This window comes from Oryctolagus cuniculus, chromosome 8, assembly GCF_051225735.1.
Source record: "Oryctolagus cuniculus isolate XC-2025 breed Fujian yellow rabbit chromosome 8, ASM5122573v1, whole genome shotgun sequence".
In the NCBI taxonomy this organism is placed as follows: Eukaryota; Metazoa; Chordata; class Mammalia; order Lagomorpha; family Leporidae; genus Oryctolagus; species Oryctolagus cuniculus.
In genome coordinates, this window is record NC_142874.1 from 35517045 (window position 1) to 35661223 (window position 144179).

General features: G+C 38.3%; 1 pseudogene; it reads left to right on the plus strand.

Annotated features, from left to right (window-relative positions):
* Positions 1–25830: 25830 nt before the first annotated feature.
* On the plus strand, positions 25831–82544 carry LOC100346900 (N-alpha-acetyltransferase 15, NatA auxiliary subunit-like; annotated as a pseudogene).
* The last annotated feature ends 61635 nt before the right edge of the window (positions 82545–144179 follow it).

Here is a 144179-nt window from a genome sequence, read left to right on the forward strand (position 1 = left end):
GGTTCTATCCCGGTTGCTCCTCTTCCAGTCCAGCTCTCTGCTGTGGCCCAGGAAGGCAGTGGAGGATGGTCCAAGAGCTTGGGCCCTGCACCTGCATGGGAAACCAGGAGGAAGCACCTGGCTCCTGGTTTCAGATTGGCCCAATGCCCTGGCCGCAGCGCGCCGGCCGTGGCAGCCATTTGGGGGGGTGAACCAACAGAAAAAGGAAGACCTTTCTCTCTCTCTCTCTCTCTCTCACTGTCTAACTCTGCCTGTCAAAAAAAAAAAAGACATTTATTTATTTTTTATTGGTTCACATATTTCCTATGTTATGCCTTTTATCATTTTAAAAATTTTTATTTAAATTATGCAAGTTTCATGTATTTCACATATACAGATTTAGGAACATAGTGACACTTCCCTCCCCACCCTTCCTCTTGCCCATGTTCTAATCCTTCCTCCTCTTCCTTCTCACATTCCCACTATTAATTTTTACAAATATCTATTTTCAGTTTACTTAATGACCATTAACCACACTAAATAAAAAAGTTCAACAAGTAGTATGAAGAAAAAAAGTAAAAACATTGTTCCTCAATGGAAGAGACAAGGGCTGTAAACAAACATTGAATCTCAAAATGTCTATTTCACTCCAATACATTACATTTCAGGTACTCTATTAGTTACCTTGAATTAGGGAAAACTTATGAAATCTGTCTTTTGGGAGCTGGCTTATTTCACTAACTCCAATGGTTTCCAGTTGTGTGCATCTTGTTGCAAAAGACAGGATTTCTTTTTTTTTTTTTTTTAATAAAGGAATAGTATTCCATGGTGCATATGTACCATAATTTATCCACTCAACAGCTGATGGACATCTAGGTTGATTCCATATCTTAGCTATTGTAAAACATGCTGCAATGAACATGTTGGTACAGAGAGCTTTCTCATTTGCTGATTCCTTTTTTTTTTTTTACTTTTTTATTATTTATTTATTTGAAAGCCAAAGTTACAGAAAGGCAGAGGTAGTGAGAGAAAGGGGCAGAGGGAGAGAGTCTTTCATCTGCTGGTTCAACCCCCTAATGATCACAGTGGCCAGAGCTGGGTTGATTCAAAGCCAGGAGTCAGGAACTTCTTCTGGGTTCCCATGAAGATGCAGGGGTCAAAGACTTGGGTCATCTTCCACTGCTTCCCCAGGCACATTAGCAGAAAGCTGATCAGAAGTGGAGCTACCAGGACTTGAACCTGTGCCCACATGGGATGCCAGCACTGCAGGTGGCTGCTTTTACCCCTATGCTGCAGAGCCAGTCCTTCATATGCTAATTTCTTTTGGTTGGGTAAATTTGCAGTGAAGAACATTTAAATGTCAAACAACTAAATGAATTAAAGGGGCTGACATTGTGCATAACAGGTTAAGATGCTGCCAGCAAAGCCAACATTCTATATGGGTGCTGGTTCCTCTACTTCCAACCCAGCTCCCTTCTAATGTGCCTGGGAAAGCAGCAGAAGATGCCCAAGTCCTTGGGTCCCTGAACCCATATGGGAGACCAGGATGAAGCTCCTGGCCCCTGGCTTCAGCCTGGCCCAGTCTTAGTGGTTGCAGCCAGTTGGGGAGCGAGTCAGCAGATGGAAACATGCTCTCTATCTCTGTCTCTCTTTCTCTCTCTGTGCAACTCTGCCTTTCAAACAAATAAATAAATCTTTTAAAAATGAATTAAATTATTATGATTGGTGACAGTTCGCTAATATTTTAATTGTTTTTTTCTCCTCATCTTAGTTACTACTACTTAATAAAGTCCAGGGGTGGAGAAAGAACAACACTATGCTTGCTTTTAGGAGATTTAAGCAATAAGCTTTGAGAGTGGCCATGTGGCCAGATAACTTCTTAAACAAAGCAATTTCTATTGAGAGCAAAAGGGGTGCTGGGGAAAACACAACACAATGAGAATTTTAAACTGGGTCTCTTTTATGTAAAATGAGGAATGTCTATACCTTTTGGTCTTCTGGTTACTTTTATGGAAATAGTCAACTCACAAATAGGAGTTTCTAATAGAGGAATTTAAAATCTTTTTATTTATTTATTTATTTATTTATTTTTGACAGGCAGAGTGGACAGTGAGAGAGAGAGAGAGACAGAGAGAAAGGTCCTCCTTTGCCATTGGTTCACCCTCCAATGGCCGCCGCAGCCGGCGCACCATGCTGATCCGATGGCAGGAGCCAGGTACTTCTCCTGGTCCCCATGGGGTACAGGGCCCAAGCACCTGGGCCATCCTCCACTGTACTCCCTGGCCACAGCAGAGAGCTGGCCTGGAAGAGGTGCAACCGGGACAGAATCCAGCACCCCGATAGGGACTAGAACCCAATGTGCCGGCGCCGCAAGGCGGAGGATTAGCCTAGTGAGCCGCGGCGCTGGCCTAAAATCTTAAACATGGTATTTTATTTTTGGATTCTGTCCAATCTAGTATCTAGATTGTAATATGAGAGCGCATCCAAAAGTTTGTGGAAAATGGAACTAAAATATATTTATTTTGGTGCAAAAAAATTGAAATCCATTTATACAAGGGCTTTTCAAAAAGTTTATGGAAAACACATATTACGAAAAACCTATGCATGGATTTCAAAATCAGTTTACACTCAAAGTATCTCTATAAAAATTTTTGGGAAAGAATTTGAAATTTCTAAAGCAATGAAATTTTAAACTATGGATTTTAAGTAACCTCAAAGCCTACTTTTATAATGAAGAAAGAGTGTAAAATTTTAAGCAAGAAGAAGGTATAAGAAAAAAGGCAGAGAATCTAAAACAGTTTACGCCCTTGAGCTTCATTTTCAGAGGATGTGACAGGAAAGCTCATCTTGCAACACAGTACTCAGAGGAAGCCAGACTATTACAGACATGATAACCTGCAAGAGATTTTTGAACACACAAGGTTTGAAGCTGTATATTACAAGCAGGAAAGTCCCTCCCATTCTCCCTTTTCTACATCTTGGAAGATCCCTCAAACATGCCTGTAAAAGCACTGGCAAACGACCTCTCTGACAGGCTGTTTCTTCACCTTCCTAGAGGTTCCTGTACTCAAAAAAGTAAATAGACCTTTACTTTGAGCAACTCCCACTTGTGGTTGATTATTTTTGCAACATCCCCAGCGAATGCACCCCTCACATCCCCTAACACTTTCAAGAAATAAAATCATGTTTTCTGTAAAGGAAGGAAAACAGGAAGGAAGAAATAGGAGGAGCAAGGAAGTAGGGGAGAAAGGAAGAAATATGGAAAGTAATAAAAATCAAGCATGTACAAAAAAGGATTCAAGTATTTTAAAATGTTTCAGGCATATGGCATAAAATTATTGGCTAGATTCAGAGACTATGTTTTATTTTTTTTTTCCTGGTGAAACCAAAATCACTGTAATAACCCAGCATGAACGTCCCTAGTCTCTCAGCGAAGCATAAAATGGTGTCTTTTGCTTTCCAGATGGTGGAAGCCTCCAAATGTTTTGTTTTGAGCCACTAGAGGGCAGTGGAGCACTGGGAAGAAAACTAAGTTTTTAATTGAAGAATATTCTCTCGCCCACTCTCCCTCAAATAAGCCACTCAGTGTTAAAAGAAAAAGGAAAGATGGAAGGCATAGAAAAAATTCGCAAAGAAGGACATACTGTACGTTCCAGGACTGGGACATGTTTCATTCAGTACCAGAGAGAGGAGCAAAAGGCAGGCTTGTTTCAATACACATAAGATGAAAAGAACTGAAACTGAAATCCTTGCATTTTGTACAATCAATGATAGGGATTGAAAAATTTATTTGATGAGAATAACATGAATATTTTTATCATTTTTTTACAAATACCTAATTATACAAATGTGCTTCTGAAAATTAGGCAGAATGAATGAGAAAGTATACATAAATCATGAAATGGCTTGCAAGGACAGATTTGCAGTCACAGACTTCCTATCTTTTGAACTGATTTCTCTCTCTCTCTCTCTCTCTCTCTCTCTCTCTCTCTCTCTCTCTCTCCCTCTCCCGGTAATAAGTGTTGAGGAATGGGACTCACATAACTGAAGCATTTTTTTTTATCTAATTTTGGCCTGTCCCCTCTGATCAACAGTTCAAAGACCCAATTATTATCTCCTATATTAAGCAAGCAATAGGTAGCAACCGAGCTTTTACTGTTGTAGTGATTTTAATTCACCACATAAAACAGGATGAATTTATATATCATATCATAATTTAAAAATTTGTTCCTGTTTTTCCACGAGGTCAATCACTTTTGTGATTGACGTGCTCTCATCTTTAAAATTCAGAAATTTCTGTTTCTAAATGTATTTTTATCATCAAGGCATGTGTTTTTAGTGTAGCATATGTCTGAGATTATGAAGATGGTATTTTCTTGGGATTTAGAAAGGAATGTGGTGAAAAGATTCACACTGTTGGGTGGGAAGAACAGCTCTTATCTTTAATATTTATACTGTTTATATGTTTGCACTTTTTATCTAGCTATATTTAAAAATTAAGACACTTCTAGGTTTATTGAAAAACAGTTGTTGAGAACGTTTCAAATTTAAGAAGAGGCAAAACAGAAAGAAATTTGTCTCTTATGTGTTCCTTGCTTGAGGTAATAACTGTATTCTTCAAAAGATGCCTGTCAATTGATTTTTTCCCTAAATGGAACCACATTTTTATTGCCTCATATGAAAATTTCAGAGATGCTCTTTTTATTCTTAGTGATTTCTAACGTTTAGCTTTGAGGTGTTTTTGGCTGACAAGTAAACAATCTAAAATCATTCCTATGTACCAGTTACTATTTAATAAAAGAACTCTGGAAAATTACTACCAAAGTTAAGAATCATTTGGCAATATGGAAAGAAAAATAATGTATCTCTTTGTAAAGTGCAGACTTCTATTTTTAGCTTTATGGGAAACAGTTTCAACTACTTATAATTTTAAGTCTAAAGTATTGCTATATGCAAATGAATCTTAATTATAATAACACATATGATTCTCTTTCCCTATTTGTATTCATTTATTTATTTATTATTAAATTTATTTAAATGCACATGTCACAGCTCAGTGGGTTAGGCCACTGCTTGCCAGGCCCACATCCCTCAATAGTGTGTTAGTTTGCGTTGTGGCTACTCACCTTCTGATGCAGCTCCTTGAGAATCTGTTTGGGAAGGCAGTAGAAGATGGCTCATGTGATTGGGTCCCTGTCACCATTATCAGAGACCAGAATGGAGTTTGAGGCTCCTCGTTTTGGCCTGGCCAAGCTCCTGCCATTGTCGTCATTTGGGGGAGTGAATCAGTGGATAGAATCTTTTTCTCTGTTTCTCCCTCTCTCTCTCTCAATAACTCTACCTTTCAAACAAATTAAATAATTCTTTCAAAAACAACTCCAGTGTGTAGCTCATGTATACTATATTCAGATTAAAAGGTTAAGTCTTGAATAGAGTATCATGGTATTCAACCATATTACAGAAGTGTCCTCCCTCTCTTTACACATCTGGCCTCAGAACCAGTGTATGAGTGAGTGTGTGAGTGTGTGTATGATGGTGGGGATTTGAGTTCCATACAAAATTTGTTCAGAGAAGGACAAGTAATAGTCTATCTATTTATGCAATAGGTCATTAGTCAGATATTTTTATCACTGTTAATATTGTTTGCAATAAGACAAACTTTTGATTGCATTTTCACAGAATTTTTTGAAGTCTCCTTGAATTGATATAGTTATATATCAATTTATTTTAGTTATATAAAATATAAAATAATTTTAGTTATGTAAACTTATTTAAATAACTTTAAATTTAGTTATATCAATTTATTTCAGTTATATAAAATATCAATATATTTAGTTATATAAAAGAAAAATTATAGTATAATTATTTATTATCATATATTGATTCTGCATAACACAAATTAATGCAGTAATTGTCTATTTAATTTTGTTTTATATAGAACAAGTTGATGAAAAAGTAGGATTAGGATAATCCTAATAATCAGTTAGTCAGGCAATGAATAAAATTACTTTTTCTTATGTCACTAATATTTTATATAATATTTAAATAATTGGAAGAAATGACTTTATAAGCTATTTTTATTTCTGAAAAAAACTAGGATTTGATATTTATTTTTATTTATTTGAAAGGCAGAGGAACACATACACAGAAGAAGGAGATTGCTCATCTGCTACTTCAGACATGCAGTGTCTGCAATAGCCCAGGCTGGCCTGTTCTGCTCTACTCTGTGGAGACTGAAGGTCAGTCCAGGTCTCCCACATGGGAGCAGGGATCCAAGTACTTGAGCCATTACCTTCTGCCTCTCTGGGCATTGATTCTCAGGAAACTTGATTTGAAAGAGGAGTTTGAACTTGAACCCAGTCACTCTGACAGGAGATGCAGGTGTTCCAACTGGCATCTTAACCACTGTGCTGAATGACTGCCTCACAAATCTAGCTACTGGGAAACTAAGAGAGTATTTCTAAACATTCATGGGAAAAAATAAAGGATAATTGGTGGCCAATGTTATGCTGAATTAAGCCACTGCTCGCAATACCAACCCTGACCCAGCTTCCTGCTAACCTGCACTCTTGGAGGCAGCAGATGACTCAAATGGCAGTCCTAGCTCCTATAATGGGCCTGGCTCAGCCCTGGCTTTTGGGGCCATCTGGGGAGTGAACTAGCAGATGGAATATCTCTCTCCTCTCTGTTGCTCTGCCTTAAAAATAAAAACAAACAAAAAAGATACTTGCATTTTGTTGCAAAATTTTTAAATACATGCATATGAGGGAATCTTCATAAAGGTAATGGAAAACGGATGCTATGTGAAAATCTCCATGGATTTTTCAAACTGTTTTCACCAAATTTGTCTTTTAGTTCCATTTGCTAAAAATGTTCTGAAGTTCCCCTCATATATAGGCATTATAACAAGGTGCTCTCGTCTGCCTTCTTCCATGGCCTTCTGTTGTTTTATTTGACATGCCTCTTAATCTACTTCTTTATTTGGTAATAGGTATATTTCCCAAGTTTCATCATACAAATTATACTAAGGGTGCAAATGATAAGTACACCACTTAGTCATACCCACTGATTTTTAGTTTTTGATAGCACCCACGTTCTCATTGGACCTTAAAGGTAAGGGAGAACATCACTTAAGGGGGAATGCAAAACATAATTTGTACATTTCTTTAAGGCCTCAGCATCTCTTGATTTCACAGGCTATGAAGGAGTTCTAATTATGAAATCTGATTTCTTCTGAACATTTTAATCATCAAATCTCTGGCATCACAGAGGGATAAGGTAGATGGGCCTGAATCTCTTTTTTTTTTTTTTTTTAACAAATCTTGATTATTTCTGTTGGGAAATGAAATCTTATCTTCCACAGTTTGACTTACTTTTGCCCCGTTAACCTTGGAGACTCTAGACCTGATTTTATAAAGATTTTCAGTTGTTCCTCATTGACTGCCAGGCAACACCTAGTACTGGCACCTTAGTGGTACAGTTTCCTATTTTTGAGCTCTGCAGCAACATTTTCTAGAGCACCCACACCATCCTAGTTTCCTGCTCAGTTGACCCTTCCAGGTGCTGAGACCAAGGCTTTGCAAAGTGTAATTCAATGGACCACATTCCAATGTAATCAGGGGCCACAGGCCACCATCGTGGCACTGATACTTACTGAGAATAGTCTTCTCCCATTTCTGCATAATCTAATCATTTGATAGCATATTGAGTGTCTTCCAATATCACATGATAGACAATGCATGTTTAATGACTTATTGTCTCTGTTCTATCATAATCATAAAAAGCTCATGTGTATACCCTCATGCACAAGCATGCACACGTAGTCCCTATCTTTAGCTGCTTATATTGAAGGGCAAGATACAAAATTTAACAAATAATCATCAGTTTTTAAAAATGATCATCAGTTTTTAAAAATGCTAAGAGAGGACATACTGGTGTAGTGAGAGAGAATAATTAGAGGACTGGGAGCTAGATATGTAATCCAACAGGTTTCTTTAAAGGTTTACTAAGCACATACAACCTCAAAATCTTCCCAATTCACATAATTGTATTTTAGCAATTTTTTCTAGCTATAATTGCCCTCCAATCAATTTGGAGCTTTTATGAAAGTAGAAGGATAGAAAGACTAAATAGCAAGAATTGCTGAGTAGCAAACTAGTGATATAGACGTAAATGGGTACAGATTTGGGAATATAATATTTACATAAAAGCAAACACAAAATGTTTAAATTGTAAGTGTTCATGGAACTCTTTATACTTTTATGCATTATTTGCAGTATTTAAAAATTAATAAAGCAAAAAAGGAAACAACTTGTGAACTATTTTCTACTTTAGTGTATCATATCAAGTCTATAACCAGCAGACGGCTGATATTAGTATCCTGAAAATCCTTTATCTAGAATGTTTGCCCATAGCAAATTTTCTAGATTTGCACTTATCTGTATAAAGACAAAAACAGTGGAAGAAACTACAAATGTTACAAGGGGGAACTGGTACAGGCTTATTCCAAATTCTGAAAAATATGCCTTGTCCAATGCTACGATTTCAGAGGAAAAACATATACTGATGTGCTTTTGCATCATCAGGCAGAGAGAACACAGGATTGCTGTGGCTATAACATAGCGATTGATCAGCTTGCTTCATGCTCAATTAGAGGTTTCTAGAGCACAGAAGTTACAAACCTCCCACACAGGCTCAAAAAGATAAAAAAGAACATAGAGTTTGGCTAAATTATTAATTTTAACTGCATTGCAATCCGAAATCTGTTATGAAAATACTTTAGAAGTCAGAGAGCAGTGGTAAAATAGTATGAACTAGTTAGAAAGTACGATTTCTATAACACACTGTGGACTAAGTAGACTGAATATAGTTTATGACGTCTGAACTACTTTTGGAAAAGGTCTCATAGGAGCATGACACAGCCATTTTTCCCAGAATTATGTATGAATTATATTATGTACATATTGGTCATTCTAGGAATGCATGCTATTGACATGTTGCCTGTAGGAAACAAAGTTTCCAGTGATGGATTAAGACTCAAAGATTTCATTGTCAAGAGAATGCAATTATTTTTATAGGTAGTAATCTATGCTCAAAAGAAACTAAAAACATTTTCTGATTCACTTACGGAAAGTCTGTGAAAGTGCAGGGGAACAAAAGCATTACATTAATCCACTAATCCACTTCATATTCTTCTACATCCTGTCCTTCAGATCTCTAACAGCCAGTTTTTTTTTTGTTTTGTTTTGTTTTTTGCATTTCTTGTTAGATACAAAAAGGTAGATGTTAGCCTATGTGTGGAAGAGGCTGAAGGGAAAAGACAAGTCTGTGAAGGAAACAATATAACATCCTTGGAAGGGTGCTTTGAAAGCAGCCTGAAGTTTACAAGTCAAAAGTCTTACTTATGTCTCATAACCTTTTAGGGGTTCTCAAACTTTCCCTTGGAGACATCCCAGGGGAATCTTCCTGGCCTGGTGCCAAAGGGACTATTTGGTCTGATCAAACAGTGTGCTAAAGTCCAGGTGAAACCTCACAAATTTAATGCCCAGAAACAATCCCCCCCAAAAAGGAGTGATGGAGAAGGAGAAATGGCAGGAAGAATTGAATCTCATACCTATATAAACCCCCATCTAAATGCAGAGTGGAGTCTCCGTTCCTCAAATACCTGTAGTATCAGGTATACTGCTACATTCAACTTTGCTAGCTTACTTAGAGCCAATCTCTGTCTCACATCTGAAATTATTATGTGGGACAAGAACTTCTCTTCCAACTGTCTGGTAACATCTCGTTGGCGAGCCAGCCAAGAGGGATCTGGAGCCATATAAATCCAAGGAACCTCACCTACAGGATTCACGAATGCTCCATGTCTGGCATACTCTAACCTTTCTCCTGCCTTGTCTATCATCTCATGGCAGTCATTGACTCTGATATGCATGCAGGCACAGACTGAGCAATGTAGGGTTCTTGGTGCAAGATTTCCACAGAAAATGAGCAAGGCATGGGATCAAGAAGTTTGCATTAGGCACCCACTGGCCTGACGACAATGTCCACACACCACTAGCACACTCTGAAAGCACACACTTGTCTATTCTCTGCGTGCTGCCGTGTTAGGAATGTGTTATGAGAGACGGAGACCTACTTCTCCCTCTTTTCTTATCCTGTTACTACATCCCTCTTAGCCCTTCTCGTTTTTCTTATGGCCTGCCCATTGTATGTCTGCTGCCATGCTATTTCCTTTGTCTCTGATGTCGGGAGATCAGGGATGCTGCAACTGAGACCAACACCCAATTTCAGCCATCTCTATAATAAGAAAGAAACAAAAAGTTTTCTGCTTAAGTTTGAGGGAGGCTTTGATCTTTTAAGGTCAAAACCTGTTTTTCTTTAACCCTTTCAACTCATTTGCTAGACTGTGGTTTCCTCCTTTTCCACAGTTTGTATTTAATTGGTCACTTTTTTCTTTAGCTCCTGTATCCGAGAAGTACAAATAACAGGGCTACTTGACTCTCAAACTATGGCCTTTTTTGACATATTTAAATTGTTTCAAGTAATGGCATGTCATGTGTTAATCATTTCATTCAAATTTTTCTTTGCTTTTGTAAGTGACCTATGAAACGAGGATCTTGTGTGTCACGCAGAAGGTTTCTTGTGTTCTGCTGTCTTTATTAAGTTTTGATTGCTTGGAGAGGACTTATTTTTAAATGAGTTAAGGTTATCTGCCTAGCTTAAAATGTTTGAGCGATTGTGTTAAAACTCCAATTGAAAACTCTGGTTAAACACCATGATTCAGTTAGATGATTACTTTTACAATAATCTGAGATCCTATTTTGACCAAATGATTTAAAGCTCTAACAATGTTTTAGATGTGAAGTTTTAAATTAAGTGTTTGAACTTTGAGATTTCCAGCCAGATTCTGGAAATCTCCAAGGATCTGTCTTATCCTAAAGTAAAATTAGTTATTTAAGCTACTTTGGATTATATGAAATGCACTGTCAGGTTATAAAATTATGTCAAACTTATGTTGTGCTTATACAGATACACTGTTGATATGATATAAATATTTTGGAGATTGTATAACATATATAGAGATCCAATGATCCTGCTGTGATTTATCCAGCATCATTGTAGTCTTACAGGAAAAGAAGTGTTTTGGGGCCTTTGAAAGGCTTTCAGGCAGGGCCAGCATTTTGACATAGTGGGTTAATCTACTGCCTGCAATGCCGTATAGGTGCCAGTTTCTGTACCAGCTGCTCTGCTTTTGATCCAGTTCCCAGCAATAGGCCTGAGAAAAGCAGCGAGAGATGGCTAAAGTGTTTGGGCCACTGTTATCTGTGATGGAGACTGGATGAAGCTACTGGATCCTGGCTTTATCTTGGCCTAACCCTGGCCATTGTGGCCATCTGGAGAGTGAACCAGCAGATGGAAGACCTCTCTCTGTAACACTGACTTTCAAATAAAAGAAAACCTAAAATCTTCTAGGTTGCTCCTACAAACAGTGGTACCTACATGCCTGGGTTAATCACTACTCATGGGATTTCCAGAGTGCAACTCTCCCCCATGGCTATATACTAGACCCCGATTATTGCACCTCATTTTGCATTTCCACCACAGCTCAGTGGGGAAAATAGAAAGGGCCACTAGAGAAAGCTCAGGTTGTGCAGCCTGCGTGTGTGCAGGCGGTAGCAGAGGTATGTGCTGTTTCTCTCAACTCTGGTGCCTGACCATAAGCAGGTCAGTGTTAAGTCAGGGGCCTGGCATCCTCTCCCACAATTCTCCCCTCCATCATCACTCACAATCCTTCACCACCACCCTAGATACATAGCACATCCCAGCGTGGAAGTTTAAAACCTCCTAGGGAGCAGGTTGTCACCCATCTGTCTAAGGGTCAGGGCGATGGGTCCATGGGGAGTCTCCACCCCAGGCAGGGCACTGATGTCAGGAAAGGGGGTTTACCTTGCAGTTGCACCTGCTGCAGTGTGCTTACCTGACCTTCTCAAGTTTGCAGCTGCAGGTCTGCTTGGAACAGAGTAAGAGGGAAAAAAAAGACACATGAAGGAGAAAAGTGCACAGCTGCCCTCCAGGCCACTGCAGGCTACATTATTTTACCTATTAATGGGGACGGACACAGGCTAAACATTAAGTAGCTAGGTGTTGCCAGGTCAGAATGCAGATCAAAAGCAGGGGGTGCAGCCAGATAGGAGGAAAGGCCCCAGATGAAGGGATTTTTGGGATAGATGCAATCAGGCTACATAGTAAGACAAATTAAGTCTGGAAGCCTAGAAGTAATGAACCAGGCTAGCTCTTCACAAGTGAAAGCCAAGACAGGAGTACCTGGTTCCTCTTGTTTCCTGGGACTTCCAGGGATACTTCACTTGTTTACCCCCAACCCCCAACATTTTTCTTTTATCCTCTTCCAGATGAGATTCCAACTATACCATGCATACAGATACTAGGATGTATTTCAAAAATTGGCTATAGTTTGAAAAACAGACTTAAAAAACAAGAATTTCTCCTGTAATACTGTCTGTCCACAATATAAATTATTGAACTAAGAAACATGGCAAGAACATGGGAGCTTAAGTTTATAATACCATTTTACAGCTAAATCTATTTGCAGTGGGCACGGTAAATGGACAGAAGTCCTTTATGTAAAGGCCAATGTGGCACTATGAGAAAATCATGAACTGTGGCTGGAGTTGTAGGCTAGACCCAGCCATGCTAGCCTTACTTAATCAACTGTTAAAAGCCTACCATGAGGCAGAGCCAAAGGAATGAACACCTTGGGACAATGCCCCTACAAAAGCTAAAAATGCCCTATACCCTTCCCTTCCAATATAGGGGTTTCTCTCTCTCAATGAGGGACTTGGACAATAACCCTCAATATAAACATCATTGGAATATGTACCCTCCAGGAGGCAGTAGGAAAGGAAGACCCTATCAAAATACAAGTCCACTTTTCAATTTAATACTTAAGCCAAATTACAGAAGGGATAGGAAGTTTTAATCGTGAGTCTTAAAAACTTATAAACAGGGGGCCAGTGCTGTGGTGTAGCAAGTAAAGCTACCGCCTGTAGTGCCGGCATCCTATATGGGTACCAATTAGAGTTCTGGCTGCTCCACTTCCAATCCAGCTCTCTGCTATGGCCTGGGAAAGCAATAGAAAATAGCTCAAATCCTTTGGCCTGGCCCCTTCCCCTGCGTGAGAGACTTGGGAAAAACTCCTGGTTTCTGATCAACGTAGCTCTAGCCATTGCAGCAAACTGGGAAGTGAACCAGTGGATGGAAGATTTCTCTCTCTCTCTTTCTTGTCTCTCTCTGTCTCTCCTTCTCTCTGCATAACTCTGACTTTCAAATAAATAAATAAATCTTAAAAAAAAAACTTATAAATGAGCAGTAAAAGGTGACTGCCATGTTTAGTTTTACAAGGACATAGTTTCCCCATGGGCACCGAATTAACTCACAGTGAAAAACAAACAGTGGCAGAGCATTACGGTGATTATGCAAATGCCTTGCAAAGGCAAAATCAAAGATACCCTTTTTAGAAAGGATACCAATGGATTGCCCTTAATTGGATTATAATACTCTTAGAGGACAAGGTAGCCAGGATCCTATGATGGCTTGTGTACTGGCAGGATTGCATACCAGCAAGACACAGTCAATAAACTTTAATGAATTAGCAACAGAACAGGAATCCAGGGAAAGTGCTACTACCTTTTTAAGAGTCTTAAAAAGGCCCATACATAATAAACTGATGTAGATCTCATTCTGCCACTGAGGACCTAGTGATAAAGGGTAGATTTCTAGCTCAGGCCACCTCTGATATTGGAATGATGCTTCATAAATTAGGGATTGGACTAAGCAACCCCTTAACTATTATCCAAAAGATTGCTTGCATAACCTACTTTTAACAGTGACCAGAATCAAGACAACAGAGTAATGAAAAGATAGGTAGCAGGCCCAACTGACAGCCAGCTGCTTTAGGCAGAGATCTGATGCTAGAGAAATCTGGCAAAGATAGTCAACACCCAAACAGACCTGTTATCACTGTGAGAAGCTGGAGTGTTAAGGTCGAGAAGCGTCAGCCACCCGAGAAACGACTCCAAGAGACACTCTCATGCAATCAGCAAGGGGTTTATTTTTCCAGCATGCTGGGGCTCTCTGAACATGCAAGAACAGAGCAGCCCCGAGGAGCTGAGGGTCAGGGTTTTTATACAGCAGGACAAATGAGTGGGTATAGGGAAGGGGGGTATGGGGTCAGGATGTATCACAAGAAGGCAGGATGTCACGCAAGGGGAGGAGAGGACTTTATCTCACACCTGTGGGCAAACACAGGAAGGCCATTAACACCTTCTCAGGACAGATAACCGGTACTGGGAGGGGGGAGGTATGGGACCACCAAAAGGTCATTAAGGGAGGGTAAGATGTTGGGAGAATGCAGGGGAGTTTATCTTACAGTTGCAATGCTTGAGCAAGCAGCCTCGTAACTTCTCCAGGATCAAAGGGGCCTTAAGCAAGGGCCCTAAGCAAACTGTCCTTAAACAAACGGTAAGGGTCATAAGGTCTCGGGAAGATAGCACCTAGGAGGCAGCAGTTATCTAGCTTGGCCCCATTTACATCATTATAGCCACAAGAGTAGGGAAAGGAAACTATGTGACCTCTGTCTTATTTTCACAGCTGCACCAGGAAGGTTTAAACCTTAAGCTTAACTTTTTACACCCGCACATATACAATTTTAACTCTTCATTCCCCACTCCTTGTTGTGAGGATCTCTAATCTTAGAGATCATCTGCTTCTGCCTCCCTGAGAGTTGTATACTGTTGTCGGATGATCATGAGTTTGACATTTTCAATTTGTTCTCGCACGAAGGTAACAAGTCTATTTAGTATACAAGGCCCGATAGTGACAATTAAGAGCAGAACAGCTAAGGGTCCAGATGCGGCTGACAGCAACGTTGTGAGCCACGGAGATTGGGAAATCCAAGATTCAAACCAACCCTGTCGCGCTTCCCTCTCTTGTTGTCGTTCCCCCAGCCGCTTTCTGAGTTCAGCCATGGAGTCTCTAACAACCCCAGTACAACATTTCTCTTTTAGGGCTGCACATAACCCCCTCCCCCCACAATGAAAATGAGATCCAACCCCCACCTGTTCTGCAATACTGAAATGCAGATACTGCGCTGCATCTGGGAGATTGTGGAAGATTTGTCAGGCAGAAGGGGCGGGGATCTCCACCCGGCAGGTTATCAGGTAGAAGGGGGTAGGGCAGAATGTGAATACCAGGCTGCCCCTGAAACATTGTCAGCATATGCATATGCTGGACATAGAAGTCTTCTCCAGAGGCCTTTGTCATACACACATAAGCTTATACCTAACTTTCTGCCTATCATTTTCCCCTCAAGAGGTAATATCCAAAATTTTTCTTTGGGATTATGGGTGGAGTTCTGTTTTCTGTAACTTCTTCAGAGCTGGCATGTGGGCATCGAGGGGGATTTGGGTATTTCCTCTTGCTATCTGTCTTATGGTGTGTGATAGTGGCCTTGGAAAGACTGTGCTGCTCGGTCCAGAGGGCTGCTCAGGTCATACAGTGGAATGGGCTGGAAGCCTTGTCTGATGACCATCTGGAGTTTAACAGCTTTTAGTCTGTTAGAGACAAAACGAACAAGGGCATTAAAAACACACGGTGCAAAGAGAAGCATCAAGATTACAGAAGTTATTGGGACAAAGAGAGGAAATAGCCAGGATTTCCATGACCAGATGTCAGGCCAGAAATCCCAGCCCTGCTTGGCCTGGTCCTGGAGCTGTTTGGCTTTGTCCAGGAAAAGTACGAATTTGGATTTGTACCTGTCTAGTCTGTTTGACCCAGAGACAACATTCTTCCTGGAACATGGCACAGATACCTCCTGGAGCAGCAGTTAGCATGTTTGATTATTTTCTTTTATAACCTTTTGTGACTTTCGCACACCTTCTTTAACTTACTTGAAACATTTTATCATTTCCATTCCAGTCTAGAGGAAACTAGCCATCAGGATTTTTACAAACCATGTCCTTTTCTTATTTAAAAAGCTCTTTTCTTTTTAACCCTTTTTATTAATAACACTTTTTTAAACCTTTTCACCAAGCACATAATTCTATATTTGTGATGTTTTTTATAGAGCCTGGTTGGCTCTTTCTACCTTACCGGAAGACTGAGGTCTCCATGCAGAGTGAAGATGCCTTACAAATCCCTTGTGTGATCTAGAGTTCTGCTTAAGGCAATCAGTTCTGCTAACTGAGCAAAAGTTCCTGCGGGCAGAGCACACTTCAATAACGTGCCATGCTGTAACTGTTGCATACCCTGAGAAGCAGGTCCCGTTGGACAAAGCTGCTTCCATCTGTGAACCAAACCTCATCTGCGTTAGTCAGGGGGCTGTCTCTTAGGTCCCTTCTGCTGGCATAGATCAAGTCTGTAGTCTCAGTACAGGAGTGGAGGGGACCACTTTCCCCTGGAACTGGCATTAGTGTAGCCAGGTTTAGAGTAGAATAATGCCTTATTTTTACCTGAGGGTTTTTTTAGAAGGAGGACCTGATATTTTAGTATCTTACTATCTGTGAGCCAGTGAGAGAAAAGTAGCCCACAGGTTGCTTAACAGGTCCCAGTTCCTGAGTTAACCCTCCTAAGGTGACTCCCTGCCTCCCAGTGATGTGCAGCTGGGAGGGTCTCCCTGGATTTGGCAGTCCTAGCACAGGGGCTTTAGTCATAGCATCCTTCAGCTGAGCAAAGGCTGTGGTTTGCTCTTTTCCCCAAAGGAGGGGGCTCTGCTTTGGCTGCCTGTCAAGAGCCTGGTTTAGGAACTGTGCTGTTTCCCTGTATCTAGGAACCTGATAGAGAAAACTGGGACTGCCTGAAGTTTGCAGAAGTAGGAATTTGCTGCATGGCCCATATCCTCTCTGGGGAAGGTTTTCTCTCCCCAGGGGTGAGGATAAGGGTTAAATAATTAACACTCTAATGGACTAGCAATGCTTTTTTTTTTTTTCTCCTCTGGATACCCAGTAGCTAGTTTTGCTAGGAAGTTAAGCCAGTGATCAAGACTAGAGTCTCGGGCTGGGAAAGGAGACAGACTAACAAATCATTCACATTTAACCATCTATATTATGGACTATTGTGCACCCCCCTCAAGAGATAGGCCCTTTAAGTCCTCAGTGAGGACCTGTCCAAATAGGTGCAGGACTATCTGAGTTAGCTGTTACTGAAAGCCCTGTTTTTAGGAACTGGCAGGGAGGGCTTTCTAAGCTTAATGCTATTGGATAGATTTTAAGGCCTGGCTGGGTGTGTGAGGCCCAGACCTATCCATGGAGTGCTGTAACAGAATTGCAAGAGATGCAAATCTCCTTTAAGGGAGGCACCCTGTTGACTTACATTACATGGCTAGACTAGGAGGAGAGCTGAATAGGAGGCTGTTAGAAATAGGCAACTTGCGTTTTACTGACCCTAGGCCATCCCCTCAATAGCAGTGGCTGGAGCTGGAAGCTGGGCAGAGACAAAGGCTTTTTAGCTCAGGCCAGAGGGTCTGCGGTTCTGAACCAGGAGTCCTTTGACACCCAGGGAAGTTCCGTGTCCAGTGGCCTTGCTCTTGGCAGAGCTGACAGAAGGCAGTTTCTGTCATGACAGCTGCTTGCCCAATGCCCTGGCTCCTTATATCAGCAACAGGCACCGTTTGGGGTGCACTGGCCTTGCTGGGTCTCCTTGATGGCAGATCACCGTGTAAAGCAGCCATTGATTGGCCTGTTGCCTGTCCTCTGCTGCTTGCTTGCTCCTCGTTCTCCTGGTCTCTAATAAAGTAGACCAAGGAGGCAGCCTCTATGATGTCAGTCAAGGGGGTGCTCAACCCAACCCTGATTTTTGGAGATCTTTTTAATATCAGGGTGAGCTAGAAAAACTATGGTCATGGGCAAATTCTGACACTTAGTATTTTCCTGCGAGTTAAGACCGTGCCCATGAGAACTATGACCTTTTAGGTAAGATCCACTGTGGTGACCTGCTTGCATACTTTGAGATCATCAGTGCAACTTCCTATCTATCCCTCAGTTTGGTTTAAAAGGGAAGTTCTGCCCATTTACTGCATACACCGAAAAATTGATCTAGCTGTTACATTATTTTATAGTTTAACCTCTTTTTCTGGCTATGCTGTTTGGTGCCCTATACTGTGGCCAGGCATTATTACAGAAAAGGTCAGTGAACTAGCAATGCCTGGTCATTCAGCATTAGCTGGACGGAGACTTTGTCAGTCCCTCTTTAAAGGATCTGGCTTCTGAGCCAGAGACTGGAGCAGCTAGAAAGAAACACGTTTATACATAATTTGGAACTATTTAACAGAGTCAGAAAGAGCTTACAGGACCTAACTCTAGAAATGGCAGGGTAATCGATTAAGCAGACACTGTTAAAGCAGACGTTACAGTTTTTGCAAAAACAGATTCCAAGATTTATGATTTAGACCATTTCCAGATATTTACTAACATTAGTACACATTTTTTAAAACCCCCATTGTTATAACAGAAGATTAGATTTCAACTTTAGGTCAGTGTAATTTTGGCATTAGCACTCAACTCTGTAAACAATATTTTAAAATCATAAATATTTTAAAACCTTTTATGACTTGCTCACACCTTTTGAGACTTTACACTGGTAGTTACTTTTACATAGCCTTGAATTGTCATGTATGGACAACCTATGAGAATACATGCTAACAAACTCCAATTCAGTACTACTGCTGGCCTTACCTAAGGGAGCCAGAACCCATAATCCATTAACCCTTTCCAATCTGATGGGTTTTTCTCTTAGCAGTTAATGGAAACCTAAGCAATGGGCTCATACGCTGATGACTAGTTCTTTTCTGTGCTGCTGTCCCTGACTCATCTGAGAGCATTCACGTGTCTTCAAGGTTTCGCGTTTTTCTATTGCCATTATAGTCTTGATTGGGAAAACTGCAATGTGAAGTTGTTTACGTTGTTTATCTGTTTTCAATGTTTGAGTGATTACCCAACTGATCAGAAATGTACTAATTTTGGCTAAATGGTTTGACTCTCTGACAGCTTAAATTCTAAACCGAGTCTTCCAACTTTGGGCTTCCAGTCGGATCCCTGGAACTCTCAAAGGATAAGACTCTAAATTTGTTAAAGTAACAGCTGCTTGAGTCAATTCAGATTATGTAAAGTGTATTAAAATGTTATAAATGGTGTCAGACCTATACTGTATTTATGTTTTTGCTTTCCAGCTAAAGTGGTCTTATAAAAATAAGAGTAAATTCCGTGTATACAAGCCTTTATGTTGTTAACTAAAGTAAGCCAATGCAGATTGATTCAGAGAATTGAGGTAATGCAAACGCCCTTCGGTTTGCTAGGTGGCTTGCTTGCTCAGTTTCACATGTCTTTGATATGCTTTAAACTGTTTCTCTTAATGACAAAGATCTTTTCAAAGTTGTAAACATGCACTAATGTTTGCTGTAATAACAAAAGTGGATTCCCACAAAAGTCACGCTAAAAATGGAGTCACTGGAAAAAGAATTGTCCTGAGGGTTGAAAGACTCCAGGGTTGGAACTGCAGATCCTCTTGACCCTAGGCTAAGGAAGCTCTTCTTCAATACTCATGGCCCCAAGCTGACCATTGCTATTAAGGTTACAGAGCCTAAGATCACCCTTGAGGCTGCTGGTAGGAACATGAATTTTCTTTTCGATTCAGGAACCACCCACTGTGTTCTAACCTCATATTTGGTGCAACTCTCTTCCTAGGAGAGGCAGTTAATGGGAATCAATGGGATGCCTTCCTTAGGAGTTGCATGCCCTCCTTAAAATGTCTCTGGAGCCGGACCATATTTTCTCAACAGTTCTTGCTAATGACTGAATGCCTCATACTCCTGCTGGGAAGGGGCATTCTAAGGAAATTAGAAAGTCAAGCACATGAGTTCTGTGCCTTCTCCACACATGAGGACAGCCAAATTACCACCATTGCCTTATGTAATCTTAGATCTTCTAGTATGCAACATGAAGATATAGATCTACAGGTCAACCACAAGTCTGGATCTAATAATTTAACATATCTGGCTGTACCTTAAAGGTTTACCTGATTATTAAGCTTAATATGCTTCCAAAATTCAAAGCAGTACCCTATGAAGCCAAAAGTAGAGAGGACCTCTGACCCCTAATCAACACATTGCCACAGCAGAGGTTTGTTAACATCCCCTTGCAATATGAGTATTCTACCAGTAAACAAGAAAAATGGAGAATACAGATTAGTTCAAGATTTATAGGTCATTAATGAAAGAGTAATATCTATTTACCCCATCATGCTAAACCCTTAAAAATCTTAGGGGATATACCTCCTGAGACTAAGTGGTTTTGTTACTGGAGAAGCAAAGGGCCCTTGTCTACATGCAAGGAAGAATTCAGGCGTGAGACAGAGAGTAGTGGAAAGCAAAATTGCAAGGTTTATCAGGGTAGGAACATCTGTGAGAATGGATGGGCACCTCTCCAGACAGGACCTGAGAGAGAGTGTACAGTTCATATTTAGGTCGGGGTTTTTAAGGGGATGAGTCTTGCCTTCCCTCCCCCTCTTCCTCTCCTCCTCCCAAACAAAGGACTTGTTTGATGTAAATACAAAAACTTCCTTTCTGAGTCCCCCCCACCCCGAGTTATCAGACAGGGGGAAGCCTGGCTGGCATCACCCTGCCTTAGAGGACCTGAGAGGAAGGATGGTTATTGGGTAGAAGGGGCAGGACGTTTGAAGTGCAGTCACGGGTCTGCACCTGGAAGGTTATCTGGATGACTTTGAGATGCGGATGCTGGACCTAGATGTCAGCTCCTTAGGCCTTTGTAACACATGCAGAAGCTCATTGCTGACTTCCTACCTAACAGTTTTAAGTCTTAGCTCTTTTTTTTTTTTGACAGGCAGAGTGGACAGTGAGAGAGAGAGACAGAGAGAAAGGTCTTCCTTTGCCGTTGGTTCACCCTCCAAAGACCGCCGCAGCTGGCGCGCTGCGGCTGGCGCACCGCGCTGATCCGATGGCAGGAGCCAGGTGCTTCTCCTGGTCTCCCATGGGGTGCAGGGCCCAAGCACTTGGGCCATCCTCCACTGCACTCCCTGGCCACAGCAGAGAGCTGGCCTGGAAGAGGGACAACTGGGACAGAATCCGGTGCCCCGACCGGGACTAGAACCCGGTGTGCCGGCTCCGCAAGGTGGAGGATTAGCCTAGTGAGCCATGGCGCAAGCTCTTTAGCTCTTTAGCTCTTAAGAATGCTGATTTTTAGATTTCTATATACCCCTCCTATGGTTCCTATTCACCTTTGAATAGGTTTGCAAATAAGGCTTAAAGCAACAGCTAGCCTGGATAGTGTTGCCAAAGGGTTTAAGAAACATCCCCAACCTATTAGGACTGACCCTTGTAAAGGATCTCAAGGACCTATCTCTTGAGGGGTGTGGGGTGAGAAAATGATCTAATAAGTAGAAGACTTTCTCATTTGTCCCCAAATTAAGACTCCAATTTTAGGTTTTTAACTAGTACCTTTAATTTCCTGGTAGAACATGACTATCAGGTGTCCATGAAGCACAAAAAAAAAAAAAAAAAAAAAAAAAAAAAAAAAAAAAAAAAACCTGGTCCCAGAGAGGATACAGGCTACCCAACAAATTACTACACCTACAGCTTTGAAGTAGCTCTGAGCATTTCTTGGACTAACAGGATACTGCAGATTACAGATCCCCAGGTACAGAGAAATAGCAAAGCTCCTGTATCATGCTCATAGCAGCAAGCTAGAACAGGGGCTGCTCTTGGGAAAGAGAACAAAACACAGACTTTACCTAGTTAAAGGCATGGATGACTAGGTCCCCTGGGCTAGTGTCGCCAACCCCAGATAAATTTTATCAGCTATATGTTAACAAGGGGCAGGTGGTTATGTTCGGAGTAGTAAGTCAGGACTTGGGAAAGGTTAAGTGACCTGTTGTTTACTTTTCTAAAACTGGACATGGTTGCATAAGAATGGCCTCACTGCCTATGGGTAATAGTGGTTGATTCCTTTCTGACAGAGGAGGACTCCAAAACAACACTAGGGGAAGAAATCATCCTTTGTACCTCACATCAGATAAATGCCCTACTAAAACAAAAAGGCGGCCAGCGCCAAGGCTCACTAAGCTAATCCTCCGCCTGTGGCGCCGGTACTCCGGGTTCTAGTCCTGGTTGGGGCACAGGTTCTGTCCCATTTGCTCCTCTTCCAGTCCAGCTCTCTGCTGTGGTCCGGGAAGGCAGTGGAGGGTGGCCCAAGTGCTTGGGCCCTGCACCTGCATGGGATACCAGGAGGAAGCACCTGGCTCCTGGCTTCGGATCAGCGCGGTGCGCTGGCCGCAGTGGCCATTTGGGGAGTGAACCAGTGGAAGGAAGACCTTTCTCTCTGTCTCTCTCACTGTCTAACACTGCCTGTCAAAAAAATAAAATAAAAATAAAAATAAAATAAAATAAAAGGCTCTCATTGACTGATAGGCAGCAGAATACTAAAATGCCAGATCCTCACCCTTGAAAATCCTCATCAAAATAACACAGTGCTTCACCTTAAATGCAGAACCTAAATGTCAGTTTCAGGGGAAAATGGTCCCTTTCATCCTTTTAGTGAGACTACCTAGCTGGCAGAAGGGACCTAAAAACCAATGCCTCTGCAGTGCAGATGAGGTTTGGTTCATAGATGGTAGCAGCTTTATCAAAGATGGGACCGGCTTTAGGAATTCACAGTAGTCATACCACAGCAAGTTACTGAAGCCAGTGCTCTTTCCCCAGGAACACTGACTCAATTAGTAGGACTGATTAGCTTAATCAGGGCAATAAAACTAGGCAAGGACAAAAAAATATGCCTTAGGAGCCTTACATGCCTTTGTAGCTATCTGGAGAGGGGACATATTTGACAGCCAAGACACTCTTATCAGGTATGGATCTCAGATTCTCAAACTCTTTGAAGCAGTAAATCTGTTCAGAGAAATTGCAATCAAACACTGCAGAGGTAAAAAAGGGGTCTGATGGAATTTCTTTTGGTAACTCTTTTACAGACTTAATGCATAAAAAGGTTGCCACTACTCAGTGTGACATTTTATGCCCTTTAATCCCAACAGTCTCAAAGGAAACCTCAATCTCTCATTGCACTCCAGAGGAAGGTGCCTGGGCCAAAGAGCAGGGATACATGCAGACAAAAGAAGGATGGTATATACAAAGAGGCAATTACAGATATTCCTCAGGCATTACAATGTAAAATTATAGAAGAATTGCATGATTCCTGCCATTTTGAGAGACAAACTTAAAGAGCTATGTGGTGAATTGTTTCCTGAAAAGGGCCTGATAAAAACTATAGTTTACCAAAAGTGGAGTTTTTGTATTATTAGGAATACTCAAGTTTCCAGACCTCTATCCTTAGGTAAACACATGCAGAAGATATAAGATTACTCTGGAGAAGATTGGCAAATAGATTTTATACAGATGCTACCCTGTCAAAGCTAAACATATCTATTCTTTCTCCTAGATACCTTTATTGGATGGGTAGAAGCCTTCCTAACAGGACTGAAAGAGTTCAGGATGTGGTCAACTCCTAAAGGAAGTTACTCCCAAGTTCACTACAAAGTAATAATGGGATCTCTTTTACTTCCCAGGTTTTGCTAGGGATTTGCAAGGCCTTACATATAACCTGATAGCTTCACTTCACTTAGACATCTCAGACTTCTGGTAAAATAGAAAAGGTCAACCAGATCCTAAATTAAAACAAAGCAACAGCAATCACAAAAACCCGAAACCAACCAAACAAAGAAAAAAATAAACAAACAAAAAAACTTCTTTGTCAGGAAACAAATCAAAACTATCTTTTAGTTCTTCCCATTACCCTGCTCAGAATTAGGACACCGCCCAGCTCCCTCTAATCCTCTTTGAGGCTCTTTGTGGATGGCCCTTCTTGCATTAAGACATCCTACTAGACACAGGAAAAAATAATACTGCTAAATAGGTTATTTTTGTAATTCAATTTCAAAAGGCAATCTGAGACCTCATGTTTCACTTGGGCCAGGATACCAGTCCACATTTATACAAATCCCAACCCAAGTTCTACTTAAAACATTGAATGACAGCAATCCCAGGTCCCAACTCACTGCTACACAGAAAGTATCAGACTAGTCTTATTTTCCACAACAACAGCAGTAAGGGTATCTGGACTCTCCAGCTGGAACCATTATATAGAGATAAAGCCATGCTGCTCTGAAGACCAAAAAGACTTTGGACTAAAATGGCCTTGGTCAATGGAGCCCGTAGATTTATGCATATTCATTCAAAGGAGCCTGAATAAGGAAAGATGCAGTCTTATTTTTCTCTTTATGCCAATATGCTTCCAATCTGTTCTCCTAGATAATGTTTCACCCTTTATTAGGCCACTACAGGTGCAGTGTGCTTATTATATAACTCTTCTTATGGCCATTTTTGCTGGATTGTTTAGAAGCATGGGGCTCATCCAGAGAGGCAAGACCAACCTCTCTGAGAATGGGCTCAGTCTGAAGAGTTCATATATTATTTAACTTGTACTGAGTATCAGGGTGGACATGCAACAGTTAAAAAAGAAACCCTATCAAACCTAGTTATGGAGACTGTTTATACACAGTTCACCCTAAAAACTATAGCCCCCTTCTCCTCTGTCTGCCTGAATTTTCCCAGGAATATCCTGTGTGATCCCTAAATAATTCTGCAACTTCACAGTCACAATAAACACTAAAAACTGAACATTGTCCTTTCAACCCTCTTTCTCCACTCTAATATCTCATTGCCACCAAACATATTTACAACACAGCAGCTTAATTATACTGGAAGCTTTCAAAGGAAAAACTCTGTCATGTAGAATCTAGCTCTGATGACCAATTCCTATTGGGGCAACATAGGGATATATAATTGCCCCCTTATTCATGAAGAAGTAAAAGTGGCCTGGGTTATCATTGAAACCACCCAGTGTGCATTGTTCTTGAAAGATCAGACAAATAATGCCTCCTAGAGTACATGCCTTATTTTAGTCCACTAGGCGAAACATCTTTCATTTTACAGACTTCAAATATACTGTTAATCAAATAGTCCAATTTAGTATACATCACCTATCAGGATGTCTCTCTCCTACAGGAGGGGTGTACTTTGTCTGTGGAACTTAAGTCTAGTAATGCTTATCAACTAATTGGCTGGGGCCAATTAGTTATTATCAACATTGTCCAGTTATTATCAACATTGTGTCTTACCTGTTATATCCACTGGCAATGGCTGTTACCCCATACCAATTCCCTTAAATACCACTTCTTAGGTCTTCAAAAAAGAGTTTCTCCCTGCCCCTCATCCTGGTGGGGATCAACATCCTTGCTGGGGCTGCAGGGCTCACCACGGGAACAGCTGCTATAATTTTCAGCAACAAGATCTTTGTTAACCTCTCCATGAAACTAAAATGGACTTAATACCCAGATCGCAGCTTCCATCTCCACCCTCCAAAATCAAATAAACTCTTTGGCTGTGATCATCCTTCCAAACAGGTGAATTTTAGGCATGCTAACTGCTGCTCGAAGGGATGTTTTTGCCATGCTCTGAGAAGAATGATTTTTAGGGGCCAAGCTAGGTAGGTAAAAAACCATGTTCAATATTTCTTGGACAAGGCCAAACAACTCTAGGATCAGACTGAACAAGCTTGGGATTTTTGGCTCAACATTTGTTTATAAAAATACTGGCTATTGCCCATCCCTGGCTCTGTAACTTCCACAGTCTTACTATTTCTCTGTGGGCCATGTGCCATTAAGGTTCTTGTCCATCTTATCTTTAACAGAATACAAATAATCTAGCTCTAGATGGTCATGAAGCAGTACTTCCAGACTACCCCATTGAATGATATGACCAGTGCTCTGAACTGTGCAGGACAATTTTTTGCAGATAACCTTCAAACATTGCAGGACAAACAGCAAGAGAATATCCATAACCATCTCTATGCCCTCATGCCAGCTCAAAGGTAATATGAAAGTTTGACCTCCTCCCATTCTGATCTACAAGAGTAATGGAATACTTCTCTTGGGGGAATGTTAGGTGGGAAGGTAGACGTTAACTTAAGTGTGTGAAAGTGACTGAAGGGAAAAAAACAAGAAGGTCATGTGGGAAGAAAGGTAAGTCAAATATATGAATGTTTCTCCATATTAGTTAGTGATTGCTATTTACCAAATTATCACACCTTGGCTAACAACAAACCACATTTACAATCTCACAGTTCCTGAGGGCGAGGAATCTGAGCATCGTGGGCTGGATCCTCTGCTTCAGGGTCTCTCACAAGTTGTGTGCACAGTGGTGACTGGAACAAATCCATTTCCAAGCTTACTTTAATGGTTCATCTTAGGACTCCGTATCTTGAGGATGATGTCACTGAATTTGCAGAGTTCTTGATGGCTGTCAGCTGGGGATCACTTCAGTTCCTTGCTGTGTGGATCTTTAGCATGGCAACATGTCTCATCAAGCAAGTAAGAGTGTAAGTTTCCTAGCGTGGAAAGCAACCCAGTCACAGATAATACCTATTGTCTTTGCTATATATAAGCCACAGTCCCAGCTTGACTCCACTGTAAATTATAAAAAGGCACAAATGCCAGGAGTGGAAGATTATATTTAGGGGACTATCCTAGAAGCTTCCTTCTGTATACCACAAGTACATACTCTTTATTTTCTACTTCTCTGCTTACTGATTTGTTCACATGCCAGGTTTTTATCAGAAATAAAACAAAATAAAAAACAAAAAACTTACTAGCTAGACAATTCTCATTAAGGAATAAATAACAGGCCAGTGTTGTGATTGAGTGGGTAAGAGCTCTACCTAAGATACCAACATTCCATATGGGTGCCAGCTTGTGTACTCGTTGCTCTACTTCTAATACAGCTCCCTGCTAATGGCTTGGAAAAATCAGCAGAATATGGCTTAAGAATTTGGACCCCTGTTACCCACATGGGAGACCCAGCTGTTACCCACATGGGAGAACCAGCTGAAGCTCTTAGCTCCTGGCTTCGGCCAGATGGAGGATCTCTCTCTCTCTCTCTCTCTCTGATTTTCAAATAAATAAATAAATAAATCTTAAAAAAAGTAAGTCGCTTTGTGTTTCTATGGGGGTGCAAACTGTTGAAATCTTTACTTAATGTATACTAAACTGATCTTCTGTTAAAAAAAAAAAAAGAAGAAGAAATTATCAATTCCCAACTTGACTCTCACTGGGATTAAACATGACAATAGGTCTGATCTGATTTCATCATCATTTAAAAACTCATCTATTATTTTTCACTTTATGTTTGTGTGGGAGCAAACTGTGGACATCTTTACTTAATGTATGCTAAACTGATCTTCTGTATATAAAGAGAATCGAAAATGAATCCTCATGTGAATGGAAGGGGAGAGGGAGTGGGAAAGGGGAGGGATGCGGGTGGGAGAGACGATATGGGGGGGAAGCCATTGTAATCCATAAGCTGTACTTTGGAAATTTATATTCATTAATTAAAAGTTAAAAAAAAATTAAAAAAAAGTAAGTAAGTCCTTTTTCATCTTTATAAAGATATATAGATTGCTTCATTCTACAGACACTATGAAGTGACTGAAAGAATATGTATTGAAGGAAAAAATGGAAAATGTAAAGTAGAATAGATATGCATGGAGATAGATTTGACATGGGAAAATGTAATGTGTACTTTAGGCACATCAGGTTTCATAGAAGTGTTACTGTTTCCATGAGATTTTGGGTTTGATTATCCAAGTGTTAACAAAGAAGAAAAAAATGGTTGTTTACATAATTGTCCATGTTTTTGAATGAAATTTGTATCATTTTAAAAGAAGCAAAATCTTTTTCAGTATTTATTCTCAAAAAAGTTTTTAAAATGAAACTTTATATAAAATAAACCTAGAGACATTATTTCAAATTTCTCAACAAGTGCACAATATTGATTCTGATAGGCTATTTCCTGTTCTGTTTCTGGATAAAATCCAGTTATATTACTCAACTTAAAGGAAAATAATTCTGTAGAGACCAGAATAATGGGATCAGATTCAGCAACTTTCTCATAGCTCAGTTTAAGTCCTGAACATAATTGAATCTATGTAGATACAAAATCTTATAAAAAACTCCAATACATATGAATTTTATTAGCTGGATCTGGTAACACTTCAGCTGGATAGCTGGATGTTTTGCCCCTTGGCCTAGGCATAGTATGGAGTTCTCCATGTGACACTAAAGGGTAAAGTCATTTGCCTAAGGGATGAAGGTGGTAAAATTGCCATTCTTTGAGAAAATGTAAGAAAGAGTATTGTTTCTTAGCTCAATTTGCTTTGTAGGAAATGCCTGGAAAGGCAATGAATAAATTAATAAATCTCCCACAGTAAAACTTTAGGTATGGTAATATATGACAGTAGTCTGTTATTTTGTGGTTGTATTGAAATAGAATGAGAAACTGGATGTCTTTAAAGGCCTAAAGCTTCTTTATGGAGACTTGTCTGTTCACAAATACTGCTTTACTTAAGAACTCTTTGAGTGAATCAACCACTTTCTAATCTATTGTATTTGTGGCTCTAAAGGCACAAGAAGGAATATAAAGTGAAATACATTGGTATTTGCTTTTTAGACACTAAAAATAATGATTGTAACAGAACAAGAATATTATAGCATCTAATACTTCAGTCTGCATTCCAAATGTGAAATAAACTTTAATACAACCAAAAAGTAATTTCATCTATGACTAGCTGTATTTAATCAGTTTATGTTTACTTAGGGTAGATGGGTCAAATGATATTCAGTGGCTTTTAAAAATCAGTTAAGGGAAAAAGAAAATTTGGGGCAGGATATTCAAGGAGACTGAAATGTGAATGTGCATTTTTATGTTTCATATTTATGTAGAAGATGGATAGTCTGGGCCAGTTTTATTTATTTATGTTTGTTTCTGTTTAGGTTAATAATATCTTTCTTTTTGTTTTTAAACATCCTGTCAGTATCATGAATTTTACCAACAAATATTTACCAGGTTCTCTTGTGTGAAGAGAACTACTATAATTCCTGAAACCCATAATTAAGTTGGGGAATCAGGCTATTGACAACATTTTTATATATTATGCTAAATGTACATATGCAAAATATTTATTAGCAAACAGTAGATGCTCTTGAATGTGGTGATGAGACCTGAAGTAAAGATCAATGTGGGTTATAGTGGTGAGTTTTCATTAGTTCTCTGAAAAGCTGTCTAGACACAGTGTATATCATCAGAGAACTGTCAGAGTTACATGGAAAATCACAGTAGAGTTAGGAGGAAACTGAATTCATTTGTTCTGCCTCCCTGTCTTGTTTTATATAGCTTAAAATTATGGGATATTATTGGAGTGAGAATTCCAGTTATATACCTCTCATTATATTATCATGTGGTTGCAAAAATTTCCCTCCATTATTAAGACATACATGCCCACACAGTTTGTCTTTTTGTAAGGGCAAATGGATTAATATTGTACAAACATAAACAAGAGTGTGGGATGTAGGGAAAAGTTGGGGATGGAGGTTAACTGAAACACAGGCTGGGAATCTGAAAGTTTACTGGCTTGAGCTTGTTTTTCAGAGAATGTTCCAGGAAAGCTTATGATGCGATGATACTCAGAAGGAGCCAGATCATCACAAACAAGGAATAGTTAAAGCTGCAAGAAACCAGTTTGAGTCAGCTTTTAAAAACACAATTCATGAATATGTATATTCCAAGGAGGAAAGTCCCTCCCACTCCTCATTTTCTATAACCTAGACACTCCCTTAACATTTATGATGAAAGCCCTAGCAAACTGCTTCTCAGGGAGGCAATTTTATTAGGAGACTATACCTTCATACTGTTTCCTTTGCTTGTCACCAAAATAGAACTAACTTCTGAGCAACTTCTGTTTAAAATGGATTATTTGTGACATCCCAAATGAATGGACCCTTTTTATCTGCTCACAGTATATAGTTTATTTTGTTATTAAGGGAGAGTTAGTTATATTTTTTGCTACATTGTTTGAATTTTGGAATAAAGATACATGATCAAAGAAATCTGTTTGCTGAAGCTTTTATTGACAGATGGGAATTGATTTTGTTCCTACTGACCAGTCAGATGAGACAGGGATCAATGTTTCTTGATTTTGAGAAGGTTCTCTGACCTAGGAAATTTAATACATAGAACATAAATAGCAAGATAGTCAAATGGGAACGTTTCTAGCTAGTCATCTGAGTGCTGCAAAATATGGTTTATTTTTTAGAAGAAAGAAATAGGAAAATTCAAGAAAGCATTCAAATTAGGCCCTTTGCTATCAAATCATTTAAAATACATTGACTGCTTATTAATTCACTGCATTGGCAAAAAAGCTTCTATGATCATATTCTTAACATTAACATTATTTTAATAGTTGCAGTGTACTTACATCAGTAACATTTTTATCTTACTTCATTCATTCTCACAGCAATCCTTCAAAGTTGTTGTGCAGTTTTATCATCAATAATTTACAAATGAAATAAGTAATAAAAGCAAAAGTTGACTACCTCATTGCTAAATTCCTTTCTTAGAGAAATTATGTGTTTTTGCTTTATAGTTTGTGAAAGAAATTTGATTATATTCATCAATTCAAAGTAGTTGTGCTGATTAAAATTATTTTTGTTTGCTGGTTTTCAGAGTTTATTTTTCTTTCCCACCTAACTGCTCATCAGGGCATGTCAAGTTGATCCCACTGACTGAAGTTTGTTGATGAGCAAGCCTTTATTAATGCATCTGTTTGATCTGATATCAGGATGCCTACACCTGCTTGTTTTTGGTTTCCATTTGCCTATATCTTTTTCCAACCCTCCATTTTCAGTTTGTGTGAATCTTTGTAAAGTGAGTTTCTTGTAGGCAACTAAAGTGGGGTGCCCAGCGGGGACTAGAACCCGGGGTGCCGGTGCCGCAGGGGGAGGATTAGCCTATTGAGCTGTGGTGCTGGCCGAATTCTATCTCTTTAATAAGATTTTATTCATCACTCATTGATTTCCTAATTTCTTTAATCTTAGTTATCCTGCATCTCATTGCTTACCATCATTATTTTTACTTCTATATATGCCATTTTGAAGATTTCCTTCAGTTCAGGATCTAATTTAGGAGGAGTATTGTGTTCTTTTGCTTCTTCATGCTTCCTGTATCCCTAGGTGTATTCCCTCTGGTGTATTCATCTGATGTATTCATCCCTTATTCTTTATGGAGTAGGTTTCATTGTAAGATACTTTATGATTTAGCTGGTATAAGGTTATGACTTGGCTTGTTGCTTTGAGCTGCTTCTAAGTGAGCCCAGGAATGTAGTCTCTGAGTGATTTTTTTTGTCTTAATCAATGTCAGCTGTGTCTATAAATGATACATTGTACAAGTGAATTGCCTATTGTAGTACGTAGGCTAGTCTATGTCCTCAGAATTCCAAGGAGATATACTTTTGTTTTCTTATATTTAATTTAGACATCATATCATTTCTATTTCTTCTGTGAACTGCATATTAGGAGTCAATTTGTCATTAATTGTTTGCTTTCATGGAATGTTTTTAGTAATGTCAATAAATTTTTTTCTTCTAAATGCTGGCAACATAACCCCCTTGTTGACCAAATTATAAGTGCTGTTATTTGAAGGATGTGACTTTTGATGGCAAAGTAACCAGAAAGAATCCCATCTTGTAATATTCTACCACTATGTTTTTGAGATCATTGCCTCTGGGTATCTGTTAGTTCTCTTTATTTTGATGTAGGTGCTATCTCACATCAATTACTTTTGTTGGATCCAGCAATAGGAGCCCATCTGTCATTATTTGTATGCTCTCATGGAGCACTTTCAATAAAATCAGTATCATTTTCTTCTTTTCGAATTGCTAGTGTTATCACTTTTTTTAAATGCTTATTTTTTATTTGAAAGTCAGAGTTACACAGAGAGAGGAGAAGCAGAGAGAGAGAGAGAGAGAGAGAGAGAGAGAAGAGGGAGATCTTCCATCTGATGGTTCACTCCCCAGTTGGCCGCAATGGCCAGAGCTGCGCCGATCCGAAGCCAGGAGCCAGGAACTTCTTCCGGGTCTCCCACATGGGTGCAGGGGCCCAAGGACTTGGGTGATCTTCTACTGCTTTCCCCGGCCATAGCAGAGAGCTGGATGGGAAGAGGAATATCCGGGACTAGAACGAGTGCCCATATGTGATGCCGGCACCGCATGCAGAGGATTAACCTACTGAGCCACAGCGCTGGCCCCTGCACATTATATTATGACTATATTTCCTCCAATAAGGTGACTCTAGGACATTCCTCACAGGAAGAACACTGACTAGAGCTCTCTTGTGTTACATACCTATTCAAATTTTCATATTGAACTCCTGTAGCTTCTTATTAGTCTTATTTATTTCAATTGATGATGCTATTCTAACTTCTCATTCTATACAGAGCTATTCATATTTTATAAATTTTGTTTTATTAACATCTTGAGAAGTCATTGTGTAGAGTTCTGATCCCAAATCACTATCTTTTTTTAAAAAAATATTTATTTGTTTATTTGCAAGAGTTACAGAGAGAGAGGGAAAGACACAGAAAGAGAAAGATCTTCCATCAGCTGTTTCACTGCACAGATGGCTGCAAAAGCTAATGCTGGGACCAAGTTGAAGTCAGAAGCTAGCAGTTTCTTCCAGGTTTATCAAGAGGTTAACACTTGGGTCATCCTCTGCTGCTTTTCCCACGCCGTTAGCAGAGAGCCGGCTCAACAGTGGAGCAGCCGGGACACAAACAGGAGCCCATATGGGTCACCATCATCATAAGCAGTGGCTTTACCCACTTTGCCACAATACTAGCCTCTGATTCTCGGTCTTAATTCCATTGCCTTCATTGGTGCACTAGCAGGAATGTGTATCAGAAGCAGAAAAGCTGGGACTAAACTGGCACTCCAATATGCAATGACAGAATAGCAAACAGTGACATAAATGGCTGTCCACAACGCTGGCCCAAGTAATGATCTCCTAAATTTTAATGTTTCCAGACAGAACTGTTGGTATTTAAAAAAAAATCTATTGTATTAAACTCCTTAGCAGTTATCATTTTAGTAGTTCAGCTTCCAGATCTTTAATTTTGAGTTCCATCTTTCTGCAGAATAAAGCCTTATTTTTCTCTTAACTGCTATAAGTTTCCTTGACATGCTGCTTGTGACTTCTTTTGTTCTTCTACCATGTTCTATCTTCCTCTTTTTTCAATATCTTGTCAGACCTTACTATTTGACCATGGTCTACCACATTCATTTTCATATGATTTTTGCCTTTTACTACTGTTTGTTTCACCTTATTTTCCTCCAGTTTTTCGCATTTCTTTGCCAATGTTCTTATAATAACTCTCACTGAAGAACTTGGTTCTTTGTCTCTAGATGTACAGATTATTAAGCTGTACTTTTCAGTTTCACTGCCAGATCACCCATATGATGTTTTAGCATATCTTTTTTTCTTAAAAAAAGGTGGAGTTACAGGTAGAAGGAGAGACAGAGATCTTCCATTCACTGGTTCACTCCCTAAATGGCTTCAAAGCCCAGGGATGGGCCAGGCTGAAGCCAGGAGCCTGGAGCACCATCCAGGTCTCCCACATGGGTGACAGGAGCCTATGTAGTTGTACCATCTTTCACTGCTTTCCCAGGAACATTAGCAGGCAGTTTGATTGGAAGTGGAGTATCCTGGGCTTGAACCCACACTAATATGGGATGCTGGTTTTGTGGGCAATGGCTTAACACTGCATGGCATTGCAGGCTCCCATTTTAGCATATTTTTTTTTTTTTGACAGGCAGAGTGGACAGTGAGAGAGAGAGACAGAGAAAGAACCTTTGCCGTTGGTTCACCCTCCAATGGCCACCGCGGCCGGCGCACTGCGGCCAGCGCACCGCGCCAATCCGATGGCAGGAGCCAGGTACTTATCCTGGTCTCCCATGCGGGTGCAGGGCCCAAGTACTTGGGCCATCCTCCACTGCACTTCCCTGGCCACAGCAGAGAGCTGTTCTGGAAGAGGGGCAACTGGGACAGAATCCGGCGCCCCGACTGGGACTAGAACCCAGTGTGCCAGTGCTGCAAGGCAGAGGATTAGCCTAGTGAGTCGCGGCACCGGCCCAGTGTATTCTTGTGAATAGCTATTTCAAACTTACTGTTCTTTAAATCTTCATGGGAATAAATCTTGCCATTTTCATATTCATTTAACTTTGTTCTTGTCAATATCAAGATTGTAATCAATGAAACTGATTATAAATTGCTTTTCAAAACTGCTCTACTTGGGGATCAGCTTTGTGCTGTAAGGGGTAAAGCCACTTCCTGCAGTGCCAACATCCCATAAGGGCGCAGGTTCGAGTCTCCGCTGCTGCACTTCTGATCCAGCTCTCTGCTATCACATGGGCAAACAGTGGAAGATGGCTCAAGTCCTTGGGCCCCTCAACCCTCATGGGAGACCCTGAAGAAGCTCCTGGCTCCTGGCTTCTGATTGGCACAGCTCTGGCCATGGAAGTCATTTAGGGAGTGAACCAGCGGATGGAGAACCTCTCTCTCTCTCTCTCTCTCTCCCTCTCTCTCTGTCTTAAAATAAATAAAAATAAATCTTAAAAAATACTTCTATTTTGCTTGCTCTTTGATTCTGTTAACTCAGAATTTTTACATTCAGTGAACCAAATTCATTTTCCTTTTAATCACTGCTATCTCCTTTTGATTTCAGCAGAATCTAGTATCAGTTTGTCTTGACAAATCTTAGCATTCCTCTTTTGTGAAAATTGCTTCTGGGTGTGTTTGCACTTTTGCAAACTCAGAATCACTAGGTGATTCCTTTTCTTCCTCTTTTCCTAATTTTGATGTATCCGTTATAACTGTTGTATTACTTCTGTGGACTCCACCGATTAGAGTGGAGTCATTATTTGTTTGCTTTCAGAAAACAATTTCAATTTCATTAATATCACTTTCTGTCCATCCAAATTGCAGGCTTATTACTCCTTCCCTGGTCAGTTATCCATCCATACTGTTATTTGAATGCCATGATCTTGAGGTAGAAACCATTAGGCTTTCTTCTAGAATTAGATTTCTTTTGAAAGATAAAATGTGATTCAGGTTTACACAGAAAAGTATGACAGGCCTCAGAGGAAGAGGACCAAGTAGTTGCATTGTGTCACTTCTTCATGCTAATTTTAATTCAGTTGACAATGACTATCTACTCTTCAGAAGGTATCACTGGGTAGTTCAGATACCAGATTTTGAATTCTGAGTTCCATGTAATTCCTTATGAAAGACATATCTTTTCTCTCTAAACTGCTCTTTGTTTCTTTGACATGTGCCTTGTGCCTCTAAAAACAGCTTGTTTTCTTTATTTTTTCTAATATAGTCTGTCTTGTTCTTTCCTCAACCTCCTCTTTTGACTTCATTACATGGTTACCAAATTCATTTCTCTATGACTTTCGTGTTTTACTATGATTTGTTATAATTTTTTTCTTCTTTTCCAATTTTTCACATTCTTTGCTAGTGTTTTCAAAGACAATAATCCTGCCTGGACACCTTATTTCTCACACATTTTGAGAATGCACTTTCCAATTTTACAGTAAGATTATCTATCTGATGTTTTAGCATACTGGGAATAGCTATTCCAATATGAGTGATCTTTAAATATCAGTGGGAACTAGCCTCCCCATGTTCACATTCATTTAACTTTGTTCTAGTCATTGTTAAAAGTTTTCTCAAACAGATATAAAGACATAACAGGTTTTTTTTACACTTCTCCATTTACCTTACTTGCTTTTTTATCATAACTATTAACACAGAATCTGACCCCAAGAAACTAAATTAAATTTGTCTTTGGCCATTTCTATTTCCTTTTCATCATAAAGGCAACTGGGCAGAATCCTTTCTTATAAAAGCCTGATATTCTAATTTTGAAAAAATTGCCTCTGGTGTCTGTACTTCTACAACTTCAAAATCCCAAGGTGACTCCTGGTTTTCATTTGTTAATATTTGTGATGGAGATATAATGACTCTTATTTCCATATTGATGGACTCCATCAATATGAATCAATTAGTCATATTTGTTTGCTTTCATGAAGCATTTTCAATTACAGCAATATCATTTTCCTCCAATTTCTGGCATTTTTACTCCTTTCTTGGTTAATTATCCCTCACTGCTGATATCTGAAGGCCATAGAAATGACTAAGTTTTCTTTTGGAGTAAGATATCCATGGAACTCTAAATACAATCAGGTTTCCACCCCAAAGTGACTTTAGATCATAGCTATTCAAAGTTATATTATGTAGCCTCTTTATGGTAAATTTTATAGCTAACATCCTACTTTGATTTAGTTCAGTTGGCAATGATTTTGTAACTTTTCAAAATTCTAGAAATAATGATTTTTTTAAACAATTGTAAAGGTAATAAACTCTTTTTTAAAAAGATTTATTTATTTATTTATTTGAAAGGCAGAGTTACAGAAAGGCAGAGACAGAGAGAGAAAGAGAGGGAGTCTTCCTTCCAATAGCTCACTCCCCAGATGGCTGCAACAGCTAGAGCTGTGCTAATCTGAAGCCAGAATCCAGGAATTCTTCCAAGTCTCCCATGCAGGTGCAGGGGCCCAACGACTTGGGCCATCTTCTATTGCAGAGAGCTGTATTGGAAGTAGAGGATCGGGGACTCGAACTGGAGCCCATAGGGATTGCTGACACCACAGGCATTGGCTTTACCTGCTACACCACACCACCGGCCCCTGTTATAGACTCTTGATCAGCTATCATTCTGTTAGTTCAGGGTTCAGATATTTAATTCTGAATTCCATCTGACCCCTCAAAGAAATACATATCTTTCTCTCTTAACTGCTCTAATCTCCTTCACAAGCTTCATGTCTGTAAAATAGATGACTATTGTTATTATCTCTATTATGTTTGGTCTCTTTTTTTAATTTCCCATTTCAACTTTGCTACTAACCATATTTTACCACATTCATTTCCATATGACTTTTGCATTTTGCTATTTTTGACCTATTTTTCTTCTATGCAAGGTTTTCATATTTTTGTTAGTGTTTTTATTGATAATTCCTGTGAAGACCTTGAATATCTATCATCAGATGTAGACATTTTGAAAAATACTTTCTAGTTTTGCTTTAAGAACATCAACCTGATATTTTGAAATATTCTTTTGAACAGCCATTTTGCTGCCTTGGAAAGCAGTGGAGGATGGCCCAAGTCCTTGGGCCTCTGTACCCACGTGGGAGACCTGGAGGAAGCTCCTGGCTCCTGCCTTCAGATCGGCATAGCTCCGACCATTGCAGCCAATTGGGGAGTAAACTAGTGTATGGAAGACCTCTTTCTTTCTTTCTCTCTCTCTGCCTCTCCTCCTCTCTCTGTGTAAATCTGACTTTCAAATAAATAAATACATCTTAAAAAAGAAATGACAAGATCAAAATTAAATGAAGATAAATGACATTAACTCTCAAGCCGATTAAAAACCAGTCAGTTTGAAAAGATTCTTAAAAATTTTCTAAAACATTAGGTTGTTCACCTTAAGCAAAACTAGAAAATGTATCACAGAAGGTGACAAAGAATCAAGATTTTCAATGGTAGTTATTATCTATAAAATACTGTCACAGAAATGTGAAAATCTGGAAGAAAAGAAAAATAAGTGGAAAAAAGCAGTAGTAAGCCACAAAAGTCACGTGGAAATCAATATTGTAGAGCAGAGTCAATAGCAAAGTGAAAACAGAACATTGAAAAAAGAACAAAACAGAGCCTAGCAGAAGAAATAAAGTAAGTCAATCTATTTATAGTGGCACAAGCAGCATATCAGGGAAACTGAGAGCAGTTAAGAGAGAATAAGTCTTTCTTAAGGAGTCAGCTAGAACTCAGATATTAAATATATGGAATCAACTTCCAAAATGATAGCTGCTCAAGTATCTAATACAGATTTTGAAACACATTATCAGTTTTTTCTAGATTAATGAAATGATTGCTTATGGAATAAATTGCTCTAAAAACGGTAAAAGACCCAAATAACAAATTTAGCATGAAGAAGTGGGTTAACAGAACTGTACTCAATGCTTTTCTGTGAGACTTGTCAAAAAGTCACCTTGCTGTAGAATCCCAAATCATACTTTAGTTTCCAATGTAAATATTATTCCAGAAGAAATCAGTGATTCCACCACAAAAACATGCTTCCATAAAATAACATGGATAAATAATTGGCAAAAGAGAAAATAACAGTTGCAACTGGAAACAAAGACTATGAGATAGACATGATTTTAAAGCACTCTACCAAAGCAAAAAAAAATGACAAATTGCTTCTACTGATGCAGTCAACAGAAATCTTATGAAAGCAATAATGTCAGCAATATAATCTGTGAGAGGGAAATCAGGAATCACCTTGGTATTTTGAAGATGCACATGACCAGACAGATATCATAAACAATTTTCTCAAGGTGCATTATCAGAATTTTAAGAGATGTAATACTGAACAGTCCTGGTGGCAATCAAAAGGAGATAGTAATAGATAAGGAGAAAACGAACTTGGTGTCATCAGTGAAAATTCTGAGTTAATACCTATAATTAAAAAGTAAGCAAGCAAAAGCTGCAAACCAGAAAAACCGACTTATATCTTGATTTAGGGAACTCTTAACAATAACAAGGGCAAAGTTTAATGAATATGAAAATGGGAAGGTTAATTCCCATGGAGACTAAATTCTTTTCATTTTTAAAAGACTATTCACAAGAATAAACCCAATCATGAGGATCCTACAGCAAAACTGGAAAACACTTCAAAATGTCTACATCTGAGGACAGAAAGTCAATTCTTCAGCAAGTTATTATCTGTTATATCAACAGCACAAAAAATAGAAGAAAATGAAGTTGAAACAAATATAGAAGTCCAAAGTCATTTAAAAGTGAATATACTAGAGTATGACCAAGCAGCAAAGTCTTACCAGGAGATTCACAAGAGAGTAAGACAGAAAATCATAATAATAATGATGATAATAAAAGTCGATCTATCAACATCAGAATTGCATGAATGAGTAGAACAGCAGAAGTTCACTCAGCATTTTGATTAACTGATCATGGAAGGATTGAAATAGCATAAAAGAAAATGGTATTGATGTTATTGAAAGTGCTCCATGAGAGCAAGTAAATAATGACAAATTGACTCCTATTGATGGAATCCACAGAAATTATAGAAGAAATACTCTGCCTGCATAGAAGAGAAAGATCAAGACTCTCCTTGGGGTCAGAGTTTGCAGAGAGCATTCTTATTCTTGAATTAGAAATGACTTGGGGCAGGCGCTGTGGCTTAGTGAGTAAAGACGCCACTTGTGGTGCCAGCATCCCACATGGGTGCCGGTTCAAGTCCTGGGTGCTCCACTTCCAATCCAGCTCTCTGCTATGGCCTGGGAAAGCAGTAGGAGATGACCCAAGTTATTGGGCCCTGCACCCACGCGGGAGACCCGGAAAGAGCTCCTGGCTTCGGATCAGCGCAGTTCTGGACGTTGCAGCCAATTGGGGAGTGAACCAGCAGATGTAAGACCTCTCTCTCTCTCTCTCTGCCTGTCCTCTCTCTGTGTAACCCTGACTTTCAAATAAATAAATAAACCTTAAAAAAAAACTGTGCTTTATTCTTGAATGCTATTTCTATTTGATGTAAATTATTATTCATTTTCCGAATTAAGGATAGTCCCAGGGATTATAGGCAGAGCATTGACTAAAATTATTTTGTGACACTTTTTCAGGTCAAGTTTGATTTTGATCTCTTCTAAGTTCTCCTTTGTCTGGTTGAGCTGTGTTGGCAATTATTTCCTAAATTTTGCTTCTCCTAAAAATGCTTATATTTATGATTTTGGATGGTCCAGATTTCTGTCTTTAATTTGATTTCTAGAACCCTTGTTTTGCCACCCTGAGTGCTCTCGATTTCTTTCACATGCTGCTTGTGCCTGAAAAACATTTGATTTCTTTTATTTTTTCTATTTCTTCTCTCCTGCTCTTTCTTCAGTATCCTGTTTAGAATTTGCTACTTGACCTTGTTCTACTATATTAATTTCTATATAATGTTTCTGGCTTACAATCATTTATTTCAACTTCATTTTTTTTCTCTTCTGTATTTTCATATTTTATTTCAAAGATCATAGAGAATAACTCCTTTTCAAGTTCTTGATTTTCTGCCACCACATGTATGCACTTTGAAGATGCACTTTTTATTTGTTAAGATAATTCATCTGATATACTTAGTATATTCTTGTGAACAGCAATTTCAAACTGATTGTTTTCTGAGTCTTCCAATTTTCATATTCATTTAGCTTCATTATTAAGAGTTTCCTAAACTGAACTGGGATATAACAGCTGTTTTAATGAAGTTATTCCATTTTTTTTTGCTTGCTTCTTGATTCCAACATTTATCTCAGAATTTTCAACTTCAAGCCTTTTAATTAATTTTCTTTTCAGCCATTTCTGTCTATTTTTGGGTGCAAAGGTGTTTGATCAGAACCCTTTTTTGTAATATTCATGTCTCCTGTTCTTGTCTTAATTGTCCCTGAGTGTCTGCTCTTCTGCAAGTTCTGATCCCATGGTGTTTCTTGATCTTCCTCTTCTAATTTTGATGCAGGCACAATACCACTGTTACTGCTTTTCTACATCAGTAAGAGTTAATTTGTTCTTATTCACTCTCTCCCTTGGAGAACTTGCAATAGATTCAATATCTTTTTTTTTTTTTTTTTACCATTGTTTGCATTATTCTTCTTTCTTTTGTCAATTAACCATCCACACTGATAGTTGAAGGCTATGGTATTGTGGTAGAAATCACTAAGCGTCATTTTGGAATATGATTTCTACTAAATGATATGTTATGATACAATTATTCTTATCAAAGTGATTCTAGGCCAGATATCACCAGAACAGGTCCAAATAAAGTTCTGCCATGCTGCCCCTTATCCCATCTTTGATATTGCGATCTGGTCACTACTTAGTCTTCTTTAATTCAGTTGTCAATGACTTCCCATCTTTTTTTCTTCTAGATTAAATTGTTTATATTTTTTTTTCAAAATCTGTTGTATCAAACTCTTCTGTAGTTATTTTGGTTGGTTCAGATTTCAGATTTTGAAATTTGAGTTCCATCTAATTACTTAAGACACTATTTTTCTCTCTTAACTGCTCTGTTTTCTTGACATGCTGATTGTGCTTATAATAATAAACAGGTTTTATTTATTTATTTTTATTTATTTCTATTATGTTCTTAATTTTACTATTTTGTGTTGTTGCTTCTTCAGTGTTCCACTTAGAGTTCTCTACTTACCGTGTTTTAAAATACTCATTTCCATATGGTTTTTGTGATTTACTACTATAATACTTTTTTTTTTTTTTTTTTTTGACAGGCAGAGTGGACAGCAAGAGAGAGAGACAGAGAGAAAGGTCTTCCTTTGCCATTGGTTCACCCTCCAATGGCCGCCGCGGCCGGCGCACTGCGGCCAGCACACCGTGCTGATCCGATGGCAGGAGCCAGGTACTTATCCTGGTCTCCCATGGGGTGCACTCCCTGGCCACAGCAGAGAGCTGGCCTGGAAGAGGGGCAACTGGGACAGAATCCGGCGCCCCGACCGGGACTAGAACCCAGGGTGCTGGTGCCGCAAGGCGGAGGATTAGTCTAGTGAGCCGCGGCGCCGGCCTATAATACTTTTAAAATTCTGTTCTAGGCTTCCGTATTTCACTGCTAGTAGTTTCATACATAATAGCTTCTCTTGATGATCTTTATTCTCCATCACCAGAGGAAGATATTTTGAAGAAGCATTTCCAGTTTTGCTGTCATTATTATCCATATGATGCGTTAGCATAATCTTTTGAATAGCCATTTCAAACTGACTGGTTTTTAAATTTCTTTGGGAACTAACCTCTCCATATTCAAATTCATTTACCTTCATTCTTGTCACTGATAAGCGCTTCCTAAATTGAACTGAAATGTAACAGATTTTTCTGAAGCTGCTCCTTTCTTTCTGCTTGCTTTTTGATTGTAACATTTAACTCAGAATTTCCACTTTCAAGTCTCAAAATGCATTTGTTTCATCCATTTCTGTTGGTTTTTGAAGATGCATGTGATTGCTCAGAATCCTATCTAGTAGTATCCTAGCTTTGTTTTCTTGATATTGTTGTCTCTGGGTGTCTGCTCTTCTCCAACTCTGACCAGATTGCGAATCTTGCTCTTCTTCTCTCATAATTGTGGATTCCATCAATAGAAATCAATTTGTCATCATTTGCTTGCTTGCTTTCATTGTGTGCTTTTTTTTTTTTTTTTTTTTTTTTGCCAGGCAGAGTTAGACAGTGAGAGAGTGAGATAGAGGGAGAGAGTTATAGACAATGAGAGAGAGACAGAGAGAAAGGTCTTCCTTCCATTGGTTCACTCCCCTAATGGCTGTTAAGGCTGGCGTTGTGCTGATCCAAAGCCAGGGGCCAGGTACTTCCTCCTGGTCTCCCATGCAGGTGCAGGAACCCAAGCACTTGGGCCATCCTCCACTGCATTCCCAGGCACAGCAGAGAGCTGGACTGGAAGAGGAGAAACCGGGACTAGTACCCAGCACCCCAATTGGGACTAGAACCCGGGGTTGCCAGCGCTGCAGATGGAGGATTAGCCAAGTGAGCCTCGGAGCCGGCCCTTCGTTGTGTACTTTCAATCATGTTAATATAATTTTCTGTTTCTGGGGCTGGAACTATGGCACAGTAGGTTAATCACTACTAGTCTCAGCTGCTCCCAGTTAATCCCTGGATTAACAGTTAGGTTAGCAGCAGGTTAATCCCAGTTCTAGTCTTGAGTGCTCCACTTCTGATCCAGCTCTCTGCTATTGCCTGGGAAAGCAGTAGAAGATGGCCTAAGTGCTTGTGCCCCTGCACCCTCATGGGAGACCTTTAAGAAGCTCTTTTGGCTCTTGACTCTTGGCTCCTGGCTCCTGGCATTGGATTGGCCCAGCTCCAGCCATTGCAGCCATTTGGAGAGTGAACCAGCAGATGGAAGACCTTTATCTCTGTCTCTTCTTCTCGCTGTCTGTAACTGTACCTGTCAAATAAGTAAAATCTTTAAAGAAAAATTTTCCATTTCTGAATTGCTAGTCGTATTGCTCCTTTCTTTGTCAAATTAATCATCATTGCTATTATTTGAAAGATAAGTTTTAAGGTAGAAATCAAGAAGTTTTCATTTGGAATTACATTTCTATTGAACACAAAAGTACGATTAGATTTTCTACACCAAACTGACTCTAGAACAGGCCTCAGAGGAAGAGTTCCAAGGCCTGTTCTTCTCTAACCTGTGTATACTAAAGTGAACCTTTTTAAAATAAATATGAGTTTTGGCCGGCACCGCAGCTCACTAGGCTAATCCTCTACCTTGCAGCACTGGAACCCTGGGTTCTAGTCCTGGTTGGTTGGGGCGCCAGATTCTGTCCCGGTTGCCCTTCTTCCAGGGCAGCTCTCTGCTGTGGCCTGAGAGTGCAGTGGAGGATGGCCCAACTCCTTGGGCCCTGCACCCCATAGGAGACCAGGAGAAGCACCTGGCTCCTGCCTTCGGATCAGTGCGGTGTGCCGGCTGCAGCGCGCCGGCCGCAGTGGCCATTGGGGGGTGAACCAACGGCAAAGGAAGACCTTTCTCTCTGTCTCTCTCTCTCACTGTCCACTATGCCTGTCAAAAATAAAATAAAATAAAATAAAATAAAGTTTTAAAAATTTTCTTAGTACAAGATATTTCATGAAGATCATCAAAATTCATGAGAGATATCTATTGTGACAAACAAACTATGTATGAATTTCAATTTTTTTGCACCAAATTAAATATCTCTTTTAATTCCATTTTTTCATGAGCTTTTTTTTGAGAAAGTACCCTTACATATGAGCCCCTTCATTAAATACACAGGGCAGTTAAGTAAAATTATACACATGTAACAATGGTCAAAATCTGAGATTTTTCCTAAATCTTACATTTTGTCATTGAACCAATGACTCCTCACTTTTTTCCCTCCGCTTTCATTCAGTGGACAGTTAGAAGCATTTGAAACACTTAGAGATGGTTTAAAACCTCACATTCAAAAGTCAGTTACAAAGGACATGCTTTCCAAAGAATTTCAACACAAAGTGTACAAAATGTGCTAGTTGTACAAACAATTTTGTCATACATTGACAACCTCTTTAGTGTATAGAAATTAGGTGTTAACAGCCAGCACCACGGTTCACTTGGCTAATCCTCCATCTGCAGAGCCGGCACCCCGGGTTCTAGTCCCGGTTGGGGTGCCGGGTACTAGTCCCAGTTTCTCCTTTTCCAGTCCAGCTCTCTGCTGTGGCCTGGGAGTGCAGTGGAGGATGGCCCAAGTGTTTGGGCCCTGTACCCGCAAGGGAGACCAGGAGGAAGCACCTGGTTTCTGGTTTCAGATCGGCGCAGCGCACCAGCCGTAGCAGCCATATGGGGAGTGAACCAACGGAAAGGAAGACCTTTCTGTCCATCTCTCTCTCACTGTCTAACTCTGTCAAAAAAAATTGAAATTAGGTGTTACAAGATTTGGACTCATTTCTTCTTTATGTGTGCTATAAATGCACAGTAAAACAAAATACACCAAACAAAGAAAAAAATGTTGTCTGAAAATGTCCAACTATGAATACACTAGCATGATACGTTTTACACTTGTTTCCCCTCATCCTCTCCCAAACCATTGAACAAGTGTAGACCACCATATGACTTACAGAAATGGTTAAAAATTCCATTTCTTAAAGAAAAACTCCAAAAGATATTTAGAAATTGACTTTACTACCTATACATTTAACATATGCTGAGCACTTCCAAACATCCAGCTAGACTAGATGTTTCAAATAAGAACTTAATTTGTCCCTTATACACACAGGAGTCTTAAACTATACACACGTAACACAACTTGAAAATGTCTTGGACACTGTGAGAAACAGTGACTTGATCAGCCCTTGTCCTGACTGTTGATGAACAACTTAATACTTTATCCCTTTTAGTATTTTTTTTGTTCTACTTAATACTATTGGTTGAACTCTTTAATTAACACCCGGTTATTCTTAGGTGTTTAAATTTAACTGAAAAGTGAACCCTGTTAAATATAATAGTGGGAATAATAGAAGGTGAAGATACACAACTGGGGACATGCTCAATCTGACTTGCCCCAAATGGTAGGGTTAGAAACATGCCAGGGGATTCCAATTCAATCCCATCAAGGTGGCATGTACCAATGCCATCTCACTAGTCAAAGTGATCAGTTTCAGTTCACAATTGATCATAATGATAGGCTTAAGCGTCAAAGGGATCACATAAACAAGAGTAGTGTCTACTAATACTAACTGATAGAATAAAAAAGGGAGAGAACAATATAATATGGGAAGGGGGATACACAGCGAACTCATAGAATGGCAGATGTCCGAAACAGCACACTGGCCTCAGAATCAGCCCTTAAGCCATTCGGATCTGGCTGAAGAGCCCATCAGAGTATTTTAGGCATGGAAAGCCAAGCCAACACACTCTGGCAGAAAAAAAAAAATTAAAAAAAAAAAAAACTAAATGAAAGTTCTCTGTGAGTGAGAGCCCAGTGGAAAGAACGGGCCATCAAAGAAGGAGCTACCTTTCTCTGAAGGGAAGAGAGAACTACTTCCAATTTGACTATGACCTTGTCTAAATATGATTAGAGTTGGTGAACTCAAAAGGCTTCCATAGCCTTGGCAACTCATGACAAGAGCCTAAGGTGATTACTGATGTCATAAACAAGAGTGTCAATTTGTTAAGTCAACAACAGGAGTCACTGTGCACTTACTCCCCACGTAGGATCTCTGTCCTTAATGTGTTGTTCAATGTGATTTAATGCTATAACTAGTACTCAAACAGTACTTTACACTTTGTGTTTCTGTGTGGGTGCAAACTGTTGAAATCTTTACTTAATATATACTAAATTGATCTTCTGTGTATAAAGATAATTGAAAATGAATCTTGATGTGAATGGAATGGGAGAGGGAGCAGGAGATGGGAGGGTTGCAGGTGGGAGGGATGTTATGGGGGGGGGAAGCCACTGTAATCCAAAATCTGTATTTTGGAAATTTATATTTATTAAATAAAAGTTAAAAAAAGAAAATGTCTTGGAAATATGAACTTTCTAGGCTAGAAATTTTCGATTCTTCACCAGCCCAGTGGCCTAAAACATTGAAATTTTCAGAAGGCAATATTTCCAAGGAAATCCACAAACTGACTAGTTTAACTAATGTTACTTTTTGTCATACATTGGAAACCTCTTTAACATCTAAATATTGTGAGCTACAGCTCACTGGTCCTTTATGTATCTTATATGCACATTTCTTATTTGGTTTGCAGTTGCTGAACCATCACTGCAAACCAGGGATAAATCCTATTTGGTCCAGATGAGTGATCTTTCTGATGTGTTGTTGGATTTGATGAGCTCTTATCTTGTTGAGGATTTTTTACAACTATATTCATCAGTGATATTAGTGTATAGTTCTCTTTCTTTGTCGTATACTTCTCTGGTTTTGGAATTAAGATGATGCTGACCTCTTAGTAGGATTTTATGAGGAGTCCCTTTCAGTTGTTTTGAATAGTTTAAGACATGCAATTAGTTCTGTGAAATTTGGTAGAATTCAGAAGTGAAGCCATCTGGTACTGAGCTTTTTGTTGTTGTTGTTGGGAGGGTCTTTATTATGGATTACATCTCTGTCTTGTTTAAGGTATGTTTATATTTTTTATGTATTCATGATTTAATTTGGAAGATTGTATGTGCCTGACAAGCCATCCATTTCTTCTAGATTTTCCAATCAGTTGACATACAGCTGTTTATAGTAATTCCTGATGATTCTTTTTATTATTGTGTTATCCATTATTACATCTCCTTTTTCTTCTCTAATTTTATTGAGTCTTCTCTCTATCTGTTTTTTATTTTTGTTAATTGGGCCGATACTGTATCAATCTTATTTATTTAAAAAATACAGCTCTTCATTTCACCAATCTTTTGTCTTTTTTTGTTTCAATTTTGTTTCTTGTCTAATTTTAATTATTTATTTCATCCTTCTAATTTGGATTTTGTTTTGCTGTTATTTTTCTTGGTCCTTGAGATGCATTGATAGGTCTTCTATTTGCTGCCTTCCCAGTTTCTTGATGTAGGCACTAAACGCCTTAAAGTTCCCTCTTAACATTGTTTTTTCTGACCTATGTTTTTTGATATTTGGTGTTATCATCTTCATTCACTTGAAGAAATTTTTTATTTTCCTTTTGAGTTCTTCTATGATCCCTGAGTGAACATTCAGGGACATGTTGTTCAGTCTCCACCTGTTTGCATATTTTGTAGATTCTTAAGTTTTTAATTTTCATCTTCATTTGATTGTGGTTAGAAAAGATACATGGTATGATTTCAATTTTCTTGAATTTGTTGAGATTTGCTTTATGGCCTAGCATATGGCCTATCCTAGAGAAAGTTCCATGCACTGATAAAATGATATTCTTTAACTAGGGGATGAAAGGTTCTGTAGATGTCCATTAGGTACATCTAGTCCATTGTGTAGATTAGCTCTGCTATTTCTTTGTCAATTTTCTGTAAAGTTGATCTGATCATTGATGAAAGTGGAGTGATGATGTGTCACATTACTATTGTAGTATAGTCTATGTTTCCCTTTAGATCCATTACATGTGTAGCAAATACATGTTAAATAGCCAGCCCCCCTGGCATCAGGTGCATATATATTTATTATAGTCACATCTTCCTGTTGAATTGATTCCTTAATCATTACATAGTACCCTTCATTGTCTTTTTAAACAGCTTTTGTGTTAAAGTCCATTTTGCCGGATATTCACATGGCTAAAACTGCTCCTTCCTTTCCATTACCATGGAATACCTTTTTCCATTTTTTCACTTTCAGTCTATGTGTATCTTTGTTGGTGAACTGTGTTTCTTGTAGGAAGTAAATAGATTGATCTTGTTTGTTAATCCTTTCAGTCCATCTGTATCATTTAATTGGAGAATTTAGGTACTTTATATTAAATCTTCCTATTATTTGAATGGTGTGGTCCTGAGGTGGGAACCTCTTAGTTGACTTCCATAATATTGAACACCAAACTGTGATTACAGTTTCCACAACAAGGTATCCATAGCAGAGGACTCATACACAGATTCCGGACTGAAGCTGTGTTGTGCAGCTTCACACAAAATTCTATACTGACCTCTGCTAAAAGTCTCAGTTTTGGATCAAATGATAATGATTTTCTAACCTTTCCTTTTTTAGGGAAGGGATGAGAATTTTTATTTTTATTTTTTTTTGCTAGGGGCTATTTGGATATCTATAACATGTGTGGGCCATATAAAATTATCAACTTAAAAGCTAGCCTGCTATATTTGGTCAAACATTTCATTAAATTTCCCTAATGTGATACCTTGAATTGCTTTTCTTTGGGAAGGTATGTGATATCAGCTGATATTAATAACGTTGCTACTCACAACTGCTTTTCCAGGTTTGTGTCAGTCTGGAGCACAGTTGATTCTTTGTGACGGTAAGTTCTGAAAAGAACTGCTTGCAGCACTAAATTGTTCTAAACATAGATCCATATTTCAATGCATTTCTCCTCAAAACGGGAAGTTCATCATTGCTTATGTAACATTTATAGAATTCTGGCTGTGGGAGGTTGTTATACCTAGCTTTCAGCTCATCAGCACTTCGCCACTGAATGACTTCATGTTGTAGATTATCAGGCAAATCAGCTGATTTCTCATTGAACAGTGTAGCAAAGATGTTCAATTCCATTGGTTTATTTTTCACATCCTTGAATCTTCCTTAAATACTTCAATTAGTTTTGAACATTCACCAGTTTATTCAAGTGTCATGAGTCTTTTGTCCTTCCAGAGTGGGGAAATGCACCATGTTATTTCTTTCATTTTGTACTTTCCACAGCCCACAGCCTTAATTTAACTTCAAATAATTTCATATTTGAAAATAGGGAGCTGAGAAGCTGGTTGGGGTCCTGCTGGTTGGGATCCTGCAGCCTGCGATTCGTCTCTTGGAGGTACTTGGTAGTATCCACCACGAAAGCTAGATCTCACAGCCTTTTGCTATCACTGAGGTCCCTTGATGTATTTTCCCCTTCATCTTAATGAGTTGCTTAACTTTATTCTATATTTCATAAAACCTCATGGGCTTGTTCCTGCAACTCACCTACCGCACTCGCAGTGATAAATAAGATCACCATACTAATAGTCAAGATCCTTCAATAGCTCCTTAAACTGACAGCTGTTAAACCCTCTGCTTTTCACAAAATATATGCATGACACTACTATTGACATTACATCGTTGAGCCACAAAGACTGTACACAATGACTTTCTTGGTGTATAATACAGTGGCATATAGTTGAATCATATGGATCAAGACTGAGATGACTCAGTTCTTTCTTAAAAAATACAATTAATCATTGTTGTGAGCAAACCATGGGTGCTGGAGCTCCATCTGTAGTAAGGCTATTTAACTTTTCAAATGTTAGCTTTAGTATTTTCATTGCTAAAACAAGTCTGTCAGACAAGTCCTCACATCTTGTTGTGCCATGCATGGATTCCAGCAATAGCAGGTCTTGCATATCAGACTCTGCAGTTGTTCCATGAACAGAAATGGGCAGTTGATCAGTATTTGTTATGTCCATGGTCTTATCAAAAGCTAGAGAGAAAACAAGGACATTTTCTATAGAATCCTTTGGTGTTTTTTCTATCTATATCTTGTGCTGAGTCAGAAACCTGATCTGATATGGTTCTCTGAAACAAACTGACAAATTCAAACAATTTCACTTAGCCTGGTTCTAACAACTCTGCAACAGCCAGCGTGTACTATTTCACAAACTGGGCCTCTGTGTGAGGCCACAGCTTCCTTGAAATTAACTTGTCCACTAAAAGTCTCATCTGAGTAATATTGTCTCTGTCATAGGGTGACCTAGTAAGATTGCCGTGTTGTGATTCCAAACTTCACTGAAGAGTGTTGATCTCATCCAAATGCGCTTGACCTCCCAATTCATTGTTCATCACTTTTAAAATTTTTAATTAGCTTTTAGCATATTCAGTGTTACTCATAGAAAGAATTCTAAGAACATAATGTTATTAGCTTCCTCTCTTTTTCCCTATCTCCTCCTGTCTCGCTGCCACCCTCTTCCTTTCTCCTTTTCTGTCTTTTTTTTAAGTACTTGAGATAATATATTTTAGTTAAATTATGGTAAATATGCTTAATACTTCACCAAATAAAAAGTTTAACAAATAAAAATTAAAAACTACCTCATTCAGTGGGAATAGAGAAAATGACTATAAACGATTGAATGGAAAAATAGCCATTTCACCCATATACAGTAAATTTTCAAGTTATCACAGATCAAAACTATAGTAGTATAATTTTTTTATTTATTTATTTGACAGGTAGAGTTATAGACAGTGATAGAGGTCTTCCTTCCATTGGTTCACCCCCCCAAATGGCCACTATGGGCAGCGCGCTGCGCCGACCCGGAACCAGGAGCCAGGTGCTTCCTCCTGGTCTCCCATGCGGGTGCAGGGGCCCAAGCACTTGGGTCATCCTCCACTGCCTTCCCAGGCAACAGCAGAGAGCTGGACTGGAAGAGGAGCAGCCGGGACTAGAACCAGCACCCATATTGGATGCTGGTGCCGCAGGTGGAGGATTAACCAAGTGAGCCACAGAGCCGGCCCATAGTATAATATTCTTAACAATAGTTTTGACAAAGTTATAAAACAGCTTTACAGATTTATATTTGCAGCAATACTGATGCACACACAGACATTACTTTCTTTATTCTTTCTTTGGTTCTTGTTTCTATTTGTAATTTTTAGCTTCTGCCTATAAGAGAGAACATGCAGTATTTGTCTTTCTGGGTCCTGCTTATTTCACCAACATGATATCTTCAACATGTGTCCATTTTGCTGCAAACAATAGATATTCATTTTTATAGTCGATGATATTCCACTGTCTATATATGCATTTTCTTTACCCATTTATCTGATGATAGACACATTGGTTGGTTCCAAATTTTGGCTATTGTGAACAGTACCGCTATTAACATGGTGATGCACGTACCTTTTGATACATTGTATTCAAGTCTTCTGGGTATATACCCAGCAGTGAGATTGATGGATCATATGGCACATCTATTTCTAGTTTTTTAAAGGAATCTCTACATTGTTTTACACAATGGCTGCACTAATTTACAATCCCACCAACAGGGTATAAGTGTTCCCCTTTGTCTACAAGTGCTTGTCATCACTTGTTACTCTCTGTTTTGAATTTTAGCCATTCTGAGGAGGGTGGAGGTGTTATCTCATTGTGGTTTTGATTTGCATTTCTTTGATGACTAGTAATTTTAAGGATTTTCTCACATATTGTTGGCCATTTGTATAACTTCCTTTTAGAACTGTTTGTTGAAGTCCTTTGTCTATTGCTAAACTTGATTGGTTGTTTTTTTGTTGTTGAGTTCTTTTTAAGCTGCTGATAATTTCTGAATATTAGTCTTTTGTTAGGTGGTTTGCCATATTTTTCCCACTCTGTTAGATGTCTCTTCACTTTATTGATCATTTTCTTTTCTGTGCAAAAATTTCTGAGTTTGATATAGCCCTATTTGTTTGACTTTGTTGCCTGTGTTTTGGGGGTCTTGACCAAGAAATCATTCTCTACATCAGAGTCTTGGAGTGTTTCCCCTATATATTCTTCCAGCAACTACATCATCTTGGTCTTAAATTTAGGTACTTGACCATCTTGAGTTGATTTTTGTATATGGTGACAAATATGGATATGTTGCTAGTTGATTTCTCAACAATGTTTCAGTGGATTCCTTTCTGAGAGGAGGAGCGTGGTGGGTGCAAGAGGTGCAGAGTCACCACACAGACCCCAGGAGTCAGGTGAAAGCAGGCTTGAGACAAGCAGCCCGCAGACTCGTTTATTTCAGTTGGTACAACATCTTATATAGCCAAGACCAGCCAACCCAGTCAAGGGGCGGTCTCTGCCCCAACCAATCACAGCCTGTTGTCAGGCAGTTTCCAAAGCCATGCAATCACAGCCTGTTGCCAGGCAGGCTCTGTTGCCAGGTGGGTTTCAAAACCATCCAATCACAGCATGTTGCCAGGTAGGCTCCGTTGCCAGGTGGATTTCAAAGCCATTCCTGAGTAACTGACCCTCGCTTGCCAGCGGCACCTTGGCATGGCCTTCTAATTCCACCACATCCAGTTTTGCAAGCATTTGTTAAAGAGATTATCCTTATTTCACTGTATGGTCTGAAGACTTTTGTCAAAAATTAATTGGCTGTATATATGTGGATTAATTTCTGGGCTCTCTATTTTGTTTCATTGATCTTCGTATTGGTGTAATGATAGTAACACGCTGTTTTAATTACTGTAGCTTTGTAGTGTGTTTTGGAATCGGGTATTGTGATGTTTCTAGCTTGGTTTTTCTTGTTCAGAATCACTTTGGCTATTTAGGGTCTTTTGTGATTTTACATGATTTTTAGGATTAATTTTCCTAACTCTGTAAAAATGCCATTGGTATTTTAATAGGAATAGCATTGAATCTGTAGATTGTTTGAGGTAGTATAAACATTTTAATAATATTGATTATTCCAATCCATATATATTTACTTTTTTTGGAAATATATTTTCATTTTTTTGTGTGTCCTTGATGATTTCTTTCATTAGTCTTTCATATTTTTCATTGTAGAGATCATTCACTTCTTTGGTTAAATTTATTCCAAAATATTTGATTATTTTGTGGCAATTGTGAATGGAATTTTATTCTTAACTTCTCTTTCTGTAGGTTCATCATTAGCATTTTTGTATGTTTATTTTATAACCTACAACTTACTGCATGATTTATCAATTCTAACAACTTTTCGGTGCAGTTTAGATTTTTACGTGTACATCTGCAAACATGGATAATTTGGCTTCCTTTCTTCCAGTTTTGATGGCAATTCTTTCCTCTCCGTAACTGCTCTTGCTAAAACTTCCAGTACTATATTGAATTTGAGTGGTGAAAGTGGATATCCTTATTTTCTTCCAGATCTCAGGGGAAATGGTTTCAGCTTTTCCCCTTTCAGCATGGTATTGGCAGTTGGTTGCGATATATAGCATTATAATTTTGAGGAATTATTTACCTAATTTGTGGAGGGTTTTTGTCATAAAGAGATACTGAATCTTATTAGATGCTTTCTGTCTCTGCTGAGATGACAAAATGATTTTTATTCCTCATTTTATTGATTTGATTTATAATGTTATTGATTTGCAAATATCGCACTAGATTTGCATTTCTCATATAAATCCCACTTGACTGTGATATCTAACCTTTTGATGTGGTTTTTGATCAGGTTTGTTAGTATTTTGTTGAGAATCTTTGCACCTGTGTTCATCAAGGATATAGGTCTGTAGTTTTCTTTTTGTGTTGTGTTTTTGCTTGGCTTTGCTATGAACAGTAAAGCTAGCCTCATAAAAACAGTTTGGCAGAATTCAATCCTATTCAATATTTTGGAATATTTTGAAGAGTATTGGAGCTGCTTCATTGAAAGTTTTGTAGAATTCAGTAGTAAAGCCACTGGGTCTCAAACTTTTCTTTCAAGGAATACTTTTGATTATTGCTTCAGTCTTAATACTTAGTTTGTGTTTATTTGGATTGTCTATATCTTATTAATTGATTATTTGAATTTTCTATATCTTCTTGGTAGGTTATTTTAATCCAGGAATTTATCCTTTCTTTGAGGTTTTCCAGTTAACTAGGATATAGTTCTTCAGTGTAGTTTCTTATGATTCTTTGTATTTCAGTGCTGTCAGCTGTTATGTCTCCTTTTTCACCTATAATTCTATTTATTTGAGTGTTTTCCCTTTTTTATCCTCTGTTAGTCTGGCTAGAGCTTTACGTTTTTTTTATCTTTTCAAAAACAACGTTTTAATAATATTTCTTTTGTATTTTTTTCTGTTTCTATTTCATTTAGTTTTGCTCTTTTCCTTATCATTTCTCTCCTCCTGTTTATTTTGGACTTGTTTCTTCTTCTTCTTCTTTTTTTTTACAGGCAGAATTAGTGAGAGAGAGAGAGAGAGAGAGACAGAGAAAAAGGTCTTCCTTCCGTTGGTTCACTCCCCAAATGACCGCTACAGCTGGCATGCTGCGCTGATCCGAAGCCAGGAGCCAGGTGCTTCCTCCTAGTCTCCCATGTGGGTGCAGGGCCGAAGCACTTGGGCCATCCTCCACTGCCTTCCCAGGCCACAGCAGAGAGCTGGACTGGAAGAGGAGCAACTAGGACAGAATCCGGCACCCCAACAGGGACTAGAACCCAGGGGTGCCGGCACCACAGGCGGAGGATTAGCCTAGTGAGCCGCAGCGCTGGCCATTTCTTCTTGATTTTCTAAGTGGGAGAACAAAAGAGCTTCTATTGACAGGTTCACTTCCCAGATGGCCACAATGGCCAGCTCTGGGCCAGACTGAAGCCACAGAGCTAGGAACTTCACCCGGGTTTCCCACATGGTTGTAGGGGTCTGAGGACTTGGGCCATCTTCCTCTGCTTTCTTAGGTGCATTATCTGGGAGATGGGTTGGAAATGGGGCAGCCAGGACATGAACCAGCACTGGCTTTACTTGCTATGCCATAGCGCCAGCCCCAACTTGACACTTTCTCTTACTGTATTTGGATTCCTTCCTTTTCTTAAGAATTTGATGACAATATGCCATGGAGAAGACCTATTTCGCATGAATCTGCTTGGGGTTCTTTGACCTTCCTGTAACTGGATGTCCACATCTGTTTTAAGATATGGGAAATTTTCAAGTATTATCGCATTCAGCAGGTTTTCAATGCTTTTTTTCCTTTTCATCTCCTTCAGCAATACCTGTAATATGAATATTTTATCCTTTATTGGTATCTTAAATTTGGCTAGTTTTTCTTCCTTACTTTACTTCTTTTATTTATTTCATCTGATTGGGTTATTTCAAAATTCTTGTCCTCACAGTCAGAAATTCTTTCCTCCACATAGTCTATTCTGCTGTAAAGCTCTAAGTCATATTTTTTATTTAACTGACTGAAGATTAATTTCCCAAATTTCCATTTGGTTCTTCTTAATGAGTTCTATATCGTTAGCAGTGTTTCCATTCATGTCACTCATTGATTTCCTTGTTTCTTTAATCTGTCTATGTTCTCTTGCATCTCATTGAGTTTCCTTACATTATTACTTTGAATTATATGTCTGAGCAATTTTATTCTTCAGTTCAGGATCTAATTCTAGAGGCGTATTGTGTACTTTTAGCGGTGTCATGCTACCTTACTTCTTCATGCTTCCTGTGTCCCTACGTTGATATCTGCTCATCTGATTTATCCCTCCCTTCTTCTTTGTGGAGTGGGTATTATTGTAAGAGTGTTATGGTTTAGCTGGAATGCAGAGTATCACTTGGCTTGTTGCTTTGGCTTTGATTCCAGGTGAGCCCATGAATGTAGTCTCTTGAGTGATTTTTTTGTCTTAATCTATGTCAGCTATGTCTATACATGACACAGTGGACTAGTCTATAGTTTGTAGGGGTAGAAGAGTGGCTTTGAGATGAATAGAGCTTTCCTTAGGTGTGTATCTTTTGTCCTCAGAGTGTTTAGTGTCAGTCTCCCTGATGAATGTGACTGCCAGGGCCTTGTTCTTGGTGCTGAGTGAGATAGGGGTGGCTGCTTCCTTGTCCTTCTGGCAAGCCTGAGTAATGCCAGGGCTTATTGCACCAAATGGTGTGGTTCTAGGACTCTCTGATATGGATGGGCCCTTTCTCGGGTCTTGCTAGGAGAGTCCAACCTGTGCAGTGGTTTATAATACCAACCACTCTCATCCTAGGACTAGAGGATTTGAACTTACAGGGTAACTAAAAGGTATACTGGAGAGTATGAATCCTGAGAGGTAGAATGCTGGTAGGCTCATCCCTACATACTCCAGGTAGATTTCAGAGGCACTGAGAAATTTGAATGAATTTTTACAATCCTGATGTTGTAGGGTATAGTGGGGTCAATACCTAGATCTCCTAACATGGGAGCCGATTTTTATGGGCAGCCTCTGGTTAGTCCCTAGAATCTTGGGTGAATCCCATGGCTCATGTAGAGTGCATGTGCATAGCTCTGGGGCTAACACCCCTACACTCCCAGAGTTGTTGGATGCAGGGGATCTGACCTTCCCCACATGTTGCCCCAGCTCTGACTATGTTGCTTGTAGAACAGAGTCACGTTGTGTGACTTTGCACTGCTGAGTATTGTGCTCTGCAGAAGTAGCGGAGGGAAAGGAATCAAGGCTGCTTTCCTGCTCTAACCCCGGGAGTTGCTCGGACCCATCAGCTCTCCCAGGTGATGAAAAATCACTGGGTGACTGCAATTTCCTCTCAGCTAAAACCGCAAGTGGTGGGGCACATGGCATTGACTTCCTGCATTGACTTGGTAAGACGGTGGCTCACAGCCGGCAGCCAACTGTGCCATGGGTGACTGGCTGCAGAGGTGTCTGTGTCTTCTTTCCTCTTGTCCCTGAGAGTCTTCATTGTTTCTTTGCTTTTCATTCTTCATTGAAAATTTCTGTCAGACCCCTGAAAATGTTGTTTGTCCTTTGTTCTTTTCATATCGCAGAGCAGTTTATAGTAGTGTGGCTATACCTATTCGGCCATTTTGGATCTGTATTTATCATGTTTTGCACTGTCATCATGCCCAGATTGGCTTTTTTCATCACTACTAATGTATCACCATAAACTAGGCAAACAGATTTCACTTTGTCTTCAACAAAGAAGTAATCATTTATCCATTTCTCTTAAAAAGATTGACACCCCGCATGTTTTTTGTAGTACCATTTTAAAATGTCACACTACTTAAGTTTTGATGACTATCTGGTGTGTGAGTTGCTGGTGACAGATTATTTTTTTTTATTGCTGTTCTAATCCTCCATCTTGGATTTGGAACATATTTGGAACATATTCAACATTCAACTTTTGAGATCTTTCCTGGGTGCTGAAATTTCCTTAATGTTCATCTTAGATTCAGGTTTTGTGAGGATTATTGATTGTGGCTGTGTGGATAATGGTCGGACTGGATTTAGTCTCTCTGTGGACAACATCATTTCCATCATTGGATGCAAGATCATCCATGTTGGGCAGAATCACGTAACTGCATCTCTTCTCATCCTTACCAGATCACTGGTGTTTTGCCACAGCATGTTAACAGTTTTGTTAAGTGAACATTCCCAGTCTGCCTGGCACTAATTGTCCTCTGAGTCACCACAAGACATGCAGATGGACAAGTGTCAGCAAGAGCCACATGTGTCTGTCCTGTCATGGTACTCATCTGGGTCCTGTGTGATGGACATCCCCAGCTTGTCTCTCAAAACTTATGTTGCTATTACAATTCTCTCAATATAAACTTATTTTGCTATGAAAAAAGCTCTCTAATTTATTCAGTTTTGGATCCTGCCAGTGATTGCCTTTGCAGAGCCAGATCAAATGATTTCTCAGAGTTGAGGGCTGGACATTCCTGCCCATTCTAGAGAGAACTTCTTAGTCTTTTTAGATTCTGGTGTACTGGAATCTTGAGGTGCTGTCATTTTGAAAAATCCAGATTCCAGATTGTTAATTTTGAGTTCCCTCTGACTTCTTTTGGAAGTTTTACTCTTCTCTAGGTGATTCACTTTCCTTGAGATAGTTTTCAATCTTTTTAACCTTGCTACTTGACCACATACTACCCTACTCATTTCTATGTAACTTTTGAGATTTACGATTTGTTTCCACTTCTTTTCCTTTTTCCACCTTTCCTCACTTCTTCTCTCATGTTTTTATTGACAATAACTTCTGTTGAAGAACTTGATTCTTTGTTTCTAAATGTATACGTTTTAAAGATGATGTCGCCAGTTTTGCTGCAAACTTATCAATCTAATATTTTATTCTGAATTGCCCTTTCAAACAGATTGTTTTTGCAATCTCCTTGAGCGCTACACTCTCCATTTTCAAATTCATATGACTTCTTTCTTGACATTGTTAGCAATTTATATAATCAAATTGAGACATAACAGATTTTTCTGTAGGTGCTCTATTTTGCTTGCTTGCTGTTTGATTGTAACTTTTAACTCAGACTTTTTACTTCTAAGCAAAGGTCATTGTTCAGAATCTTCTGTTGTAATATTCCAGCATCTTGTTGACATGAAAATTGTCTATGGATATGTTTTTTCCATTCTGTAGCCTCAGAATTCCAAGGAGAGTCTTGGCTTTTGTCTTCCCCAATCATGTTGCAGATATCATATTATTTTAATTATTTTTATGGACTCCATCAGTAAGTCAGTTTGTCATTGTTTTGTCCCTCTGGAGCACTTTGACTAATTCAGTATATCATTTTCCATTTTTGCATAGATTGACTTTTCTTGATCAAAATATTTTCTAATTGTTGTTAGTATCTTGAGGTCAGAATCACTATGGTCTAATTTGTAATAGGTTTCTATATAACACTAGCTATGCTTAGGATTTGTACAAGTGTCTTTAGGGCAGGCCTCATAGTAAAAGGGCTGAGTAGGTTGCTGTTGTACAGTGTCACCGGGTAAAGTTTGGCTTTGACCTCTGCTAGCCTCTCTTAAGTTTTGTTTAGGTCAGTTGACAATGATATCCTAACTTCATTCTTCTACAGAGAATTGCTTGTGCTTTTCAATATCTCTTGTATTAGAAACTCAGGGTACTATATCATTTTGGAGAATTCAGATGCCAAATCTTTATTTCTGCATTCCATCTGATTCTTATAAAGTTGTGAATTTTGTCTTTCAACAGCTTTCAGTGTCCAGGAATTGCTGCTTGTGTCTGTAGAGAAGAATGATTTCTGTTAATTTTTCTTCTATAGCTTGCTCTGCTCTTTCTTCAGTTTATTGTTTATAGAGTGCTGTTTCACTACATTCTCCCATATTCATTTCTGTATACCTTTTAAAATTAATTAAATTTGTTTCAACATATTTTTTATTCTCTTCCCAGTATTTTGATGTTTATTCTGGTGTTTTCATAGGTAACTCCTATTGAAGAGCTGGAATCTTTGTATATAAATGTAGATATTCTGAAGAAGCAGTTTCCAATTGTTCTTATCAGTCTTATGTTTTAATATGTTTCTGAATTGCCATTCTGGCCTGACTGATTTTGCCATCTCCATGGTACCTAAACTGTGTGTGTTCATATTCATTTAACTCTTTTCGTTATAGTTAAAAGTATACTAAATAAAACTAAGATGTAACAGCTTTTATTGAAGCTGTTTCATTTTGCTTGCTTGATTTTATATTGTAAACTTTATTTCACTTTTCACTTGCAATGCTTGAATTAATTTTCTTTTGGGGAATTCCTGTCTACTTTGATATCAAATGTGATGGTACAGAGTACCATCTTGTAATATTATGGCATTCTATTTTTGAGAAAGTTACCTGTGTGTGTCTGCTTCACTCTTCTGTGAACTCAGAAACTATAAGTGCTTCTTTACTTTTTGCTTCTCTCATTCTGAGGCAGATGACAGATTGCTGTAGTTATTTTGGGGGCCTCCATCAAGAGGAGTTAATTTGTCATTAGTTGTTTGTTTTTTCAATAATATCAGAATCATTTTCATTTTTTACAATTTCTGGCATTGTCAATATTTCTTTTTCTTTTTCTTTTTTTTTTTTTTTTTTTTTTGACAGGCAGAGTGGACAGTGAGAGAGAGAGACAGAGAGAAAGGTCTTCCTTTTGCCGTTGGTTCACCCTCCAATGGCTGCCGCGGCCGGCGCGCTGCGGCCGGCGCACCGCGCTGATCCGACGGCAGGAGCCAGGAGCCAGGTGCATTTCCTGGTCTCCCATGGGGTGCAGGGCCCAAGCACTTGGGCCATCCTCCACTGCACTCCCTGGCCACAGCAGAGAGCTGGCCTGGAAGAGGGGCAACCGGGACAGAATCTGGCGCCCCGACCGGGACTAGAACCCGGTGTGCCGGCGCCACAAGGCGGAGGATTAGCCTAGTGAGCCGCAGCGCCGGCCAATATTTCTTTATTCAAATATCACCCATGCTGTTGTTTGAAGGTTATAGTCTTGAGGTAGGAATTGACTTTTGGAAAAAATTTCCTGTTGTATGTGAAACTATGATTAGGATTTCCACAACAAAGTGACTCTAGGAAAGGTATCATAGTGCTAAGTAAAGAGCTGAGAATCTTCTCCACATAAAATTTGGTATTGACTTCTGCTAGTCTCTCTTTAGTTTCATTTTTTTCTTCAGCTGAAAATTATTTTGTAACTTTTTTTCCTTTTTCTAGAGAGAACTGCTTGTAGTTCTCAATTTCTTTTGTAACAGAAACTTGAGCTATCATTTTGGAGCGTTCAGATTCCAGGTCCCTATTTTTCAGCTTCATATGACTACTTATAGAAATGTTATATTTCTTACTCAACAGCTCTCCATGTCCTTGACAAGACACTTGTGTGCTTAAAATTTTACCAACTACGGTTAAATTTTATTCGGTATCCCATCTTGCTCTTTTATCAATTTCTTGTTTATAGTCTGTACTACATGACAAAGTACTACTATATCTGTTTCCATATGACTTTTGATTTTTATTACTATTTATTTCAAATTTCTTCTCTTCTACTACTCACTTTTTTTTTTTTTTGACAGGCAGAGTGGACAGTGAGAGAGAGAGACAGAGAGAAAAGTCTTCCTTTGCCATTGGTTCACCCTACAATGGCCACCGCGGCCAGCGCACTGCGCTGATCCGATGGCAGGAGCCAGGTACTTATCCTGGTCTTCCATGGGGTGCAGGGCCCAAGCACTTGGGCCATCCTCCACTGCACTCCCTGGCCACAGCAGAGAGCTGGCCTGGAAGAGGGGCAACCGGGACAGAATCTGGCGCCCCAACTAGGACTAGAACCGGGTGTGCCGGCGCCGCTAGGCGGAGGATTAGCCTAGTGAGCCATGGCGCCGGCATCTACTACTCACTTTACTTTTCTAGTGTTTTCATAAATACTAACTTACCTTAAAGAAGCTTATTGTTTTCTTCACATGTGAACATTTTGGTGATGCAGCATCCAATTTTGCTGTAACAGCATCCAGTTTATGTTTTAGTATATTCTTCTGAATTGTCATTTCAAAATGAGTGGGTTTTTTCAGTCTTCTTTTGAGATACACTGCAATTTTCATATTAATTTTGTTTCTTTCTTGTCATTGTGTAGAGACCCATGAATCAACTTGAGATATACCAAGTTTTCTGAAGCTGTTTCATTTTGCTTGCTGGCTTTTGGATTCTAAATTTTATCTCAGATTTCTCAATTTAAGTGAACCAATTCTTTTTCCTTTGATTCATATCTGTCTCCTTTGGTTGTCAAAAGTGACTGATCAGAATCCCATCTTATAATACTCTGGAATTTTCTTGTTGAGAAAGTTGTCTGTGAGTGTGTATTTGCTCTTTTGCAACCTCAGGATCCCAAGGTGATTCTTGATATTCCTCTTACAAATGTGATGCAGATATCATATTGCCTCCCATGCTCTTGTGGACTCTTTCAATAGGAATCAATTACCATTATTTCTTGACTTTCACAATACTTTCCATAATGTCAGTTTCATTTTCTTTTTGCCATAGGTTGGTGTTTTTGTTTCTCTGTTATACAAAAAAGTACATGTTGTTATTTTAAAATCATTGTCTTGAGATAGAAATCATTAAGTTTTTTATATTAAGTTTATATTAAACTTAAATAAACAATAAATAGATATTCCACAATAAGGTTACTCTAAGGGAGACTTCTTATAGCACTCAGAAGTTTTGTTGTACATTTCTCCATGCAAATTTTGGCTTGACCTCTTTCTTGCCTCAGTCCAGTTGACAGTGATTTTCTAGCTTTTCCTTCTTGATGCAATTGCTTTAATTTTTTAAGTTTGGTTGTACTGGAATCTAGAGCCACTATAATTGTGAAGAGTTTAGATTGCAGATCTCTAATTCTGTGTCCATCTGACTCTTTAGAAAAGTATCGCTCATTTTCTGGAGATGCTGCTTGTGCCTGCAAAAGTAGACTGACTTCTCTGAAATTTTCTACTCGATCATATCTTGGTCTTTCTTCAATCCTTTTGTTAATGCCCCTTGACCACCTTTAACTATTCTCATTTCTTTATGACTTTTGATCTTTACTACTATATTCATTTCAACCTCCTTTTCTTCTCATCATGTTTTTCATGTTTCCCTAGTGTTTTCATATGTAATGACTCTTGTAGAAGTTCTTGATTCATTTGACCAATGGTAGACATTCAGAAGATGCACCTTCCAGATTTGTTTTAAGATCAAGAGTATTCTGTTTTAATGTTATGCTCAACAGTCGTTTCAACCTGACTGGTTTTTTAATCTCTATGGGCACTTTACCCTCTATGTTCTTACTCATTTAACTCATTTGTTGTCATGGTTAAGAGTATCCCAAGTCAAACTGAGTCATAAATTTTTTCTGAAGCTGTTGTATTTAACTAGCTTGCTTTTTGATTGTGACTTTTAGCCCAATTTTCAAATTCAAGCCTATAGATTCATTTTCTTTTTCGGTATTTCTATCTATGTTATCACTGGTATTGGGAGAGAATCCTATCTTGTAATATTCAGATATTCTGTTCTTGAGAATGTTGGCTATGTATCTGCTTATTCTTCTGCAACTTCAGATCATTTGCTTCTTCTCATTATAAGGCAGATATCATATTGCTGCAATCATTTGGGGTATACCATAAGTAGGAATGAACTTTCATTTTTATTTGCTCTTTTGGAGCACTTTTAATAACATATATATTGTTTTCTTGCTTTTTTTTTCAATTGCTGTCATTCCCCCCCTTCCTCTTCAAATATTATTCATTTTGTTATTTGAAACCTGTGATCTTGAGGTAGAGATCGCTAAGTTTTCTGTTGGAATAAAGTTTCTATTGTACATAAAACTGTGATTAGGATTTCTACAACAAGGTGACTCTCAGGCAGGCCTCACAGAATGCTAAGTAAAGATTTGTTGTGAATCTTCTCCATGCAAAATTTGACATTGGCTTCTGCTTGTCTGTCTGTAGTCTCATTTCCCTCAATTGACTATGATTTTGTCACTGTTCATTCTTCTAGAGGACACTGCTTACATTTTTAAATTCTGTTGCATTAAAAATTTGAGCAACTATCATTTTGTGGAACTCAGATCCAAGTCTTTATTTATGAGCTTGCCTGATGTATCCAAGTGATCCTTCTCATACTCAGTGGTTTTCTATTTCCTAGAATTTTAATTTTTTTTTACTATATCTGCTTTTTCTTTTTCTTCATGTCTAGCATAGACAATGCTAGTTGACCATGTCCTATTATATTCACATCTACATGATTTCTTTGCATTACTAGTGTTTTTTCAATTTCTTATTATTTTCTCCCAATTTTTCACTTTATTTTCTAATATTTTCACACATGATAACTCCTATAGAATTAAATATCTGGATCCAGATGTAGACATGCAGAAGGCATAGTTAACAAATTTGTTCCTTTGTTTCAATATGATTGTGAATAGCCATTTCATCCTTACTGGGTTTTCAATATTCAAAGAAATAAATGCTTCATTTTCCTATTCTAGCAACTTGTCTTATTGTGGTTAAGACATTCCTTCACTGAACAGAGACATAGAAGTTCCATTTTTACTTAGTTTTTGTGTTGTAACTTTTAACTAAGAATTTTTACCTTCCAATCACTAATTCATTTTTTTATTAAACCATTCTAACTCTCCTCTTTGCAAAAGTGATGGATCGGAATCATCCTTGTAACGTTCTAGCATTCTGTTTTTCAGAAAATCTCCTTGGGTGTGTGATTGATCTTGGACAACTTCAGTATTCCAAAGTGGTTGTTAATCTTTCACTTGTTCTAATAATGATACATACCTCATCTGGCTTAATTTATTTTTGTGGTCTCCTTCAACATTAGCCAATTTGTTATCACTCATTTGCTACTGTGGAGTACTTTGAATTAAATTCATATCATTTGCTTTTCCCCCAGAATTGCTTCCATGGTCAAGTAGTCCTAAGTTTGATGCTCTTTGAAAATCAAAGCCCAGAAGCAGGATTCACTAAGTTTTCTTTTGAAAGAAGATTTTTCTTGAACACCAAGCTATGATCAGAATTTCCACAAATACATGGCACTTAGACATATCTCACTGTCAGAGAGGTAGGTAAAGTTCGGTTGTGCTGCTTTTGCCAGAAGTGTTTGATGTTGATGTTGGCTCACCACTCCTAGGTCTCATTGAATTTAGTTGATTATGAGTTTCTAACTTTTTATTCTTATAGATAGAACTGCTTATTTTGTTCTGATTAATGAGAATCATGAGCAGCTATAATTTTTGAAAAGTTCAGATTCTAAAGCTTTAATTCTGAATTCCAATGGACTCCCCATGGCAGCTTTATTATTCCCTTTTACCTCCTCTTAGCTTTCATGAGTCCTGCTTCTGCATCTATAGTTGGACTTCAAAAGTGTTTTTTACTGTATCACATCGTACTCTGTCTTCACTGTCCCATTTAGACTATAGTGCTGGACCATTTGCTACCATATTCAATTCTGTGTGACTTAGGGGCTTTAAAACTGTGGTAAGCTCTTTTCTTTTTTGCTAGTTTTTCAAATTTCTAGTGGATGTTTAGGTAATAATACAGTTGAATAACTTTATGTCTTGTTCCTAGGTGTACAAATTTTGGAAATGCAGTTTCCAGTTTTATAAGTTCCTTTATCTTATGTTTAGTCTATCACTGTGAATATCATTTCAAACGGACAGTTTTTTCAATCAACATGAAAATTAAACTCTCCATTTGCACATTCCTTTAACTCCTTTCTTACTATTGTGAAGACCACCCTCCATGGAACTGAGACATAAGAGTTCTCCCCAAAGAACTTCCATTCTGTCTGCTTCCCTTTTTGAGTTTCTAACTTTTAACTCAGAATTTTCATTTTAAACCCTCTAATTTCAGTTTCCCTTTAGCCATTTCTAATTGTTTTTGTTTGGAAAAGTGACTGATTAGAATCTCATCGTTGTAGCACTCTGGCCTCAGAATCAACCCTTGGGGCATTCGGATCTGGCTAAAAGGCCCATGAGGGTCTCACAGGCATGGAAAGCCACGACATGGTGGCGAAAACAATCGAAATGAAAGATCCTGGTGAACAAGACCCCAGCAGAAAGAACAGGCCATCAAGGTGGGAGGCGCCTTCTCTGAAGGGAGGAAGGAACCTCCACTGTGATACAGCCTTGACTAAACAAGTTCAGAGTTGGTGAACTCAAGGGGCTTCCATAGCCTAGACAGCTCATGGCAAGAGCCTCAGGTGATTGCTGATGTCATGAATAAGAGTTCCAATTGTTAAATTAACAACCGGAGTCCTTGGGTACAGGCTCCACACACACACACACACACACACACCCCCCGTAGGATCTCTGTCCTTAATACGTTTTACTATGAAACTTAAAAACAACACTACTAGTCGAACAATGCCCTATACCTTGTGCGGTTGTGTGAGTACAGCCTGTTGAAATCCTTGCTTAGTGTATACTAAATTGATCTTCTGTATATGAAGGTAATTGAAAATGAAACTCGATGAAGGGCGGGATGGGAGAGGGAGTGGGAGAGGAGAGGGCCACGGGAGGGAGGGAGGTTGGGGGGGGTGCACCAATACAAAAGTTGCACTTTGTAAATTCACATTTATTAAATAAAAAAAAAGAAAATATACCTTTCAAATCTGAACTCATAACAAAACTGATAATTCAGTAACTATCAACTATCAAGGAAACATTGTCAGTAAATACAAATAAACTTTCTTTCTTTTTTTTTTTTTTTTTTTTTTTTGACAGGCAGAGTGGACAGCGAGAGAGAGACACAGAGAGAAAGGTCTTCCTTTCGCCATTGGTTCACCCCACAATGGTCGCTGTAGCTGGCTCACCGCGCTGATCTGAAGCCAGGAGCCAGGTGCTTCTCCTGGTCTCCCATGGGGTGCAGGGCCTAAGCACTTGGGCCATCCTCCACTGCACTCCCTGGCCACAGCAGAGAGCTGGCCTGGAAGAGGGGCAACCGGGAGAGAATCTGGCACCCCGACCGGGACTAGAAGCCGGTGTGCCAGCGCCACAAGGCGGAAGATTAGCCTAGTAAGCTATGGCGCCGGCCGAGATTCTTTTTTTTTATAAGAAAGAGTATTACAGGCATGGAAAGCCAAAACACTCTGGCAAAAAAAAAAAAATAAATAAATAAATAAAAACCCTACATGAAAGATCTCCGTGAGTGAGATCCCAGTGAAAAGAACAGGTCATCAAAGAAGGAGGTACCTTTCTCTGAAGGGAGGAGAGAATTTCCACTCTGACTACGACCTTGTCTAAATATGATCAGAGTTGGTGAACTCAAAAGGCTTCCATAGCCTTGGCGACTCATTACAAGAGCCTAGGGTGATTACTGATGCCATAAACAAGAGTGTCAATTTGTTAAGTCAACAACAGGAGTCAATGTGCACTTACTCCTCATGTAGGATCTCTGTCCTTAGTGTGCTGTACATTGTGATTTAATGCTATAACTAGTACTCAAACAGTATTTTTCACTTTGTGTTTCTGTGTGGGAGCAAACTGTTGAAATCTTTACTTAATGTATGCTAAACTGATCTTCTGTATATAAAGAGAATTGAAAATGAATCTTGATGTGAATGGAAGGGGGGAGGGAGAGGGAAAGGGGGGGGTTGTGGGTGGGAGGGAAGTTATGAGGGGTGGAAGCCATTGTAATCCATAAGCTGTACTTTGGAAATTTATATTCATTAAATAAAAGTTAAAAAAATTATTACATTAAAAAAAAGAAGAAGAAAGATTTATTAGCCGGCGCCGTGGCTCACTAGGCTAATCCTCCGCCTTGCGGCGCCAGCACACCAGATTCTGTCCCGGTTGCCCCTCTTCCAGGCCAGCTCTCTGCTGTGGCCCGGGAGTGCAGTGGAGGATGGCCCAGGTCCTTGGGCCCTGCACCCGCATGGGAGACCAGGAAAAGCACCTGGCTCCTGGCTTCAGATCAGCGCGGTGCGCTGGCCGCAGCGCGCCAGCCACAGCGGCCATTGGAGGGTGAACCAACAACAAAGGAAGACCTTTCTCTCTGTGTCTCTCTCTCACTGTCCACTCTGCCTGTCAAAAAACAAAGAATCTCATTGTTGTAATATTCTGGCATTTGAGACAGTTTCCTTGGGTTTCTGATTGCTTTTCAAAAGTCTCTATATCCCAAAGTGACCTTTAATGTTGTGATCTCTGCAGTGTGATGTAGTTAACTTACTGCTGCGGACTCCATCAGTGAGAGTAAATATTTACTTTCTTGCATCACTTTGTGTCACATCTGTACATCTTTATAATTTCCTTGTTTTTTGTTGTTGTTCTTGTTTGTTTTTCCTTTTCTCCAACTACTTTCAGTGATGCTCCTTCCTGGTCATATAATCATCCTTGAAGTTTGGATAAGACATGATCTTTGCATAGAAGGTACTAAGTTTTCTTTGGAATAAGATTTGTATTATACACTAAGATTTGTATTACATCTCCCTGGGATGTTCTAGGCTAGGCCTTGTGGCCAGAGAGAGGAATTAGTAAAGATTTATTGTCTGTCTTCTGCTAGGAATAATTGATGTCGACATCAACTATCCTCTGTTTAGGCTGATTTGCTTAGTTGACAATGATTTTCTAACTTTTTATTCATATAAATAGCACAGCTTATATTGATCAAACTGTGTTGTTCTAGAATCCTGAGAAGCAATCATTTTAGAGAGTTTAGATTTTAAGATCTTTAATTTTGAGTTCTGTATGACTTGTTATGGCAGTATTATTGTCTCTGAGCTGCTATCCATTTCCTTTAGATACTGCTTATGTATTTGAATGAATCAATGGACATCTTTTCAGTTTTCAGTGATATCAGTCTAGCCCTGCTCTTTCACGAACCTCCTGCAAGTTCTACCATACTCATTTTCATAAGATTTTTGAGATTTATGACTATTTGTTTTGCTTCTCTTTTCACTCTTCTAATTTTTCCAGATCTATTTTATTTATTTGAAATACAGAGTTAGAGAAAGAGGTAGAGACAAAGAGAGAGATCTTCCATCCACTGGTTCACTCCCCAGATGGCTGCAACAGCTGGAGCCGCGCCGATACAAAGCCAGGGATCCAGGAGCTTCTTCGGGGTCTCCCACGTGGGTGCAGGGTCCCAAGGCCATGGGTCATCTTCCACTGCTTTCCCAGGCCACGGCAGAGAGCTGGATTGGAAGAGAAGCATCTGGGACTAGAACCAGTGCCCATATGGGATCCTGGCGCTTCAGGCCAGGGCTTTAACCCACTGTGCCCCAGATTACTATTCTAAGTATACATTTCAAATGGTCTTGTTTTAAATCTTCATGGGAATAAAATTCTCCATTTTCATGTTGTTTTAACTTCTGTCTAATCGTTAAGAAATTGCCTCCACTGAACAATGGAATATTTTTTAACAGAAGCAGTTCTGTTTTCTTTTACTTCATTTTAAATAGTAACTTTTAATTCAGAATAATCACTTTCAAGCCATCAAATTAATTTTTTACTGATCTCATTTCTAACTCTTTTCTTGAGAAAGGTGACTGAACAAAATCCCATCTTATAATATTCTGACATTCTGTTTTTCATAAAGTTTTCTTGGCAGTATAATTGCTCTTAGATAACCTCTGTATCCAAAGGTGATTCTTGATCTTTCTTGTCCTGATCATGGTACAGACATATTATTACTTCAATTATTTTTATGGACTCCTTCAATATTAACTCATGAGTTACTATTTGTTTGCTCCTGGAGAACTTTCAAACATGTCCATATCATATGTTTTTTTTCCCAATTGCCGGCATTCGCTCTCCTTCTGTGGTAATCTATAATATTCTTTAACAGCTGAAATGTAGAGGGAGGATTTACTATTTTATTTTGAGACAATATTTGGTTTGAACACTAAACTCTAATTAGGATTTCCTTAAATAGATGTCACTAGGATGGTCATCTTAAGAGCTTTGAGTAAGGTTATATTATGCTGCTTCTGCCAACATTTTTGTGTTGATGGCAACAAGACTTTTTCAGTCTCTATTTTCATTCTTATAGATAGAATTGTTTTCATTGTTAAAACCCTGCTGTATTTAGAATCCTTAGAAGCTATCATTTTGGAGAGTTCAAATTTTAGATATTCCATTTTGAGCTCTATTTCACTACTTAGGGGGAGTGTTGATTTTAGCTCTTAGCTGCCCCCCATCACATTGAAACTTTGCTTGTGTGTATAAAGATAGATGGAGTTATTTTCATTTTTGCATGATATCCCAACTTGTTCTTTCATGAAACTCTAGTTTAAACTGTGTTTCTTAACTATATTTAAATCTGAAACTTTTGAGCTTTACTAATTGCTTTGATGACTCTAAAATAAATCTTCAATTTTTTTCTACATTTCTCTTCAAAGATGATATCTCCTGTTGAAAATCTGAATTTTTCTCTGGAAACAAAGTCAAATAGAAGATCCAGTTTCCCTTTTTACAGAAAGTTGGTGAAGCTTATGCTTATATCATGATTTGAATATCCAATTCTAAATGACTTGTTTTTAAATCTTCATGTGAGGCAAATACTCAGTTTTAATCTCCTATTAACTTCTGTCTTGTCATTGTTTATAGCGGCAAGATCGCGGAATAGGAAGGCAGCACACTGATAGTCCGGGGAGAGACAGTTTAATAAAAATGGAGATACTGCAGATTCAAGGAAGAGTAGGGGAAGAGACAGCAGAAGAAACTCTTCCGGAACGAGTGATTCACAGTGGACCTGTGTGAAGAGCATGTGAGCCCACAGTTTGGAACACCAGCGGCAGATTCAACACACCAGCGCTGGAACGCAAGGTGAGCCAAACCTCAATAGCCCGAGACACCGGCAGGCAAGCGGAAAGAGGAGACTAGAGGGAATGACCCCGGGGGGAAAAGTTCACCAGGCTAACTAGAAGAGAGAGAGAGAGAAAAAAAAAAAAGTGACCGATACGGACACGGACGGGTTTCTCTCTCTCTGTTCACCTCTCAAAGGTGAGCAAGACAAAGAGCAGGCGCCATCTTGGTCATACGTCATAAGCAGAGCGACCTCAGTTCTGCACGGCCCTGAGCCTAGCAGAAAAACCTGACTCTGGGTGGGGTGAATTAACAGGAGATTAGGACCTAGTGAATCTGTGGTGCTACTGAACTGAGACTGTGAAAAAAGAGACGGTGGGGGAGAGAACTCACGGAATTCACGTGAGTACTCTCCAGAGACGCTACAATTCCGTAACTTTGGCAACCCAGTGGGAGACTGAAGGAGAATTTGAGCCCACTCTGAGGGCAGAACAGATTCCCTGTCTTGTCATTATTAAGAACTTACTCCAGGAGGCCGGTGCTGTGGCACAGCAGGTTAAAGCCCCAGCCTGCTGTACCAGCATACCACATGGGCACTGGTTCAAGTCCCATCTGCTCCTCTTTTGATCCAGCTCTCTACTATGGCCTGGGAAAGCAGTAAAAGATAGCCCAAGTCCTTGAGCTCTGCATCCATGTGGGAGACCTGGAAGAAGCTCCTGGCTCCAGATCAGCTCAGCTCTGGCTGTTGCGGTCATTTGAGGTCATTTGAGTCAATCAGTGGAATGGATGCCCTTTCTCTCTGGCTCTACCTCTCTCTGTAATTCTGTATTTCAAATAAATAAAATAAATCTTTTTTTAGAAGAACTTACTCCATCGAACAGAAATAGTTGTAGTATTTATGTTTTCTTGACTTAAGTTGGAACTTTTGACTCAGAATTTTCATTTTCAGCCACCAAATTAACTTTTTATTGAGACATTTCTGTTTTCTTGGGAAAAAATGATCAGAATTCCTTCATGTACTATTCTGTTACACTGTTTTTCATAAGTTGCCTTGGGTGTCTGATTGTTCTTGGGCAACCTCAGTATCCCAAAGTGTATCTTTCATTAGTCTTAATAGTGATGTAGGTGCCATATCACTCCATCAGTTCTCTGTGGGCTCCTTTGTTAGTCAATCTGTCATTAGTTATTTTCTCCTATGGAGCTCTTTCAAACACATCCGTGTCATTTCCTTGGTATTCCACATCATTTCATTGATATTCTCCCTCTTGTGGTCAAATAGTTATAAACTATATCCTTTGAAACCTGAAGTCTAAAGGTAGTATTCACTAAGTTTTCTTTGGAACAAGATTTGAACACTAGGCTTTGTTTATGGTTTCCACAAACAGGTGACACTAGAACAGGCTTCTCAGACCACTGAGGAAAGTTCTGCCGTGTTGCTTCTGCCAGCAGGTTGGTGGCGATGTTTGCTTGCCTCTGAAGTCTCATTTAGTCCAGTTGTCCATGAGATTCTAACTTTTCATTCTTGTACATAGAAGCTCTTGTGTTTTTGAAACTCTGTTTTATGAGAATCCTGAGCAGCTATCGTTTTAGAGACTTCAGATCAAGATTTGTCATTCTGAGTTCCTTCTGATGCCTCATGGAAGCATTTCTTATTTTTCTGCATACCTGCTTTGAGCTTCCAAGACTGCTGCTTATATGTTTAAAAGTAATTTGAGGCCGGCGCCGCGGCTTACTTGGCTAACCCTCTGCCTGAGGCGCCAGCACCCAGGGTTCCAGTCCCGGTTGGGGCAGCTATTCTGTCCCGGTTGCTTCTCTTCCGGTCCAGCTCTCTGCTGTGGCCAGGGAGAGCAGTGGAGGATGGCCCAAGTGCTTGGGCCCTGCACCTGCATGGGAGACCAGGAGGAAGCACCTGGCTCCTGACTTTGGATTGGCGCAGCACGCTGGCCACAGCACTCTGGCCATAGTGGCCATTTGGGGGGTAAACCAACGGAAAAGGAAGACCTTTCTCTTAGTCTCTCTCTCTCTGTCTCTCACTGTCTAACTCTGCCTGTCAAAAAAAAAGAAGTAATTTGAATTCTTTTACATTTTTTGATATATTCTTTTTTTTTCTAGCTCCTGTTTAGATTGTATTTACCACATGCTATCATATTCAATTCTTTATGACTTTTGACATTTAAAACTTTTATTTTCTTCTCTTCTGGTTTTCACATGTCTTCTCTAGTGTTTACATAGGTAATAACTCTCTTAAACAAATGGATACCTATGTCTAGATGTACAAAGTTTGAAAATGCAGCTCTAGTTTTGTTGAAAAGACTTCAATTTTACGTTTTAGCATATATATTTTATTTTATTTTATTAGATTTACTCTTTTACTTGAATATAAGAGTTACATAAAGAGAGAAGGAGAGGCAGAGAGAGAGAGAGAGAGAGGTCTTCCCTCCGCTGGTTCAATCCCCAACTGACCACAACAACCAGAGCTGAGCTGATTCAAAGCCAGGAGCCAGGAGCTTCTTCCAGGTTTCCCATATGGTTGCAGGGGCCCAAGGACTTGGGCCATCTTCAGCTGCTTTCCCAAGCCATAACAGAGAGCAGCTGGGACTCGAACCAATGTCCATATGGGATGTCAGCAGTGCAGGGGGCAGCTTTACTGGATATGCCGGCCCCTAGCATATCCATTTAAATTACTTTCTTTTTAAATCATCATGCAAACTAACTCTTCATTTGGTATTCTTTTAGCTTCTATTTCTTTATTACTCTAAATTTTCTTAATAAAAGCAATAGCATTACTTTTACTTGATTGCTTTTTAACTTGTAGCCTTTAACTTGGAATTTTCATTATGGGGCCTATGAATTCTTTTTTTTTCAACTTTTATTTAATATATATAAATTTCCAAAGTACAATTTTTGAATTATAGCAGCCTTTCCCCCATAACCTCCCTCCCACTCACAAGCATACCATCTTCCACTCCCTTTCCCATCCCATCTTCATCAAGATTCATCTTCAATTATCTTTATATACAGAAGATCAATTTAGTATATACTAAGTAAAAATTTCAACAGTTTGCACCCACACAGACACACGAAGTATAGAGCACTGTTGGAGTTCTTTTTGTTTTGAGAGATTTCTTTCTCTCTCTTTGCAGTGACAACAAATCAGAATTCCATCTTATAATTATTCTGTTATTCTCCTCTTGAGAATATAGCTTCTGGTTCTAGTCTGAGTTTCCAAAGGTTATTCTACATCTTTCATATCTCTGAATCATCATGTAGACATCATTTGAACTTCAGCTATTTTGATAAAATGCATCAATGGGAAGTATTTGTTTGCTTTAGTGAAGCACTTTCAGTAACATAAATATATTTCTTTTTTTTTCTAATTGCAGAAATTCTTATTCACTCTTTGATCAAATAGTCACCCATACTGTTATATTAAGGTCATAGTTTGAGGAACAATTAAGTTTTCTTTTGAAACAAATTTTGTTGAGACACTAAACTATCATTAGGATTTCCACAAGTTGATGAGGCTAGGATAGGACTCACTTTCAGAACAATGAGTCAAGTTTTCTGTGTCTTCTCCAAACGAAATTTGCTATTGCCTTCTGCTGACCTTTCTTTAGTATTATTTAGTTGAAATGATTTTCTGAATTTTCATTCTTGTAGATAGAACTATGTATATTTTTCAAACTCTGTTTTAGTAGCATCCTTAGGGGCTGTCATGTTGAAGAGCCCATGTTCTAGATCTTTCCTTTTTAGTTCCATCTAATTATATACGCAAGGAATATTATTCTTTATTAATAGCCCTCAGTTTCTTTGAGATACAACTATGAGTGTATCTTATTTACCTTTACCAGTATATCCTGCCTTTCCCTTTGTTCAACTTCCTGAACAGACTATCATACTTTAGCATATTCTCATATGCATTTCCATATGACTTTTGAAAAGATACTGTTGTTTTACATAATTTGTTCTTTCCCAGTTTTCATATTTTTGCTAATGTTTTCATAGATAATAACATGTTGAAGTATTTGATTCTTAGCCTCATATGTAGACATTTTGAAGATGCAGTTTCCACATTTACTGTAATATCAATTTTATATTTAGCATGTTATTTTGAATATCATTTCAAACTGATATATCTTCAAATCTCCACAGCAACTGACCTCTCTTTCACTTCTTTGAATTGAGACATAACTTTTTTTATGAAATTATCCCATTTTGCTTGTATCCATTTATCACTGGAGTGATAAGTGGGAGAGTGACAGACACAGGGACAGACAGAGAGAGAAAGAGATCTTCCATCCATTGATTCAATCCCAAGTGACCACAATGGCCAGAGCTGGGCCAAGCCAAAGCCAGAGCCTGGAGCTGCATCTAGATCTCCCATATGGGAGACAGGGGAACAAGCACTTGGGCTGTTTTCCACTGCTTTTCCAGGTACATTAGCTGTGATCTGGAATAGAAGTAGAACAGCCTGGACTTAAACTAGAGCTCTGATATGAGATGAGGGTGTCAGAAGTGGCAGCTTAACCCACTGTGCCACAATGCCAAGCCTCAACTGTAACTTTTAAATCAGAATTTTAATTCTTAAAGAAAGATTAATTAATTTTAAAAGCAGTGTTATAAAGGGAGAGAGACAGAAGGAGAGGCAAAGAGAAAGGGAGATTCACTACTCAAATTGCTGCAGCAGCCAGGGCTGAACCAGGCTGAAGCCAGGAGCCTGGAGCTTCACCCAGTTCTCCCATGTGGGCCATCCTCCATCTCATTCCCAGGCACATTAGCCAGGAGCTGGATCAGAGGTGGAACAGCAAGGACTTGAACCAATGCCCATATGGGATGCCAGTGCTGCAGGTGGTGGCTTAACCCTTATTGCCATAGCACTGGCTCCAGAAATTTTGCTTTTAATTTGTTTTCTGTTGAGCTATTTCTACCTCATTTTGTTAGCAAAGATTATTGATTAGAAACCTATCTAGTAATATTGTGTTAGTCTATTCTCCACAATGTCGCCTATGCATGTCCACTTGTGCTTCAACAAACTCAGAATCCCAAGGTGACGTTTAATATTTTGCTTCTTTTATTCATGAGACAAAATCGTATATTTCAGCTATTCTTGTGGTCTCTATCAATAGGAATCAGTTTGTCATTACTTGTATAACATCAGTATCATTTTCTTTTCTTCCAGTTGCTGATGCTATTACTCATTCTTTAGACAAGTAATCATTCCTGCTATTATTTGAAGACCATGGTCTTTTAGGTACGAATCACCAAGTTTTCCTTTGGAATAATATTTCTGCTAACTACAAAATTATATTTAGCTTTTCCACAAAAATGACTTTAAGAGAGATCTCATAGCTATGTGCTGAGAAAGTTTCTATTGCGCTTCTTACCCTAGAGTTCAGTATTGGCTTCTGTGTGGCACTTCTTTTGTCTCCTTTAGTTCCGTTGACAATGCTTTCTAAAGTTTCATTATTCTCAATTGAAATGCTCCTCTTTTTTCAAATTACATTATATTAGACTCTTGAACAGGTTGAAGAATCTGATTCTTTGTCTTGAGATGTAGATCTTTGGAAGATGTAATTTCCACTTATGGTATAAGAAAATCAATCGTATGTTCAAGATTTTATTTTGAAAATCTTTTTCAAATTGTTTTATAAAAATTCACGGGAGCTAAACTCTTTATTTTTACAATCATTTTAATTCTTTTCATTCCTAAGATTTTCCTTTATCGGATTTAGCTATAAAAGGTTTTTCTGAAGCCATTACATTTTGTTTGCTGATTTTTTTTTTTTTTTTTTGACAGGCAGAGTGGACAGAAAGAGAGAGACACAGAGAGGAAAGTCTTCCTTTTACCATTGGTTCACTCCCACAATGGCCACTGCAGCCGGCGTGCTGCGGCCAGCACACCGTGCTGATCTGAAGCCAGGAGCCAGGTGCTTCTCCTGGTCTCCCATGCAGGTGCAGGGCCCAAGGACTTGGGCCATCCTCCACTGCACTCCCGGGCCACAGCAGAGAGCTGGACAGAAAGAGGAGCGACTGGGACTAGAACCCAGTGTGCTGGCGCTGCAGGCGGAGGATTAGCCTATTGAGCTGCGGCGCCGGCCTTGTTTACTGATTTTTGATTGCAGCTCATAACTCATAACTTTTACCTTCAACCCTCTTTAACTCATTTTCTTTTGAGTTGTTTCTGTCTTCTTTTTTTTCTCCAATGTGAATGAGCAGATATGTACTCACTGATGTACAAATTAGAATCCCAGTATGATTTGATATCTTTCTCTTCTACTCCAAAGGCAGACATAATATTCATTCTTTTATATTTGTGGATTCCATCAACAAAAGCATATTTCTCATTTTTTTTGCTCTTGTGGAACACTTTCAATACCAGTGTATTATATTATTTTTTTCTAGTTTTTTTTATTTTTTGGATTGCTATATACTTAAATGAGTATTTTATTTTACTTTCATTTTATTTTGAAAATTTATCTATTTTAAAGGTAGAGTTATAGAGAGGGAGGGAGAGTCAGAGAGAGATAACGAGAGAGGGGGAGAGAGAGAAAGAGGGAGAGAGAGAGAGAGATTTTCCATCTGCTGACTCACTCCCCAAATAACCACAATGGATGTGGCTAATGGATGTGCACTAAGCTAAAGCCTGGAGCCTTGAACTCCATCCAGATATCTGAGGTAGGAGGTTGGGGTCCAAAAACTTGGGACAGCCTCTGCTGTTCTCCAGGGCTCATTAACAGGGAGCTGGATTGAAAGTAGAACAGCCAGGACTTGAACTAGCACTCATATGGGATGTTGGTATCGTAGGTGCTCGCTTTACCTGTTGTACCATAATACCAGCCCCATAATTTTGGTCTATTTTAGAAATAGTTCACATAATAGTACAGTATGGTGAAACAAGTATAGATTTTGGTTTTTGTATGAGGAAAATTTGACCACATGTCCATTTTTTTTACTATCTGAATTAAGTTGCCAAACAAGGTTCCAATCTCAGTCATATTTTGTTTTTAAATTTTTCATGAATTGCTATAAAGCAATCAGTAGTCCTGTTGGGTTTGGTTTTGGGATAGTTTTCTTAATATTCAGTACTTTTATGCAATCTTATAGAAGGATTATCTAGCTAGCTCTATGTAGTACTACATGATATAATTGAACCCTCCCCATAATTTGTGGCAAATATCTCTAGGTATCATGCTTATTCAGCATGTAAAAGCATATGTTGTCAGAGCCTATGCCAAATGTGTATTTTCAAACATTTCATGTCTCTTTCCTTCTTTATATTGAAAATGTACTTGGATATTGATATGAAAACAATGAAAAAGCAGCCTATCCACTACTATCTTGAGAAAAATTTATCAACACCTTGCTGAAGAAGAAGGCATCTATCTTTTTTGATAATTTGCAGCAAATCAGGCCTAGTCTTTTTTATTCATACAAAAGTTATGTATGTTTGCCTCTTTCTTTGCTAATAATTTTATTTTCTGATTTTACTGTTTTTCCTTATAGCAAGTAAAGGCAGTATGAAGTCAGCTTTGTTTCTTCCTTTCATATTTGCAATGAGTAAGAACAATTTTGCTGCTGTTGCTATATTCTGACTAGAGACATCAAAGAGGAGGGCAGTGTTTCCATTGTCATCTGTAATATTTAGATTGGCAATATGTTTTAGGAGATTAGTTTCACATTCCTTTTCCTGGCATTGTATGGCTTTAATCAGAACCAGACTTTTATTCTGTTGTCATAGGCATTCAGCAGGCATCTTTTTTCTCTACCAGGAGAGTTACCACTTCTGGATGGCCATGAGCAGAGGCCTAATGCAGACTGACCCTCCTCTTGTGGTTTTCACCACCTCTAGAATCCGATAACAGCACTGTAAATTAGCCAACCAATCTCATCACAAAGTTCCATAGTTTCTTTGCTTCAACTCCCTACAATAATAACCAAGCAATTCTGCTAGCAGTGCCTTTTTGAATTTCATCCAAATTCTGTTTTCTGGATAACCCTTCCCTGACTTGTAGAGCAGGTTTTCTATGAGGCTTTCCTTGGATAAACTATGTAAATGAAGTTCAATACTTTATATTTATTTGAGATGGACACATACAAATGCACACATACAGAAAGTGACAGATGTATATATATATATATATATATATATATATATATATAGAGAGAGAGAGAGAGAGAGAGAGAGATAATGAGCTTCCATCTGCTGACTTACTCTCCAAATGCCTACACAGCATGGGCTGGGCAAGGCCAAAGGTAGGAAAAGGAATTAAATATAGTTTCTCACGTGGGTGGCAGGAACCCAACTATTTCATCCATCACTTGCTGCCTCACAAGGTCCAAATTACCAGGAAGGTTGAATCAGACATGGAACTGATACAGGATGTAGGTGTCATCCCAACTGACACCTTACCTGCTAGGCACATCACAGTTTAATATTTTTAAATTCAAATAGCATATTCTATTGTTTGACTTATAGACACAATAGAAAACTAATGAGAAAAATATATACCCTAGCCCTGTTCCCATAGCAGAAGGTGAATTTCAGAGGAAACGTCCTATAAATATATTCTTCCTCCTAATCGTCTATCTGGTGTTACTAAATATTAGTGTTACTTGTTGCCGAATAAGATGCCATAATGAAGTCATTACTGAGTTGTAATTAAATGACACTATAAACTAAGAAACAGTGTTAATATAGACTTAGAGCTTAATGGTTGAAAATTTTTTACTACATCAAATAAGGAAAGTTTTCTTCAATGTTTGAAAATTGCTTTGAACATGATTGATAAAGACCTGGTACATGTCATAAACACAGATGAATAGGGGATAATTTTTGATAACCAACTGAAAAGTGGTGAACTTTGGCTCTTGGTAACGCAGTTTAGTTTAATAACAGCTGATGCAGTTCTCAACTGAAGTGGCTTATGCAGTAGCCCTGAACCTTAACAAGACATCTATGAGTGAAGTCTAGGCCTCTCACCTTATGAACCTCCACACTTGAAAATCCTCTACTGAGGCTCAGCTTAATCTTGTTCTCTGGCAGGATGGTGTTTGCCAGATTTGTCACAGGGGAGGAGGTCTGGCATTTGGAATGGTGGAAGTGGTTTCAAAAGTTGTTAAAATCTACCAGGATCTCTGCCATGAGAGAAAGCTGTTTTCCATAGACAAAAGGTAATTCAGTATTGGCTCTCATCCAACTTCTTCTCAGACAAAAAAAATGCCAGTTGAGATGTTTCGGTTTAAAGGAAGATGTTAAACTAATTTTATCTTTTCTTTTTTTTTTTTTTTTTTTGTACTACTTCTTTGTCCAGCTCAGCAATATGATGTCCCTAATCCTACGTGTGTCTGCAATTCAGAGTGATGAAACGATGGTCTTATAAAAAAGACAACATTCACTGGGAAATACAAGAAGTCATTCTAATCTATTTGTTTTTCAATATCTCCTGACTCCTCGATATAAATATAAATACAGTAGTGTATGTCACCTTCAAAAATAAAAACCAGGGGTGAGCATTTGGCCTAATAACTCAGACACCTTTTAGGATGGCCACATCCTATATCAGAGTGCCTGGAGTACAGTCCCAGCTCTGCTTCTAATTCCACCTTCCTGTTAATTCAAACCCTGGCAGGTAGCAGGTGATGGGGCAAGTAGTTTGTTCCCAGTCACTCATGTAGGATACCTGGATTGAATTCTTTCCTCCTTGCTTTGGCCTGGACCTACCCTGTCAGTTGCAGGCATTTTGGGAAGGAAGCAGCAGACAGGAGCAGTATGTCTATTTATCTCTCTCTCATTCTATCTGCCTCTCAATTAAAAAATGAAATAAAAATAGATATTTGGTTGTTTCTGTCAATCTTTTCAGTTACCGCATAAACTACTGATGGAGACCCATTGAAGAGTATGGGGTAGGCAGTAGCAACCCTACGTGAGAAAGGCAAAAATTCAACGGGAAGAAAGGTATGCCAAGGTAAAGTGACAATACAGTATCCAAGGTCTTGTGGTGGTGATGGATTAGGGTATTCAAGCCTGAAACATCCAAGGAACGGCAGTGGCTATGTTGATTGTTAGAGAAGTAAACTGTCCTGGCCAAGTGGTGTTGGGGGCAGTGAGAGGCGTTGGCACAACACTGCCCACAAGTGAGCCTCCCACCCAAGAACATACTTTTCAAGAAGCTGTGGAGATGATAAGAACTGTGTAGAAATGGAATCAAGTTCTATAAATAGATTCCCTTAATCACAAATTTGCAAAGCCTGGGGAAACACTGCCTGTGATATACTGAACTGTTTGGGGAAAAAAATAGAAGCTTATGAATTGATTCATCGAGGTTTGAGAAATGACTTAAAGAGTCATGTGTCTTGACATGTTTGTGTCCTTCTTCAGAGTCCATACTAGAATTATGATGATATCATTAAGTCTTACAGAAATGCACTAAAATGGGATAAAGACAATTTTCATATCTTAAGGGGCAATTCCTTACTACAGACTCAAATGCGAGATCTTTAGGGTTACAGGAGAATAAGATCTCAATTATTTAAGCTTCAGTCTGCACAGAAGGATTGTGGATTGATATACTATTGTTCATCATTTATTAGAAGATTATGAAGTTATTATGAAATGACAGCAAAGATTTTAGAAGAATTTGGGAAAACATGATATATAGCTTCAACAAAATTGGATTATGACTAGTGATTTTTTTTGTATCATAATCAAGTTCTTCAGGAAGCAGGTCTCCATACAGAAGCCATGTAACATCTTTATCTCTTTGAAAAGTAGATTTTATGATTAACTTGATGTAGAAGTAAAACAAGGTAAAACAAGACACTGCTTACAATTTTATCATTAGAAGATGCTATTAATGTGTACAGAGGATTACTGGACAGAATCCCTGAAAACTGGGCCCACTACAAATGAATGGAAAAAGTAGCAAAGCCATCTTATATGTTAGGAAGACTAAACAAATGTTTAAATATCCCAGGAAACTGATAGGGAGAAGACCAGTATTTGGTGAGAAATTTAAAGAATTCTTGGATAAGTTCTAAAAGATGAATTTCAGCAAGGATTGCTTACTAGTCCTCAATATTCTGAGGTTATAATGCAAGGATAATGAAAAGGTGGAAATCTTACAGGAACTAGTAGGAGGTGATGAAACCTCTCTGCAAAGCTTCTAGTTTTTTAATCCTAATGGTAGAAAGGATGCAGCACTAATCACAATACTTTGCATGCAGTACTACTTGGTACAGCACTATAACAAAATTGGTCAACTGTCTATTGCTATGGAGTCCCTAAATACTGCTATTGAAATTTGACCTACATTGATGAACTCTTTCCTGTGAAAGTGAAAATAGTAAAAAAAAAAAAGTTGTAAGATGGATGGATGTGGCCCATGCCTTGGGCATACCAGACAGATTCATCAACTTCAAGTGTACAAAATACATGCTAAAAGCTGGTATGATTCCAGAAGCTGAGGAAATGTGCACAAACTTTAGAAGGTAAGGAACATCAGTTGTAGAGAATTTGAATAAAATGCAGTTCAAGTGGTTCCAGGTAAGCCATGTTCAGGCTTGCAAAGCCCTGGATATGTTTGGTGAAGCATTTAAGAAATGTCATAAAATGGGGAGACATTTTACAAATATCATGGACAACCAGTTTGACTTTCACACATACTATATGAGGAACTTTACCTTTACTTAGATCATATGTGGGTTTAGTAGTACTAGAGGATGTAATTAAACACCTCCATTTTACTTCAAGGCAGCAAGCAGGTATCATCCAAAGCTTCATGATAGGCACTTTACAGATGAGAGTAAGAAACATGAAGCTGAGATGGCAAGCATGTCTTAAAAAAGCTAAAGAAGCTACAGAAGGAGCAAAGAAGAGCTCAAAAGAAAACTCAAATAGATGGAAAGGGAAAAAATTCAGAAAAATAAAATCAGTGGAGAAATCTGTAAAATAATGATGATGAAGAGGAGGAGGAAATTGGAGCTACAAAAGAATAACTCATCCATGAGAATGTGGCCAAGTTGGAAACTCCATTGGAAGAAGCTATTAGCTTTTTAAGACTCTTGAAGAACTCTGTGAAGAACAATATAGAAACTCATCCTTTTGCCTATGAGATTTACTTTAGGGAAGAAAGTTTGTTTGGATGTTACAATCACTACAGAGGTCATTTGTTAGTGATTCTAGTCTTCCTGGCTTCATGGGTGCACTATTCAACTCTTCAGCACTGCAATGTGTAAAGACTTGTCTAATAGAGTTAGAACAGTATTAAAACAAGAAATGAAGTATATCTTTGGAGCAAGAAATCCAAATAAATTTAATGAACCTTTCTGAAAAGGAATTTTGATTCATTGCTATTCATATTATCAGCTGCCAATGGTATATTATTCAGGTTCTTCTAGTCATAAGCAAACTATAAAGTTGACAAGAATACTTAATGAATCTGTCACTAATAGAAAAGTCCAGATATGTATGGCGGTATCAGAAGCCTTGTGTGATGGTAGCCTAGGAGACGAGAGGAGCTACTGAAGATTTTAAAGCAAATTCTCACAAATATTTCCCTTATGCCTTGGCTTTCATGCCTCCTGGATATTGAGAGGATATGAAGGTTACAGTTAATAGAGACAATATGGCAAAAATTGAAAACCTGGCCAGTGAAATTTTAATATCATTAATAAACATATGAGATAACTTTGGACCATACCTTCTATATATTTCTGTCATGTACCTACCTATTGCTTTGTTTTAACTTACACAGAATGTGAGGATCAATGTTCTGGCCTTCAATTAGTGCTTCACATTTTTATACTGCTGAAAAAGTATTTTTCTTTTTAAATTTTTATTAATACAAAGAGAACAGATTTCATATATTTCATTGATACAGTTCTTTTTTTAAGAATTATTTTATTTATTTGGAAGACAGAGTTACAGAGAGAGGTAGAGCCAGAGAGAGAGAGGTCTTCCATTCTGCTGGTTCACTCCCCAAATGACTGCAACGACCAGAGCTGAGCTGATCAGAAGTCAGGAGCCAGGAGCTTCTTCTGGGTCTCCCACGAGAGTGCAGGGGCCCAAGGAATTGGACCATCATCTACTGCTTTCCCAGGCCATAGCAGAGAGCTGGGTTGGAAGAGGAGCAGCCGGGACAAGAACCGGCACCCGTGGGGGATACCAGCACTGTAGGCGGTCCCTCATAGATACAGTTCTAAGAAGATAATCATGCTTACCTTCCTTCCTCCTCAAACTCAGCTTTTTATTTCCTTTGTATGTATATAGAGAGTTTTAAGAGCAGAATGATACTTCCTATCATGCATTCAACTACTGCCCCCTCCCTCTTCTTTTCTCTTAATATTTAAAATAACATACTTTCAATTTTCTTTATAATTATAGGCTTAACTCTCCAGTAAATAAAGAGTTCAACAAATAGTAAGTAGAAAAACCACTGTTTCTCCAAGAGTATAGACATCCTAACTTCTTTGCTATTTTCTGTCTTTTTTGGTCAGAGTAACTCTAATGGTAATGTGGTGATATCTCATTGTGATTTTGATTTGCACTCCCCTAATGGCTAGTGATACTGAGCATATTTCATATATTTTTTGGCTATTTGTGTTGCCTAGAGAACTGTCAGTTAAGATCCTTTGTCCGTCTCTTTTTTTTAAATATTTTATTTTATATATTTGAAAGGCAGAGTGACACATAGTGAGGGTAAGACAAAGACAAAGAGATTTTCTATTCATTGATTCACTCCTAAAATGGTCACTGGGCCAGGGCTGGGTCAGGCTGGAGCAGGAACTGCCACAAGTACAACAGAGGTCCAAGCACTTGGACCATCCTCTACTGCTTTTCCAGGCACGTTAACAGGGAGCAGGATTGGAAACGGAGCAGCCGGGCCTCAAACTGGTACTTTGATATGATGTTCCAACATCACAGCTGACTTACTTGCTTTGCTACAACATTGTCCTTGCCCTTTCGTTTTCTATATTGGTTGTCTTGTTGATTTTTTTCCATTCTTGATATATTCTGTCTACTAATGCTTTGTCAGATGGGTTATTCTATTGTAATTCTTAACTCCATTGTTTTCTTTGCTGTGCAGAAACTTCTTCAGCATTTGTATAGTCATTCATCTGGTTTGCTTTTGTTGCCTGTGCTTTTGTGGTCTTATCCAAAAGATCATGGCCCATCCCTATGTCTAAAAAATTCTGGTTATTTGATTTCACATGGACTTATCTTCTGATAATTAAAAAATTGTATTTGAATTGTTTTGAGATTTGCTGGTCTTTTGAAGTAATGAAAAATAAATAGAAGTAAACGAGTAAATTTGGAGATTTTTTTTTTAGCTGAAGATGTTTATTTCTGCCCTTGAAATCAAAAGCCAATTTAAACTTATATTTAGAATTCAGATAGTCAGTTTTTATTTGGTCATGAACATATCATGAGTCAAATGATAACTTTTCACTGGTCAGAACGACAGATCATGAACTTGTCTTTCTCTGCAACAAAATGTACAACCAAATATAATTATGATTTTCCCTTCCCACACATACAAGATAAACATTCTTTCTACATGTATCTCCTCTGCCTGGCTCTTGGGAGGCTGTGTGCAGAGGTAAAAAAGCTTCCAGCCTAGAAAGAAATGTATCACGGAAAGAGGAACTAGGAGAAACAGGATTTGTCTAGACAGAGATCTGTTCTGGCAAGCATACATGTTAGGATGGTGCCTGGAGATACAACAGTTCCCTTTAGTTTGCCTCAGAAAAAGACATATGAAGTCTTGGAACTGTGACTGTTCCAAAAAAGCTGAAAAAAAAACAGCAAAAACAGTATGTTACTTGTTAGTACCTATGTCAAGAAGAGGGAAAACCAGGCATCTGAAGATTTTGTACTGTGACTGATTCAGTATTTTTAAATGATTTTTTAGCTTTATCCATATATCCAGTGGATGGGCCACTTCATTTTTCAGACTGATGTGTGAAATACTGCTCTATTCTATCCAGCCATGCAAATGACTAATGTTAAATAAGAATTCAAGCAGCTGGCACTGTGGCAAAGTGGGTTAAGCTTCCACCTGCAGTGCCAGCATCCCAGATGGGTGCCAGTTTGAGTTCCGGCTGATCCATTTCCAATCCAGCTCTCTGCTATGGCCTGGAAAAGCAGTAGAAGATGGCCCAAGTCCTTGGGCCCCTGCACCCACGTGGGAAACCTGGAGGAAGCTCCTGGCTCCTTTCTCCTGGCTTTGGATCGGCACAGCTCCAGCCACTGCAGCCATTTGGAGAGTGCACCCAAGGATAGAAGACCTCTTCTCTCTCTCTCTCTCTCTCTCTCTCTCTCTCCTTTTGCCTCTCTGTGACTCTACCCTTCAAATAAATAGATCTTTAAGAAAAAGAATTCAATGACATCATAATTGATATAAAAATCTATCCATGTAATTATTACTTCATAGCCCTTTTGCATTATATCTATATTAGTAAAGTAGGGAACATTCTTGTAAATTTTTCTATGTAATTTTTTTTAACACTTATTTATTTTACTTGAAATTCACAGTTACATACAGAGAGAAGGAGAGGCAGAGAGAGAGAGAGGTCTTTCATCCCCTGGTTCACTTCCCAGATGGCCGCCACAGCTGGAGCTGAGCTGATTCGAAGCCAGGAGCCAGGAGCTTCTTCAGGTCTCCTATGCGGGTGCAGAGGCACAAGGACTTGGACCATCTTCTACTGCCTTCCCAGGCCATAGCAGAGAGCTGGGTCAGAAGTGGAGCAGCAGGATCTCAAACCGGTGCCCATATGGTATGCCGGCATGGCAGGCAGCAGCTTTACACGCTATGCCACAGCGCTGGCCCAATGTCATCATTCCTTACAAGTAAAGTGCATTTGCAAAAATAAGAATCAACATGAAAGAGGAGTATTTTGAGACAGCTTTGGATTACTTTTCCATCTCCACCATTTTCCTGTTAATGATGGCATCCTCATGCAGTTTGAATCTTTGCAAATATGACAATTTTTAAAAGATTTATTTATTTATTTGAAAGGCAGAGTTACAGAGAGGCAGAGAGAGAGAGTCTTCCATCCACTGGTTCACTCCTCAAATGGCTGCAATGGTTGGAGCTGGGCCAATCCAAAGCCAGTAGCCAGGAGTTTCTTCCAGGTCTCCCATATAGGTGCAGGGTCCCAAGGACTTCGGCCATCTTCCACTGCTTTTCCAGGCCATAGCAGACAGCTGTATCTAACTGGCGTCCGCATGGGATGCCTACACTGCAAGCAGTGGCTTCACCCACTGCTCCACAGTGCTGGCCCCATGACCATTAATTAAAAACATTTGATCTACCTTTAGAGTTCTAAATGGTGAAATATATTTCTAGCTCTTTGTTTTATATATGCGTTCGAATTTTTCTGAGTGAGCCAGAGAGAGAGAGAGAGAGAGAGAGAGAGAAAGTATTCGCATATGCTGATTCACTTACCAAATGCCCATAGCAGCTGTGGCTGGGGCTGAGCCAAAGCTGTGAGAAAGTAATACAATCCAGGTCTCACACGTGTGTGGCCAGAACCCAAACACTAGAGCCATCACCACTGCCTGCTAGAGTCTGCATTAGCAGAAAATGGGACTCAGAAACCAGCGTTTTGTTGAATCCAAGTACTGCACAGTGGGATGGTAGGCTTCTAAGCTGGTACTTTAACCACAATGCTAAACACCTGTCCCGTGTTTCTAGTTCTTAAAAGTACCCTGAACAATCAATATTAGTAGTCTAATTCTACTAATCATTGTATACTGTGGAATCCTCCAATTTTCCAAAAATATATTATGAATTTGATCGCTTTGGTGGCTTAACATATAATATACCATAAATTAAATATGAATCTTAGAAATACAAAAGGACGTGTCTTCTAGGGATAATTTTTATGTTCTGGAAAAATCAAATTAGTATTAGTATTAATAATTAATAATTATATTAATTTCAATTATAATATATTACATATGATATAGTATAATGTATTATACTATATTATATATAATTATATTATATATTATTATATTATGTTATTAATTATAATACTATATAATATATTATAATATATTACATATTATAGTATATTATATATAATTATATATTATTATATTATATGTTATATTATATTATAATATAATTATAATATAATTATATATATTATAATTATTATATTATATTATTATATTATATATATTATTATATATAATATATTATTATTATATTATATATGTGTTATATATAATATATATTATATATTATATATAATATATATTATATATTATATTATATATAATATTATATTATATATTATGTATTATATTATTATATTATATTATAATTATTATATTATAATATAATATGCATATAATATAATAATTATTTATTAACTAATAATTATTAATAGTATTAGTATTAGTGTAAATAATTATTTTACATTTCATTCATATAAAGCTCTATATAAATATCTAAAGGAACACTGACTTTTTTATAATTGATAGCTATTTATTTAAATAGCCAATTTGAGTAATTTGTAGGCTACATGTTGGACATCATCTACAGCAGAAGGTGCTAAATACATTTTGTCATAGCTGATTTAGTTGGGCACATTGACAATAAAGATAATTTAAATTTTGGCAGGTGTCCATGTAAATAATCATGGTTAGCTAGAAAGAAAAAATAAGTACAGAAAATATAACAAATATGATTATTTGCTCATATTGAAATAAATAACTTTTCTAAATGTAAGAACAAATATATTTGTAACTATAAAATTACTTACCCTTAGGATCAACAGTGTCTTTCTTTTAAGGTCCATAAAGTAAATATTTTAGACTTTATGGACTATACAGTTCTTGTCCCAACACTCAACTTTGTCTTTGAAACTCAATAGCAGCCTAGATTTTATGGAAATGAACTGATATGGATGTATTCCAGTAAAACATTATTTTGGGATACTGCAATTTGAACTTCAAGATAATTTTTACATACCACAAATATTGTGATATTTTCTCCCAAATTAAAAAAACGTAAAACTCTTACTTAGCTTATAAGCCATAGGAAACCAGACTGTGGGTGGATAGCCAACATTTATTACTTTCTCTGTACTCTCCAGAAATTTATTTTGTTTGATTTTTTTCCAAAGTCACCTGATTCATTTCTTTTCATATTCAAAAGCAGATGTAGATCATAAACTGTAAAGCCATGTAATGTTAAAGTTCTAGAAAATATCAGGATCATTCATATTTCCCTTCTCTGTCCTTTTTCACAGCATCATTTTTCGAATTAGGTGAGGCACTGCTTGATATGAAACACTTATAATATATTGATTTTTTTTCTTTTTTTCCCAATTGTTTTGCTTTTTATTATTACTTCTTAGTCATTTCCATTGCTTAACACAAAGAATTCTAAAGCTTAGCTAAAAATCTTGATTATACAATCCATGTGTATTTCCCCCATACCTTGGGCATTATCTGGTTCTTGAAATGAACCTGCAAGTACTGCTGGTGTTATGTATCTGAAAGCACTGTCCTGACCCGAGCCAAAGTCCTAAGCCATAAAGAGTTTTAGTTTTAATAAATGCTAATAAAGCACAAATTAGTGATCTGGGCATTAAAAAAATCACCATTATACCAAAATTTAAAGAAAATGAAGTTGATTTGCCTTGGTGGAGAAACTAACATATATTATAATTAAAGTATTTAAAGATTGTTTTCGACATTTTGTAACACATTCTAAGAGGTGATGCCATAGTTTCTAATGAAACAAAAAGTAAGAAATCTCCATTCAGTCTTTCCTAGTTAGTTTTCTCCACATCCTTGCTAGAATTTGTTACTTTTTCTTTTTGATAAAAGCCGTTCTTACGAAAAGGGGGTGATATATCATTGTAGAATACCTCAACATATGTTAAATACCAGAAGAGATAGAGTCATCTATTGAATGTGAAAGTTACTTTACAGTGTTTACTGCGACTTTAAGGCACAGACAGGGGATGTTGTAGTGCAGTGGGTTAAAGGACCTCTGGTATGCTTGCATCTATCAGAGGGGTTGGGACAGAGTCCTCCCAGCTTTCAATTCAATCTCTTGCTATTGCACCTGGAGGCAACAGATGATGCCCTGAATACTTGAGTTCCTTTCACACAGGTAGGAGGCACCTAAATGGAGTTCCTTGCTCCTGGCTTTGGCCTTGCCCAGCCCTGACTCTGTGGGAATTTGGGGAAAGAAGCAGCAGGAGGAGTGTCTTGTTTTCTCTGTTTTTCCCTCTCTCTCTGTCACTCTACTTTTGGAATAAATAATAAATAAAACTATAAAAAATGAAAGACCGAAAATTTAAATTTAAAGACAACAAAGTTGACTTTCTTTTTTTTTTACAGGCAGAGTGGACAGTGAGAGAGAGAGAGAGACAGAGAGAAAGGTCTTCCTTTGCCATTGGTTCACCCTCCAATGGCTGCCGCAGCCGGCGCACCGTGCTGATCCGAAGGCAGGAGACAGGTGCTTCTCCTGGTCTCCCATGGGGTGCAGGGCCCAAGGACTTGGGCCATCCTCCACTGCACTCCCGGGCCACAGCAGAGAGTTGGCCTGGAAGAGGGGCAACCGGGACAGAATCCGGCACCCCAACTGGGACTAGAACCCGGTGTACCGGCGCCGCTAGCCGGCCAATAAGTCCATGTGTTGAAAATGAAAGTAAAGACTTTTAAGTGTTTAGTGCTTAAAGTAGTTTAATATTGAGAAGCTTAACATCCTAAAGACATGTTTAAATAGTAGAATACTAGTACTTACTTACCTTATTCTTCTCTTTTCACCAACACAAATCACTGTAGCAGAAGCCCCCAGGCAAGTGAATATAATTCAGAAAATAGCTGGTATTGAAAAGTTTATAAGTCTTGGACCTCCAGTGGTTTCATAGATTTTTACCTGGTGAAAAAAATCTATGTAGGCATCTGTTCCTGCACAGAATTTTAAACTGTAAACAATTTACTCAATACTCTTTAAATTATTTTAGTACACTCTAGAAATTAGAATCTAATCATTCATGGTACAATGACTCAGATATTTGTATGTATATGAGGAAGTATGAAGCAGCATTTTTTTTAACTTGGTGATGAATCAATTACTGTTCCAGATTACCCTGTTATTATGTCATTAAAGCTCTTAGGATGCTCACACACACACACACATACACACACACAAAATAGCATATATTTAACAGGGCAAATAAATAATACCTATACTAGCTCAGCTTGTCCATCTGCTATAGACTGAATTGTTGCCCTCTCCCACTACCCAAATGACCTTATTACCAAAACAAACTGCTGCTTCACTCCCAAATGGCTGCAAGTCAGAGCTGCACCATCCAAAGCCAGGAGCCAGGAGCTTCTTCTGGGTCTCTCATGCAGGTGCAGGGGCCCAAAGACTTGGGCCATCTTCTGCTGCTATCCCAAGCCATAGCAGAGAGCTGGATTGAAGTGGAACAGCCAGAACTCAAAGCTGTGCCCATATGGGATGACGGCACTGTAGGTGGTAGCTTTACCTGTTATGCAACAGCACCAGCCCCTATAAGCATATTTAAAAATAAGATTTTACTTCAGATGAGGATATACTGCTTTGTAATATTTTGGACTCTTTTGAAATACGTGAATCGGGGCCAGTGCCGTGGCTTACTTGGTTAATCCTCTGCCTGTGGCGCCAGCATCCCATAAGGGCACCAGGTTCTACTCCTGGTTGCTCCTCTTCCAGTCCAGCTCTCTGCTGTGGCCTAGGAGTCCAGTAGAGGATGGCCCAAGTGCTTGGGCCCCTGCATCCACATGGGAGACCAGGAAGAAGCAGTTGGCTCCTTGCTTCAGATCGGTGCAGCACAGGCCGTAGTGGCCATCTGGGGAGTGAACCAACGGAAGGAAGACCTTTCTCTCTGTCTCTCTTTCTCACTGTCTATAACTCTACCTGTCAAATAAAGAAAAAAAATGAAATATCTGAATCAACTTTCATTATGAGATATAAACTGAAGCATAGAAAATTTTAAGATGTTAAATGTTAAATGCACCCAGCATTATAGTGTTTTCACCTGCACTGATATGTACTGAAGTCTCTCCATCCACATAATAAATATTCCAAAAGCATTTTGAAAAACTTAAAACAATGTTAATTTAGTACAGTAATGATAGAGGAGAGTCATAAAGAACTTATTTGTAAATTTGTGTGATTAGAGATTACGGTGTCTTCTAGAATTAAATGAATGCCTAAAAGAGTTTGACATTAAATGTTTTAATAAATATCTAGAATGCTTTTTATCCTTCTCACTAAATAAATAACTGAAGGGATCATAGTAAATTAAATTGTATCTTTCTCATATTTTGAACACATTTACATTAGACTCTTCTCACTTAATTTCTTTGGTTACATAATTTTATTATATTAGTTCAAAATTAATTTTTTTCAAAATATCCTATGTGATGGCCATCACATACTCTGGAGCTTATTTGAATAGCCATGCTTTTTATATTTAGTGAAATTAATTACTTTATTTCACAATTTAAAATAATTGAATATTGAATCAATTTTACTAGAATAGCTAAGAATTTTAGCACCCAGTGTTAGCAAATTAGAGAAGAGACTACTTAAGAAATGAGAGAAATGGGCCTGAGTGTTATAGAGAAGGGAGTATTTTTAGTGTTAGAGAGAAGTGTGTGACAGGGAAGCAGTGACAGTAATTGCATCTAGTCCCAAACGCTTTCTCTTTAAGGAGCTTGGAGAGATGCATGAGATGAAATGTAAGGGAAAATTGCATCATGATTTACTTTTTTACAACATATTGAAAATCTAGAAATTCCCTCCAATGTATGTCATCAAGAGCAGAAATTCAGGCACTTCTAATTTATTATCTGATCTCCAAATACACAGAAACTTCTAGGTGACAAAAATCTATTAATCAGGTTCAGAAGCTTAAATCAACATTTTTGGCAATAGGATTTAGTGTGAAATATTGTGTTATAATCGGATCTGTGCCATCACATAAATGATTCTAATGTCATATGAAAGAATATCTTTTCCTGAATTGTCATATATGAACTAGGGAAAAACTCTTAAAATGATTTCAAAATTCTTTACTCTCTACAACTGTCAGTGATTTGATATTCCTGAATCTAGCACATAAATCAATTTGATCCAGGGTACATGAATCAAATGAAATTCACTAGCTATTTTTTGATCTTCTTGAAATGATTCATTCTCTTATTTTCTTAGTATAAAAACATGCATGGAGTATAGAAGACAAATGATACATTAAAAAACTCCACGTTCTTATCTACAATAATAATATATGACCCAATTTTCTCCATATCGGAAATTATCATAGATATGTTTTTAATGTTTCTTATGTATGTTTGGCTGCTAGTTTCTCCTTAATAGGCTCCACAAATATCCTTAATCAGAACATACAGTTTTAGATACTCCTCTAACCAGTTTGTTTGTGCTTATTAACCAAAGCAAACAAAATCTGAGTGCTTGAAATTAGTCTATTCTGTTATAAATTACATTACTTTACCTTGAATAAATTTGTTCACATACTTTCACCGTTAAGGTAGAGCCAGTGTGCTTGCTTCGGCAGCACATATACTAAAAAAGATAGAACCAGAGTATTTTTAAGGTACTTTAAATAGAAATTTGGAGAAGGCAACTTTAATTATTTATTTTTATTTGAAAGGGGTGTGTGTGTGTGTGTGTGTGTATGATTTGTTGGGTGCCTACTGATCACTGAAAACTCTATTCATTGTTTGGGAAATATGAATTAAAACAATGATGAAGAATTAATACTCAACAGTTAGCTAAGTTAAAATGTCTGGCAGTACCATGCGTTAATGAGGATGCTGAACAACTGTAACTAACATATTGCTCATGGGAATAAAAGATTGTATTTTGGAAAATAATTTGGCAGTTTCTTAAGATGTTAAATGTATACTTACTAGGTAATTTCCAAAGATGAATGAAAACATTTATCCACACAATGAATTAGACTTATTGAATTTTCATAATGAGCAGCTTTGTATCACAAAACTGGAATGGGAGGGTGTGGGGATTGCCCGTTAGCAGGGGTAGGGGGATGGGATATAGGAAGGAGGGGAGGAAATAGAATGTAAATCAATAACATTACTAGGCATGGTGACACCCTCATACCTAAAGATCTTGGCCAGTCCCAGATTGATATCAGTAACTAGCACAATTTTCCTCCCTTCCTGAGGCTTCTCCAGAGAGACTGTACAGGCACCCTCTCACTTGACTGCTCCTAGACTTGTGCTCACTGTCTACTATGTTCTCCCTCAGTCTGGACAGTCGTCTTGACCCTTTGCCTCTCTTTCCCATTGTTTATTTGTTTCTATTGACTCCAGTGAATAAAACTATATCTTTAACTCAGTGTGTTACATCTGTATGTGCTGTGATTATTTGGTTGCATAGTGTTTTCTCAGTCTGTTTTGCACATTTCCAGAGATAAGTACATAATTTAGCACATCTTAAAAAAATCAACAATCTTGATGTCTTCATGTAGATGTGACCTATGAATATAAAAACCTGAGCTTTTCTCTCAAACATACGTGATTTGCATGCACAGGTGTTGGTTTATGTGGGGAGCAACCCGGACTAGACTAAATTACTCAAATTAAGACTTATTCTATGCATCTGCTCTCCCACAATATGGCGCTGGGAGAGGAGAAAACAGCTTCTACCCAGCTGCCTCCAGTTCAACCAATAAACAGCAGGACCTGCTCCTGATTGGAGGAGAGCAGCGTACTCGGCGTGTGGGCAGCCGAGTTGGGATTGGCAGAGGAGGACTATAAAGGAGGAGAGAGACGGCATGCACCAGGAACATCTATGGGGAACATCTAGCTGAAGGAACACCCGTGCAGCCCCCGAGAAAGCCGGCCAGCGGTGTGCCGCTCCCCTGCGGAAGTGGGGAATGTGGCTAGAGGGAACTGCCCTTCCACGGAGGTGGAAGGGATAGTAGCCAACCCGGGGAGAACCAGCAGCAAACCCGGGGAGGGCCGAGCAGACGAAAGAACAGCGCAGGGTCCTGTGTCCTTCCTCCACGAAGAGGGGGAGCGACAGTTTACTTCTCATTTCACAGAATTCTAGCTACTTTAAGTCAAAAGCACTTTAACTTGTGGATCTAAATGAAAACTCATTTAAGACCTGGGAAACTCTGAACTGTTATTTCATTTAGCAGGTTCTCAATGCCTTTTTCTTTTTATTCTCCTTCAGGAATACCTACACTATAAATATTTGTTTATTTAATGGAATCCGATATTTTGCATAGACTTTCTTCATTCTTTCTAATGTTCTTGTATGTATTTTTGTCAGACTTAGTTATTTCAAAAATTCTTGTCTCAAGATCTGAAATTCTTTCCTCCAGTTGGTCTATTTTTCTGTTAATGCTATCAATTGTATTTTTAAATTTACTGATGGAAGATTTCACTTCCAAAATTTCTATTCGATTCTTCTTAATGAGTTCTGTCATGTTAGGAATATTTTCACTCATACCACTCATTGTATTCCTCACTTCTTTAATGCATGTGAATTCTGTTGTATCTCACTCAGTTTCCTTACAATCATTATCTTGAACTATATGTCTGTCATTTCACATATTTCCTTCAGTTCAGGGGTTAATTCCAGAGAAGTATCGTGTCCTTTTGGAGGTGTCATGCTATCTTGCTTCTTCATGTCTCCTGTGTCCCTGTGCGGATACCTGCCTATCAGATGGATCGGTTCATCCTTCTTTATGGAGTAGATTTTATTGTAAAAGTGTTTATGGTTTAGCATGGAAGTCCAGATACAAGAAGCTCAAAGAACCCCAAACAGACTCAACCAAAAAAATTCTGCCTTCAGGCATATTGCCCTCAATTGTCAAAAGTTAAAGACAAGGAGAAAATCCTAAAGTGAGTGAGAGAAATGTGTCAAATTACATTTAAAGGGAAACTAATTAGATTAACACCAGACTTCTCAGCAGAAACCCTATAGATCAGAAGAGAGGTGGATGATATATTCAAGGTCTTAAAAGAGAAAACTCCCCACCAACAATATTATATCCAGGGCCAGCTCTGTGGCATAGCATGTTAAAACCACTGTGCATCCCATGTGGAAGCTGGTTCAAGTTCTGTCTGATCCTCTTCTGATCCAGCTTCCTGCTATGGCCTGGAAAAGCAGTAGAGGATGGTCCAAGGGCTTGGGTACCTGCACTTGCATTGGAGACCTGGAAGAAGTTCCTGGCTCCTGGGTTCTGATCAGCCCAGCTCCATTCATTAAGGCCACATAGGGAGTGAACCAGTGGATGTAAGACCTTTCTGGTTCTCCCTTTCTCTGTCTGTACTCTTCCTCTCAACTAAAAAATAATCGTATCTTAAACAAAGAATATTATATCCAGCAAAACTCTCTTAATGCCACCTTACTAGGTAAAGTGATCAGTTTAAGTTCATGACTGATCATAAAGATAAGATTAAGTGTCAAAGGGATCACATAAATAAGACCAGAGTCTGCTAATAATAATAGAATTAAAAAGGAGAGAATGATCCAACATGGGAAGCAGGATACACAGCAGATTCATAGAATGACAAATGCCCTAAAAAGCACTCTGGCCTCAGAATCAGCCCTTAAGGCACACGGATCTGGCTGAAAAGTCCATGAGAGTATCTCAGGCATGGAAAACCAAGACACTGTGGCAAAAAATGACCTAAATGAAAGATCTCTGTGAGTGAGATCTCAGTGGAAAGAATGGGCTATCAAAGAAGGAGGTACCTTTCTCTGAAGGGAGGAGAGAACTTACACTTTGATTATGGCCTTGTCTAAATAAGGTCGGAGTTTGTGAACTCAAGAGGCTTTCATAGCCTTGGCAGCTCATGATAAGAGCCTCGGGTGATTACTGACATAATAAATAAGAGTGTCAATTTTTTTAAAGATTTATTTTATTTTATTTGAAAGAGTTTCAGAGAGAGGTAGAGACAGACAAAGAGGTCTTCCATCTGCTGGTTTACTCCCCAGTTGGCCGCAATGGCTGGAGCCGTGCTGATCTGAAGCCAGGAGCCAGGAGTCTCTTCAAGGTCTCCCACGTGGGTTCAGGGGCCCAAGGACTTGGGCCATCTTCTACTGCTTTCCCAGGCCATAGCAGAGAGCTGGATAGGAAGAGGAGCAGCTGGGACTAGAACCAGTGCCCATATGGGAGGATGGCACTTCAGGCCAGGCAGTTAACCCACTGCACCACAATGCCGGCCCCAAGAGTGTCAATTGTTAAATCAACAAAGGGAGTCACTGTGCACTTACTCCAATGTAGGACCTCTGTCCTTAATGTGTTGTACTATGAGAATTAACAGTAAAACTAGTCTTCAAACAGTACTTTATACTTTGTGTGTCTGTGTGGGTGCAAACTGTTGAAATATTTACTCAGTATAGAGATAATTTTCTGTATATAAACATAATTAAAAATAAAATTTAATGAAGAATGGGTTGGGAAAGGGAGTAGGACATGGGATGGTTTGTGTGTGGGAAGGTGGTTATGGGGGAAGAACTGTTATAATCCAAAAGTTGTACTTTTAAATTTATATTTATTAAATAAAAGTTTTCTATTAAAAAGATACAAAAAAGTGAAAGAGAAATAGTTTCCAGATAAGCAAATACTGAGAGAATTCATCACCTCTAAACCAGCCTTACAAGAAATTCTGAAGAGCTTTCTGATTTAGAAGTAAATATCATGAAAACACATGACATCACCAAATCACTAACAGATCTGGTAGAATCATTATACAAACAACAAAATGAGATATCTTAGCTCTTATTATCAAAACAAACTTTGAATGTAAATTCATTAAATTCATCTACCAAAAGACTCAGGTTGGCTGCATGAATAAAACGTTACAACTCTATTATATGTTGCCTACAGGAAACTCACTTCACAGATACACACAGACTGAAAGTGAAGGGTTGGAAAAAGATACACCAGGCAAATGGAAACTAAAAGTAAGCAGGCAATGCTATCCTGGAAATGGATAAATAGACTTTAAGTTAAAAAATGTAAAAAGAAGACAAAATGAACATATTTTTATGAAAGGTTGTGTTCAGCTAGAAGATATAGCAACCATAAATATATATGAACCAACACAAACCCACTCAGAATATACAGAAAATGCTATTAGACCTAAACCAAGAGACAGACTCTAATACAGTAATAGTGGGTGAATTTAATAACCCACCCTTATCAATGGACAGATCATTCCAATAAATAATCAATAGAAACATCAGAGTTGAAACATACTGTCAAGCTAATGGCCTAAGAAGCATTTATAGGACATTTAATCTCTTTTTGTCTCTCCTCCTTTCTCTGTAACTCTGCAGTTCAAATAAATAAATACAGCTTTTTAAAAAACTGGAAAAGAGGAAGTCAACTTATCCATGTTTGCAGATGACATAATGTGAAACTGAAACATGACACCAAAAACCTGTTAGAATAGATAACCCAGGTCAGTAAAGATACAGGTTAGAAAATAAACACAGGCCGGCGCCGCAGCTCAATAGGCTAATCGTCCGCCTGCAGTGCCGGCACACCGGTTTCTAGTCCCGGTCGGGGCACTGGATTCTGTCCCGGTTGCTCCTCTTCCTATCCAGCTTTCTACTGTGGCCCAGGAAGGCAGTGGAGGATGGCCCAAGTCCTTGGGCCCTGCGCCCGCATGGGAGACCAGGAGAAGCACCTGGCTCCTGGCTCCTGCCATCGGATCAGCGCGGTGCACCGGCCGCAGCACACCGGCTGGAGCGGCCATTGGAGGGTGAACCAACGGAAAAGGAAGACCTTTCTCTCTGTATCTCTCTCTCACTGTCCACTCTGCCTGTCAAAAAATTTTTAAAAAAAATAAACATGAAAATGTAAATTTTTGTGTGTGTGGTAATCATCAATTCATGGAAAGAGAAATCAGGAACAAAAGCCCATTCAGAATAGCCATCAAAACAATAAAATATTTAGGAATAAATTTAACCAAAGAAATGAAATATTTCAACAATCAAAATTATTAGTCCTTAATGAAAGAAATCATCAAGAGCACACACACACACAGTGGAAAGATATGCCTTGCATATGGATAAAAGTAATCAATATCAGTAAAATGTCTATACTACCTAAAGCAAAGTTAGAAAAAAAAAATCCTAAAGTTCATATGGAATAGGAAAAGACCCTGAATAGCCAATGCAAAGGCAAGCTGGAGACATCATAATACATGTTTTCCAAGCAAACTACAAAGCTACAGTAATTAAAACTACTTGGTAGTGGCATGAAAACTCATAAATAGTTCAATGGAACAGAAAGAAGGTCCAGATAATTAATCCATGTAAATACAGCCAACTGAATTTTGACAGAATTGCTCAGACCATGCAATGCAGGAAGGGTAATCTCTGAAACAAATGATGCTGACAAAATTGGATGTACATATGTAGAAGAATTAAATTATATCTGTATCTCCCACTATACATAAAAATCAACTCAAGATGGATCAAAGATCTAAATTATGACCTGAGACTATGGAATTGCTATAAGAAATGTAGGGGAAACACTCCAAGACATAGTTTAGGGCACCACTTCTTGGACAATATCCCCAAAACGGCTGGTGCTGTGGCTCACTTGGTTAATCCTCTGCCTGTGGTGCCGGCATCCCGTATGAGCGCTGGGCTCTAGTCCCGGTTGCTCCTCTTCCAGTCCAGCCCTCTGCTATGGCCTGGGGAGGCAGTGGAGGATGGCCCAGGTGCTCCTGCACCCGCATGGGAGACCAGGAGGAAACACCTGGCTCCTGGCTTCGGATTGGAGCAGCGTGCAGGCCATAGCAGCCATTTTTGGGGTGTACCAACAGAAGGAAGACCTTTCTCTCTTTGTCTCTCACACTGTCTATCTGTCAAATAAAAAAAAATTCCCCCAAAGCACAGCAACAAAGGTGACACTAAACAAATGAGACTCTATCAAACTCAGAAGCTTTTGCACAGGAAAGGAAGAGTGAAGAGACATCCAACAGAATGGGAAAAATATTTTCAATCACCTACTTGACAAAGGATTTATATACCCAATATTTTAACAATTTAAAACTTTAAGAATAAAATAACCAATCTGGTTGAGAAATGGGCAAAGGACTTCAATAGACAGTTCTCAAAAGAAGAAATATAAATGGCTAAGAAATATATTTTAAAAAATGCTCAACATCACTAGCCATCAGGGAAATACAAATCAAAACCACAGTGAGATATCACCTCACCCACATCAGAATGGCTAATATCCAAAACACAAGGAGTAACAAATGCTGGCAAAGGGGAACACTTATACTCTGTTGGTGGGACTTTATTAATGCCACCACTGTGGAAAACAGTGTGGACATTTCTTTAAAAGAAAAACAAACAAACAAAACCCAAAACAACAACAAAAGAAAGCAAACAAAAAACTAGAAATAGTGCCTGCATTGTAGTGTAAGAGATGATGAAGATGAAGCCATCGCCTGTGGCACAGTCATCTGATACAGGCATTTGTTAGTTCTGGCTGCTACACTTCCTAACCAGCACCCTGCTAATGTGCCTGGTAAAGCAGCAGAAGGCAGCCCAAGTACTTGGGCACCCACACTCAAGTGGGGGACCAGGAAAAAGCTCCTGGCTGCTGTCTTCGGACCTGCCCAGCACCAGGTGTTGTGGCCATTTGAGGAGTGAACCAGTGGATGGAAGATCTGTATGTCTCTCCCTCTCTCTCTGTAACTCTGTCTTTCAAATAAATAAATAAATCTTTAAAAAAAAAAACCTAGATGATAAAACTACTACTCAAACAGTACTCTATACTTTGTGTGTCTGTGTGGATGCAAACTGTTGAAATCTTTACTTAGTATATGCTAAATTGATCTTCTGTATATAAAGATAATTGAAAATGAATCTTGATGTGAATGGGATGGGAGAGGAGTGAGAGATGGGATGGTTGCAGGTGGGAGGGAGGTTATGGGGGGAAAAGCCACTATAATTCAAAAATTGTACTTTGGAAATTTATATTTATTAAATAAAAGTTGAAAAAAAGAAAAAAATTCTAGAAATAGACTTACCATATGATCCGGCAATCCCCTTACTGATTATATACCCAAAAGTCTTGAACACAAAAGAGATACCTGCACCCCCATGTTTATAGCAGCACTGTTTGCAATAGCCAAAATTTGGAACCACCAAGGTTTCCATCTTCAGATGAATGGATAATGAAAATGTTGTATATATACCCAATGTAATACTATTCAGCTATAAAGAAAATTAAATTCTAACATTTGCAGCAAAATGGGTGCAACTGGAGGACATTATGTTGAATGAAATAAGAAAGACCTAGAAAGACAAATATTGTGTGTTGTCCTTTACATGTTGAGGCTAAAATTTACAAAAACAACAAAAAAACAAAGACGGAAATGTCCATGTGTATCTGTATTGCAGCAATTATAATTTTGTAATATTTTGTTTAATATTATTGTCAAACCAATGGTTAAGAAAGTTGTATTACCATAGTTGTAATGATCTGTGATTACTTTAAAATTTACAGTATTTGGGTGAAATGGTCATTTTTCCACTTAATTATTCTTTATAGCTATATTGTCTATATTCCCACTAAATTAGATTTTTTTTTGCTTTTTGCTTTTAATTTTTTAAAATTCTTATTTGGTGAAGTATTAAGCCTTTTTGCTGTAATATAATTTTAAAATATGTTATCTCAAAAACTACAAAAAACAGAATGAAAGAATGAAAGAGACTCAGAGAGAGGGGGATGGAGGGAGGGATGGAGGCAGAAGAAATATCATATTAGAATTGCATCAACTAAACACTTTGGATCTTAAAAACTAATTAAAAAATAAAAATTTAAAGAATAAAGCAAAAAAATAAAAAATAAAATGAAGATTCTTAATGAGATGATAGAAATGTCATCATCATAGAAATAGTGACTAATGGGCTGGCACTGTGATATAGCATGTAAGGCCGCCATCTGCTGTGCTGGTGTCCTATATGGGCACCAGTTTGAGTCCTGGCTGCTCTACTTCTGATCCAGCTCTCTGCTATGGCCTAATAAAGCAGTAGAAGATGGCCCAAGTCCTTGGGCCCCTGCTCCTGGCTTTGGATCCACACAGCTCCAGCTGTTGCGGCCGTCTGGGTAGTGAACCAGTTGATGGAAGACCTCTCCCTCTCTCTCTCTTTGCCTTTGCCTCTCTGTAATTCTGCCTTTCAAATATATAAATAAAGCGTATTGTTAAAAAGTGAATAGCAATTGAAAAATAGCTGGCGCAAATTTTGTGACTCAGCAGGTAAAGCCACTTCCAGAGAAGCCTGCATCCTATATCAGTGCTGATGTGCACCATTGCACCATGGGACTCAGCAGATGATGGCTCAAGTGCTTGGGTTCCTGCCACTCATGTCAGAGATCTAGATGGGGTTTCTGGCTCCTGATTTGGCCTTGCCTGGACCAGGCTTTGCTACCTTGTAGGGAGTAAACCAGGTGATGGACATTGATTCTCCTCTCTCTCTCTCCTTCCTTCCCTCTCCCTTCACCCCCTCCCTTTCTCCATCATTTTAAAATAAATAAATAAACTTATAAAAGTGCCTGATCATGAAGTCAGTTAAATGTAAATCAAAAGGAACAAGCATAGATGGATTCATAGGAAACTCAGAAAAGTTACTACATATTCAAGGGATGGAGAGTCACAATGAGGCAGAAAAATGAAAAGATGTTGTGTGTGATGGTTTTTGTATTAACTGTTCTCCTAACTCATGCAGCTGTTTAATCCCCAAAGTCCTAAGTTAACAGGACTAAAAAGGTGGAAATCTAATCCAATTATGGTGTGCAGGAGGTAGATTATGGTGGGACGTTTTTAGGTCCTTAGGGGGTGCCCTTTCAAGAAGTTTCTCATGGGGGAATTATTACTTCCTGGATCATCAAGCTATCCTTTTTTTTTTTTTTTTAACTTTGAACCCCTCACCATAGCCAAGGTCTGGTACTATTGCATGTGGGCTTTGAATCTTCAAGCAATGAGCTGAATGAGTGCTTTCTGTTTGTAAGTTAAGCTGCTTCAGGTATTTCATTATAGTAATGAAAACCTGACTAATCTAAATGGCAGAGGATTTTTTAAACCATTTACTCAATTGTATTTTCTGGATTTAGAACCGTAAGAATGCATTAGATATTCAAAAGTAAGGCAAATCATTGACTGACTAGATAGGTCCTTCTCTCTCTTTATACTGCTGTACTGCTTGTAACTATAATGTGAAAATGTGGATGAAGACTTCCGTGTGTTGCTCAGTGATGGTAATAATGCTAGGCTAAGTTGGAGATTTGGCCCTCATAGTAATGTGGTGACTTTCTTTGGTTTTGTTATTAGAGAGATGCTGACCTCATGAAAATAGTTAGATAGAATTCCATCCTGTTCAATATTTTGAAACAGTTTGTAAAACATTGGGGTTAGTTCATTTTTCAATGTTTTCTACATTTCAGTAGTTAAAATTATCAGGTCCTGAACTTTCTTTGATGGAAGACTACTTAAAAAAAAAGGTTTCATTCACTTGAATTGAGTTTAGAGAGAGAGAAAGAGAGAAAGAGAGACAGGAAGGAAAGAAGGAAGGAATTTTCTATCCATGGGTTCACTCTTCAAATGGTTGCAACAGTCAGGGCTGGGTCAGGCTGAAGTGAGAAGCCAGGAATTTCATTTGGGTATCCCATGTGAGTGGCAAGGTCTGAAGTGATTGTGCCATTTTCTGTTGCTTTCTTGGGTGTATAAAAATGGAAGTGAATCAGAAATGGAGCAGCTGGGACTTGAACAGGCACCAATATGGGATTCTGGCATTGCAGGCAGCAACTTAACCTGCTATGCCACAATGGCAGCCCCTAATGGTAAACATTTAACTATGGCTTAAATCTCATTACTTGTTTCAGGTCTGTTCACGTTTTCTATTTTTGTGATAAAATCTTGGTAGTTGACATGTATCCAGTAATTTATCCAATTCTTTGAGGTTTTTCCAATTTGTTAGCATGTACTTTGTTCATATTAGTTTCTTATGAAACTATATGGATTCTTTGGATTTCTGTAGTGTATATTGTAGCTCCTTTTTCACCTCTAATTTTATTTATTTGTGTTTTTTTTTTCTGTTTTTCTTTGTTAGCCGGGCTATAGGTTTTTCTCTTTTATCATCTCAAAAAGCAGGTTTTCACTTGGTTGACCTTTGTATTTTCTTAGTTTTAATTTTACTTATTTCTGCTCTGATTCTTATTATTTTTTGTTTACTGCTAATTTGGGGTTTGGTTTCTTCTTGTTTTGTAAGTCTTTGAGATGCATTGTTAGGTCATTTATTTGAGATCTATTTTTTTAAATCTAAGTACTTACTTAAAAAAAGAAAAAATATCTGCATACCACTATTGTTGATAAACATAGATGCAAAAATGCTCACAAGATTTGTAGACTGAATCCAACACTACATCAAAAAGATCATACAGCACAATCAAGTGGGATTTAATCCCAGAAATGCAAGCAAGCATTGTTCAACATTCAAAAATCAATAAATGTCATCAATCACATTAACAGAATGAAGAACAAAAATCATATGATCATCTCAGTACATGCCAGAGAAGAAATGAAAGATGTCTTCAATGATAATTACAAAACATTGATAAAAGAAATTATTAAGGATACCAAAAACATGGAAATATATTCCTTGCTCATGGATTAGGATTGGGGGAAAGAGGCAGGGAAAGGGAGTTAAGAAAGTAAACAGAATGAGGAAGAAAGCATTGTTCTAGCATACCAAAAACAGTCTCTGACATGTATGAAATTTGCTTATTTAAGTGTTCCCTGAGCACAGGTTGAACTTTAATGGTTAACCTTAACCCCTTCTATCATTGTCGCTTCACCACCTGCTCCTATGTCTGCTTTCGACTTGCTGTCCTGCTTAAGCACTTTGGTGGGTGATAAAAAAGCTTCACACATCATGTCCACTTGTTCAGGAAGATTATTATGCATAATATTTCCTCGCATTGATATTCTAATGCTTCTCATATCAGGTTTATGTGCAACTAGTCAAGCCACTAACACTAACACTACATTTCAGCCAGTATACATCTTTCCTGAAGGCTCCCTTTCCTTCTTCAAGTGGATAACTATTTGAGTTGGTTAAAATTCTGCCATCAGGAGGATTTCTCTTCTATTGTTGTTTTTCAGGGTCAATTTGGGGAAAGGAGGTCAAAATGTAGCTGCAGTCTGCTTTTAATTTGTGCTCACATGCCAAGATAATCCATTCCTTAATGAACATCATACTTTCTGGTCATCATCATTTGGTTATAAGATCCCCATTCCATTATGACCAAAGTGTGAGTTGAGAAAGAGACACTGATGCAAAAGACGATTGTGGAAGAAAGGGGTTTGTCTTTCGGGACTGGCTTATTTCACTAAGTATAATGGTTTCCAGTATCTATTTTATTTTAACAGACAAGATTTCATTTTTTTAACACTGGGCAGTATTCCATAGTGTATATACACCATGATTTCTTTATCCAGTCTTCAGCTGATGGACATCTGGGTTGATTCCATAACTTAGCTATCGTGAATTGAGCTGCAATAAACATGAGAGTACTGATCACTCTTTCCTATGCTGATTTCTTTTGGTATTCTCCTGATATGTGGTAACAGAGTATCTAAAGGACAATCTATAGGTGTGAAATGGACACTTTCAGATGTGATGATTTGAACAGCCATTGTTTCTGTTGTTGAGGAACAATTTTTCTATACTATTTGTTGAACTCTTAGTGTAGGGTTAATCTTTTGAATATAAAGTTAACTGAACTAGATCTTTGTAAAAAATAAGAATGGTAATAGAAGAGGGAGGAAGAATAATTGTGGGAGTGTGGGTGGGAAGGAGAATGGGGTAGGAATAATACTATATTACTAAATTTGTATACATGAAATACACGAAGTTTGTATGCCTTAAATAAATTTTTTTAAAAAAGAAGAAAGGGTTTTGAGCCACCTGTACATCTCAAGCTGCTTAGTTTTGCCTGCATCTTGTAATCTAAACCCATGTTTGTAATCTCTATCTTGATGAATTGTTGTGAGTCTTATATTAAGAATCTATAGGTTTGGCAGAACCCAGCTCTTAGGAATTGTTCTGGCTGCATGTTCTCTTGGTATCTGATGATCACTTGTTCCATATCTACCAAGACCCAGAAACAGGCCAAGAGTTGTTTTTTTGAATGGATAAGTTTGTGCTTTAGATGGTTTGACCTTACTAAAGAAGCCTGATGTTTACATTGTAATTTTCCTACAAAGATTTGCTGTAACTCCCGTGGGACATCTTTTTCTACCACAGATACTTAAAATCATATTTTCTGCCAGAATCCCTGGCCAAGTAGCAGAGCAGATTGCCCCATAGTCTGCTCCTGTTTGGAGTTCAAATAGGGTAATACTCATTCATATAACTCAATGCATGGGCCAGGGGAATATCCCAAATGTGAAATATTCTGCAACTCTTGTAAGATTTGGTTAAGACTACTAGTTTTATGATTTATTTTTAAATTAAATGTAATATTTGTAATAATTTATTGTTTACTTTGCTGTAGATACTTGGATATGACCCAGATCACTGGGCTTCTAAGACCTTACTGATATGGTGTTTCCTTAGAATATCATATATTTTATCTCCCAGACTCTGGAGAAGAGTGTACATCTTTTGAAGACTTAAATATTTAGTGACTTAATACTCATCAAATTTATTAGCATGTGATTGTTCATATAGTGAACCAATGTAACATTCTGAAGAACTTGCAAGTAAATTGCAGAATGTTCTTGTAAGTATTTTTTCACTAAAATAATGGTTTTAGAAATATTTGTTAAATATGCAGGAAAGTATAACAATGACATTTGTTCTAATTATCTAACTTTTTGTAGTTTAGTTGAATTTCATCAGAAAAAAATGGTTTGAATAAAATCACTTGAATCCAAAAAGATCTGTAGTTAGTGGTACCATCCTTAGATACTGCAAGAAAAGCTGCTTTGCTGAGCCTCACATTTTAGAAGCTCAGCCCAAGGTATGTTCCAGCAAAGGATATCGCCACTCCCTGCCTCTTCAGACCACACTTTGGCTCTTTTTTAAAAATATTTATTTGTATTTTAAAGTTTGTATTACAGAGAGAGGAAGAGTTAGGGAGATATCTTCCATCCACTGGTTCATTCACCAAATGTCCACAATGGGTGGGACTGCACCAGGACGAAGCCAAGAGACAGGAGCTTCGTATGGGTGTCCCGCATGGGTGGCAAGGGCCCAAGCACTTGAGTCATTTCTACTGCTTTCCCAGGTGCATTATCAGGGAGCTGGATTGGAAGTGGAGCAGTTCATACGGGATGCCAGCATTGCAGGTTGTGGCTTAACCCGTTATGCTTCAGTGCAAGCCCCCATGCTCTGGTCCTTGATCTTGGGATTTCCTAAAAGCCTTGAACACATTTTCAGAGTCTTGGCGTTGAGGGAATTTTGAGGATCAAACTCAGCTTCACGTCTGTGAGTTGAAGAAGATTGACAATATAGGACTCTGTGGTGAAAAGAGGAGGCACGTTTTATCAGGCAGACAGTTTGGAGGGAGGGGCTAGTGGAAAGAGACAGCAGCAAGGAGGGGCTAGTGGAAAGAGACTAACCTGAGGGGAACTCACAGTCCTGGGGTATTTATGGGTTGCATTTTGTAGGTGGATAGGGATGAAGATAATTTGTTCCACAGTGATAGCTATTGCTAGTGGACAGGGGGACCCCTTATTAGGGTTGTGATAGAAACTTTTCTCTTTTGTTTAGTAGAATTTTGTGGATAGGCTAGTTAAAATTAGGCAAATCTGGGCCCCTCCAGGTTGAGTATCACATCCTGTCTTGAAAGTCTGAACATGCAGGCAAGAAACTCTGGGATGGAGGATTCCGATCAGGGGCAAAGTTAAGTTTTAAGATGGAGTCTAGTTGGTCTCATCTCTAGGATCTCAGAGCCCCTGTCATTGGTAGGTCCCACCGCTGGATCTGTCTTTCTGAGTCCTACTCTTCTTTGTCCTTTAGAAGGTTTAATAATGAAATATTTTCTTTAAAATAGAATAAATATAAACAGGAAAAATCGTTTAGGAGGTATTTTACTTGCTCTTCTGTTGGAGGCAGATCGAATAGGAATCTGTGATTGAGAAACTTATTCCAGTGTTTTAGCTTTTAAGAAGTTCCTGTATTAGCTCTCTGTCACTGAAGCAAATATCCTAGAGAAACCAATTATACATGAAGAAAGCTTGTTTGGCTCATGGTTGTGGAGGTTCAGTTCAAAAATGAAGCAGGCCTGATTATTTTGGTGTGTGGTGAGGCTAGAGGATGGTAGTAATGGAATGTCTTTGGATGAGCCATCAGATTGTTACCCAATTGTGGAGAGAGAGAGATCTAGCTCTATTCAATTATAACCAACTCTCACCTGAGAACTGCCCTCCAAGGGCAAAACTCCAGTGGCTTAACAGCAGCCAAGTATGTCCACCTCCTAAACCCCATAACAGGATCAAATTTCCCCTTAGCACCACTAATGTGATTCTGGGGGACTAAACACCTACAAAAGCTCAGGAACTAGATGTTTTTCAAACCATAGCATTCTCTGTCTACTTAGCTAGAAGCAGAGTGACTTCAGCGTATAACTACGCTTCTGGGTTCAGATTCTCCTTCTCTCTCCTCAGTGTTTTCCCAGGGAAAGTAAAGGAACACACTCTGACCCTGTCACTTTAATGCAGTCAAGACAGAAAACTGCTAGAGATATGTGTGTTGCTGGGTGTTGACAATGCACATATGAAATACATGGGATGCTTCCTTGTTTATACATAAATAACATCCTTGCCCATAGCATGACAATTTTTATGTCAAGTTTTAAAATTATTTAGCAATTTTTAAAAACTGATAATCCCTATTTGTGTAATTTTGAATAATTCTTTTCACAGAAGCATGCATTATGTACATTAATAAATATACTGCAATGTTTGTAATGGCAAAGCTTATTAGGGAAGATATGTTTCAGAATTTTTTGTAACCCTCTCTATAAGGCATAATTGTAGCAAGAAAAAGCTTAATTTGAAAAAATGTGATGCATTTCTTGTCACTTGCATCAAAACTATGTAATTCTTCTCATCATTATTTACATTTAAGAGTGTGTTTCCTTGAAGCGTTAAAACCCATCTGTGCCTAAGTCTCATTTTCCTGAGGTTAAATGGCCATAGCACTAGATATTGTCATTTTTTAAATGGCCCAAGCTTGGAGGCCAGCACTGTGGCATAGTGGGTAAAGCTGCCACCTGCAGTACTGGCATCCCATATGGGTATCAGTTCAAGACCTAGCTGCCCCACTTCTGATCCAGCTCTCTGCTATGGCCTGGGAAAGCAGTAGAAGATGGCCCAAGTCCTTGGGCCCCTGCACCCACGTGGGAAACCTGGAGGAAGCTCCTGGCTCCTGGCTTTGTATCGGCACAGCTCCAACTGTTGCAGCCAAATGGGGAGTGAACCATTTGATGGAATACCTCTCTCTGTCTCTCTCTGCCTCTCCATCTCTCTCTCTCTGTGTAACACTTTACTTTCAAATAAATAAATCTTAAATAAATCTTTTTTAAAAATGCCCAAACTTTAATATAAATGATACCAGTTTGCAGGCACTGTAAACTCAACACCTTGTTTGTACACCTGAATTCTCCTAGCCTTGCTTCCTCACAAAACTCACAGATATATTCTGCAAACCCACCTTGTATTTTCAGTCAGACCTCAGATTCCCTAATTTGGCTCATATCCTGAGATCTTACTCCTAAAATGACCTGGATACCAACTACTATGAATTGAAAGCAGAAGATAAACAACATCAGGCCATGATAAGACAAGCATACTTTATTCATTTTCCTATGTCAAAACATTTTTTTTTAATATCAGGACCTAAGAATCAAGTCAACACAACGAAACAACAACAGCAGAAACAGACAAATGAAAAAAAATCATTATCTCACTATAAATATTTCAGGACAGACATTCTTCTAAGTAGAAATCAGTCTTCAAACTCCTTCACTCTGCTCTGAAGATAATTCAAAAGTAAGTTAGAGCTATGACTATTGGTAACAATAGGGCTATGTGTTGGCCCGAGTGTGGTAATGAAGAACAGTATGTTAGAATGGTCATCAAACTGTGATGTTCTGAGTTTGCTTCCTTTAGTATCATTATTCAAAATACATATTTATACTATTAGAAAAGCACTAAACAATTATTTTGTGTGAGGGGGGAGAGGGAGAGTAGTGGCAGGAGGCATTTGTGGCTCCAATCACTGGGGTCTGTTTTGTTCCAAAGAGGTGGGGCAGACTCTACTTGTTGCTGGATAAAGAAGAAATCCAAATGGCCATCAGGCACATGAAAAAATGTTCAAGATCACTAGCAATCAGGGAAATGCAAATCAAAACCACAATGAGGTTTCACCTCACCCCGGTTAGAATGGCTTACATTCAGAAATCTACCAACAACAGATGCTGGCGAGGATGTGGGGAAAAGGGACACTAACCCACTGTTGGTGGGAATGAAAACTGGTAAAGCCACTATGGAAGTCAGTCTGGAGATTCCTCAAAAACCTGAATATAACCCTACCATTCAACCCAGCCATCCCACTCCTTGGAATTTACCCAAAGGAAATTAAATTGGGAAACAAAAAAACGGTCTGCACCCTAATGTTTATTGCAGCTCAATTCACAATAGCTAAGACCTAGAATCAACCTAAATGCCCATCAACAGTAGACTGGATAAAGAAATTATGGGATATGTACTCTATAGAATACTATACAGAAGTAAAAAAAAAAAATGATATCCAGTCATTTAAACAAAATGGAGGAATCTGGAAAACATTATGCTGAGTGAAATAAGCCAGTCCCAAAGGGACAAATATATGTTCTCCCTGAACAGTGACAAATTACCAAGCACCAAAAAGGAAACATGTTAAAGTGAAATGAACACTATGAGAAATGGTGACTTGATCAGCCCTTGCCCTAACTGTTGATGAGCAACTTAATACGTTATCCCTCTTAGTATTTTTTTTGTTTGTTCTACTTAATACTGTTGGTTGAATTCTATAATTAATACACAGTTATTCTTAAGTGTTGAAAATTAACTGAAAAGTGATCCCTGTTATATATAAGAGTGGGAATGAGAGAGGGAAGAGATGTACAATTTGGGACATGCTCAAGCTGACTTGCCCCAAATGGTAGAGTTAGAAACATACCAGGGGATTCCAATTCAATCCCATCAAAGTGGCATGTACCAGTGCCATCTCACTAGTCCATGTGATCAATTTCTGTTCACAATTGATCATAATGATAGGACTAAGAACCAAAGGGATCACATAAACAAGACTAGTGTCTGCAAATACTAGCTGATAGAATAAAAAAGGGAGAGAACAATCCAATGTGGGAAACAGGATACACAGCAGACTCATAGGATGGCAGATGTCCTAAACAGCACTCTGGCCTCAGAATCAGCCTTTAGGGCATGCAGATCCGGCTGAAAAGCCCATGAGAGTTTTTTAGGCATGGAAAGCCAAGACACTCTAGCAAAAAAAAAAAAAAAAAAAAAAAAAAAAAATGACCTAAATGAAAGATCTCCATGAGTGAGATCCCAGTGGAAAGAACAGGTCATCAAAGAAGGAGGTATCTTTCTCTGAAGGGAGGAGAGAACTTCCACTTTGACTATGACCTTGTCTAAATGTGATCAGAGTCAGTGAACTCAAAAGGCTTCCATAGCCTTGGCAACTCATGACAAGAGCCTAGGGTGATTACTGATGCCATAAACAAGAGTGTCAATTTGTTAAGTCAACAACAGGAGACACTGTGCACTTACTCCTCATGTAAGATCTCTGTCCTTAATGTGCTGTATTGTGATTTAATGCTATAACTAGTATTCAAACAGTATTTTTCACTTTGTGTTTCTACGTGGGTGCAAACGGTTGAAATCTTTACTTAATATATACTAAACTGATCTTCTGTATTTAAAGAGAATTGAAAATGAAACTTGATGTGAATTGAAGGGGAGAGGGAGTGGGAAATGGGAGGGTTGTGGGTGGGAGGGAAATTTTGGGGGGAAGCCATTATTATCCATAAGCTGTACTTTGGAAATTTATATTCATTAAGTAAAAGTTAAAAAAAAAAAAACAGACTACTCTGACACCTACAAAAAAAAAAAAAGAAATGGTTCACCTCCTGTCTTATAGCTCCTCTCTTCTCCCACTGCGTTGCAGATTTTTCTCTCTGCCAGGAGTGTTGCAGTATTCTGTGTTGCCACACCCCTTCTCTGCCAGGTTTGTTGTCTGGTGATCACAGAGTGAGGCACACAGCAAGGAAGCATGAACAACGTGAAGGGAGTTTATTGAAAGAAGCAGGGAAAGCTCCCAGCAGCTGAGAGGGGTCCTAAATTGGTTGCAGGTGAAGGACTGTGATTGGGGGTTGTTACGTGTTTATAAAGGAGGAAGTTGCCATGATTGGTTGAGGTATATAATAATGAAGCATTCAATTTGGACCAATCAGAGGACTGACGTTGTAGTAGCCTATTTTGCACAGGAGTTCACAGTGTGCTCAATCAGGTCCTCGGCGGATTACACTGTATGTTTCTCCGTCTCTCAGGATTCTTGAGTATTATACTGTGTATGTTGATTCCTTTCCAATCATCAGTGCCTAGAGTCCCTATCATTTTCTCAACCAATATGCTCCATTTTATTCCTCTTCTCTCTCAATTCTACATGTTTAATTTTTTTCTATATGTTTGCTTATGGCTCTCACCCTCCCTGGCAGCCCTTCTATGGAGAAATTTGAACAGCTTTTATATCCAGCCCCCCAAATCTCTAATCATTTATCTTCTTTTCTTTTTGACAGGCAGAGTTAGTCATTGAGAGAGAGAGAGACAGAGAGAAAGGTCTTCCTTTTTCCGTTGGTTCACCCCCCAAATGGCTGCCACGGCCGGCATGCTGAGCCAATCTGAAGCCAGGAGCCAGGTGCTTCCTCCTGATCTCCCATGCGGGTGCAGGGCCCAAGCACTTGGGCCATCCTCCACTGCCTTCCCAGGCCACAGCAGAGAGCTGGACTGAAAGAGGAGCAACCAGGACTAGTACCCGGTGCTCCAACCGGGACTAGAACCTGGAGTGCCGCGCTGCAGGCGGAGGATTAGCAAAGTGAGTCATGGCCGGCCATCTAATCATTTATTTTCTTAAAAGATCCCATATTAATTCTAGCTATTATTAGAAATTCCATTATGTCGCTCCTGGCTTCGGATCGGCACTGTGCGCTGGCAGCAGCTCACCGGCCGTAGGGGCCGTTGGGGGGTGAACCAACAGAAGGAAGACCTTTCTCTCTGTCTCTCTCTACTGTCTAACTCTGCCTGTAAAAAAAAAAAAAAAAAAAAGAATTGCCATTATGTATCCTCTATTTCAAAATATTTAAAAAATTTTTCCAACACCATGAAGTCAATCTTTGTCCTCTTTAGAGTTAGTTGTTTGTACTTGTACATTGGGAGGAAAAAATGTGAAAGACTGAAATGTCACAGGTATCCTAGCAAGCTCCTTATCTGGGTTACCTGTGCCTTTGCCTTCAACTAGCCTAATGGATAACTCCATACAAAGAGATGTTAGTTTGCAGAAAACTGAGAGCAATGCAAATTATTTCTGTCCATAGAATTGTAAATTTTGTCTAAGGAATGCAATCATTTATAGCTCTGAGAATATCGACTAGTTTTGACAATTTTGCAACCTTGTAGAAACATATTTTAACATTCTTTATCTGACTATAAATGTGTATAGCTTTTGAGTTTTATTTTAAAACATGTTGTTAACAGACAAAAGGGGTCTTTTGGGTAGGAGTGTTGCCAAATATATGCCTCATGTGGAAGCTACTCAGGGGAAAGTTTTCTTTATTTGTGACAAGTGAATGAGACAGTTGGAAAATACAGTTCCTTAAAGTTCTGGTTGCTAGAACATTTATAGAAAGAATTAGGGGAGTATCCAGGAATTTGGAAAAGGGGGGTTGGAGGGCCCTTCTTCTTGTAACAAATATATTCCAAAATTGCATGTTCAAGAATCTGACACTGGTTTCTTGCGGCTTTCCTTGCCTGTAGTGAACTGACTTTCTGTATTCACAATATTGCAACTTAGGTCTTCAGGACCAGGCTCTGAGAAGAGCTCAAATCAAGTAAACTATTTCAGATTCTCTCTGGCTGTGTTCCTCCCTCTGCCCCCTCTTGCTTAAATCCTACCCTCTAGGTTACATTGTTTCTTTTTTGACAAGGCTGATTTAATGTTTATAGAAGAGCTGTGATTATTACTTTTGGCAACTAATTCTTTTTTTTATGTCTTTTTTTTTTTTTTTTGACAGGCAGAGTTAGACAGTGAGAGAGAGAGAGAAAGACAGAAAGGTCTTCCTTCCATTGGTTCACCCCTCAAATGGCCACTATGGGCGCCCTAACCGGGACTAGAACCCAGGGTGCTGGCGCAGCAAGTGGAGGATTAGCCAAGTGAGCTGCGGTGCCGGCCTCAACTAATTCTTTATATTTCATTCTAAAGACTTCAGCTTACTACTACTACTACTACTGTTGAGGAACAGTGTTTTCTTCTTCTTAGTATATGTTGAACTCTTTACTTAGTGTAGGGTTAATCTTATGAGTATAAAGTAAACCGAAAATAGATCATTGTAAAATTAAGAAAGGGAATAAGAGAGGAAGGAGGAAGAAGGGTGGGGCAGTGGACAGGAGGGAAGGCAAGGCAGATATATCACTATATTCCTAAATCTATACATATGAAGTTCGTTTTTCTTAAAAAAGAATTAAAAAAAGACTTCAAACTGATTTTCTAGAAACTTACCCAGCCAGCCACTTAGGAAAAACCTGCTCCAGTCTCCTTCAGAATCCAGAGGCCACACTTTTCTCTGTGCTCAGCTTTAACTATAGCTTGGAGTTGGATGCTAGGAGAGGTTCTATACTCATGTCACCTGCATCCTGCTAGGGAAAGATGATGGACTTCCTCTCCCTCACCTCCCCTTGCCTTTGCCTTTGCTCAGGTCAGAATAAAACATTCAAAATAAAATTCAGAATAAAACATTCAAAAAGGTTTTTGTTTGTTTTGTTTTGTTCCCCCCTCCCCATGCCTCTTTTATAGATACTTTTCACACCTGATTATCTTGGAGAGTTCTCAGAACAATTGTTTATACCCCTACCCAGAGGGCTTCCTCTTGGCTACTGCAGGCATCCACAAGACCTGTAAGACACCACTGTTAGCTTGAACTCATGCAACCATAAAACTCCAGAAAATATAGAAACACTTTCTCTGAGCCTTCTCACTGTTGCTGCTTCTTGAGACATAGTCCTTAGGGGCTGTTGCTTCCTGAACCATGTCCTTCATAGCCCTTCCTCTCTGAAAGAAAATATTGCCTCTTCTCTTCTCCCCAATTACTTGGGCTATTGTTTCTTGAAGCCCAGCCTTTTGGTGTTGTTGCTGCTTCTTTTTCTTATGCATTTGTTTTTCAGAGCCTTCCCTTCCTCCTCTTTGCCCTACTGTTATTGCTTCTTAAGACACACATCATCCTCTGTAAAGTAAAAATTTGTCAATAAATTACTAATAAACCAGTCTTTGTTGTCCCATGTACCTTGGCCCGCTGAATACCTGTCATATCCTAGGATCCTCTCCTCTCTTATTAGATTTTAATAGGCATTCCTGAGTCCCAGATTATGTTTGAAATCAAATAATTAATAACCGCACAGATAAAGCTTATCTGACCAATATCCTTAATAAGTATTGAACAACCCTTAGTTTCAAAGAAAATTTAATCAGTTTTAAAACTAAGTAACTCGTACAAAGAACGTGGATTTGTGAGAAATTTGAGAATATTCAGTCAGATCTCATGCCCTGATATATTACTTCTCTTGAGTAATATTAAGTCATCATTCGAACATGTCTTGTTCAGTCTCAGTTTTTAACTTTTTTCTGACAAATTTTTATTTATATTCTGTCATCTATACCTATTTCTCCACATGTACATTCAGTAACACACTTACTGTGCTAGAATACACATAGCATGAGATTTGCCAACTTAGCCATTTTTCAGTGTGCATTGAGTGGGTTAAATTACATTCATGCTGCTGTAAAATGATATGCAGAACTATTTTCATCTTGACAAACAGAAACTCTATACCTATTAAACAATAACTCTCCAATCCTCCTTCTCTTATCTCTGGCAACCGCCAGAATTTCTATGAATTTGCCTGTAGTAGATATCACTTATGAGCAGAATTGCATAGAAGGCAGTAATTACAAAAGTTTGTGAAAAATGGAATTAAAAATAAGTTTATTTTGATGCACAAAATGAACATCCAGGCTTTTTTTTTTCCTGAAAACTTATTTGGAAACCTCTTATATTTGTCTTCTTGTGTCTGGCTTATTTTACTTTTGTATGATGTCCTCAAAATTCATTCATGTTGTAGCATGGAACATAAAGGGAAATTCCTCTCATTTAAGGTTGAATAATATTTCGCTGTAAGTATATATCTAATTTTGCCTATCCATTCATTCAACCAGGAATGTTCTATGATTCCACATTTAATTTATTGTGAATACTGCTGTTATGGACATAGATGTAAAAAAGAGCTATCCAAGAACCTGCTTTCAAATACTTTGAGGTGTAATTGATTGATCATGTAATTTTACCCCTCAGAAATGGTCATATTGTTTTGCACATTGCTATACCTTTTTATAGTCCCACCAGCAATTCACTAGGTTTTCAATTTCTTTGTATGTTTGTGAAAACTTTGGCCCTTCCCTCTCCTCTTCTCCTCTCCCTTCCCTCCCCTCCCTTCCCTTTGTAGCAGTCATCCTATTGGGTGTCATGAGATATTATTAGGTATGGCTTGTATTTCCTCAGTGACAAGTGATATTAAGCTTATTTTCATTATTTTCTTGGCTATTTGTATATCTTCTTTAGAAAAATGTCTACTCATGACCTTTTCTCATATGTTGTTTTAGATATTTCTTTTTTAGGAGCCAGAATTATGGTACAGCAGGCTAAGATGCCACCTGTGATTCTGGCATCATATATGAGCACTGATTTGAATTCTGGCTGCTCCACTTGCAATCCATATCCCAGCTAATGCACCTAAGAAAGCAGAGGAAGATAACCCAACTGCTTGGGCCCCTGTCATCCATGTGGGAGACCCAGATGGAATACAAAGCCCTGGCTTCAGCCTGGTGCAAGGTGCAGCCCTGACTGTTGCAGCCATTTGGGGACTGAAACAGCAGATGGGATCTCTCTCTCTTTCTCTCTTTCTCTTGCTCTCACTCTTGTCCTCACTTGTTCTCTGTCTCTCCTTCTCTCTCTCTTCCCCTATCTCTATAGCTCTGCCTTTCAAATAATTTTTTAAAGTTGTTTCTTTTGTTGATGTTGACGGGGTTCTTGTAGCTTTGTATGAGAGCATATTAATGAGCTTTTACTTACTTAAGCTAAAATAACAGAGGAGGTTTTTGGGAAGGAAAATGTTTATTTCAGCTAAATCTCAGAGGTTTCCAGTTTAAGATTGAGTGGCCACATTAGTCTTGGCATCTGGTGGAGGCTAGCAGTGGTAGACAGTGCAGAGGAATAATCACTTGATAAGCAGGGAGGCAGAGAGAATAGTTGGGTCAAATTTGGCTCCTGAGAGAAATACCTTCCAATGGTAATGCCCAGAGGACCTGAAGACCTGCCATTGAGCCTACTTCCAAGCCACCATAATTAGATCAGGTCTCCTCCCCAATCTATCAACCATTAGCATTAACCCATTAACTATCAAAAGACTGGTGTTTACATGTATACATGTGTTTGGGGAATTGAGTTCTGTTTATTCATAACAATGGACATTGATTTTTTGTCAGATACATGATTCACTAAAATTTTAAATCATTATGTGCACTGTCTTTTTACTGTTTGGTAATATATGCACAGTAAATAAAACTTTAATATTCATGAAATCCAACTTGTCTATTTTTTCTTTTTGTTGCCTCTGTCTTTCATGTAATATACAGAAAATCATTGGCAAGTCAGTTATGTTGCTTTATTTTGTCAACTATTTTTATTTCTGTACATTATTTTATTTTTTGACAGAGAGATCTCATCTGTTGACTCACTCCTTAAATACCCACAATACTAGGGACCAGGGCAAACCAAAGCTAGGAGTCAGGGACTTATTCTGGGTCTCTATGGGTGCCAGATACCCTAGATCTTGTACTATTACAGATGATTCCCAGAGTCTGCATTAGCAGTAAGGTAGTAGCAAGAGCATGGATGTGATTCAAATACACACTCTTGGATATGGGAAGTGGGCATCCCAAGTAGTAGTATTGCTACACTAACCAACTGTCCCTCCTTACATCTTTAAAATGATTGGCTATATAGACTTGAGGAGATCACTCATGCAAAAAAAAATTGCATAGTTTCAGAAATAATGTACTTTCAAAAACAAATTTTAGAAATACTATTATACAGAATGTGTTGACTATAAAAAGTCTCATGTCTCATATCCTCTAGTTACCTATAGTTTTTGAAATTTCTAAAAAGTTATTTACTGTTTCCAACAAACCACACCCTAAAAATAGTTATCAAGGGTTGAAATTTCAGGGACTCTGTTGGTGCTGTTAAGCACATTTTAGATAGGATTAGCTTTCCTGCCAAGTGTAATTTCTCTTTGTCTCACAATGTCTTATCACCTCTCCCAGGCTTCTCATGCAGTGAGGATAGATTGCATCACCTTTTTGACTCCTTAGAACCTGAGAGCTGAGCCAATGTTTTCCTCTTGTCTGAGGTTCTTAAGAACTCATATGAAGTAGGGTATTGATACTTCATTTCTAATTATATGACATGGATGAGTAGATTGTATTGTTGTTTACTTCATGTATGTATTATTTATTTATAGTTGGAAAGCAGAGATATAGAGAAATCTCCCAACCAGTGGTTCACTCCTCAGAGGCCCATAATAGCTTTTGCTAGGCCAGATTGAATCCAGGAGCCAGGCCTTCCATCTAGGTCTTTCACAGGGGTGGCAGGTACCCAACTATCATCTGCTCTCTCCCAAGGTGTTCATGAGTTGGGAACTCAATCGGAATCAGAAGCAGGACTCAGTCTTCAGAGTTCAACCAGATATTCTAATATGGGATGTGGGGATCTTAACTGTGTGCCAAATGCCTACCCCAAGATTGCATGATTTTTGTGAAAATTAAAGATAATGTATAATATTTGGCAATAACATTGACTACTATTATGATTGCCATCTTGACTGACAGTGTTGGTATTAAATGAAAAAGGGAACACATAAACACTAGAATGACCTCTGAGATGCTGTGAGTTAGTATTTGTAGCTGCATTATTCCTTGACTTCATTTGTTGATGTGACAAGGAACATATTAACTTAAAATTTCTGAAGAACACAAATTATGTAGCTGACCAGCTTAACCACTGTAAATGAAACATACTATTGCTTATAAGTAATTTAGATTTTCCTGTTGATACATTTTATGCTTAAAGAATTCACAATATCATGTTGGAATATTCTAGCTTATATAATTATAAATTCTCAAGAGTTCTTTAAGAACATGATTTCAGTTGGCTTGTGTTGTCCATACCAACATTTACATAGTCAAAATTGCTTTGCCCCATTTAATAAAATACTTGATTTGTACAGTATAGTAATTGTGGAGTTAAAAAGTACAACTGTTTTCTAGTATCAGTAATCTGTTGATAAAAGAAAAAGTTGAGTGAGTGAAATCTGTTAAATAGGATAAATTTACATATGTTTTACATTTTATAATCCAGTCATTATTGTAAATATAATTAAGGTATAGTAAAATGAATATACTTGCATAAGTGTACATGATTATATGTAACAAACTATCATGCTAGGATATAATGTGTTTGGAATGTCTCATACTCAGAAGTTGATAGTGATAAAGAAAGAGCTGTTTATTTTAGAATTTATTTATGTATTTGAAAGGCAGATTTGAAGACAGAGAGAGAGAGCTGCAATCTTCAGTCTTCTGGCTCATTTCCCAAATGGCAAAAATGCCCAGGCCTGGGACAAGCTGAAGCCAGGAACCAGGAGCTTCATCCAGTTTCCCACATTGGTGGCAGCGGCCCGAGTAATTGAGCCATCTTTTGCTGCTTTCTTAGGTGCACTAACAAGGAGTCAGATTGGATGTGGAGCAGCTGGGACACAAACCAGCACCATATGGGATTCTGGTGTTGCACAGAGTGGCTTAACCCACCACATCACAATACCAGCCCCAAACCAGCTACTTTTTAAGGCATGGGATCTAGTGGGACCAGAAATACACATAATTATCATCTACATTGTTATATGTATTTATTAATACTTAGTATGTGTATTAAAATGTTTACACATGGTTCTTAGAATCTCTAAATTATAGTTCTATTATAATTCAACATTATTCTAAAACATTCTAAAAACATAATATATATTGTGTATAAAACTCCCACTTCTTAGAGGGGTGAAAATGTGACAATGTTTCCTGGGCAGATCCTCTGAAGGCTATTTCTGTAGTCATCTCTCTTTTTTTAAATAAAGATTTTATTTATTTACTTGAAAGATAGAGTTATAGAGAGAGGGAGAGACACAGAGAAAGGTCTTCCATCCACTGGTTCACTCCCTAAATGACTGCACAAGCCAGACATTGGCTGGTCTGAAGTCAGGAGCCAACAAGTTCCTCTGGGTGTCCTACACGGGTGCAGAGGCCCAAGCTCTTCTACTGCTTTCCCAGGCCATAGTGGAGATATGGATTAGAAGAGGAGCAGCTGAGACCAGAACCTGCACACATATGGGATGCAGGTGCTGAAGGCAGAAGCTTATCTCACTGTGCTACAGTGCCAGCCCCTGTAGTCATCATCTGTTTTTATTTTTTTAAGATTTATTTATTATTTTATTTATTTGAATGACAGAGTTACAGAGAGAGGTAGACACAGAGAGAGGTCTTCCGTCCACTGGTTCACTCCCCAGATGGTTGCAACAGCCGGAGCTGTGCCTATCTGAAGCCAGGAACCAGGAGTTTCTTACAGATCTCCCACGTTGATGCAGGGACCCAAGGACTTGGGCCATCTTCTGCTTTCCCAGGCCATAGCAGAGAGCTGGATCAGAAGAGGAGCAGCCGGGACTAGAACCAGCACTCATATGGGATGCTGGAGCTTCAGGCCAGGGCTTTTACCTGCTGTGCCACAGTGCTGGCCCCCTCTAGTCATCTCTTGAGTGGTTTGAACTTTGTTGAATTCCTTCAGCAGCTATTCTATTTTTTTATTTATTTTATTTATTTGAAAGACAGAGTTACAGAGAAAGATAAGGAGAGAAAGAAAGATCTTCCACCCACTGGTTCATTCCCAAATGGCCATGATGGTTGGGTATGGGCCAGGCTGAAGTCAGGAGACAAAAACTCCATTTAGGTATCTCACATGTGTAGCATGGGCCCAGATATAGGGACTGTCTTCTGCTGCTTTCCTAGGCTTATATAAGGGAGTTAGATTGGATGTAGCACAGCCAGAACTTGAACTGGCCCTCATAAGTGATACTGGTGATACAGGCCATAGCTTAACGCTTTGTGCCATGATACTGGCCCCATTTTTTTTTTCAGCCATGCTGTCTTTGACATTTAACTATGAATATCTTTATACATGAGAAAATAATAGTGACTTTTGTCTATGAAACTTTATTTTGGATTTCTAGTTAACGAGAATTGTTTTCTGTAGGAAGGAGTTTGGTGTGGCAGTGAAGACTCTGGTATGCCAGCATCCCTTTTTGGAGCATTTGCGTTTGAATCCCAGCTCTACTTACAATTCCACTTGCTGCTGGTGTGTACCCTTGGAGGCAGCATTGATGGTCCCAGGACTTGGTTCCATGCCACCAATGTGGGAGACCTGGATTATATAACAGGCTCCTTGCTTTGGCCTGGCCCAGCCCTGGCTGTTCTAGGCATTTTAAGAGTGAGGTATTAGTGTCTCTGACACTTTCTCCTTGTTTATCTGCTTTTCAAAGACAATGAAAAATAAAAAGAAAATTTAAAAAAGGATTGACTTACTGTGCTGTGGCGCAGTAGGCTAAAACTCCTCTTGTGGCGCGGCATCCTGTATAGGTACCAGTTCAAGTCCTGGCTGCTGCTCTTCCTACCCAGCTCTCTGTTATGGCCTGGAAAGCAGCAGAAGATGTCTCAAGTGCTTGGGCCCCTGCACTGATGTGGGAGACCTGGAAGAAGCTCCTGGCTCCTGGCTTTGTATTGGCCCAGCTCCAGCGATTGCAGTCATTTGGGGAGTGAACCAGCAAATGGAAGACCTTTCTCTTTGTCTCTCCCTCTCTCTGTAACTGTACCTCTCAAATAAATAAATAAATCTTTGTTTTTAAAGGGATTCACTTCTCAAGTTCTCTTCTGGTATTTCATGTTGTTTAGCCTTACAACTTCTAACAGGGGAGTTTAGCCTGCTTATATTCTTCACCTATTAGGAACATCTTCAACAGAGATAGTTTTGTAGAAGCGTGGAGTAGAGAAGGAGTGGAGTAGAGCATGCAGGGAGAGATGCGCAACTAAGTACACAGTGCAATCAAGTCTACTGTGGCAGTTATCTGGTGACAAGCTGGTCTCTCATTCCATTGTAGGTCTTCCTTCAGGTGTGCTTTCTTACCAGATAAAAAACAGATAAAAGGCTTCAGTGTTTTCAGCTATTATGAAAAGTCTTCTTTATTCAGTAATTATCAATTTCCAATTTACCATGGTTTTAGTGGTCAGATAATGCACTGTGGTTGTCATGATTTTTATACGTTTCACAGTTTTAAAGGAGGAACACCGTGGGATACATTACAGCAATTTTTGTGTGAATGAGGTTTGGATTTTCATTGCTAATCCATGTATTTCTTCTTTAATAAAATATTTTTCCAGTTCCACAAATGTGCTTTCATAGCATGTTAAATCTTCTGGTCTGGATGGAAATTTAAATGCTAGCAAAATTGAAAAATAATTTTGGAACAAGTACATCTGCTTTAAAATCCTGAAACACAAATACAGAGAACAAACTTCCTCTTTTCCTTTCCCTAATCTTCCCATAATCCTGCTGCTTTGAATGCTTTAATCCCACTATTTAGTTCTATACTGCATGTTCATGAAATTTAGAATAATATTTTCCTTTAGATGCTCAACTGCTTACTATACTGTTGTGTCAATCACTGATTACAAGAATCCATGAGGAAATTGATTATTTGTATGTCAACTGAGAGACAATTTAATTTTAACAGAATTTTAAATCTTCCTTATTTATGTTCTAGTCTCCCTGTCCATCTCTAATTAGTTTGAGGCCAACACTTTGTTGTTCTAGTAAAGGACATGCTTAGGTTGTGATTATTGAACTTGTGTCAAATAATAAAATGAAAATATATGCAATTAGACTTGGAAGCTGTTGGAGATTTGTGGCAGGCTACCCTGTGAGCATTGCTGAATTTCAGGAACTAAAATTTAAGCACAAAGAGAGATGACAAGAGAATAATCCTCAAAATATTTCATTCTCAGTAAAATCTGTGTGTGGAGAAATAAAAAAAATACAAAGGCGAAGTGAATGCTTTTGAAGTCCTTGACATTTTGCCAAATACCAAGAGAATAAAGAACATTATAACAAATGTTGTTATTTTCAGAGTTTTACCAGTATGGCAGGAGTGGTAGCATATCTCAGATGTTCAGACCAATGACAAATGTTTTTTCAAATAAAGTCTTCATTAACAGAATCTGCCAGATGGGTCCATAACTTTAGGGGGAATTTCACTTTCATTTTAAGCCACCAAACATTGCCCTTGAATTAGACTCTTATTATTATTGTTATTATTATTATTTGTAAGGTACAGTAAAAGTGATATGTAGAGAAGCTTCACAAGAGACAGTGGTTTTTTCCCCTAAATTACAGATATTTGTGCATGGATACCACCCACTCAGGCTTCTCTTCACATGCGGGTACTTAGTCTGTAATAATCCACATGGTATGAAATGTAAAAGATTTCAAAATATCAGGAATTTTTTAAATTGTAAATTATCTTCAAAATCAGGAAGGTTTTGTTAGCCCATGTTTGTGGAAAGAAAGAATAGGCTTGGGATGTTTTGATGTACTGTGAAAAGACCCTGAGCTGATAGTAACAGATGCTTAGGTACAACTGTCCTAAGCCCAGGTGTTTACTCTCCTATCTGCCCCCATGATACTGGGCTCCATGTTTTACTCCCTGGCAGCATAGGGAGCATAGGCAATGGCCAGTGCTCCTTTTCACCCACAATGCCAGTTAAAAATCAGGTGTTTAAATTTACTTTTTGGGTCAAATAGAGATCACCTACTCTCCATTTCTATCTAGAACATTGTTGTTTCAGGTACAGATGCTCTTTGAAACATGTTAAGGCCATGTCCTGAAAAGCATGTGTTAGTTGAAAATACCAAAGGTGAAAATGCATTGTATTGTGTCTATCCCAGTCAGCATCATAGGCAACTCAGTGCAGTTGACTATATGCCAAATACTATCAGATATTTATTAAATGTGAATAGAATAGTTATTTTATTTATAAGAAAAAGACAAAAAATCCTAGAAGATAAAGTGAGTTATGTAAGCTATTTCACTGACTATGAGAGTAAACTTCAAAACTCTAAGAAAAAAATCCAGAACTTGGTATCATCAAATTTACGGGGTCAAAAATGAAATCGGCTTGCAATGAAGATAATGTGATCATATAGGAAGAAATTATTCTGTATTTCCAGAGAATTAGATTCTGAAATACCAAAAATAATGTATTTAATGAATAAGATTATTAAAAATGTTGCTGAATTCTGAATTTACTCATAAAATCTTATGTGACAAAGTGTTGCGAATAGGAATGAAAAATATTTTAAAAGGTATAATTGCATGAAAATCAATATCAAATATAAATTTCAGTGATTTAAATGAATGGCCATTGGAATAGCACAGAAAAATTTATAAATTTCAAGAAACAGTAATAGAAAACATTCAGAAAAAAGACTACAGAGGAAAATAAAGACTAATATAAATTAACAGAGACTCAGGACTTTCGGGAAAATTTCTAATAATAAAACATAAATATAATTTGACTGCCAGGAGGGGAGACATGACAAAAATTATTTGAAAAATAAATAATAAATAATTTCCCAATTTGATGAAAAATATAACTCTACTGGTGTAGAAGGTTCAATAAATTTTAAGTTGGATGAACAAAAATAAAGTAATAAGGTGTTATATTAGAAGGTAAATGATGAAAAATCTTAAAAAGAGTCACAAAATGATCTGTTTCTTCAGAGATGATATATAATAAGTTGGTTTCCAGCAGAAACTACCTGGAAAATAAGTGAAATGACATTAAAATACTGCAAAAATCCCTGTCAATTTAGCAATGAAGAGTCAAAATATCTTCCAAAATTATAGAATAAATAAAGATATTTTTTCAGAGGGATATAATCTAAGATTATTCGTTATTAGTCCATCTCCTGACAATAAATATTAAGGGGAATTTCTGAATTGTGAAGAGGATGACACTAAATAGAAATATGGATGTATGAAATAAATAGCTCCAAAAATACTTACAATAAAGACACATGTAAAATCATGTCTTGTTAGTTCATATTCCTAAATGTAGTTGATTATCAAAGGCAAAAATAGTAGCCATGAACTTTGGATTGTTGAGTTTCATAAAAATAAAATTATAACCACAGCAACCCCAAATGTAAGTTAAAATCACATTGTGATATTTCATACCCACTTTTAGGGGAAATAATAAAAATAATTATTTAAGAATGTAGCAAAGTTTATTTGATATGTAGGATTATTTTCTTAGGATTCTGTGGTGATTTCATATAAATTGGTAACTCCCAGAGATAGTTGGTGATAATTTTTTTGTCTCACTATCAGGGTAACCTTGAGAAATGTGATCACTAAGTCTTAGATCCTTGGTCAACAGTATGAATGTAATAAGAATATTACTGCTCAACACCCATTGTTACTTAATATAAAATTATTAACTGAAGTCATATTTATTTTAGATTCTGATAGATCAAAAAGACAGAAAAGCAGCAAGGAAACAGCAGTGTTATTTAACACTATAGATCAAATGGACCTAATAGATATCTACAGAGCTTTTCATCCAACAATTGGAAAATACACATTCTTCTCATCAGTGCATGGAACTTTCTCTAGGATTGACCACATGCTAGGACATAAAGCAAGTCTCAGCAAATTCAAAAAAATCTAAATCATACCATGCATCTTCTCAGACAACAATGGAATGAAGCTGGAAATCAGCAACTCAGGAATCTCTAGAACATATGCAAACACATGGAGGCTGAAAAACACATTCCTGAATGAATAGTGGGTTGTAGAAGAAATCAACAGAGAAATCAAAAAGTTTCTGGAAACAAATGAAGTTGACAATACACCATATAAAAACTTATGGGATACGGCAAAAGCAGTGTTAAGAGGAAAGTTTATAGCAATTGGTGCCTACATCAAGAAATCGGAAAGACATTAAATAAATATGTTGTTCATGCATCTCAAGGATCTAGAAAAACAACAACAAACCAAACCCAAGACAAGTAGAAGAAAAGAAATAATTAAAATTAGAGAAGAATTCAACAAAATTGAAACAAAAAATTACAAAAGATCAGCAATACAAAGAGCTGGTTTATTGAAAAGAAAATGAATAAAATTGACGCACTATTGGCCCAACTAACCAAAAAAAAGGAAAGAGAAGAGCCAAATGAATAAAATTAGAGATGAAAAAGAGAATGTAACAACAAACACCACAGAAATGTAAAGAATTATTATAAATTACTACAAAAAGCTGTATGCCAACAAACTGGAAAACCTAGAAGAAATAGATAGATTCCTGGACACATACAACCTACCTAAATTGAGCCAAGAAGACACAGAAAACCTAAACAAATTCATTACCAAGATGGAAATTTAATCAGTAATACAGACCCTCCCAACAAAGAAAAGCCCAGGACCAGATAGCTTCACTGCTGAATTCTACCAGACATTTAAAGAATAACTAACTCCAATTTTTCTAAAGTTATTCAAAATAATTGAATGAGAGGGAATCCTCCCAAATTCTTTCTGTGAAGCCAGCCTCATCTTAATTTCTAAACTTGGAAAAGATGCCACAGAGAAAGAGAACTATAGACCAAAGAACAATAGATGCAAAAAATTCTCAACAAAAATCTAACCAATTGAATCCAAGAACACATCAGAATGATCATTCACCCAGACCAAGTCAGATTTATGCCTGATATGCAGGGATGGTTAAACATTTCCAATCAATCAATGTGATACATCACATTAACAAACTGAAGAACAAAAACCATATGATTATCTCGTTAGATGCAGAGAAAACGTTTGATAAAAAACAACACCCTTTCATGATGAAAACTGTAAGCAAATTGTGTATAGAAAGAACATCCCTCAACATGATCAAGGCAATTTTTGACAAACCCATGGACAGTGTACTATTAAATGAGGAAAAGTTGGAAGCATTCCCACTGAGATCCAGAAAAAGACATGGATTCCCACTCTCACAATCGTTATTTAATCTAGTCCTGGAAATTTTAGCCAGAGCCATTAAGTAAGAAAAAGTAATCAAATTGATACAAATTGGGAAAGAGGAAATCAAACTATCCCTATTTGCAGGTGACATGATTTTATATACAGAGGATCCAAAAGACTCCACCATGAGTCTATTGGAACTCATGGAAGAGTTTGGTAAAGTCACAGGCTATAAAGTCAATACACAAATGTTAACAGCCTTTGTATACACAGACAAAGCTATGGTTGAGAAAGAACTTCTAAGATCAATCCCATTCACAATAGCTACAAAAAAAATCAACACCTTGGGTAAATTTAACAAATAATATCAAATATCTTTATGACACTCAACAAAACATTAAAGAAAGTAATAGAATAAGGTATAAAAAATGGAGAAATCCTCCATGTTTATGGATTGGAAGAATTAGTATCATCAAAATGTCCATTTTCCAAAATCAATTTACAGAGTCAATGTGATAACAATCAAAATACCAAAGATACTCTTATCAGATCTAGAAAAAATGATGCTGAAATTCATATGGAGCCACAGGAGACCTTGAATAGCTAAGACAATTTTACAACAAAAGCAAAGCTGGAGGCATCAAAATATCAGATTTCAAGACATACTACAAGGAAGTTATAATCAAGACAGCCTGGTACTCATACAAAAACAGATGGATAGATCAATGGAGCAAAATAGAAATGCCAGAAATCAATCCAAGCATCTATGACTAACTTATAGTTGACAAAGTAGCTAAAACCAATCCCTGGAGCAAAGACAGTCTTTTCAACAAGTGGTTGCTGGGAAAACTGGATTTTCATATGCAGAAGTATGAAGCAGAGATCCTACCTCACACCTTAACAAAAAATCCATTCAAAATGGATTAAAGACCTAAATCTATGATCTGATACTATAAAATTATTAGAGAACATTGGGGAAAATTTCTAAGATTTTAATACAGGCAAAGAGTTCTTGAAAAGATTCCAGAGGCACAAGCAATCAAAACCAAAATTAATAAATGTAATTACATCACATTGAGAAGCTTCTGTACTACAAAAGAAACTTAGTAAAGTGAATAGGCAACAAAAAAGAATGGGAGAAATCATTTGCAAACTATGAAAATGATAAAGGATTAATAACCAGAGAGATCAAGATACTCAACAACCACAAAACAAGCAACCCAGTGAAGCAATGGACAAAGGACTTAAACACACGTTTCCCTAAAGAGAAAATACAAATGGCCAACAGACAAATTTAAAAAATATTTAGGCTCACTAGCCCTCAGAGAAATGCAAATTAAAACCACAATGAGGCTTGCCGGCAAGATGGCGGAATAGGAAGGGAGCACACTGATAGTCTGGGGAGAGATAGTTTAATAAAAGTGGAGATACTGCAGGTTCAAGGAAGAGTAGGGGAGGAAACAGCAGAAGAAACTCTTCCGGAACGCGTGACTCACAGCGGACCTGCGTGGAGAGCGTGGGAGCCCACAGTTCGGGACATCAGTGGCAGACTCAACACACCAGCGCTGGAACGCGAGGTGAGCCGAACCTCAACAGCCCGAGACACCGGCAGGCAAGCGGAGAGAGGAGACTAGAGGGAATGACCCCCGGGGGGGGAAGTTCACAAGGCTAACTGGAAGAGAGAGAGAGAGAGAAAAAAGGGTGACTAGTACGGACACGGGTTTCTCTCTCTCCGCTCACCTCTCAAGGGCGAGCAAGACAAAGAGCAGGCGCCATCTTGGACATACGTCATAAGCAGAGCGACCTCAGGTCTGCACCGGCCCTGAGCCTAGCAGAAAAACCTGACTCTGGGCGGGGCGAATTAACAGGAGATTAGGACCTAGTAAATTTGTGGTGCTACTGAACTGAGACTGTGAAAAAAGAGACGGTGGGGGAGAGAACTCACGGAATTCACGTGAGCACTCTCCAGAGACGCTACAATTCCGTAACTTTGGCAACCCAGTGGGAGGCTGAAGGAGAATTTGAGCCCACTCTGAGGGCCGAACAGATTCCCTGTGGGGATCTTGGGAAAGAGCTTCCGATCTCTGGCTCCTGTGGCTATATCATTTGCCTGCTAACTACCTCCAACTTCGTTCAGCTGTGCGGAATTACTTCCCTTTTGAATCAAAAAAAAAAAGAGAGAGAGAGAGAGAGATTTACCACGCCTAACCTGGGAGTGTCACCTTTGGCACACCAAACAGAGCTCTCAGGCCACACCCATCTCAAGCCCTAAGGCTCCATCAAAAACAGATAGTCCACTTAATCTAGAGTCATAGTATAACAAGAAAAAGCACCACAGTGAAGAAACCAAATATCTCCAATATGCCAAATAACAAACGCAAAAACTGAGGTAATAAAAACAAGGAAGTCACCATGATGCCCTCAAATGAAAAAGACACCCCAATTCAAGATTATGAAGATGATGACATAGAAGAAATGCAAGAAGCAGATCTCAAAAAATTGATAAGAACATTAAGAAGTTCTCAAAAACAAATTCTTGAACTACACAAATCCTTAATGGACAAGATAGAAAATCTCTCTCGTGAAAATGAAATATTAAGGAGGAATCAAAATGAAACGAAACAACTAGTACAACAGGAAACTGTGATAGTGACTGAAGTGAAGAATTCAATAGATCAAATGAAAAACACAATAGAGAGCCTTACAAACAGAATGGGTGAAGCAGAAGAGAGAATATCGGACTTAGAAGACAGAGAACAGGAAAGGATACAGTCAGACCAAAGAAAAGAAGAGGAAATTAGAAATCTGAAACATATTGTCGGGAATCTTCAGGATACTATTAAAAAACCCAACATTCGGGTTCTAGGAGTTCCTGAAGGCATGGAGAGGGAGAAAGGATTAGAAGGCCTTTTTAGTGAGATATTAGCAGAAAATTTCCCAGGTTTGGAGAAGGACAGAGACATCCTAGTACAGGAAGCCCACAGAACCCCTAATAAACACGACCAAAAGAGATCCTCACCACGACACGTTGTAATTAAACTCTCCACAGTGAAACATAAAGAAAAGATCCTAAAATGTGCAAGAGAGAAACGTCAGATTACTCTCAGAGGATCTCCAATCAGACTCACAGCTGACTTCTCATCAGAAACTCTAAAAGCTAGGAGGGAATGGCGAGATATAGCCCAGGTACTAAGAGAGAACAACTGCCAGCCCAGAATATTATATCCTGCAAAGCTAGCATTTGTGAATGAAGGTGAAATAAAGACTTTTCATTGCAAACAGAAATTGAAAGAATTTGTTGCCACTCGTCCAGCCCTGCAAAAGATGCTTAAAGATGTGTTACACACAGAAACACAGAAACACGGTCATCAATATGAAAGAAGGTAAAGGAAGGAAACCAAGGAAGGAAACCTCACAGCAAAAGATCACAGGGAATTCAAAGCATATATTAGAACTTATCTTTGGCAAATGGCAGGGCAAAGTTACCACTTATCATTAGTCACTTTGAACGTGAATGGCCTGAACTGTCCAGTTAAAAGACACCGATTGGCTGATTGGGTTAAGGAACAAAACCCATCTATTTGCTGCTTACAAGAAACACATCTTTCCAACAAAGATCCATACAGACTGAAATTGAAAGGCTGGAAAAAGATATACCATGCCAACAGAAATGAAAAAAGAGCGGGCGTAGCCATCTTAATATCGGACAACATAAACTTTACCACAAAAACTGTTAAGAGAGACAAAGAGGGACACTATATCATGATTAAGGGATCAATTCAACAGGAAGATATAACAATTATCAATGTATATGCACCTAACTACAGGGCACCAGTTTATCTAAAAGATTTATTAACGGACTTAAAGGGAGACTTAGACCCCAATACAGTAGTACTGGGGGACTTCAATACTCCACTCTCAGAAATAGACAGATCATCCGGTCAGAAGATCAACAAGGATACAGTAGATTTAAACGACACTATAGCCCAAATGGATCTAACAGATATATACAGAACTTTCAATCCTACAGCTAAAGATTTTACATTCTTCTCAGCAGTACATGGAAGCTTCTCTAGGATTGACCACATACTAGGCCATAAAGCGAGTCTCAGCAAATTCAAAAGAATTAGAATCATACCATGCAGCTTCTCAGACCATAAAGGAATGAAGTTGGAAATTAGCAACTCAGGAATCCCTAGAGCATACGCAAACACATGGAGATTGAACAACATGCTCCTGAATGAACAATGGGTCATAGAAGAAATCAAAAGAGAAATCAAAAACTTTCTGGAAGTAAATGAGGATAACAGCACAACATACCAAAACTTATGGGACACAGCAAAAGCAGTGTTAAGAGGAAAGTTTATATCAATAGGTGCCTACATCAAGAAATTGGAAAGACACCAAATAGATGAGCTTTCAATTCACCTCAAGGATCTAGAAAACCTACAGCAAATCAGACCCAAATCTAGTAGGAGAAGAGAAATAATTAAAATCAGAGAAGAAATCAACAGGATTGAATCAAGAAAAACATTACAAAAAATCAGCCAAACGAAGAGCTGGTTTTTTGAAAAAATAAACAAAATTGACACCCCATTGGCCCAACTAACTAAAAAAAGAAGAGAAAAAGACCCAAATCAATAAAATCAGAGATGAAAAAGGAAATGTAACAACAGACACCACAGAAATAAAAAGAATCATCAGAAATTACTACAAGGACTTGTATGCCAGCAAACAGGGAAACCTATCAGAAATGGATAGATTCCTGGACACATGCAACCTGCCTAAATTGAACCAGGAAGACATCGAAAACCTAAACAGACCCATAACTGAGACAGAAATTGAAACAGTAATAAAGGCCCTCCCAACAAAGAAAAGCCCAGGACCAGATGGATTCACTGCTGAATTCTACCAGACGTTTAAAGAAGAACTAACTCCAATTCTTCTCAAACTATTCAGAACAATCGAAGAAGAGGGAGTCCTCCCAAATTCTTTCTATGAAGCCAGCATCACCTTAATTCCTAAGCCGGAAAAAGATGCAGCACTGAAAGAGAATTACAGACCAATATCCCTGATGAACATAGATGCAAAAATCCTCAATAAAATTCTCGCCAATAGAATGCAACAACACATCAGAAAGATCATCCACCCAGACCAAGTGGGATTTATCCCTGGTATGCAGGGATGGTTTAATGTGCGCAAGACAATCAATGTGATACACCACATTAATAGACTGCAGAAGAAAAACCATATGATTATCTCAATAGATGCCGAGAAAGCATTTGATAAAATACAACACCCGTTCATGATGAAAACTCTAAGCAAATTGGGTTTGGAAGGAACATTCCTCAATACAATCAAAGCAATCTATGAAAAACCCACAGCCAACATCCTATTGAATGGGGAAAAGTTGGAAGCATTTCCACTGAGATCTGGAACCAGACAGGGATGCCCACTCTCACCACTGCTATTCAATATAGTTCTGGAGGTTCTAGCCAGAGCTATTAGGCAAGAAAAAGAAATTAAAGGGATACAAATTGGGAAGGAAGAGCTCAAACTATCCCTCTTTGCAGATGACATGATTCTGTATTTAGGGGACCCAAAGAACTCTACTAAGAGACTATTGGAACTCATAGAAGAGTTTGGCAAAGTAGCAGGGTATAAAATCAATGCACAAAAATCAACAGCCTTTGTATACACAGACAATGCCATGGCTGAGGAAGAACTTCTAAGATCAATCCCATTCACAATAGCTACAAAAACAATCAAATACCTTGGAATAAACTTAACCAAAGACGTTAAAGATCTCTACGATGAAAATTACAAAACCTTAAAGAAAGAAATAGAAGAGGATACCAAGAAATGGAAAAATCTTCCATGCTCATGGATTGGAAGAATCAATATCATCAAAATGTCCATTCTCCCAAAAGCAATTTACAGATTCAATGCAATACCAATCAAGATACCGAAGACCTTCTTCTCAGATCTGGAAAAAATGGTGCTGAAATTTATATGGAGGCACAAGAGACCTCGAATAGCTAAAGCAATCTTGTACAACAAAAACAAAGCCGGAGGCATCACAATACCAGATTTCAGGACATACTACAGGGCAGTTGTAATTAAAACAGCATGGTACTGGTACAGAAACAGATGGATAGACCAATGGAACAGAATTGAAACACCAGAAATCAACCCAAACATCTACAGCCAACTTATATTTGATCAAGGATCTAAAACTAATTCCTGGAGCAAGGACAGTCTATTCAATAAATGGTGCTGGGAAAATTGGATTTCCACGTGCAGAATCATGAAGCAAGACCCCTACCTTACACCTTCCACAAAAATCCACTCCACATGGATTAAAGACCTAAATCTATGACCTGACACCATCAAGTTACTAGAGAACATTGGAGAAACCCTTCAAGATATTGGCACAGGCAAAGAATTTCTGGAAAAGACCCGGGAGGCACAGGCAGTCAAAGCCAAAATCAACTATTGGGATTGCATCAAATTGAGAAGTTTCTGTACTGCAAAAGAAACAGTCAGGAGAGTGAAAAGACAACCGACAGAATGGGAAAAAATATTTGCAAACTATGCAACAGACAAAGGGTTAATAACCAGAATCTACAAAGAGATCAAGAAACTCCACAAAAACAAAACCAACAACCCACTTAAGAGATGGGCCAAGGACCTCAATAGACATTTTTCAAAAGAGGAAATCCAAATGGCCAACAGGCACATGAAAAAATGTTCAAGGTCATTAGCAATCAGGGAAATGCAAATCAAAACCACAATGAGGTTTCACCTCACCCCGGTTAGAATGGCTCACATGCAGAAATCTACCAACAACAGATGCTGGCGAGGATGTGGGGAAAAAGGGACACTAACCCACTGTTGGTGGGAATGCAAACTGGTCAAGCCACTATGGAAGTCAGTCTGGAGATTCCTCAGAAACCTGAAGATAACCCTACCGTTCGACCCAGCCATCCCACTCCTTGGAATTTACCCAAAGGAGTTTAAATTGGCAAACAAAAAAGAGGTCTGCACCCTAATGTTTATTGCAGCTCAATTCACAATAGCGAAGACCTGGAACCAACCTAAATGCCCATCAACGGTAGACTGGATAAAGAAATTATGGGATATGTACTCTTTAGAATACTATACCGCAGTAAGAAACAACGAAATCCAGTCATTTGCAACAAAATGGAGGAATCTGGAACACATCATGCTGAGTGAAATAAGCCAGTCCCAAAGGGACAAATACCATATGTTCTCCCTGATCGGTGACGACTGACTGAACACCAAGAGGGAAACCTGTTGGAGTGAGGTGGACACTATGGGAAATGGTGGCTTGATCAGCATAGCCCTGACTGTTAATGAACAACTAAATACATTAGCCCTCTTAGTAGTTTTTTTTATCTGTTCTACTTAATATGACTGGTTTAGATCTGTAATTGATGCACAGTTATTCTTAAGTGTTGAAAATTAACTGAAATGTGATCCCTGTTGAACATGGTGGTGGGAATGGGAGAGGGAAGAGATGTATAATTTGGGACATGCTCAGGCTGACTTGCCCCAAGTGGTGGAGTTGGAAGCATACCAGGGGATTCCAATTCAATCCCATCGAGGTGGCATGTACCAATGCCATCTCACTGTTCCAGGTGATCAGTTTCAGTTCACAGTTGGTCATGGTGAAGGGACTGGGAGTCAAAGGGAGCACATAGACAAGTCTAGTACCTGCTAACGCTAACTGATGGAGTAAATAAAGGGGAGAGTGATCCAACATGGGAAGTGAGATACTCAGCAGACTCATAGAATGGCAGATGTCCTAAATAGCACTCTGGCCTCAGAATCAGCCCTAAAGGCATTCGGAGCTGGCTGAAAAGCTCATGAGAGTATTTCAGGCATGGAAAGCCAAGACACTCTGGCAAAAGATCTCTGCGAGTGAGATCCCAGTGGAAAGAACAGGCCATCAAAGAAGGAGGTACCTTTCTCTGAAGGGAGGAGAGAACCTCCACTTTGACTATGACCTTGTCTAAACAAGATAAGAGTCGGAGAACTCAGAGGGCTTCCATAGCCTTGGAAACTCATGACTGGAGCATAGGGAGATTACTGATGCCATAGACAGGAGTGTCAATTGGTGAAGTCAACAACAGGAGTCACTGTGCACTTACTCCTCATGTAGGATCTCTATCCTTAATGTGCTGTACATTGAGATTTAATGCTATAACGAGTACTCAAACAATATATTTCACTTTGTGTTTCTATGGGGGTGCAAACTGTTGAAATCCTTACTTAATGCATACTAAACGGATCCTCTGAAAAAAAAAAAAAAAAAAAGAAATTATCAATTCCCAACTTGACTCTCACTGGGATTAAACATGACAATAGGTCTGCTCTGATTTCATCATCATTTTAAAAAATCATCTATTATTTTTCACTTTATGTTTCTGTGTGGGAGCAAACTGTTGAAATCCATACTTAATGTATACTAAGCTGATCTTCTGTATATTAAGATAATCGAAAATGAATCTTGATGTGAATGGAAGGGGAGAGGGAGTGGGAAAGGGGAGGGTTGTGGGTGGGAGGGACGGTATGGGGGGAAAGCCATTGTAATCCATAAGTCATACTTTGGAAATTTATATGCATTAAATAAAAGTTTAAAAAAAAAAAAAAACAACACAATGAGGTTTCACCTCACCCCAGTTAGAATGGTTTTAATACAGAAATCAACATTAAATGCTGACAAGCATGTGAGGAAAAAGGTATCCTAATCGACTGCTGGTGGGAATGTAAACTGGTAGGACCACTATGGAAGACAGTTTGGAGATACCTCAGAAATTCAAATATAGACCTACCATATAACCCAGTCAACCCGCTCCTGGGAATTTACCCAAGGGAAATGAAATCGGCAAATAAAAGAGTTATCCTCACCCCCAAATTTATTGTAGCTCAATTCACAATAGCTAAGACATGGAAACAACTCAAATGCCCATCAACTGAAGACAGGATAAAGAAATTATGGAATATTTACTCTATGGAATATTACACAGCAGCAAAAAATAAAAAGGATATCTGGTCATTTGCGACAAAATGGATGAATCTCGAAAACATCATATTTAGTGAAATAAGCCATTCCAAAAGGACAAATACCATATGTTCTCCCTGATCTGTGATAATTAATAGAGCACCTAAAAGGAAATCTGTATAAATAAAATTGAAACTTTGAGAAGCAATGACTTCAACAGCCCTTGTCTTGACTATCTAGGAAGAGTTTTTTTTTTTCCCTCTTCATACTATTTGTTAAACTCTTTACTTAACATAGAGTTAATCATATGTGTATATAAAGTCAATTGAAAATAGACATCAGTAAAAAATTAAAGTGGGAATAAAAAATTATAAATCCTTGGAAACATTTAAAAAGTATTTTCCTATTTTATTGGCATTCAAACCAGTCTTACAATTTCTGAACTCAGTAACGAGTATATTCTATTAGAGAAAAAGCAGACTTGGCCTCTCCACATTTATTTTCATCTTCCAAACCAATTTTACAAATGCATACAAACTTGAGATTGGTGTCCAATTTATGCTTTGAAAATCAGAGACATGGACTTGTTCAGTTTATTTATTCAACTTTTGAACTCTAGCATTATCTGCAACACAGATATACAACATGGTGTATACATTGTAGTCCTATAGTTTTATTTTCTTGTGCAAATTTGGAATTGATCTTTGATCATTCCTGAAAATAAGATATAAACACCAGATTCAGTATTTTTAAAATCTAAAATTGGACATTACTGTAGCCCTTATAAATAACATGCAACCCAAAGCAAATGTGAGAACTTTTTATTGATGTATAATTGATATAGAAATGGCTTGTATTTGGGGCTGGAGTTGTGGCATATCAGGTTAAGCCTCCACCTGCAATGCTGGCAGATCACAGCAGTGCTAGTTTGTATCCCATCTGCTTTAGTACCAATCCAGCTCTCTGCTAATGGCCTGGGAAGCAGTGGAAGTTAGTCCAAATGGTTGGCACCTGAACGTATGTGAAAGCAGCTCCTGGTTCCTGGCTTCAGCCTGGCCCAACCCTGACCATTGCAATCATTTGGGTGATGAACCAGCAGATGAAAGATCTCTCATTATTTCTCTTCCTCTCTCTGTGTAACTCTGCCTTTCAAATAATTAAATCTTTCTTTATAAAAAAAAAAATCTCACCTTTGATGTATACATTTTGGTGAGTTCAGTCATAGATTTCCTTTGCTTTATTTTGTTTTAAACTTGGTAAAGCACTATGCAGTGTGCTCGTCCTTAACTGAAACTTGAGGCAAAAGCAGCAGTCAGACATTGTAAAGTGGAGCCCTATAGAAAGAAATTAGGTTCCTTTATAGCCAATCCTAATGTTTTACTGCCCAGTGTCTGCCTTATACATCGTTTAGAAAGGGTCATGGTAGCCTTTATTTAGTTGAAATTGGCCATATTTAGTTAAAGGCCTTTGGATCTTATATCAAATTTCCAGATGTCTTGGCAGTAGTCTCAGATAACCACAATTCTTGTTAACCTAACCCTGATTTTGCTGGTCTAGACACTGAGGTGAAATAGTATTTATAGGCTCCTCTAGGCTGCTTCCCCTGTTCTATCAAGTCCTGTCTCTTTTTCTGCCAGCTTTTGCATTTGATGGTTTCCAGGAAATGCATAGAGTGAGATCATCCCTAAAGCAGTGACTGCCAGAGAAGGTGAGAAATAAATATTGGCCTTACAGTTTTTCTTCCCAAATCTGTATTAGGTGATTACACAGGAAATGTCTATATTTAAAAATATGTGCCCAGTGAATTGTAGTTTATTTGCCTTTTTAATTTCCTCATATGATGGATGATTAAGATTTTTACCTGAAGATACTAAAAATACATTTAGAACTATTGAGTTAATTGCAATATCCATCATTATGAGAAAATTACTGTAGCAAAGAGATTATGACAATGGAGACAAGAAAGTTAGAATTTATATAATGGGATTATAAAAGTACAGTTTTCATAGTATTTCAAGTGACTGGAGGCAGATCTTAAAGAGTTCTTAATGTCTAGAAGTCTGAAGATCTTTCATCTTTGTTCCTGGTTCTATATCTCTTAACTTTGCACACTCTATCTTCTTGATGAAGAAAGTCATGATAAAGGACAATTAGTTCTATTGTAGGAAAGAAAATGAGAAAATATGAAATTTGTATGTGTGAGATTGTCAAAAACTGAACTAAAATGTCCTTTTTCCCTCGGCTGGTATATAGTACGAAGCTGTAGGTGAGCAAGCAGTCTTTAGGAGCTGCTGTGACGCAAACCAGCAGGTAAAAATAAAAACTGCACCTTTAAAATAGATTAGAGGTTTTTGGAAAAACCCAGCTAGTCTTACCCTGGGCAGAGGTTGTCTAGTTGGTCTAGAATCTAGTAAGTTTCGAGGAAGTTTACCTTTGCCTAGGTGATAAGTTCCTTATTTAATTGCAATATAGAATACATAGTTGTTTATATAACAGTCTTTATTGGGAAATTTGAGATTTCAGAAAATACCAATGTCCTGCCAGTTTAAGGGTACATTGTAGAGCTGAACTTTGAGTTACTGTGCAAGATTACTTTTTCATGCTGTCATTTGAATATGTTTTTGTGAGACTCCTTGGGATTAAAGTTTTGGTTAAAAATTGTTGTTCAACTTGAAAGTCTATTTTTCCTTGCAAACTCAAATCTGTGAGCTTGGTACCAAGTCTAGGTATAACATTCCTATTTTGAAGCCATACTTATATTTTCTTGTAAAGTGCTTTTGAATTAATAAAATATTAGCGTAATTGTGTAATAGTCAAAAAAAGAATTTATATATCCATAGTCAGAGATGGATAATGAGCAACAATAACAAAAACACACACCTCTGTAAAACAATGATCACGATAAGTGATATGTTCAGTAGTAAATACAAGAGAATATGGGATACGGTGCCTCAAGTGTAGAGATGGAAGAAGCCCTACTTTAGGTAGGAAGGCAAAGAGAAGTCTTCCAGGAGAAGTGAGGTCTGAGCCAAGCCTTGAGGCATTCCATTGGTATAAAGTGTAAAGGAAGCCCAGGAAGAAAGCACAAGTACAGAGATCCTCAGAACATAAAAAGGGCCAAAGTGGCTGATCATAGCTAGAACTGTGTGGAGTAGACGGCTATAAAGTAAAACTGAAAATTCTACAGGGCCAGACAGTTTACAATAGTGACTATTTTTTTAGCCAATAAAGTAGTAGTCATAAAAATAGCATATCACATTCACAATATGTCAAACATTAACTAATTTAATCCTAACCATACTTCAAAGATAAAGTTGTTATTATTAACCACTTCTCTATAAAATATCTTTTCCAAGATCACATAGTAAAATTTATAGATAATAAGGAGTGAAATCTGGTACTAATCCAGAGAGCTTGGCTTTAGAATCTAGGAAGTCTTCCCAAAGTTCATGGAAAATTCATATTATGAAAAACATGCTCAGATTTCAATATTTTTTGCACCAAACCATTTTTATTTAATTTTTCATGAACTGTTTCAAGGAACTTCATATGGTTCCACTTGCCATTCCACTTATATATGTTATATATATAATATATTATGTATATTATATGTAGTATGATATATTATATATGATATATATATATATAAATTATATAAATTTTTCAGGCTGTATAAGTATTTTAATGTCTTCTCATTAAGTTAGCTTTTAATGAGAAGCTAATGCAAAATGTTAAACCAGGAAGGAAAATAGGATTTACCCTTTCCAATAACATATATTTACTTATTTTATATTTGAAAGATAGAAAGACTGAGAGAAAGAAATATTTTCCAACTGCAAGTTTACCCTCATCCCACCCCCAAATGCTTGCAACAACTAGGAAGGACAAAAGACAGGAGCCGCAGAGCTTGGATCTCAAAATCTATCTCCTACGTGGGTGACAGACTCAAGTACTTGAGCAGTCACCTGCTGCCTCCTAGGGTGTATATTATCAGGAAGTTAGAATCAGGAGTGCAGTGGGGACTCAAACTGAGGTATTCTTGAATGAAATGCAGGCATCCAAGCAGCATCTTAACTGTTGTACCAAGCACCCATCCTCTATGTATTCTGTAAAAGATTCCTCTGGCCACTATGGAGAAGACAAGTGTGTGTTTGAGAGATGGTGCTTACAGAAGCAAGATCAGTGTATAAACCAACATCAGTCAGGCAAAGATGGTCATGATTTGGACTAAGCAGTAGTTAGGGAGCTTATAAGGATTAGTCAAAATCAAGTATAACTTGAAGACAGAGATAAGATTTGCTGATGGGGCCGGCGCTTTGGTGCAGCAGGTTAGCACCCTGGCCTGAAGCGTGCTGGCATCCCATATGAGTGCCGGTTGGAGAACCAGCTGCTCCACTTCTGATCCAACTCTCTACTATGGCCTGAGAAAGCAATAGAAGATGGCCCAAGTCCTTGGGCCCCTGCACCCGTGTAGGAGACCCAGAGGAAGCTCCTGGCTCCTGGCTTTGGATTGGCACAGTTCCTGCCATTGCGACCAATTGGGGAGTGAACCATTGGATGGAAGACCTCTCTCTCTCTCTCTCTCTCTCTCTCTCTCTCTGTCTCTCCTCTCTCTGTATAACTCTGACTTTCAAATAAATAAATAAATATTTTAAAGAAAAGATTTCCTTGATCAGCCCTCACCCTGACTGTTGATGAGCAATTTGACATGTTATCCCTCTTAGTATTTTTTTTCTTTGTTCTACTTATTACTTTTGGTTGAATACTGTAATCAATACACAATTCTTCTTAAGTGCTGAAACTTAAAAAAAAAAAAAGAAAAGATTTCCTGATCAATGAAAAGTGTAGATTATGAAATAAGACTATAAAGGAAGATCTTAACTTTTAGATAATTGAATGTGTGGATGATGATCCAATTAACTAAGATGGGAAACATCAGATAAGAGGGGTGTAAATTGGGAAAGGAAGAAGTACAGCAGTTCTGCTTGGGAAACTTAGTTTGGCATGCGTTTTAAATACTCAAGTGGAGAGTATAAGTAGACAGCATAGATTAATAGTTGGTGCTTAGGGCAATGTTAGGAATAAATATATAAAACTGGGCATCATAAGTAAATGGATAATCTGTAAAGCTAAGGAGCCAAGAGTTTGTCAGTGGAGAACAGTGCAATAGCCATTCTGATTTACTTGATATGTTTCAAATATCTTACAGTTTCTCATACATTTCTTTGCATGTAAGTAACTTTTTCTGAAAAAAAAAAAAAACTAATTTTTTACTTCTTAGCTGGAATCTTCCCTCTTTAGTAAAGCATTTTCCTGATTACCCATGAAGAGTGAGGGATTAATTAAAACGTTTGTTCCATTCTTACACCAGTTTATCTATCCGTTCATCCAGCCATCTATCCTTCCTTCCATCCGTTCATCCATTTGAATTTATGGGTAGCTAACTTAGGCTAGAACGTTCATTAAGCATTTGAGAATGTCATAGTAATTTTAAAATACTGTACCTCCACTCTTTGGAACGTTTTTGTTTACATACATCTCTTATAGCCACATTTTTCAAAGCTGAACTGTAAACTAATGAGTCAGTAAAATAATTTAATAGAGCTTGGTTTGCATGAACGAAAAAAAATTCAAAAGAAAACATCTGAGAATATCATGCATGACAATGATACATATTATCTTTTGAACCATTTCCTCCATGTGCTCCCAGCCCTACATCTGCCCCTCAAGGATCTCATAGACTAAAGCATAGAGTTTTTTGTTATGGAGAATTTCATATAGTTTCAAAGGCCTTGTATTAGGCCACTTACTACTTTATGTCTCTTTCCTCCCATTTGACTGAACTCTGGGGAAAAGAACCCAATCTATTTTCAGCCTTTAGCATTTGAATCCTCAGCTTATAACTCCTAATTTGGTCAGGAATGAGAGAAATGTTTATGGCAAAGATGGTGCTAGGAAAAGATGTCATAACAAGTGGCATTAGAAGGAGACACCATAAATGCATCAGTGAAATTTGGTCTCTGGGGAGTGAGTAGTGATTAAGTAAGTGTTGGAATTCCTTGCATATCAGTGCGGAATAACTGCAGAAATAGGTACACAGTATAATTAGGTACACAGAATAGAATAGGTTCACAGAATAGAATAACTCTGCATATTAAATTAAATGAAAGTCTTCTATTTTTAATGAAATGAATTAAATGAAAGTCTTTCTATTTATTTATTTGAAAGGCAGAGTTATGGAGAGAGAGAGAGAGAGAGAGAGAGAGAGAGAGAGATTCCATCCGCTAATTCAATACCCAAATTGCTGTTAACAGCCAGGACTGGGCCAGGCCAAAGCCAGGAGCCAGAAGTTTCATCTGCGTCTCCCACTTGGGTGCAGGGGCCCAAGTCCTTGGGCCATCTTCTGTTGCTTTCCCAGAAGCATTAGCAGGAAACTGAATAGGAAGTGGAGCAACCAGGAATCTATTTGATGGCCATATGGGATGCTGATGTCACACAGGTGGCAGCTTAACACACTATGCCTCAATGCTGGCCCCAAGAAAGTCTTCTTAAAGTCCCAATCTGTATTGTCTATTAATGAAAGGACAACTTTTTGTTTTGTAATATCAACTTCAGATTGTTTTGAAACATAAATTGTAAATCATTGTTACTTAATTAGTGCCTAATTTATTTACTTATTTTTAGTTTATTTTTGTAATCAACTTGAAACACAGAGAGACAGAGATGGATAGAGACAGAAAAAATAGGGAAAGTGAGGGCCAGTGCCGTGGCTCGCTTGGTTAATCCTCTGCCTGCAGCACCGGCATCCCATATGGGTGCCAAGTTCTAGTCCCAGTTGCTCCTCTTCCAGTCCAGCTCTCTGCTGTGGCCCGGGAAGGCAGTGGAGGATGGCCCAAGTGCTTAGGCCCCTATACCCACATGGGAGACCAGGAGGAAGCACCTGGCTCCTGGCTTTGGATGAGCACAGTGCTGGTCATAGAGGCCATTTGAGGGGTGAACCAACGGAAGGAAGACCTTTCTCTATGTCTCTTTCACTGTCTAACTCTATCTGTCAAATAAGAAAAAAATTGAGAGAGAGGGAGTGTGGAAGAGAGAGGGGGAACAAAGAAGGAAGGAAGGAAGGAAGGAAGGAAAAAAAGAAGGAGGGAGGGAGAAAGGAAAAGAAATGAAAGGGGAGGGACAGACCTTCAATGTGCTGGTTCACTCTCCAGTTGCCTTCAATAGCAGAGGCTGAGGCAGTTTAAAGGCAAGAGCTGTGAACTCCATGTGAGTTTCCTACATAGGTGGAAGGAACCAAAGTAATGATAACCTTGTTTGTGGTCTCCCTGGGTTCACATTAGCAAGATGCTAGAATCAGAAGTGGAGCCATGACTGAAACCCTGCACTCTGTTGTGTGATGGGGGTATCCCATTGGATTTCGTAACTGCTAGGCCAAGTATCTGCCCTGACTCTACTTTATTGAGGCAAAATTTATCCTTTGTTCCATTGTGCATTTCTGATAGCTATAGATGACATTAACAGCCTGGTTTGTACCCCCCAATAATAAAAAAATAATAAAACCTCTCCCCATTCTCAGCCTCTTTTATGAGTTATTGGGTAGGACCTTAATCAGATAGTGTGTACTTTGGTCCCAGATGGTATAGGTGCATCTTGGGAAGCTGGGCATATTAAGTTCACAAATAAACTTTACTTTGCAAGGGTACAAGAATTCCAGCTCATTTTAACTGACTGCCTAGTTACACCAGATCACACTGAGTTCCCAAGATACTTTCAGTTAAATGCAGAAGTTCCTGTTTACCATGGCCATCATCACATTGAATGGGAAAGTTGGAAGGATTCCCACTGAGAACTCTACTAAGAGACTACTGGAACTCATGGAAGAGTTTGGTAAAGTAGCAGAATATAAAATCAATACACAAAAATCAAGAGCATTTGCATACACAGACAAGAGAAATACACGCTGAGAAAGAACTTCTAAGATCAATCCCATTCACAATAGCTACAAAAACAATCAAATACCTTGGAATACAAAGATCTCTACGATGAGAATTACAAAACTTGAAAGAAAGAAATAGAAGAAAGTACAAAAAAATGTCAAAATCTTACATGTTCATGGATTGGAAAATCAATATCAAAATGTCCATTCTTCCAGAAGCAGTTTACAGATTCACTGTGATATCAATCAAAATACCAAAGGCATTCTTCTCAGATCTGTAAAAATTGTGCTGAAATTCATATGGAGCCACAGGAGACCTTGAATAGCTAAAGTGATCTTGTACAACAAAAATAAAGTTGGAGGCATCACAATACCAGATTTCAAGACATACTACTGGACAGTTATAATCAAAACAGCCTAGTGCTGGTACAAAAACAGATGGATAGACCAATGGAACAGAATAAAAACACCAGAAATCAATCCAAACATCTACAGCCAACTTATATTTGATCAAGGAGCTAAAACTAATTCCTGGAGCAAGGACAGTCTACTCAGTCTATTCAATAAATGGTGCTGGGAAAACTGGTTTTCCACATGCAGAAGCATGAAGCAAAACCCCTACCTTACACCTTACACAAAAATCTACTCAACCTGGATAAAAATCTAAATCTACGGCCTGACAACATCACACAATTAGAGAACATTGGAGCAACCCTGCAAGATATTGATGC